Below are 144,179 nucleotides of genomic sequence, written 5' to 3'. Positions count from 1 at the left end.
GGATAGAGCACTGGGCTTGGAATCAGAATACTTATCTTCTTGAGTTCAAATTCAGTCTCAGATACTCACTAGCTGTGTGACCTCAGGCAAATCACTTAAGCCTGTTTGCCTCAGTTTCCTCATCTGTAAAATGAGTTAGAAAAAGAAATGACAAATCATTTCAGTAGTTTTGCCCAAAAAAATCTCAAATGGGGTCACAAAGAGTCAGTCATAACTCAAACAACTGTTATACAACAGCAACAAACTCTGATTTGGAGATCAGGGTAACATTGTAGACATAGCATACTTAAATTTCAGTCAGATATTTTACAAAGTTTCTCATGCTATACTTATAGAAAAGATACAAAGAGATATGGGCTAAATGGTAGTGAATTCAGCATCGGTCAAATGACAAAACTAATTTATTAATTAACTATTGTCAGCTAGGAGGTATCTAGTAAAGTAACCCAGGAACCTCTTGTGCAACAGATCTTTAAAATCTAAATGAAATATTTAGATTCTATATAATTCTATAGCTGCCCCCCAAGTCTTTCATTTATTATGTTATCCATTTTAGCTTCATTTTATAGGATAGTAATACTTTCTATAGCATACATCAAACGACAAAAATATGAAGCAGTTAAAAATGGAGCATCATGGCTAGAAAGCAGTTCCTGATTAAATGTAAGAAAAGTCACTAAACTATCTTTTTTTCCTTTGTCTTAGGCTCTTAGTAACCCCCTGAGAATAAACAGCAAAGAAAGAAAAAAGGAAAAAAAGGCTCCTTATGTACCAAAATTTTCACAGTAATTCATTTTGGTAGCGAATTAACTGCAGACAAAGAGAATGACAATCAATTGAAGAATAACTGAGCAAACTATAGAATGCATGGATGAATGTAAAATAAACCTGAGATTTCATTTGTATAAAGAATTTTCAGGTATTTTACTAGTTCAGCTTGGCATCTTCTCTGCAATCTATAGTCTTAGTGTTTCTTAGAGAGAGACTAAGTAATTTACCAAGAGTAATACAAGCTAGTATTTGTTAGAGGAAAGAGGTCTTTCTGGATACAAGACTTTCTAGTTACTATGTCAAGTTGCCTCTCTATATACCAACATTATCTATTATTGTTGTGCAAACAGTTCTGTTAAGAATAGGTGAAGATACTGAAGATTATGGATCAGGAATAAAAGAAGAGTAAAGATTTGTAGTCTATAGAAAAGCTTCATAATTATATATATGATTTTTTTTCTTCAAGGAAAGAATAAAGCACAACTTGATGTACATTGAATAACATCACAGAGGATGAAATTTATTCTATTTAACAGATAGAAAATGACTTATTTGTGATACTGGAATCATTCCTGATTCAGATCACTATGTACAGTCAGACCATCAACTTAATAAAGCCAGAGTCAAAGCTAGTACAAAGTTAGAAGGTATTAAAAAATGAGAAAAGGGAATGGTATACAATGAAAACAACTCCAACATGACCTATTAAAATGAATTATTGGTCCCCAAAATAGGGAGGTGAATGGAAGGAAGGATATAGATACTGATCACAATAATTTCATTTGGAAATATAACTGACATAAACTAACATAAACTGACACTTGCAATAATGAGGAAGTCAAAGGAGCTCAAAGTATCTTAATCAGAAAAGATTTGACTTACTTGGAGAGAGATATAGTTGCCAAGGGCAACACTGGCTTAGAATATGCATTTGTCTGGAAATCTGAAGGCATTCTACTCCTGTTCTCATTCTGAGGTCAGTACATTAAACAGAATCCCCTACCCTTCTTTCCTGATATTATTGCTCAATATTGCTTCCCATCATGGGCAGCAACTCCTTCTACTCCAAGGGTGACACAGCACCCTGGATCACAAGCTGAATATTTGCTCTCAGGGAACTGCCATTATTGGTAATTAGTGCTATCTTTTCATATAGAAGGTAGAAGAGTAGCTTCATTACATATAAATTATGGTAAATGGTATTATTTTCCCCATTTTGCAGATGAGGAAATTGAGAGAAATAGCAGGTAAGAGGCAATGTCCAGAATCACATAATTAGTAAATGACTGAGGCAAGTTTTGACCTCATCTTCCTTCCAAATCCTTTATTCATCAAGTCAATACTAATTCCAGGTGCTATGAATGGGGAACATATCCAAGTATAATGTCTCCCCCCAGCCCATATCCCCTGATGGATCAGCCCAACATTGTAGCACCTCATACATAACCATTGATCTCTTCTCTGTACAGAATCACAATATTCTTGATGAAATAACTGAACATTGGACCTAGACTCTATCCCATATTGGGTTGTTGGGGAAAGGTCCTTATGACATGGTGTTATAGAAAAGATGATATTGTGTCCCTAATGTTACAAAATGAGCTTAGAAATCCCCAGAGCCCCAGGCACTACCCAGCATTACTGCAGCTACTGTTTTCCACAATAACTGAATATTCAGTATATGTCTCCCTTCCTCATTCAGCTGGAAACACTATAGACCACATCTCCAGACCAGCTGGCCATATACATCTAAGAAAGCTTTCAATCAATTTAAGAACATGAAAGAAGGAAGTCTTTTCTGCAGTAGATACTGAAGGATATCAGAATGAAGTAAGCAGTATCAAGAAATATATACAAGGACTACAACATAAAATGAATAACAATCACAAAACAATCTAAAGTGATTGTAAAATTACAAAGAATAAGCATAGTTCAAAAAGAGATGTGAAAAGACACCTTAAACTCACTTACTCCTTTGCAAAGGTGGGAAGTCCATGAGGACTGAACATTGTACATGTTTTCAAACTTTTTCAATGTATTGAACATTTTTACTGATTTTTTCTTCTTTTTAAAAAATATTATTTATGGGGCAGCTAGGTAGTGCAGTGGATAGAGCACTGGCCCTGGAGTCAGGAGGACCTGAGTTCAAATCCTAATTCAGATACTTAATAATTACTTCGCTATGTGACTTGAGTAAGTCACTTAACACCCCCCACATTGCCTTGCAAAAAACAAAAAAATATTATTTGTTATATGGAATGACTCTAGCAGAAGAGAGGGAGGATGCTGAGAGAAATTCTGATGATATAAAAATAAATAAGTTTTTATTTTAAAAGGGGAATTGGGTCAGGGAACCAATACCAGTCAATCTAATTTAAATTAGTTGTAATGGTGCAATTGGTTCCAGAGGACATATGATGAAACGTATTTAACTAATTCTCAGTAGAAAAGTGGTAGCTCTAGGTATGGAATGTTGCATACACTGTCAGATGAGGTCACTTTATCATTTTGTTTCATTTTTTATTACAGGAGAGAGTTCAATATCATGGGAGTAATATTAGAAAAATGAAGAGAGGGAGAGAGATATCAGGGAGATAGAGAAAAGGAGAAACTGTATGAGAGAGAAAGAGAAAAATAGAGAGCTAAAGTCTGATTTGATGGGAGAGAGAGAGAGAGAGAGAGAGAGAGAGAGAGAGAGAGAAAGTGCTTCATCAGTAAGGATCTCAACTTCTTGGTCTCCAAGGATTTAAGCCACTCCTATGTGTCCACCAAGAGAAAACCAAAAGAAGATTGAAAGGTCCTTTAAGAAAACACTAAAACTGACATTTCGTTTACATGGATACTCCTTCCAGTGGCAGATTTCTTTCTTTCACTTCTTACCCCATGACTGTCATCTATATCTTTCCATCTTTCATTCACAAATGAGGTTTCTCTTATCTCAGTAATTTCATCATAACACTCGGGTTGCCTGTATTTTTCTTATTCTCACTGCATGACAGTACAACTTCCTTTTCTGATCATTTAAGTCCTTGATCAGAATAATTGAAGCCCTTTCCCCACTTCTGCCCCTACCAGTCACAGAGAAACGCCAAATAGAAGTGATGGGAGATGCAGAGCTTTTTGAATTTATTTGAAACTACCAATTGTTTCTCTTTGGCCCTCTGCCTGATTTTTTATAGAACCTCCTTCAATCTAATTCAGGCCCAATGCTTGATTTCTATTAGGGTTCATTCAAATGGATCCATGCTGATTAGCATGGGAAGTCTAAAAGTGTAGGTTTAAGATACATTAATGTAGTATAATTGGAAGAACATTGGATTTTAAGTTATGGAAATCTGGGTTCAAATCCTAACTCTGCAAGTTGCTACTTGTATAACAAAGACCATGTTATATAACCTTTCTAAACCTAAATTTCCTCATCTGTATGATAGGATGGGTGGTATCAAAATCTTTAAATTCTCTTCCATCTCTCACTTCTAAAATCTTCTATTTTAGGGCTTCTACCTTTATTTCCCCTATTTCTTTACTAGATGATACTCCTTTATTTGTTGTTTCATTTATTCTGAGAATGTTGCTTAGGTGGCCCATCCCTGCTCTAAAAGGATAGCCTCATTTAGTGCCAAGACTTGCTCTCCCCATCTGACCCTTTGATGGATTTGCTCATTAGCAAGGTATAACCCAAGAAAAGATCAAAATTGTTATTGGCCATATTATGCTCTGGACAAGACGACAGCCTGCTGCCTTTAATGTCCTGGCTGTGGATAATTTCCTCCATTAGGATAATTTAAGGGACAGGATGTCAGTTAATATGCATATGCATAGGCTTGAGGATGGGCCTGGTCTCCAGATGAAGGCAGCCCAGGCAATTAGCGCCTGGAGTCAGACTTCCTCAGCAGCCCTGACAGGAACATGCCAATCTGTCAAACCACAAGCATTTAACTAGATTTCTTCTCCAGATCTCCCTGGGTTGACTGAGATCCAAGTAGCAAAACTAACCTAAATGAGGTTAATCCCCTGTCTCAGTTTTGGTGGGTTCTATGTTCTCAAAGTTGGGGATTTAGAGGGGGGAGAAGGAGATATCTCCTCTAGCAGGTGCTATCAAAGACAGCATGGTGGAGTAAATAGTCACTAGTTTAAACCCAGGAATCTTGAGTTCAAATCTATACTCAGACACTTAACAACTGAGGGACATGGGCAAATCACTTGACCCCAGCAACTCAGTTCACAGTCTGTGAAATGGAAGAATAATACTTGAATTACCCACTTCATTAAATTGTTGTGGAGAAAGTGATTTGCAAACATTAGAAAGCTATACAAACAAAACTTAAACTTACTAAAATTCATGTCTTAGCCTTTGCCTGGTCCTTCTCCTCTATGCCTTGTCCATTCTCATTATTTAGCCAAAGCTCATAGACTCACAGAATTTTAAAGCTGAAAGGACTTTAGAATTGATCTAGTACAAACTCCTCATTTTACATAGGGGAAAATTGAGGCTCAGAGAAGGCAAATGATTTGCCTAAGGTCATACAGAGCTAGGACTGATTCCTTGGGGTTAAAGGCATTAACATTAGAAAGTGCCTGTTAAAAATACGTATTACCTGAAACATTAGCATATAATAATCCTGAAACACAATAAAGATGTTTTTTTTAGCTCCTCTCTAGCACAGAAAAGAGCCCCAAGGAGCTAAGATACAAAGAAAATATATTTTGATAATGATGGAGAGAAAGGTTGAGATCAAGTACTGTTGCCTAGTAGGAGTTGCCATGATGAGATGGGGAAGGGGAATCAATACAACTAGATAATTACCCCAAGAGTATTGAAAGAAGAGGAAGAAAGGCAAGCCTTATCTCTTGTCAGATTGGTCTTGATTATACAGATGACAGGATTAACTCTAGGAAATGGACATCAGAAAGTTTGTGCATGATAGTGTCTTTCAGCATGAAGGACAGATTGATTGAAGAAAGATTCAGGACCAAAATTCTAAGAAATTGCACTTAGAGTTCTCTCTACTAAAGGTCATCTAGATTCTAACCCAGAATCTGCCCTCTTGCTATGCTGATACCCCTACTCTTTCCCAAAGATTGAACACTTGAACTTTGGTGAATGAACCTTTTAACTTGCTCTCACCAGTATCCAAATGTCAGAGGACTTTGAGGATGGTATTGAAGACCCAGCCTGTATCTCTCTCTAAGAAGAGCCCAAAACTTAAGTTCTTTGAACTCCTTCCCTTCTTTCTTTGACATTCCTCTCTAATTATAGTACTTCTACTAAAGGACCCTGGTGATCTTATGGCAGGGATTCACAAACCCCCAAACTTAAATAGATTTCAGGGGATCCAAAAATCAGATGACAAAAGACATCTTTATCTCAATTTAATTGATTCTCTTTGTAACATTATGATTTTTTAATGCATCTAAAAAATTACTCTGAGAAAGAGTTCCCTTCTTCAGAATGGCAAAAAATCTATGACACAAAAAAATGTAAGAATCCCTACCTTTCATGAAATTATGATTTCCTGTCTCCTTTGATCCCTACTCTAGATAGTGACCCATGCCCTGAATCTGTGGTTCTACCTTTCTCATAGTAATACCCTTTCAGAACTAGACAAATCTAATAAAAGATTAACAAGAAGTTCAGAACTTGAATAGATATTTTAAAAATTGATATTGATAGATCTTTATGATCACTGAAAGGGAATTTAAAGTAATATACATATTCTCAACCATGTACAGCTCCTCCTATAAGACAAATATGGTCCAGATATCAGGAAAACTATCAACCATCATCTCTGATATTGCTAAGTATAAAGGGTTATAATGATATAGCAAAAATATTATAGAATGCTACCATGTTGGATTTTACCACTATATTACCAGGAATCAATACTGGTTCAATATTAGGGAAACTACAACTATAGCAGCAGACTATATTATAATACCAAAATCAATAAAATCATATGATTACATCAATGTATGGAGAAAAAGCTTTCAACAAAATGCAATTCCCCTTTATGTTAAAGAAAATAACCTAAAAGCATAGAACAAATATCCCATTCCTTAATATGATAAATAGTAGTTAACCAAAACCAAGAGAAATCATTTTCTCTAGCTAGAGAATTCTAAAGACTTTTCTTAGAAGATCAAGAATGAAGCAAGGATATTAATTGTCACCACTCTTCCTTGGCATAATTCTAGAAATGCTAGCAATAGAAATAAGACAAGATAAAGAAATTAACAGAATAAACAAAGAACTTCTAAATAAAAGTAAATAAAATTTTGACTTTTGCTGATGGCATGATAGCTTAATTGTTCATTAAAATACTAACTTCATTGAAATGGTGAATTATAAAATACATTCACAAAATCATCAGCCTTTTTGTATATTAGTATCCCTAAGAAAGAGTTTTAAAAAAAGAAATAATATTCAAAATAATTGTAGTGAGTATAAAATATTTGGAAGCTCACCTACTAAGACACATATAGGAATTCTCTGAATACAACTAAAAACAATCTTTTACAGAAATCTAGATAATTGATTGTATTCTTCAATCCAGTGGCAGTGGCCACCTTGCTGTTTCTTGAACAGACATTTTCTCAGCTCTGAACATTTTCAACGGTTCTCCTTCTGCCTGGAATACTATCTCTCCTGATCTCTACTTCATGTCTTCCCTGGCTTCCTTCAAGTCCCAATATAGCACCATCTTCTCCAAGAAGCCCTTCCTAATCCCTAACCCTAGTGCCTTTCCACTGGAGAAGGAAATGGCAAACCACTATAGTATCTTTCCCAAGAAAACCCTGTTGGATAGTATGATCCTTGGATCAAAATGATTAGGACATGACTGAATAACAAATTATGGAATATGGATATGTAGAATTTTTGCCATAAGAAACAATTGGAGAGATTAATTTAGAAATACTTAGGAGGACTTTTATGAATTTATAAAAATGAAGTGAACAAAATCAAGAAAATACCTTATTATAATGATTACAACAAGGAAAAGGAAAATAATTGTGAAATTCCTAAGCACTAGAATCAATGCAATGACCAACCACAACTGAAAGACTGACAGTAATTCTTCTTTCCCACTTCTTGGCACAGAGGTAATAGGCTGTAGGTGCAGAATGAGACATTTTCAGACAAGGCCAGGGGGTAGCTTTGTTTTGCTTGTACATATTACAAGAGAGACCTTTTGTTATTTAGAGGGGAGATTAATGGGGGGAGAAAGTTAAAAATGATATCAAAAAAGAAAGAAAAAAGTATTTATTAAACATTTAAAAATACACATAAGAAAGTGAGGGAGAATAAGAAGGGGATAGAGAAGCAGTGACATTGTAAATATCATGTTCAATTTATTTTTTTTTATTTTTAAATTGACATTTTATTTTATTTTTCCAATTAAATGCTATGTTAGTTTTTCAATATTCATCCATTTGAAAGTTTATGTTACATATTTTTCTTCCACCTCCTTCCCTCCCTCTCCCCAAAGTGGCAAAAAGTCTGGTAATAGTAGTACATGTTCATTTATATTTAACATATTTACATGCTAGTTATTTTTTATTAATTTATATATTTATTTTGAATTTTACATTTTTCCCCCAATCTTGCTCCTCTCCCTCCAGCCCTCACAGAAGGCAGTCTGTTAGTCTTTACATTGTTTCCATATCATGTTCAATTTAATATATACTCCTCCTTCCTACCACAAACAGGAATAGACTGGACCTGTGATTTATTGATATAAGAAACTCTTCCCCCCTGCCAAAAAAAGCAGTTCAAATCCTCTTCTGCAACTTATAACCTTCTTGTTGGTAGTGATCCTTCACTTTCAAAGAGGATTGATGACATCGAAGAATGAGAGTTTCTGAAGAGCTTAAACACAGACAAGACCAGTACATGTTGTAGGTGAGAATTGAACCCAAGTCTTCCTATCTTTGATGGCAGTCCTCCATCCCCTATGCCACAACTCTTTTTCTATTCTCTACATATGACATTGTTCATATTTTTTTATGTTTGTCAAATTCATAATTAAAATTCAAGAAAATTTTTAAAAATGTCATCCATATCCAAGTCTTCAAAGTGTTCAAGGAAGGGTTCAGATGTCAGAATATATATGTTCTTGATCATATGATAAAGCCAAGCTTTTCCAGACATTAGATATATGCAAGCTAGAACCTCCAGGGACCAACTATCACTTGTTACATAAGAATTTCCCTAGTGACACATGCAAAATTTATGCAAACACAAAAAACAGGGAGGATCATTAGGCAAACATTCCCCAGAATCACACTGCTCTTCCCTAATGAAGGCTCACTTGCCTCCTTTCAAAACACAATATAAGAACCATTCTAACACCAGCTCAGACACAATACTGATAAGATTATAGAGTCCTGAAAACATCTTGAAAAGCAAATAAACAACAAATGAGTTGTAAAAATAAACATACCTTTCAATCTAGCAGTTCAATGGTTAGTATTTTTATACTGAAATAGGAGTTAGAAATAAAAGGCTGTATTATAACCCAATTAATGGAAAAGGGAAAGAAATACCTTTCTCAACTATGGTTGAGAGAAAATTGACACAAAAATAGACAATTTATGCTACTTATAACAGCAAAATATAAAACAAAACTGAACAACTCTGAGTGAAGGAGTGAATAAATTATTGTATATTAATGGAGTAGAATGTTTTACTTCCATAAAAGTGACAAAAGTGAAGCACACAATGAAATATGGTCATAACTATTTGAAGTGATGTAAAGCAAGCTCAACAGCTGGAATACTAAAGGCACTAAAAATAACTAGACAAGGAAGAATGAGGAACCTGAAGCCCAGGGAGGTAAAGTGAGCTATCTAACATCACACAGCTTCCATAAGCAGCTGTGACAAGATTTGAATTCAGGTCTTTTGACTCAAGTTTGCTCTGGATTATGGTTCTAGGCTTGTGTTCAGCATGGGTCACATGTATCTGGATGGATATGCACATCTGATCCACTTGTGGTCTTTGTATATTATGTTTAATTTTAAAATAAAATTTAAAAAAAATAGCATTTAAAAATAAAATAAAATAAAATGTCTTCTTAACACTCCAAAGTCTCTGGGTACACCCTCAGGCTTTGAAGCAGTGAAGAAACCCTCAAAGAGAGGATGCCTCAGGTGCTATTTTCCCAATCAACTGCAAGTTGTATAGCTGTTTTACTAATTCTTTATAAGTCCACCCCCAACCTTTTCCTGATACTTCCCCTCCATCTGTATATAATTGTTCTTCCTAATAATCACTACAGACAGTTTTAGTGCCTGGTCTTAGCTCCAGAAGGCCCACTCTTAAAGGGGACAACTCCTTTCCCAAGAAGATAGGCTTTGAAACTTTGAAACAGAACAGAACAAGACAGTCAAAAGATGCCTCTTCTTCATCAATCATTGCTTTTTAGCAGGGATTCTGTAAGCTCCTTGTGAACAGGCATGGCTTCATTCTTTGTACTTATTTCCCAGGCCCCTAGTTCAGTGCCTAATATCATCATAGATGCCTAATAAATGCTTAGAAATTTGGTTTGTTTGACTATGCTATTGGTAAAAGGAATCCTGTTTTTCTTTTGTGGGTGGGGGAAAAACCAAAATGGAGATGAATTGCATTTGTTAATTGATAAAACAGAATTTCATTTTTAAAATGTTGATGAATTGATCTCGTTTTCTCACACCAAAAGAATGAAGCTCTAATGACTGAATTTTAAATATCAGAGACAGACTAGTGGCAGATTTTTTTTTTTTTTTTGCTGTTCATGTTGTTTGGAGTTTTTTAGAGAGAAAAGGTCTTTCTGACTAGGAAATAGGAACATAGGGAAAGGGGAGAAGAACTATGATTTTTTTATTTTCAGCAAGTCTAATTAATTTTGTTCAAGCCCAAGATTTTCCTGACCAGAAGTTGATAATATGAGACTTAAAAACTCATCTTCCTGAGACTGACCTTGAAAAATGGAGAGTAAATGGTTCCATGTCCTTCCCCTCTGTCTTAGCAGGGCAAAAACAGACAACTGTGAAATCCACACCCTCCCACTCATCCCCCCCCACCCCAGACTTTTAAAGGGAGGGACAGGTGCCTCTTCAATACCTTGGGACATAAGCTTGAACTGACCAAATTATCATTGGCAGGTGGACAAAGCCTTATATTGGTTTCAAAGACAGAGGACTTTGGTTCATGTCACCTCTGCCATTTTCCTAACTGAGTGACCTTGGGCAAGTCCCTTAAAAAATCAAAAATAAAACAAAAACCAAAAAAAAACCCACCTCTCTGTACCTCAGTTTTCCCATTTGTGAAATAAGAGGTTTGGCTTAAATAGCCTCTGGGATTTCTTCTAGATCTATAAACTAATTTCCTTTGCCTTTCTAACTTGAGGATCAGATTTCATCCACAGTGAAGGTCAAACCTTGAAAAACTATCTGCTTAGCAAATAATCCAAGACATCTGGAACTTGAATCATGGTGGCTTGATCCTGCCTTAGTTCTCTTCTACACATCTGATAGTCTCTACCAGTGGTATCAAAAAAAAAATAGCAAAGGGGCCATTAATTCATGCTTAAGGAGCTTTGTCCATGGCATATTGACTTAGTTTTAAAATGTCAAGTTATCTATGTTTTACTGTATTTTTATTTATTTTGTTAAATATTTCCCAATTACATTTTAATCTGGTTCAGCCTCTCTTGGGAGTATTGCTGGCCATGTGTTTGACACCTCTGCTCTATCCACATCTGGATCACTCCAGTCTTCTATACCACCATCATGGGAAAAAGCATATAGACTTTGAGATAGAGAGAGTGAAAGCAGATGTGAGCTGGTAAAAGTTTAACAACTTGTTCTCTGAAAACTCAAATACACTTTTAAGCTTAATCTGCATTCATATTATTTTTTACATCGGTTTCTTGAATTGAGATCACTGATCAACCAATAAATCAACACCTTTGCCTTTTTCAGAGATGTAAATGCGTATACTGAAAAGTTATCAGTTAATTCACCTTAGCAGATTCATGCTTGCTCCAGCACAGGCCTAACCCAAATCATCAGATTCATTGCCTCTCACATACTCAAAGTGGAGCCAGAGATGTTTGGCTCTGGTAATTGTAGAATAATGAACAGTTTGATGGATTTATTCTTTCCAGGAGACACTCCATATTCTCTGAATCTCCACCATGGTCCTCAATCTTCTTCACCCTAGAAGTAGCTCAGACCCTGTGGCTCATTCTCTGATTGACTGATTCCTCCTAGAAGAGGGAGGATGTCCAGACTGGTCTTGCCTTTATTCCTCTCCTAACTCTGTCATACTCCCTGCAAATAGTCTGTCTCCATTCCCCTTTTATCTCTCCTCTTTCTTTCTCCATTACAGAGAATTCATTCTCTGTATTCCAAAAAATGAGCACATTTCTGACATATTTAATATAAATGTTTGTTGATTACTTGATCACACTTTTCTCCCTTTCCTCTTGTCACCAACTAAATAGTACTGTGATATGTGGTCTCATGATATGTTATACTTCTCTGGGTGTGCTAGGGGGAGCTCAGAGGGGAGGTACATTTTTTTAAAAGGACAAAGAGGAAGCACAGATGTAAATTGCTAACACTTAGGAGCTCCAACCAGGACAGTGGGAGAGAGATCTATGATCAGTGCCCTTTAAACCACACCCTGAAGGTGACGTATTCTACCAATGTTTAAAACCAGTATCATCTGAACAAATTCCAAACTAAAAAATGGGTGGGTGGGGGGGAAGGGAAGGGAACCTGCTGTTTATTTCCTTCTAACCTTTTATACTCTTCTAGAATGTCAGAGAAATATAAAAATTTTAAAGTTAATGCACTATGCTTAAGTGCATTCCTCACTATATAAGCTAGAATCATTTACATCCATCCTACCAATGTTGGCCCTCCATTATCTCACCCCATCCTTCCTGTCCAATCTTCTCTCCTGCTACCTCCTGAGAACCTCAAACCCTTTTTTTCCTCCTCCTCCTCCTCCAAACCCCATATATTCTGACCTTCAGCTTTCTCTTCATCCCAACCCTTGCCCCTGGTAGAATGACCTCAACTATCATCCCAGGTTCTCCAAGATCTACTCATTCTCCAAGGTCTAAATCAGATTTCACTTTCTCTAGGAAACCTTCCCTGACCACTTTGGATTTCATCAACCTGCCTCTTTATTAACTACAACTAGAGTAGCACTTAATTTCATACTTTCTTCTCCAAGGAAATCCACTAGTTTTGTCTCCTCTTGAGAGTATTTAGGCTTTAAAAGTCAAAATGAGAAACCATAATGGATGAGCATTGGACTTAGAATCAAGAAAACCCAAATTCAAATTCTGCTTTACACACTATCTTGGAAGTGGCACAACCTCATTGAGCCTCACTTTCTTCATCTATGAAATAAAGACAATAGCAGTAGTTACCTCCTAACTACCACCTATCTCCCTTATAAGAATCAAATGAGATGATTTTGCTAACTTTAAACTTCTATATAAATATTTGTTGTTATTAAGTTGTGTCCAAGTCTTTGTGACTCCCTTTTGGAATTTTCTTGGCAGAGATATTGGAGTAGTTTGCCACCTCCTTCTCTAGCTCAGTTTACAAATGAGGAGACTGAGGTAAAAAGGGTTAAATGACTTGACCAGGGTCACACAGTTAGTGTCTGAGACCAGTCAGATTTATGCTCAGGAAGAACTCTTTCTGTTTCCAAACTAGCTGTCATATATATACATATATATTATCCAATATTATTATTCCAGTTATCTTTCTTTATTCCTAGCCTGCTTTTGACTACAATCTCCCCCACTATTAGCAATGAATAAACTTCAAGGAGCAGTTAGAGTCCTATACAGGCTGTTCACACATTAAGTCATGCCAGAAAGTAGTGAAAGGGTAGATTTAGAGGGCGCCACCAGATATAGTGAATGAGGGAAAGGGCTACTCCCAAATTTCCCCTTCCCCTCTTTATTCTGGACATTGATCCTCCCCTATTCCTCAGACCTTAAATGAAATGGCTTAGAGAGATTAAGGGGAATGCTTCTTTGTATTATGAGGGAGTCTTAACCTATGGGTCTGGTGTGGGAGGTTGAACATATAATTGATGCTATTAATTTTCTTTTAGGTCTTTGGTCTTAAATAATGAAATTGAATTGGGTCAAACACCATGCTTGTGTGATTAACTGGATTTTGCCAAATTCACATAATTATGATTTATTGAAGTCATGCAAATGCAGGAAAGAGCATAGATATACTCATTGGATAAATCCACACTAATCACAACCTTTTAGATCAAGTGTTCTTAAACTGGGATTCCAAGGATGGATTCTTGGGAGTCTAGGAATTTGGAAAGGGGATAAAATTTAGCTTTACTTTCATTGACTTACAACTAAAATTTAGAATTTCTTTTCACTGTTTAAAAATTAGGGAGGCTGTGTAAAAAAGTCAAGAATTCTGGCTTTTAAATTAGTAATGTCAGCAGCTGATTTTCCTAAAAAAAAGGCAAGAGTCATAGAGACCCCTGCAGTCTTCCCCAAGACTTCTAGAACAGAGGTTCTTCATTTTGGTGTGTCATTGATCTTTTGGTGTTCTGGTTAATCTGATAGATTCCTCGGTCATACTTTTAAATGCATAAAATATGTAGGATTATAAAAGGAACTCAAATTGAAACATCTTTTTTTTTAAGTTGACAGATCCCATTTCCCTCAGTGTTGAGTTACCAGGTTAAAAACCCTTTTCCTAGGAAAATTTTTCATTGAACCTTGATTAATGTATTGGCAAAGGGAGACCAGAGAGAAAGAGTGAATGCCAGAGCCAGGATCCTGAGCATGGGGTAAACAGGAAGGCAACTTCTTTGAAACTTCGAGGAATCTGTAATCTTATCCATATAGTTCCGCCCTCCAATAGCTCTCATCCATGCCTGCCTATCCTACCTGACTCTTATCCTTGCCTTCATCTAAATCCATCTCAGAGGTACACTGATGTATTGGGGGATGGGTGTGGGCGGCATCCTTTAGCTCACCTGACTTTGCACAGATACCAGTGGAGCACATGGGCTACACAGCCATCACCCTTTACTTTTGCTTTATGATGGATATATCTTTTTATCTGATCCTACATTTCCCTGATGATTTCCTTTATGTCATTTCCTATATATTTATGTCACTTTGGCCTGTTCATGTCCACCATGTGCCTCTCCTTCCCTTCTGAGTGACCCCCCAGCTTTAATTCTTTAGAGACTGTGGAATGTCATAAAGTATCACTGATAAAATTGGAAGAAAGTAAAAAAAAATTTAATAAAAAAATGGACTTTAACTTAAAGAAGAAGTTTGAGGGCATTAAAATCATTGTGAATTTCTCAAGGAAAAGTAACAAGAGAACAGAATGCTAAGAAGTTAGTTAAGAGCAACAATTCATTTCAACAAACATTTACTAAGTACCCACAATATACTAGGTTCTAGAGAAATGATACATAGTTATTTAAAGTTTGCAAAACCCTTCTGCTTACTTCATACCATTTGAACATGGAATGTTGAGGTTGATATTATAAATGTTCTTCCAATTATTATTATTATTATTATTATTATTATTAACAGTTAAGGAAACTTGGTTATCAGAAGGTTGTAACTTGCTCCTCATCTTTCAGTTGGTAAAGTGGAAAAGAAGAATTTGAACCCAGGTCATTTAAACTCCAAGTCTGGCACTATCTAGGCAATTAGTCAGAAAACATTTATTGAGTGCCTACTATGTGGCACACAATATGCTAGATCCTGCAGATACAAAGAAAGGCAAGATTGAATATACCTTCAAGGGGCTTATAACCTAATCCAGACAGGTCACTTCACTTGTCAGTGTCTCAGACAAGTTGCAGGGGTAAGGGCTGATCTTTGGTAAAGGGAGTTTCTATATATTGAACCAGGGAATTAAACATGTAAGAAACTATAGAAATTTTTTAGTGATTCAAGCTCCACTTGAGTCCTATTCCGATTCCTCCATATAGCATGGAAGTGATCTTGGAATCTCAAAATCTATGTACTGAGCCAGAAAGGTTTCTGTGGACATCCAACAATAAATAGTACATCTCTCATCCAAGGACTAACCTCTCTGAGCTTAGATAGCTCCCCATTGGATCATTAGGATCAAAGATTTACTGCTGAAAGAAACCAATCCCCTTCATTTTATAGAAGAGGAACCAGCTTCAGAGAGGTTAAATGATTTTCCTGAGCCACACAGCTGGAACATGTTTGTGAAAGCATTTGAACACAGGTCTTCTGGACTTCAAATCTATCTAATATATAATACCTAACTTCCTTTCAGCAACAGATGAGATTTTTAGAACCAATTTATCGAACTATTCAGTAAATCTGGATGGATTTGTAATCTTGATTTATAAAAGGCATGCTAAAATTTTATTGCAGAAGAGACAGACAGAATTAAGTTCCCATCCTCAGAACACATATTTTTATGATTTGATTCCATAAATTTGATTCCATTTCATTTAAGAGGATAGAAATTAGAACTGAAAAACACCTTCTAGGTCATTTAGTCCAATTCCTTCATTTTACAGAAAAGGAACCTGAGGCCAGCTAGGCAGCACAGTAGATAGAGCAGCATTCCTGGAGCCAAAAGGACCTGAATTCAAATTTGACCTCAGACCTTTGATGTGTACTATATGTCTGACCCTGGGCAAGTCACTTAACCAGGATTGCTTTTTAACAAAAAAAAAAGGAAACTAAGTCTTAGAGAGAATTAACTGAATCCAAATCTTTTAATCAGTCTGTCACAGAGTTAGAATTCATACTTCCTGCCTCCATAGTCAGACAGGAGAGTAGTGATGAAGAGGGAGAATATTCCAGCATAGGGAATAGCCAATGAAAATACAGAGTCTAGAAATAGGAACAGCAAGGATGCCAGAGTCACTCCAAATCCTGGGTTTAAATGTGAAGAAGGTTGTGCAGAAGGACCTGATCAACTTGAAGGAGAGAGGCTGGACTTGTAATTTCACTTTAGTTGTTGCTCCAGCTCATTTTACAGATGAAGAAACTGAGGTAAACAGGATGAAGTGACTTGTCCAGGATCACACAGCCAGCAAATGACAGACCAGATTTGAACTCAGAAAAATGAGTCTTCCTGATTTCAGGTCTGGCACTGTACTATGGCACTACCTAGCAGCCCAATTTCACTGCCATGAAAATGAAACATTTTCTATCAATATATCTTCTCTAGTTTACAATGATAGAGAATTGTCTGGGTAGTTGTTTGGTTGGTTCTTGTCTGTTATCAAAGAAGACCAAAATGACATCATATGTTTGAGATAACTTACAGTGTGTCTGACTGTGGCTGATCAGTCCAATGTGAGCTTGGAATGCTCCACCACTGGTCAGGCACAAATAGTCCATGTGAACACCTGGGGTGGGTATTCTAAACTTATATATGTCATGTTTCCTTTGAGCTGCTTCAATTCTGCCCTTCTCATAGAGTACAGCACCCTTGCTGATGAGGGCATGCCATGCTGGGCAATCCTGTACTAGTGTCTCCCTTGTTTAAGATCAATTCTAAAGGTCTTAAGAGAGACCAGTATTGTTTCTTTTGACCCCCTTGTGAGCTCTTGCCCTGTGTGAATTCTCCATGGAATAGTCTTTTTTTGGCAAGCATACTTCTGGCATTCTAACAACATGACCAGCTCATTGTAGTTGCATTTTCTGCAGTAACATTTGAATGCTTGGAATTTAGTTTAAGAAAGGTCCTCAGTGACTGATATCTTCTCCTGTCAGATGATCTTCAGAATCTTCCTAAGACAATTTAAATGGAAATGATTCAGTTTCCTGACAAGGCTCTGGTAGACTGTCCAGGTTTCACAGGCATTTAGCAATGAGGTCAACACAATGGCTCTTTAAACCTTCAATTTAGTTAGTCTAGTACCTCTTCTCTCTCCCACACTTTCTTTTGGAGCCCTCCAAATATTGAGCTAACACTGGCAATGTCTGTGTCAAACCCATTATAGATGTGTACCTCCTTGGAAAAGATACTGCCAAAGTAAGTGAACTTGTCCACAGTATTCAAAATTTCTCTATTTGCTGCAATTGATGGTTCCACATGGATGGTGTGGTTCTGGTTGATGGAGCACCTGTAGACTGTGGTTGATCAGACCAATATGAGCTCAGAATGCTCTACCAGAGGTCATGCACAAATAATCCATGTGAACACCTGGGGTATTTTCCTCTAAATTTATTCATCTCATATTTCCTTTGAGCTGCTTCAGTTGTGTTTTGCTCATAGAGCACAGTACTCTCTCTAATGAGGGCACACCATACTAGGCAGTCCTGAGCCAGTGTCTCCTATGCTGCACAATCAATTGCAAGGTTCTTAAGATGGATCTACAGGGGCAGCTAGATGGCACAGTGGATAGAGCAACTGACCTTGGAATCAGGAGGATCTACATTCTAATCTGATCTCAGATACTTAATAATTACCTAGCTGTGTGACCTTGGGCAAGTCACTTAACTCCATTACCTTGCCGAAAGAGAGAGAGAGAGAGAGAGAGAGAGAGAGAGAGAGAGAGAGAGAGATATCTTTATAGTGTCTCAGTATCATTTCTTTTGACCTCCCTATGTGAGCCTTTTTTTGACAACAGTATATTTGGCATTCCAACCACATAACTAACCCATTGGAGTTCAGGTTTACCTCTTCCCTTTCCCAACACTTTTCAATTCCAGTGCCTTTCCTTTTACAATTATTCCTATTTATCTGATACATAGCTTTCTTTTTATGTGTTTATATGCCTGTTTTCTTCCCCCATTTAAGTTTCTCAATGGCAGGAAATTCTTTTACCTTTTCTGGGGTCCCCAGGACTTAGCACATTGTAGGTGTTTATTAAATTTTTATTGAATGAATGAATGAAAGGTGTTTAAGGCATGATGCATCTTGTTATTTCCATTTTACAGAGTTTGAGGATCCCAGAGGCAATTCTGAGTAGGGAGTCAAATGAGATAAAGAAAGTAAACCCAATCTAGTAGAGTGTTTCAAAAAGAACTGAATATTTACAAAATATATTGAAAACAATTAGGTTACAAATAAAACTATTGTATAAAGGAACTATCACAGTTATTTCTACAATCTTATAAATTGAGAAATAAGATGTTGATACATGTCCATGTATATTAGCTTAATTATTGAGTAAGAAATTTTTGAATGTATTAGATTCTTTTTTTTACTTACTCTGTATCAATCTTAGGGTTCTAGATCACCAATCAAATAATTGCTGGATCAAAATTTTTAATCTATTTTCATATGCATCCCAATGTGAATGAGTTTTAGACCATTTTCTAAGGGGAGGTCTTATTAGGGGAAAGAACACAAGCATTACTGAATGAGAGAGGACATTAATGAGAGACCAGGGGCCCTAAGACCAACAGCCTACTCATCATTTTGCCAAGGGTGTGTGCCTCTGCATTGGCAGCAGAAGCAAGTTGGGTCCTCCTAAAAGAGGGAGAACACTCCCCAGGTGACGTTCGGGCTAGGGGTTGTGGTCCATCTCTGCTTGAACTTGGATGAGTCTTTGGAAATGAGAGCAGTGCAAATATTAGTCTCTAGTTGCTATGGTCCAGGCAGGGACTGCCAAGTTTGCTAATAAAAGTCTTTAGCTGGATTTCGACTTCTGGGCCTCTGCACATTTTGAAAACAGCCTTTTGTGTCTGTGGTTCGCACCTTCTAGTTCCTTTCTGTTACAGGTTGCAAGGGGGAAAATATTGAGGTTAGGTGGAGAGTTTCTGGCAGACTGAGCCTAAAGTATACTTCAAAAGCCCCTTCTTCTCATTTTAATGCCCATCAGAGGAGCTGTCGGTAAATATGTGTCATGGCCCTCCCTCTAGTATCCTTGCCCAAAATTCTGTGCAGTGAAAAGAATTCTGAATTGGACATCATGAGATGTGTGGTTTAGATTCAAATTTGCCATGGTATTTGTGTAGGCTTGGACAAGTGATTTGACCATTTTGGGGTCTCAGTTTCCTTATCTGCAAAATGAGAGGGTTGGGTTGGTGACTTCTAAATTCCCTTCAGGTTCAAGGAGTCTATGTTGCCTCTTGGTAGTGATAGTCCTAGCTAATTAGCCTCTGGGTCCAGATCAATCCTAGAGGCCCCAAATGAAGATGTTGAGTCTATTGTTCCCACCCCAATTACTAGCTTACACTGATATTGCCCCCCCCCCACCTTTCAGTTCCCTTTTGTGTGCTTTCTTTTCCCTTTAGACCGTAAGCTCCCTGAAGGTAGTAACTTTTCTTTTTGCTTATATCTGTATCCATAACACTTAGTATAGTACCTGGCAAACAGCAGGTGCTTAATAAATACATGGTTCTTTCCTTTATTCCTACAGAGTTCTTTCACAAAAGCTAATTATATCTTCTGATTCACTTACAAAAACTCTGGCAAAGGCAGGGCAGGTATTGTTACTTCCATTTCACAGTTAAAGAAACTGAGGATCAGAAAGGTTGAATCTTTTCCCCAAGGTTATATATCCAGGAAGTTGTAGGTAGGCTTCATAAACAGTTCTACTGCCTCTAAGTCCAACATGCATTGATCTTGAAATGCATCCTTCTTTTTTGGTGTAATGGGGAGCCTCTCTGCATTTGCTTTCTTGTTTAGGGTAAAATTGAACCATGCATCTAGGGGACAGAGGAAAGACCAGAAAGCTTAGGCAATGTGCTGTGATTTGAGAACTATCAAAGGGTTCATTTACTCAGAATTATTTTCCCTAACATATTTCTTGGTCAAGTGTGCTGCTTAATTCTTTCTCACTAGTATCTCACTGAAGCTGGGACTTTGAAGCAATTAACATGAACCCTCTGCACCAGCCAGAATAGTATATTCACCTAAACAAGTTGACAAGTAGCTGAGTGATCATGGGTGAGTTGCTTTTCCCTCTCTTCATTGATAAATTAGAGGAAAGGGAGCATAATAATACAATACTTACCTCACAGTTTGGTTAAAGGGAAAGTGCTTTGTAAACTTTTGAGCTTCATATAAATGTGAATTGTTTCATACTTTCTTCCCTCCTTGCCTTTATTCTTGTGACTTCCACCTGGAATGCCATTCTTAATATCCATACTTTATTTATCCTTCAAAATGTAGATCTCTCTAATCTCTTGCACTACCCTTTCTTGCAGGGTAGTCTAATTCTGGGGAGAAATGTAAGGAAAGAGTCCTGCTGGGCATTGGGGGAGAGAAAGAATTCCTCCCCTTCTAGAGACAAGATCTAACCTGTTATATTTCCTGTGTGTGAGCTTGCCGACATCTTTTCCTCACCCCTCCTCTCCCCATCCTCATACTTTTATCCTAGGCATTGGAGCAGGGTCTGATAAAGTACATTTTTGTATGAGATTGAGAACTTAAGAACAAATGTCACCCACCTTTGAAGAGTGTCCACCCCCCCCCCCCAATCACAAATCAATCATCACTTCTATCGACTTGCCTTTTGCTTCTTTGGAGTAAGAGGACCTAAATTCAGGTCTAGCTGCTACCTTGGGAAAATCACCTTTAACTTGAGCTTCTCATTTGACAAATGAATGTGTTGTACATGTGCTTGAATGCCTCTTCCAGTTCTAAACCTAAATCTTCTCTACCCTCCCACCTTGCCCTCTGAGTCTGGTCCCTATATGTTAGCTAGCAGCTTCCCAAAGCAATGTCCCTCCACTTTCACAACTCCCAATGGAAGGCTTTGCCCTTACATTTCTACCCAGTGAATGCTTTTTTTTTCCCTGAGAGGAGTAGAATATAAGCTCCTTGAGCACAAGGATATTTTAAAATTTATTTTTATTTTCTATTCCAAGTTCTCTTTCTCCCTCCACCTATTGAGAAGGCAAGAAATACATACTCACTATACATATAAAGTCATGTAAAATAGATTTATTTCCCCATTAGGAAGGCAGAGATTTTATTGTTTTTGTTTTTCCTTTTCCCCTCTCAAAGCATGCTCAGTATTTAGGAGAAACTCAATAAATAACAATAACAAAAACTAACATGTGAGCATTTCACATATGTTACCTAAATACTTGTCATCTGATTGATTGATACCTCTTTTCCTTTTGGTTTATTACTCTTCTGGAAGGAGCTATTCAGAGAAGTAGGATTTAGAGTTGAAGGGAACCTTGGCATCATCCTCTCTAGGTCACCTCTCTCCTCCATTTTATAGAAGAACAAACTAAGATCTAGGTTTTGGCAAATAACTTCTGCTAGATGCCTTACTGGGGCAGTTAGATGGCACAGTGGGTTTGGAATCAGGAAGATTCACTCATCTTCATAAGTTCAAATCCAACTTCAAACACTTAATAACTGTGTGAACCTGGGTAAGTCACTTAATTTTGTTTTCATCAATTTCTTTATCAGCAAACTGAGTTGGACAAGAATATGACAAACCACCCCAGTATCTCTGCCAAGAAAATCCTAAAATAGACTCACAAGGGTGGGAAAGAACTGAAATAATTGAACACAAAGATGCCTGAATAAACTTGGGCAAGTCACCTAAATTCTATGAGCTTATTTTCTGACCTGTAAAATGGGGGAAGATAATGCTCATGGAGTCATTGTGAGAAAAGTTCTTTGCAGACTTCTGAGGGCTATAATAGAGTAAGTGTTGACATAGTTAGTTTGGCTGGGGGCAGATCTGTCAGTGGGTTTTTATTTGAGCTTACTGGGAAATCCCACTTTCTGTTTCCAACCCCAGACCTGACATCCCACTATTAGCCACTAATTCTTTTGGGCTGGGTTACATAGACCTGTCCCTGTGCAACTTGTCTAAACTAATAATAATTGACATTTAAATGCTTCTTGAACATTTACAAAAAAAAACATACATTATCAAATAGTTGCCATGCAATAATCTGGGTGAAGCGTATATTGCATGCATTACTTTTGTCCCCATTTTACAGATGATGAGCCTGAGACTAAGGGAGCTTAAGTCAGTTGCCTATGATCTGACTCCTTTTATATCTAATGTGTTCTACATATGGATTTATTCCTTTTGTCCTATAAGTTCCAGCAGGGTTTTTTTTTTCCACTGCCCTCAATGAGCATATTAGATTCATTGGAAAATTCAGATATAAACCCACAAAACATACAGTACAGCAAGGCTGAAATATTCCAGTTCTTTTTACTTTAAAACATAGCATTCTAATTCAATAAGACACATCGCCCCTCTGAGAAAGGGGTAACATATTAAGTTCTTATTTTTCCTCTTTAGTGGAAATTAATTGGTCAGATTGCCTTCTCTAATAATAATAGAGACAGTAAAAGTCCAAAAGAGAGCCCTGGGAACTTCAGGATAGAGAGCAGTCAGGAGAAAGTAGGAAAAATTTTAAAGAAGGTTAAGGTATTAGTAATAATAACTAGTATTTCTAATTTATTATTAAGGCTTGTAAAATATTGTGAATGTTTCCTTTCATAACAGCCTTATGATGTATGTGTTATTATTATTCTCATTTTACAGATGAGGAAATTGAGACAGACAGAAGTCAAGTTTCTTGCCCAGGGTCACAGAGCAAGTAAGTGACTGAGACTGGATCTAAAATCAAGCCTTTATGACTCCCAGCCCTAATGATCTTACCCACTATACCAACCTCATAAGACAAACTGCTGATTTAAGGCACAGGAAGGTCTGCTGAGAGGTAGCTTACCAGAGTGGATAGCTGGTCTCAGGGACTGGAATTCAAGACTCACCTACCTCTCTGTAGACGTCTCTTCTCTAAAAGTACACATTTCAGGGCTGGGTTGGTCTGCATAGGTACAGGTAGTTTTCTCAAGAGCCATTGGCTACAATAAATTAATAAAATTGATTAATGAAATCAGCAATCCAGTCCAAAAACATGTGATGAACTCAAGCCTACAATTCGGAGGATTGAGCTTTGGCTCTGCCCTTAATGGCAAGCCATATGACCTTGAGTGAATCATTTTCTTTCCTTGGGCCTCAGTTTCCCCATTAAGTGTTGTCTCGGTTCTCTCCCCCTAAAGACTGTGAATCTCTGCAATCTGACCAAAGACACAGCTTAATTGTACTTGCCATTGGACTGGCATCTCTTTATTACAGTTCTCTTGTGAATGTAAGAGGTTTAGTTTATAGGGTCCGGTTCCATGTCACTGAGTTGACTTGGGGTCCAAGCTTTCTCAGAGGCATTAGAGGCCTCTCTCTAGAGCTTAAAGGAGAAAGGAAATGTTGCTTTTGGGGGTGTTTGGTTTGGTTTTTTTTAAAGGCTAGCCACTCGAAGGAATCTCCATTTCTAGGGGAATGCACTTGCTGTGTGTTTTTTGCAATGTTTGACGTTAAGATACAGAACCTGAGGGTGCCAGTGGTGGGCAGGGAGGAGAGAACCAACTTCCTGTGATGTTTGTCTAGCTAGTTCAGACTCCCAGCTGAACCCCACAGGCTCTGAAGGCGACATGAAAGGCTTCTTGTGTGCTCCGAGCTGGGGCCCAAGGCCAGACCCAGGCCTAGACCCAGGCCCAGCCGGCTTCTGCGGAGGAGGTGATGTGATTTTTACCGACAGGAAATCCGCGAGATTACGGGTGGGATAGCAAATAGAAGACAAGAGTAACCTCAGACTGTCAGGAGAGACGACGGTTGTACGAAAAGGGGCCTTCTGACATATTTGATGGAAAATCAGATAAGTGTCTGAGGCAGAATACACTTATATATTTGAAAGCGGGCGGTGAAACCAAGCTGGGGGTAGGGATTGGGTAAAATAGGGGGTGGGAAGAGTCAGTTTCCAGACAGAAGCAGACAGTTATGCAAGCAACCACCTTTATAGGGCACGGGGGATGCTTGGGAGACCAAGGATTCCCCCCCTCTCACCAGTCCTGTCTACTCCTTTAAACTTCCTGCTTTTGCTCTTCAAATGTAAAATATTTCCACCTGGTGATATGACATAAATCCATTATATCTACCCTATCCCTTAGCATGATTGGCTTCAGGGAAAATAATAATAACTAGTATTTATAAAGCACTTTATGGTTTACAAAATACTTTGTCTCTATTTTCTAATTTGATCCTCAACACAGCTATTAAAATTCCTATTTTATAGATGAAGAAACTGTGGCAATCAGAAGTCAAGTGACTTGCCCAGGGTCACACAACTAGAAAGTGTCTGAAGTCAGATTGGAACTCAGATCTTCTGGGCTCTCTTTAGCATTCCACCTACTTGCCTCAAACACAGCATTTAGTAAAAGCCCTCACTTTAATGCCCAGCTAACTTCCTTGACAACTTCTCCATGAAGCCTTCCCAACTTCATTTTTCTCATCATACTCTGAGATCTTTTGTTATAATTTATCTCCTCTTTTATCTTTAAATTACTTACCTTTTCACACTCAGTGTTCCCTTCTTCAGTCTAAATATACCTCAACCTTTTATGGTTGTACCAAATAAGTTTCCCCATTTATATCTTTTCTTGTGTTTCCCTCCCATAGAGCATCCTCCTCTCTCCCCTCTATCTGTCCATATTCTAGGGTTCGTAAAGCCTTCCCCGACTAATTTCCTGCTCTCTTCTGCCTTTCCTGAACATCTGTAGTCTATACCTCAAAATGACTTACTGTCTTGTCATATGTTAATCTGCTGTCTTCCAGGGGGCTTCTTCAAGGCAACAATCAGAAAATATTGATTATTTACTATTCTTGAGCCCTGGAGGTACAAATAAAATGATCCCATCTCTGCTCTCAACGGGTTTGTAATCTATAGGGTAAAAAAGACATACTATTGAGAGAAGAGAAGCTAATAAAGGAACCACAAACCCCTGTAGGAGATAAAAATTTCATGCTGCTCCTCTGACTTGTCCATATAGTTACATTCCCTGACTTCTAAAGGGACTATCTAGGGACTATGATTCTCTAGAATCTCAGCATTTCTAAACTTACTCATAGTTCTTTGGATCATAGATCTGGAGCTGTAAAGGAGACTGACCCATCATTTTATAGATGAGGAATCTGAAGTCTAAGGAGAATAAATAACTTGCCCAAGGTCTCCCAGAGTTGTGAGAGGCAGGGTTTGAAGCTAGACTCAATGACTGACTCCAAAGTCAATGCTTTTTTTTGACCATACCATGCTATTTCCTAGTTGACACACACTAGTACTAGAGTGAAAAGACCTGAGTTCAAATCTTGTCTTTAATGCCAACTCATGTCACCTCTCTGGGTCTCAGTTTCTTCATCTGTAAAAATGAAAGAGGTGAACTTTGTCTCCCTTCTAACTTTTCCCCCTCTACTTTGCTGCCATACTTTAAATTTCATGGGGGCCTTTCCCTCAGACTTGTACCAAAAACCCATCTCCCTCATGAGAATGTGAATTCCTTAAGAGAAAAGGAGCTGTCTTACTATTCCACTAACCCTTGAGCTTAGCACCATGTTTTGCCCATAGTAAGTACTTAATAAATGTCCATTTATTTATTCTCACTGTAATTATAGTTTTAAGTCAGTGATCTTAGTTCTTAAGCTTTGCAGTTCCTGCAAGTACCTCTAAGGACCTCTGCCCCAGCTTCTGGAAGATCCAAATTCCAAAGCCCTTCCCTTTCCCCAGGTAGAGGATTACATAGGATTTGGAAATCCCAGAGGCAGAGCCTCCCTAGGGCATGACATATTAGAGCCATTCTTCTTCCCTAAGGCGTTGTACTATGGAAAACCCCTGGCACCTGTGGGAAGAGGAGGAGGCAACTGATTCCTGGTGGGGGGGAGGGGAGTGAGAAATAAAATGAGTCAAATCTCATACAATGCAATAAAAGCTTAGCATGAATCCCTGCCTCCTCATCCCTCAAGGGAACTACAGTGGGGCAACAAGCACACACCCAGTGTTGACTTTGGAGTCAAGAGATCTGGGTTCACAGGCTCAAAAAAAATCTCAGAGTTGGAAGGAACCACCAAAGTCAATGAGTTCAGTTTGGACCTGAATAGTAATCATCTCTGCCACATATTCAAAATGTGGTCATCCTACCTTTGACTGAAAACTTCTAATGAAAAAATCTATGGCCTTCTCAGGCAACTCATTCATTCTGTTTTTAAAATGGCTCTAATTATTTTCCTTACATCAACTCTGCCTTCAGGCAACTTTACCTCCTTGCAAACTGGTTGAAGCTGTCCTCCATGTGATAGTCCTTCAAATACTGGAGAGTAACTGGACACACTTTTTCCCTAAGTTTCCTCTTCTCTAGCCAGTTCCTTCAACCAAACTTTTTGAATGATGTGGCTTCTAGTGTTCTTGATTTCCTTAAACACCACCCTAACACCAGGTGACCCAGAACTCTCCTTGATAGTTTGGGTGAGTAACAACATGGTAGTTCCCATTGTTTGCATAAGCTAGGAATCACCTACTGTAATCCTTTCTTCATCTTATCAGGTTTGTCATCTGCCCTAACCCTATACTCTTTAGATCTTTAGGCACTCCCTATGATTTACTAATACACTCTAAGGATCACTGGGTCTTAACTAAACCATCAGGATTTTTGACCCTTTCCATTTCCCATATAGCTGAACTTTGTAATATGTTATCTCCTCCAATTATAATATGACTTTTTTGAGAGCAGGAACTTTCTGATTTTTTTCCTATTTGCTTGGCTTGTAATAAGCACTGAATGATTTTTACATTCATTCATACTCTTTATTCACCTCATTAATGCAGTCATATAAGAGAGGCAGCACAATGTGATAACAAGAGTGTTGATTTTGGACCAGGAGATCTGGAGAGCTACCTTGAGCATCTAGGTGCTACAGTGGATAGAGTTTGGGTCCTAGAGACAGAAGGATCTGAGTTCAAATTCATCCTCAAACACTTTACTAGTTGTGTGACCCTGCCAAGTCACTTAACCTAGATTGTGTTAAAAAATATCTTCCTGGATGGAAATTCAGGGAAGCCTGGAAGGATTTGCATGAACTGATGCTGAGCAAGATGAGCAGAACCAGAAAAACATTGTACACCCTAACAGCAACATGGGGGTGATGATCAACCTTGATGGATTTGCTCATCCCTTCAGTGCAATAACCAGGGACAATTTTGGGCCATCTTGCAATGGAGAATACCATCTGTATCCAGAGAAAGAATTATGGACTTTGAACAAAGTTCAAGACTATTACCGTCAAATTAGAAAAAGAAACACATTTATTATTTAATTTTACTATCTCATACTTTATTTTTCTTCCTTAAGGATATGATTTCTCTGTCATCACATTCAACTGAGATCAATGTATAACATGTTAGGAACCAATGTAAAGACTAACAGAATGCCTTCTGTAGGGGAGGGAAGCAAGAATGGGGGGAAAATTGTAAAACTCACAATAAATAAAATCTTTCTTAAAAAAAACATCAGGGCAGCTAGGTGGCACAGTGGATAGAGCACCCACCTTGGAGTCATGAGTACCTGAGTTCAAATTGGGCCTCAGACACTTAATGATTGCCTAGTTGTGTGGCCTTAGGCAAGCCACTTAATCCCATTGCTTGCAAAAACCTACAAAACAAAACAAAACAAAACAAAACAAAACCAAAAAAAAAACCCATCCTCTTGCCTCTGACATTTCATCTCTGAGCCTCAAAAGCAGCTTCTGACTGTGGAGATATCTCAATATAAATGAAGGTAAGTCCAACTTCTCAGAAGAATCTATGCATGACCATTAGCCAATTAAAGAGGCTGAGAGAATGGAATATTCATGCACTAGATTTTTGAATAGCAAATCGAGGTTTAAAGCTTGGTTTTGATGCCTCCCTTTCATTCATTCCACATATCCAATAACTTGCCAGAGCTTGTCATTTTTATCTCCACAACATCTCTTATATTTACCTCCTTCCCTTTATGCATGTAGCTTCCATGCTAGTCCACAAACTAATCTCTCTGCCTTTGGTGTCTCCCCTTCCAGATCTATCAACCTCACAGCTACTGGAGTGATTTCCTTTCTTTTTTTTTTCTTTTTTAAGGCATTTGGGATTAAATGATTTGCTAGTAAGTTTCTGAGGCTGAATTTGAACTCAGGTCCTCCTGACTCCAGGGCAGGTGCTCTATCCACTTTATCACCTAGGTGTCCCTGGAGTGATTTTCCTTAAATGCAGATATGAACATGTCATTCCCTTACTCAATGGTTCCTGGGCAAATAAAGAGGCTTCTATTTGATATTCAAGGCACTTCCTAATTTTATCCCTTATACTTCACTCCAATCTTCTTACACTTCATTTCTCTCTGTGTATTCTACAATTTAGCATAATAATCTATTTGCTGTGTTTCATACAACATACTTCATCTCCTAGTATCTATGCACTAGCTCTCTCCCCTATTCTTTTTTTTTGCCCCTTTTCCCTGTCCCACCCCCATACCTGGAATGTTCTCCATGCCCAGGAGAATTTGTTAGACAAACCTGAGTTCAAATCCTGCCTCAGATAATTACTAACCACTTGACTCTGGGCAAGTCATTTGACCTTTTTCAGATTCAGGTTCTTCATCTATAAAATATGTGTAAGAATCATACCTAGCTCACAGGATTGTCAAAAGAATCCATTGAAATAACAAAGGTATAACATTCCACAAGCCTTAAAGCACTCTATAAATGCAAACTATTAACATTATTAAAATTTCAACTTCTGCAGAAGAACTTTCCTGGTGCCTTCCCACCTAAGGCTGCCTTCTAGTTACTCTCACATTATTGGTATTGTTGTTTGGTTATGTCCTATTCTTCAAGACCCTGCGAACCATACTGATCATAGAGTTATCTTGGCAAAGATACTAGAATGGAGTTTGTCATTTCCTTCTCCAGTGGATTAAGACAAAAAGAGATTAAGTGACTTGGACACAGTCACACAGCTAGTATCTGGTTCTAAATTTGAACCCAAGTCTTTCCTGCCACCATCACTAAGGAGACAGACCATGGAGAGAAGGGATTTATCATCTTCACCACAACAAAGAACAATTGCTAACCAATTTCCACCAGACAACTGCAACAACCCTCTTGTAGTTGGGTAAGATCCAGAACTCTTGGAAGGGCAGTACTCTACTATCCACAAAGCAATGGCCAAACTCTTGAAGCCATCATTGCTGGGAGGCTATCATCATGGAGACACAGCCTAAAAACTGATTCCAAAGATGCTGCAACCACAGTTTCTGAAGACTGGAAAAAAAAAAAGTTCTTGCCACTGTTAAATGGTTTAGCATTAGAACTAATATGATTTTTATTAGGGGGAAAGGACATCACAGAAGATGCATGACTATCAGCTTTGCCACTTATACTCTAAGGATCATGATGGAATCTTTTCATCTGATATGTACCTGAAAACCTACTATGTGTGTTGACTCCCCATTAGAATGTAAGAACTTTGAGAACAGAGACTGTCTTCCGTTTGTTTTGTTTTTAGGTTTTTGAAAGGCAAATGGGGTTAAGTGGCTTGCCCAAGGCCACACAGCTAGGTCATTATTAAGTGTCTGAGACCAGATTTGTACCCAGGTACTCCTGACTCCAGAGCTGGTGCTTTATCCACTGCGCCACCTAGCTGCCCCTCTGTCTTCCTTTTCTATCTGTATTCTGAGAGGTTAACTCTGTGCTTTTATACATATTAAGTGCTTAATGAGAGTTTTTCTTTTTAATTTAAATTTATTTTATTTTTAATTTAGAAATAAGCATTTCAATAATAGTATAATAAAAAAGAATGATCACAGACGAAACTGCAAATCTATTGCAGACAATTTGCTATTTCTCTTAAATATATAATGTTGTCATGTACATTTCTTCTACCTTAGAGATGGTTACTATTAGACATAAAATGTATATATATATATATATATATCTGTGTGTGTGTGTGTAAAATCATTCTAGTACTTCTATTTATCAACTCTTTCTCCAGATGCCGTTAACATCTTCCTTCATATGTCCTTTGTAGTTAGTTTACATATTTTTAATAGTCAGAATGCCTTATTTGCTCAAAGTTGTTCTTAAAACAATTTTGCTGCTACTATATACACAACATTCTCTCAGTTCTGCTCATTTCACTCTTCATTATTTCTACCCATGCCTATCTATGCAAATCTATCCATGTCTTTCTAAAATCATCAACTCATCATTTCTTATAACACAGTAGTATTCTATCATAATCATACACTACAACTTCATCAGCTATTCCCCAATTGACAAACATTCTCACAATTTCCAGTTCTTTGTCACTGCAAAGAAAACTGCTATAAATATTTTAGAACATATTGGTTCTTTTTCTTTTTCCCAAATCATCTTTGGAAAAAGACCTAGCAGTGGTTTTGCAGGGTCAAAGGGTAGGCAATTTAATAACTCTCTGGGTATAATTCCAGATTGATTTTCAAAATGGTTGGATCAATTTACAATTTCACCAACAAGGAATTAGTGTCCCAATTTTTTCACATCCCCTCCAACATTTGTCACTTTCCCCTTCTGTCATTTTAGTCAATCAAATAGCTAAAATAAAAATTTCAAACTGGTTTTAATTAGCATTTCTCTAATCAATAATGGTTTGGGGCATTTTTTTCATATAACTATAAACTGGTTGTTCATATCCTTTTACCATTTATCAATTGGGGAATAATGTATTCTCACAGGTTTCACAAATACTTTATATATTTTAGATGTGAGACTTTTATCTATGAAAGTGTCTACAAAATTATTTTCCCCAATTTTCTCCTTTCCTTCTGATCTTGGTTATATTTATTTTATTTGTTTAAATTTTTTTTAATTTAAGGATATCAAAAGTATGAATTTTAGTCTATTCTCTCTCATTTGTTCATTTATTCACATGATGGAGAGTATGGAGAATGACTATTAAGAAAGGGGATATCAGGGTGAACTGGAGGAACTGCCAGTTTGCATAAGGAGCTACTCCAGCCCTTCTCTCCCATCTCTCTCCCCATCCCTACTGGCTACTCAAGAAAAGTGAGAACAAAGTAGTCCCAGTTAATGCAGGAGGGATGATGAGAAGTTTGTGCTGATCAATCAACAGGAGCTTATTATGCAACTATGATGTGGGCAGGCATGTTATTAGGCTCTGGAGATGCAAGAATAGAAAAAAAAAATATTCCCTTCCAAGGTCAGTTAGGAGCAGGCGTTTGAGCCAACCCACCTAATGTGGAAGCCTCCCTCATCTGCGCTGTGGCTGCAGCCGCCTCTTGCCGCTAGGTGGCAGGGGTCATTGAGAAATGCTTTCTCTAAGGAAAAAAGCTGAAAATGTTTTAGAAAACACTAAACGTCTTAAAGCTTGATTTGGTGACTTGAGGAGAAGAAATTCCTGGGAATTCCAACAGACTATGGAAAAGGGGATAGTAATGAAATATGACCTAAATGGGCACAGGAAAAGCTTGTTTCTTCCCTTTCCTCCACCCTTCTCCCATCATTGTTTACTTGGGTCTGACACTTTATGACTCCTTTTGTGGTTTTCTTGGCAAAGATCCTGCAGTCCTTTGTTATTTCCTTTGCTAGCTCATTTTATAGATGAGGAAACTGAGGCAAAAAGAGTTGTGACTTGTCTAAGGTCACACAGCTAGTAAGTGTCTGAGGCCAGATTTAAACTCAGAAAGATGAATCTTTCTGACTTTCTACTATGCCAACTAGCTGCCTCATACTTTGGCTAAGGAGCTATCTGGAGAGTAGGGCTGTAGATAGTATTTGAAGATGATTTGGATTTTGGAGAAAAGGGAATTGCTTTCTTATACAAAAAATTCTGGGGGGTGATGAAAATAATTTAATTTTACTTGTAAGAGTTTCTTTTAAGACATACATAGACTAGAGTCAATATTTTAATAAGCTATTCCTACTTACTATCTAAGTTAAATGCCCCCCCCTTTTTCTATTAATTGTTTCTCTGGAGAAGCATTTTATATTCATGTATAAACACACACACACACACACACACACATATATATATATATATATATATATATAGTATATACAAAATAGTGAACTTCAACTCTACCATGAATGTGTTAATTAAAATGATAATTATCTGCTCAGTAAAACAAAATTTCAAGTAAAAGTCCTACTTCCAATATCCCTCTTCTGCAGAACAACATCCATATCACTGCTAAAACAATCTTCTTTTTCTTCTTTTTTTGAGATTGGATCTCCTTGTCTAGCAAAGAGAGGAAATGGTAGTGTCACTCACCACTAACCCCAGTGCTGCTCTTCATGGAAGCTTTAACCTGTTCTAATTTTCTGTCCTCAACTGGTTCGAACCTCTTTGGGAATGGGCCTCACCATATTGGTGCCAAACTGACTGTGAATACCAATCAGCATTAGCCTTACTGAAGTTCAGAATCGCAATCAAACTCAAGCATCCACTGACCTCATCCTCAGCCTCAAAAACTACAGGCCCACACTATCATATACCAGCTAAAAAAACTTTCTTAAAAATCAAGTCTGGGCTTTTTTTCACCTTTTTATCACTTCTCTCCTGGAGGGAAGTTCAACAACTCCCTATTAATTCTAAAATAAAATAAAATATCATCTATAACTAAAGCACTTCACAGTTTGACTACAGCCCCCTTTACAAAGACTCCTTTCACATTATTCTCCTTCATTCATCTTAGATTCTGTCCCCCCACCTCTATTCCTTTGCATAGTTTGTTCCCTCATGCCATATCTCCCCCTTCACCTTTTACCCCACCTGTTTCCAAGACTTAACTCATAAACCACTTGCAATCTGATTTCTAAAGATCTGCTTCATTTTTAGGGTTTTTAGGGATTTCTCTATCCTGAAAGAGAACATTCTGTATAACCCACCAGGAAGAGAAATCCAAGTGTGCTCCTTCCATACATCTGTTGCCTCATGAGGGCATGGGTTATTTTCTAACTTATTTTTTGTAGGCACAGAGCCTTGAAGGCATTTGGCCTTTAATAAAGGCTGTTTGGAGTGGACTTGTCACATCTCTCAGGAGGTTGGGGTTTGTGAGGAACGACAATCCAATCCTAATCTTTATATTCCACACAATCAGTATGTCCTGGACTGGAATCAGTGAAGCAGGAATAGCTCCTAGAGGGTGTTTCCTGCTTCCATGCCTGACTTTCTGTGGAACCCCCTGGAACTGCTTTCATGGACTTCCTCTCCATTAGTGAGGGTCTGACTCCAAATGACTTTGAGGAGTGATTTGGGAGGGTGGGCATCTTCCAGTACTTTCTGATCCACCATCTATTTTTCTGCTTCACCCTCCCCCCCAGCTCCTGGATGTTGGCCACAGGTTGTCAGACAAAGGCAGATCATTTTTTAAGGCCTCCTCCTTCTCCCCCCTCCCCAGTTCTGCCATCCCATTAAAAGTCATTGCTCAATTTTACATGAAATTTTATCCTAGAAAGTTATGAGAGAACTGGGCTTTGGGTGGGAAAAGATCACAATCTAAGCTAGGGTCTCTTAATCTATAGTCAGTGAGTTTGTTTTAAGAAATAGTTTGATAATGGCATTTCAATATTGAAATTCAATATTTCTTCTATAATACTATACAATATTTTAGACATTAGAACCATTATTCTAAGAAAGGGTTTATAGGTTTCATGAGGAATCCAGAGCGCACGCGCGCACACACACACACACACACACAAACTTGGAAACTTTCTCTGCCCTAGATCTTTCTTGAACTGACCAGATCCTAAGCTTCCTTTCTGCACCTGGCCCCTAGGGCTCAAGTCATTCTCCTCTCCTTGACCAAGGTGTGGAAAAATCCCCTTTCCCCATAGTTCAGTTGACATAAAGTTGGACTTTTTCCAAAGGAATTTTTACTAGGGAACCAAAGGAAAACACTCCCCCAGCCCCACCCCTCCTGGTTTCCCTCCTCTTCTCCCACTCTCTACACACACAAGCATAGAACTAGTTTATAGAGCACAGATTTCCAAAGGCAAATTTAACTCCTATTTAGCCAAAGATCAACTCAAGGGGTCCTGTTAACAGGGTGCCTACTCCAAGTTACTTCTCCTTGCATCAGCCTTTGTGGCCCTATACAAGTTCAGGCAGGAGTGGCAGGACACAATTCCCTACCATTAACAGTTTGGGATAGAGAAATGTGTTAGGTTTCCCCCACTGGGGGGTGGGGGAATGGGAGTTCCCAGCCTCTTTTGCTATTAAAGGTCATACTACAGAGCTCCACTCAGATATTTAATACCTAAAGTCACTTGCAAAATTACAGAATAAAGGAATAAACCCATTCTGATCAGTTCTAGCTACTTAAAAGACCTCTCCTTTTTAATTGTGTATTCCATAAAAACATATAACCCCCTAATCCTAAATTGCATTCCATCTTCTCTACAGTGGGTTAGGGTTGGTTAGCAATCAACACTATTTTTTTTAAGGATTTCTATAGGTCAGGCAAGGGCAAATAATAGTCATAGTGGATAGAGTGTTGGGCCTGGAGTCTGGAGAACCTGAGTTCAAATCTAGCCTCAGACACCTACTAGCTGTTTGGTCCTGGGCAAGGCACTTAACCTTGTTTGCCTCAATTTCCTCATCTTCAAAATGAGCTGGAGAAGGAAATGGCAAACCACTCCAGTGTCTTTGCCAAGAAAATTCCAAACGGGGTCCCGACGTGACTGAAACAACTCAAAAACAACAAATGGGTCAGGCAAGGATTTAGTATTTACAATACAAAGGGAAAAGCAAAGGAAAAAATGATAATCTACCCCCCTCCCAAAATGTCCCCTGCTTTCAAAGTGCTTCCATTGGCAATATGAAAGAAAAGAAAAAGAAAAAAAAAAACAGATTCTCCTCCCCCAAATGGCCCCTGCCTTTGAAGAGCTTCCATTCTAATAGAGGAGATAACATTCTTGGTTTGGGGATTTGCAGGACTGTTTCATTGAGTGTCAAAAGCTGTATGAGAGATTTGGGGGTCAGACTGCTTTCACATAACCCTCCCTTGCTCAAACATCTTCCAGTGGCTCCCTATTTTCTACTTTATCAAGACTAAACCACTTTGCCTGTTGTTCTGGTCCCTTAACAATCTGACTCAATTTTTATATGAGAATTATCATCCATTACCTTCCACTAAAGTCTTTTCTGATGCTTCATCACATCAAGCAAATCACCCTGGGTTCTTTTTCTTTTTTTAAGATTTTTGTAAGGTAAATGGGGTTAAGTGGCTTGCCCAAGGCCATACAGCTGGGTAATTATTAAGTATCTGGGGTCACATTTGAACTCAGGTCTTTCTGACTCCAGGGCCTGTGCTCTACCCACTGTGCCACCTAGCTGCCCCCTGGTTCTTTTTTTTTTATTTTAATTTTTTTTTAAAGATTTTATTTGAGTTTTCAGTTTTACAATTTTTCTCCCAATCTTACCACCCTGGGTTCTAAAAAGCTAGGTCAATGGATCACAGTTTTGGAAAGACTTACAGTGATGATAGTATTAATAATAATAATAATAATAATAATAATAATAAACAACTAACACTTATCAGTCCTATACTATGTCAGACCCTATGTTCAATGCATTGTGAATACCCCATTTGATTTTCACAACTGGGAGGAAGGTATTAATGTTATTCACACTTTAACATTGAGTCTAGGTTTAAGAGCTTTGACCAGAATTATCAGCTTGTGCCTGAGAATAGATTCTAAATCAAGTCTTCCTGACTCCAGACCTATATTAATGAATGGAAGACCCATATCAATCAGATTTGACCTGAAATTGGCAATAAATATCTTGAAGTATTTATTACAAATTCTCTCCCTGGTCCCCCAAATTCACCTCCAATTCCAGTACGGACATCTACATATCAATCTACAAAAATACATGATCACTCCCATTCCTAACTTTAATAGTGAAGAATTTAAGTTAGTGTAGTAGATAGAAGTCTGAATCTAAAATTAAATCCTAAAATAAAATCCTGCCTCTCTTAAACTCTGTTTGCCTCAGTTTCCTTATTTGTAAAATGGAAATAATAATAGAAGTCTACCTTATGGGATTGTTGTGGGGATAAAATAAGACAATATTTGTAAAGTGCTTTGCAAGCCTTAAAGTAGTATATGAATGCCTGCTATTTCTATTACTGAAATGCCTTTTTCTGAATTATCTCCTGTCTCAGACAAGTACTAGCTGTGTGGTCTTGGTCAAGTCACTTATCCTCTGTGGACCTCAGGTTCCTCATCTGTAAAATGAAGGAATTGATTGGACTTACTGGCCTCTGAAGTCTCTTCTAGCTGGAGATGAGTGACCTTTGATCATTCCCCTTCTGAAAGTCTTCCATGATTTTAAGTAGAACTTGCTTCTAAAGGACTTCTTCCCTACTTAGCACTAAGATTCCAAGTTTCTTGAGGGATTTTTGTTAGTTGACTCTATTCTGCATTCACAAACCACCCCAAGACAAGTCAGTCACTTTGAAGGTTCATGGCCTTGGTTCGTATCTTCCTGTATATTCTCTCCTCCCTCGATTCCCAATAGACTCTTTTCTCTTGAATCTCTTCCAACTTGTCTGCCTGCTCAGCTCCTCAGGATGCTAAAGCATATTTCTATTCCACTCTCTCATGGAGGTGTGAGGATCCCCAAGATTCTGCTTTTGTCTCTCATCTCTTTCTCTCTCCCTTGGGGGTCCCATCAAGGGGAATCTCTACTGTGTTCAACTGTCATCCCAAGTTCTAAATCTGTGCATCCTACCCCCATCTCTCGACTGAACTCCAGTCCTAAATGAACAACTGTTTTAAGGACATTTCCAGCTGGATGTCCTGTGAGCAACACAAACTGAAAAAGTACAATATGGAACCTCTTATATTTTCCCCCAACCCCACCCTCCTTCATTTCTACTTATTATCATCCCCATCTTCTAGACACCCAGCTTAGCAACTTTGGAGTTATTCTTGACCCTTTTCTTCCTCAAACCCTAGATCCAGTCACTAGGGCTCATCAACCTTAACTCCGCAGCATTTTTAACATCTCCCCTTTTCTCCAGGTGTCTAGCCTCAGCCTAGTTAAGATGCTATTAGCCTCTTTTCTGGGCTATTTCAGTAACCTCTTAAGTAGCCTCCCTACTGTCAGGCCTTTCCTTCTCTAATCTCTATATAACTACCACATGAACATTCCTAAAGCTCAACTTTACCATATTTTCCATGCCAAAAAATGACCATAACATCTTTCCTACTCCAAAATGTTCAATAGCTTCCCTGTGACTTACAGGATAAAATAGAAAATTCTCAGCTTGGCATTTAAAAATTCTCAGAATCTGACTTTCACTTACCTTTTCAGTTTTATATCATAGTACTATACTTCATACACATTCTACATTCTTTCAAAATCGTCTGTTAGTTATTTCTTTTCCATGATCTTTCCATTTCCCATCACCATTCTACAGACAGATTTTATACAGACCTTTCCCAATCCCCCCAGTTCTCTCTGTCTCTGTTTCTCTCTGTCTCTCTGTCTCTCTCTGTCTCTCTCTGTCTCTGTCTCTCTCTCTCTCTCTCTCTCTCTCTCTCTCTCTCTCTCTCTCATTTGCCCATGTATTTGTTACATTTTCACTGATGCTCAATTGCTTCAGTTGTGTCTAACTCTTCCTAACCTTTTATGTGATTTTCTTCATAAAAATGTTGGAGTGATTTGCCATTTCCTTCTCCAGCTCATTTTATAGATGAGGAAAATGAAGCAAAAAAGAGCTAAAGTGATTTGCCCAGGTCATACCACTAGTAAGAGTTTGAGGTCAGATTTGAACTCAGAAAATTGAGTCTCCTTGATTCCAGGTCCAACACTATGCCATCTATAAATGCTTTTTATTTACTTACTTATGGAACCTCTTATATTTTCCCCAATCCCACCTTCCTTCATTTCTACTTATATTATCCTCATCCTTCTAGACGCCCAGCTTAACAATTATCCTTGACTATTCTCTTTTCCTCCACTCTAGATCCAGTCACTAGAGCTCATCAATCTTAACCTCTCTTTGGTAGACTGTGAATCCCTTTTAGGGCAGGGACTCATATTTGTTTTTTTATCCCCATGTTTAGAGCCTTGCCTTGCATATTTTAAATCCTTAATATATGTTTTTTGAGCTGAATTAAATTCGAACTGAGACTGAACTAGAGAGTGAAAAAGGCTTAGTATAATTCTAAGATAACTTGAACCCACCCTTTGGAGAATGGAAAAAACATGTCCTCTAAGAGATGACTCTGCAATGTCATTTTTTGTATTCAAAACATCTTTATTGGTTATACATATACCCATGCATGTTTACAAACCAAACAATGGCCTAACCTACTTTCCACCAGAGGGCTCCTGATATTAATACAAACATCAAGAAACAGATGAATTCCCTAATAAAATAGTTAGGGGAAAAAAGCTTATTGATGCTAATATGCTACATATAAAATCTCTAACATCCCCCATCCCTTTGATTCCATGGATCCATCTACATGAGTAATTATATTTAAGGAAGTGGGAAAAAAAGATCATTTCCTTACTAAATTCCTTAAAGTATTGATAACCAGCTTGTAAAAAATATTGTATTAGGATTAAGTAGGTCTTGATTTGAATTCTAACTCTATTATCCTTTGTGTGACCTTGGGTCTCTCTTAACCTCTCTGGGACTCAGTTTCTCATATGTAAAATGAGGGATTGCACTAGTTCCAAGGCACTTCCAGCTCTAAATCTATGATCCATACTTTTACTCAGTGTTCAAAGGTCTAGGAAGCTCTCACATTCAGTTCGTACCTATCTCCCACCGAGTCACATGCAATGAGAATTAAAGTTGATAACATGTTCCAGAAAGATTCCAAAGTGCCTTCTGATTACTTATAGAATGCTCATATAGATGCTGATACTCATTTGTTAAGAACATTTTACTGCATCCTTATTCTTGATTTAATGTCTGTAAAGTAATCCTAAATTAGAATTGACCAGGAGCAAAATTATGAAAGGGTAAGAAAGTGGGTGTTCCCCCCTCCCCCCCACACCCTGCCCACCCCCCATGCCCACTTCCCTTCCTCCTTCAGATTCCTTCATTTCTTCCTAGGAATGGATTCTGTGTTCCCTTCATACAGGATTTAGTCATCTCACCTGAAACTAATTCCACCAAAGAATTAATTTATGTATTAAAGGTATTAATCATACCACGAATTTTTTTTTCATTTTAATAGGGAACTTGTCAAGTTTAGTAAACAAACACATTAAATGTTTCCAGACACTATGCTAAATATAGATATAGATATATGTACATACATATATGTATATATGTATTTTATGTTCATGTATATCTTCTCATTTGACCCTCACAATAATATCTAATATTTATAGTGCTTACAAGGTGCCAGAAGTATCTGGACTCTAAACTAAAAACTTTACAATTATCATCTCATTTGATTTGGGAGGTGGGTGCTTTTTTATTATTACACCCATTTTAGAAATGAGGAAACTGAGATCGACAAAGGTTAAGTGACTTGCTCAGGGTAATTATGCTAGTAGTGATCAGAAGGAAAACTTAAACCCAAGTGTTCATGACTCTGCTCCACCAAGCTGTCTCCTAAAGCCAGGGTCCTCAACTCGTATTGAAACATGGACCCTTTTGACAACCTAGTGAAACTTAGGAACCTCATCTCAGAATAATGTTTTTAAGTACATATATAGAATTACAAAGTAAATCAATTTTATTGAAATAGAGGTCTTTAAAAAAGCTAATGCAGGGGGGGGGCGGAGCCAAGATGGCAACAAGAGCAGATCCTGTCTTAGGTGCTCTCTCATAAATCTTCGAAACTAAGGACTCTAACTAAATTTTCAAGAGACAGAATCCACAGAGAGACCCAGTGAGGCAGTACTCCTACTCAAGGTAACCTGGAAAAGAGCAGAAGAGCAGCTCCCGGGGGTCAGAGGGGCGGCCCGTCAGAGGAGTGGCCCACCAGAGTGAAAGAACTTCAGCCTCCCAGAGGCAGCCCCAGGGCACTGGGAGCCGCAGCTCACAGCAGTGGGGGAGTGTCCTGAGTTACATCCCAGGGAGCACCGGGCACAAAATGGGGGAACAGCGGGGGGGACCTCTGCCAGAGAGAGCACTGAAGTCCAGCCCTCAGGGCACACAGGGAGCAGCCACTACATTCCAGATCCAGGAAACAGAAGCAGGCGGAACTGGTAAGCAGGAGCCCCCAGGGCATGAGCCCATTGAACTTAGGGAGCGGAATGAAGAGAGACTGCCAAGCTCTGTCCTCTGCCCCTGGAACAGGAATCTGGGGCTCTGACCACATTCAGATCCTGATCGCAGTCTAGGCCCTCCCACAGAACAGCAGGGACCCCCCCACCTCAGCCCCATAGCAGAGTGGGGTGCATATGGTCATTCACAGACCAGGAGGGAGGACAGAGCCTCATACACTCAGATCCTTGTGGGAGGTCCCAAAAGCTCAGGAAGCACCCCCAAAACAGGATTAGGCTGGGAAAATGAGCAAGCAGAGAAAAAAGAGGAACACCATTGAGAAATACATTATCTATGATCCCAAGAAGGATCAATATGCTCAGTCTGAGGTTGAGGAAACACAAGCTACTGCATCTAAAGACTCCAAGAAAAAAACAGAAATTGTGATCAGGCTATGACAGAGCTCAAAAAAAGACTTTTAAAATCAAATGAGGGAGTTAGAAGAAAAACTGGGAAAAGAAATGAGAGAGATGCAGGAAAGACATGAAAATGAAGTTAGCAGCTTAGTCAAGGAAATCCAAAAAAATGCTGAAGAAAATAGCATGCTAAAAACCAGCTTAGGTCAAATGGATAAAACAGTTCAAAAAGTTATTGAGGAGAAGGATGCTTTAAAAAGCAAAATTGGCCAGATGGAAAAAGAGATAAGAAAGCTCTCTGAGGAAAACAAATCCTTCAGACAAAGAATAGAACTCAGGGAGATTGATGAATTTATGAGGAATCAGGACCCATTACTTCAAAACCAAAAAAATGAAAAATTAGTAGAAAATGTGAAACATCTCATTGAAAAAACAACTGATATGGAAAACAGATTTAGGAAAGATAATTTAAAAATTTTTGGAATACCTGAAAGTCATGATCAGGAAAAGAGCCTTGACATCATTTTCAAAGAATTATTACAGGAAAATTGCCCTGATATCCTAGAAGCAGAGGGCAAAATAGAAATGGAGAGAATCCACCAATCCCCCCAAGAAAGAGATCCCAAAAAACCAACCCCTAGGAATATTATAGCCAAGTTCCAGAACTCCTAAGTCAAAGAGAAAGGACACAATTCAAATATTGTGGAGCTGCAGTCAGGATCACACAGGACTTAGCAGCAACTACGTTGGAAGCTCGTAGGGCTTGGAATATAATATACCAGAAGGCAAAAGAGCTTGGAATGCAACCAAGAATCAACTACCCAGCAAAAATGAATGTCCTCTTCCAGGGAAAAGGATGGACTTTCAATGAACCAGGGGAATTTCAAATGTTCCTGTTGGAATGGCCAGAGCTGAACAGAAGGTTTGATCTTCAGATACAGGACTCAGGTGAAGCATAGAGATTGGAGGAGAAGGGGAAAATATGAGGGACTTAATGATGATGAACTGCATGTATTCCTGCATAGAAAAATGACACTGATAATACTCATATGAACCTTCTCAGTTAATAGAGCAGGTAGAAGGAGCTTTTACAGTTGAAGCACAGGAGAAAGCTGAATTTGAAGATAAAATATGGTGTAAAAATGGAGTCAATAGGAAAAAAGGGAAATGGAATGGGAGAAATAAAAAGGAGAGGGGGGAATAGGCCAAGATATTTCATATAATAAGATTTTTCTTTATTACAATGAGCTATTGCAATGATATGGAAGGGGGAAGACAAGGGGGAATGAGGGAATCTTCACTCTCATCAGAGGTGGTTAGGAGAGGAAACAGCAAATATACTCAATGGGGTATAGACATCTGGAGTAAGAAGGAGTGGGGGGGGAGAGGGGGAAGGCGGGGATGTGAGTGTTGGAGAAGAGGATGGATCATGGGGGGAGAGTGGTCAGATATAACAAATTTTCTTTTATACTTCTTGCAAGGGGCTGGGATTGGATGGCCTGTCGGGGACCATAGGGCTAGGTGCATGCTGGGCATAAGGGGTGGTATGGGGGCTCAGGGCCTCTTGGCCCCAGGACCAGGGATCTGTCTGCTGCACCATTCAGCTACCCTACAGCAGAGTCAGTGTGAAAGGAGAGAGAAAATATAGTAAATGGTAGTGGAGAAATACGAAAGGAGGGAGTTGCGATCAGCAATGACAACGTTGGAAAAATATGGAAGTAACTTTTGTGATGGACTTATCATAAAGAATGTGATCCACCCCTGACAGAGTTGTTGGTGTTGGAACAAAGACTGAAGCACATTTATTATTATTATTATTACTTATTATTATTATTATTATTATTATTATTATTATTTTGGGGGGCTGCAGGGCAAATGGGGCTGTGTGTCCTGCCTGGGGCCGCGTAGCAGGGTGATCATTGGATGTCTGAGGCTGGATTTGGACCCGGGTGCTCCTGGCTCAAGGGCCAATGCTCTGTTCACCACCCAGCCACCCCTACTATTATTCTATTTTTACTATTTTTATTTTATTTTGGGTCTTTTTTTTCTTTTTCTTTTGTTTTTTGCAGGGCAGTGGGGTTGGGGTGGCTTGAATGTCACATGGCTGGGTGAATGTTGGGTGTATGGGGCTGGATATTGGGCTTGGGTGCTCCTGCCTCCAGGGTTGGTGCTCTGTCCACTGTGCCACCTGGCCATACCTATAATTATTACTATTATTTTTTAATTTTAATTTTTTTCTCTCCCCTTTACTTTATTGCTCAAGTGAGTCTATATTTTTTGGGGGAGGGGGTATTTTGTTTACTCTTAAACAAATATATTTTAAATATTAAAAAATAAAAATAAATAAAAATAAAACAAAAAATAAAAAGCTAATGCATATAACCTTTATCTGATTGCTTACCATCTCTTATTTTAACCTTGGGGAAGATATATAATATCTTATAATATTATATATATAATATTATATATTACCAGAGGTTGCTATTGCTGCTAGGCTTTTGTTCTCAAAGAAGACCATGATATCAGGATCAGGTAGGTTATGCCATGACATGCAAGTGAGTTGAATATAAGTGAGGGGTCTGTGCAAAATCAACCAAAAAAAGTTCATGAATCCCAGTTCAAGAATCCCTGGTACATTAACCAGTATAGATTGTAAGAGTTAGAATAGCCAAAGAAAAACTCATTGAGGCAATGGGATTGAAGCTGGGTCTTGATGAGGAAAACTCAGGGTTTCAAGTCAGAAGACCTGGGCTCTTGGTTTGGCTCTGTCTCTTTCTTAGTGGGTGACCTTGAAAGAGCAAACTTACTAGTTTTCTCTTAAAAAACTTTCCAACAAAACTTCACTGGGCTTCCCTAGCTGGAACCACTTTGCCAGGTGGCTTCTAATGGAAGGTGATTTGGCAGGCAGGTTATTTGATGCAAACAATTTTACCGATAGGGCTTAGTATGGTACCACGCAATTCCTCCTTTGTGTTCTAGACAAATACCTCTGGAAAATGGACTGTGATAAGCAGAATTTACAGTAGTCATTAGCAATCACCCCAGAGTCCCTGAACTTTGAGGTTTCCGATGTTTCGGTGGGGGACTGGCAGCTGGGGCCTCACTGGTTATGAGTGGCATCGAACAGGAAGGGAGAGGAAGGGGTCCTATAACTGGTGTTAAAAAGCCATTAGACACTCAGAGAATTAGGGTATGTATTTAGTTTGAACCACCTGTAATTTCAAACTCCTTTGCTTAATGTTGGTGAATATCTGCTCCTCAACCTATAGTCCTAGAGAGTTACCTAGGACACAGGGTAGTGACTTCTCCAGGATCACACAGCCAGCAGTTCTCAGGAGCAGGTTTGAACTCAGGGCTTCATGAGATCAGATCTCTATTCATTAAAGCAAGCTGCCTCTCATAGAAGTTGCATATTAGGAGAAAATAGCTTATGTTTATATAGGACTTTAATTTTAAAAAGCATTTCATTAATTAATTCATATACATACATACATAGATATGTATATATCCTGCCCCACCATCCTCACTATTTCTCTTTATCTCTTTCTATATCAAGAAAAAAAGCACACTTCCTCTCTCTCAAAGCGCCCCATTTTAATATACAACAATCACTATCAAGAATATGTTCTGGATTTCACCAACATCCCTTCATTCAAGGATGTCTTAGTCATCGTTCCTTTAAGAGGCTAAAGATAGATATTTCTAGGATCCCTAGGTGGCACAGTGAATAGAGCATTGGACTTGACATCATAAAAACTCATCTTCATTAATTCAAATCCAACCTCAGACATTAAGGTGCAGTGAGGCCCTGGGCAAGTCATTTAACCCTGCTTGCCTTAGTGTCCTCATCTGTAAAATGAGATGGAGAAGGAAATGGCAAATCACTCTAGTATCTTTTGCCAAGAAAACTCCAAAGTGGGGTCATGGAAAGTTAGACATGACTGAACAGCAACAAAAAAAATGTATATTCTATCTATAAAATATTTATTAGAATTCAACTCCTAAGTAATCAAAATTGATTTCATGAGATGTTAGAGATTTTTACTGGTGCCCAAGGAGACAATTTGGCCTACTACATGTACCCTAGTTTTCCATACTTTACACTCATCTTTACATCTTGAAATCCTATCCACTCTTCTTTTTTTGATTTTATTTTTTTTTTAGGTTTTTGCAAGACAATGGGGTTAAGTGGCTTGCCTAAGGCCATACAGCTAGGTAATTATTAAGGGTCTGAGGTTGGATTTGAACTCAGGTACTCCTGACTCCAGGGCTGGTGCTCTATCCACTGCGCCACCTAGCCACCCCACAAAGGTAGCTTAGACTTAGAGGCATGAAAACCAGAGTGTAAATTCTGCCTAAGACACTTAGCTGTGTGACACTGAGCAAGTCACTTAACCACTGCCTTAGTTTCCCCATCTTTAAAATAAAATAAAATCTACCTCACTGGGTTGGTATGAGGTTGAAATGAGGTAACATATATGTGTATTATAAGCCTTAAAATTCTAAAAAATGCTAGCCATTATTATTATTATTATTATTATTATTATTCTCTCTCCTTCCTAGATGAAAGTGATCTGTCCATCATCTAAAGAAAACAGCTCTCTTTCATATTTGTATTTTTATGTTATCTGCTTACCTTTCTTATCTTCCTACTTGATAGTAAGCTCTAAGTGGGCAAGCACTGTCTTTTCAATGCTTTTTTGCTATTATTAGTAGTACATATTAGGAGCTTACTAAAAGTTTGTTGAATTGGATTATAGGGGTTTTTTTGCATTTGCTTCCTTTTCTGGCATTTTGCCTTATCCATGTTAGACATGTTTTGCTAAATGAGTGAATAAATGAATAAATTAAGAATTATGGCACTTTACTTTGTATTTTTCTCCTGAAAAAGGATATCAATGTTTGAATGAAGTCAATCTGAATAGAAAAGGACCATGAGTGATTGAAAGAACTCAGAATGTGTCCTATGCAGAAGAGAATACTCAAGGGAGATGATTACAGAAAATTGGAAGGGTCTTCATGTAAAAGAATTGGACTAGTTGTTTTGTCCCACAGGGCAGAACCAGGGACACTGGGTGGAACTCATAAAGAAGCCAATTTAAGGTTTATAGAAGGAAAAACTTCCTAATAATTAAAACTGTCTAAAAGTAGAATGAGCTGCCTCTGAAGACAATGGATCCACTTTTCTAAAAGGAAATGGCCACTTGTTGGATATATTCTAGTCAGGGTATGGATTGGACTATATGGTCTAGCATAAGGGGCCTTCCAATTCTAAAATCTGTATTTCTAGTCAGTGAACATTTGACTTTCCCAAACACAGACAGATGTCAATTTTCAGTTAGACTAGAAATATCAAAAGTCCAAATCCCAAAAACCCAGACACATATGGGGATCCTAGGTGCCAAATAATTACTTTATAAGAGGATGCAATGCTGAGGGTTTTTTTTTTTAAGGCAAGTTCTTGAAATGGAATTTGATTTCACTAATTTTATTGACCAGGCCTTGGTGCAATGTTTCAAATACTTGCCCTGTGGCATGGTAAGGTCCACTTGTAGCTAATAATCCCAAATAGGGATGCTATGGGCAGCATGGTAGGAAGGAAAGAAATGCCATTTGGTGGGAGAGAGGATGGAGAAATTAAAGCTAGTGGTCTCTATGCCTTCTCTTTTTCCCTTAGTTATGAATTGGTCCCAGGTATAGTTTAGAAGCATAATTCTAATTGTTTTTAAGTTTAATAAATTGGATCCTCAAACTAGTTTATGGCTATACACAGGGAAAGGGGGAAAAAAGAGTCCAGTTGTAAAGTATTTATTACACTTCCTTTGGAAACGATGACAGTCCTGCAGAGAGTGTTTTTATTCTTAGTCATCATCTTCCAAGAGGGTTAGACAGCTCTGAGCTACAACTTCACAAGCTCAGCCAAATGAGAAAGTACAGATTTCAGGGAAAACCTCCCTGGATCAGATTTCACATTGGACCTGAGGCATTCGTTCTCCTAGTTCTTTCTCAACATGTGTTTCTGATGGAGAGCTTGACTTTGTTGTACCCAAATTCAAAATGCATGGGTAGGCCTGAAGAATGGGGGGGTGGGGTGAGGGAAAGGGAGGGGGTGAGGTGGAGGAGAATGGAAAAGAGGACAAGCAAAAAGGATTTTTTGAGAGGCTTAAATGTGTTTCAGGTAAATAGGATCAGCTCAGAATAATTTGTCTTTCTGAGCTTCCCTGTTAGGTTCTAGATTCCAGAACCATAAATAGAAATTTTTCACCTAGAGCAAATAGTGACTGGGGGCACTACTGACAAAGAGGAGGGCAGTCCAAGGGGAACAAGGAAGTGGGTTGTGAGCACAGCACAAAAAGCATGGTACAACCAACCTAGACTGTGCCCCTGCAAAATAGCAGAGTAGAAGCAAGCCCTGGGAGAGGGAAGCTCTCGCAACAGGCCCTTCCTTGAGTGTGGCAGCCTGGTCACAGGTACTGAGAGGGAGCTAGGCCTCATGGTATCATACTGTAGTCCCTGGATACCAACTTGGAGGAGCTGTGCACTCCCCAGGCTCAGATAAAGTTTCAGTCACCCTGTCCTAGTCACAGCTCTGCTAGAATCTTGAAACCGTGGGCCTGGAAAAGGACTCAAAGGTCAACAAGGCCCATACCCTCCTCTTACAGGTGAGTAATTTGAAACCTAGAAAGGCAAAGTGACTTTTCCAAAGTCACACAGTTATTTATTCACAAAACAGGAACTAGACCCTAGTTCTCCCGATTCCAAGTCAATGTTTTTGCCACTATGCTGAATTTAGCTGTTATTATATTTCATTTTAAATTTTGAAAAATCTTAATTATTTTAAAATTTATATTAAAATGCAGACCAGGCAATAGCATTTAGAGCACAGGGAGAACTTACAGGTCATCTAGTCCAGTCAATTTTGACAATGAGAAAAGTGAGGCCTGGAAGAGTTAAGAGGTTTTTAACTCAAGATTTCACTGCTAATAAGTGGAAGAACCAAGATTTGAATTGAAGGTGCTGGATCAGTTCAATAAATACCTTGTATCATTATTGGTAGGAGTGAGGTGTACAGCACCCCCATGATCTGAAAATCCATGTAAAAAATTTTGGCCCTCCCTTTGCATCAAAAAAGAAGTCTGAATTATTATAGTATTTAAAAATAAAATATTGCTATCATATAATACTATGCATATATTTTATGCATTCCTGAGTTTCTAAAGTTTTTCTATGTTGCCTGCTGGTCTTCATGTGTCACCTGCAATTTCCACAAAACTGCCCCCCAAATTCTCATTTAATTTCTTCTTTTTTTAGGGTTTTTTTTTGGCAAGGCAAATGGGGTTAAGTGGCTTGCCCAAGGCCACACAGCTAGGTAATTATTAAGTGTCTGAGACTGGATTTGAACCCAGGTACTCCTGACTCCAAGGCTGGTGCTTTATCCACTACGCCACCTAGCCCCCCCCCCATTTAATTTCTTATGCCAACCTGTGATATATCAAAACTGTTTGGGAAAAGTTGTAATGTGAAAGGGATAACTGTACAGTTAAGACCCTGTGCAAGGTGCAATGGGACTGGGGTTGGTGGAATCATAGAGAAATTTGTGGAGGAAGAAAATATGTTCTTGTCCTTAAGGATTTTATAGGACAATCAAGACAAATGTCAAAACCTGTAAACAAAATGGCGACTCTTTGTTTCCTTGGGGACTAGCTGCAGTTTTGAGGCTTCCCATGAAGTTAAGATCCTAGAGAATTCTTTATTGAGGAACTATCCGTGCCTGGCTTTTATTAATGTTTGTTACGCTTGTCATCAGTAACTTATAAGGAAAGGAAGCTCCCAGAACCAGTTCTTCATAAATTTGGTCTGATTCCATTTTTAGCCACAATTGATTTTTTTTCTTTTGGTTTTCTTTTACTCTCCATTTCAATTCACATAGACAGATGTGGAGGGCTATCTAATAATGATCCAGAAGGGAGAAACAGAGCCAAGGTCAAAGGAGTGTCCCATTTGTCTTGATCCTGTCTTCTGAATATTTACTGATGAAGAAGATACCTGATAAAATAGAGCATGCTCTCAGGATCTGCCACAGGGTACCTGCTGCTTTCCTCATAAACCATGGGGCAAGGTGCCCTTAGAAGCCATCTGGTCAGTGCTTTAGTGGATAGGATTAGGCCTGAATGAGGAAGACTTGGGTTCAAATCCCACTATACAGGCAATTACTAGTTGTGGAGCAAATTCCTTAATTTCTCACAACCTCAATTTCCTGATCTGTAAGATTAGTTGGTTTGGCATAGCCTCAAGGTTCTTTGAAGAGCTAAATCTACATTCCTATGTTCCCTCAGTGAAGTAGCTGAGGGTGAGAAAGGAAGAGACTTGGATCCAAATCTGATTCCCAAATATAGTACTTGGGTCCCTGCTGACAAGAAGACTCCCATCTATCAGCAAAGCAGAATATGCTACTTGAGTCTAGCACTTAAAGTTAAATACAAAAACCGTATTGCCACTAAATATAAAGACTTTGTGAGCATCACTTATATATAAATCAAGGGCACTTTTGATGAGTGCATTGTTAGGAAGGGCTACTAGGTAGTTCAGCAGATAGAACTGACCTAGAGTTGGGAAGGCTCATCATCCTGAGTTCAAATGTGACTTCAGACACTTCCTAACTACGTGACCCTAAGCTAATCACTTAACCCTGGTTGCTACAGTTTCTTCATCTGTAAAATGATCTGGAGAAGTAAATGGCAACCCATTTCTTTGCAAAGAAAACTCCAAATGGAGTCATGAAGTGTCAGACATTACTGAAACAACAACTTAGAGGGGAAAGAAAGATTTGGGACAGCTAGGTGGTTCAGTGAATAGAACATTGGACCTGAAGACAGGAAGACCTGAGTTCAAGTTTGACTTCAGATATTTATTAGCTGTATGACCCTGGGCATATCACCTAACTCTGTTTGCTTCAGTTTCTTTATCTGCAAAATGAGTAGGAGAAAAAATCACAAACCACTTTAGTATCTTGGCCAAGAAAACCTCAAATGGGATCACGAAGAACTGAACATTACTGAAAAACTACTGTACAACAATAGTGGTGGCAAAACAAAGTAGGCTTTTGTAAGTAACATTCTACAATGGATCACAACTTAGCAATCTTTCAACTGGCCAAATGATGTAGAGACTATGAGATTCCACAATGCTTATTATTTGTTGCTTAAGGAAAAATCATTTGAATTATTATGGATTAAAGAAATGCAAATTAAGGCATCTCTGAGGTACCACTTCACACCTCTCAAATTGACCAACATGACCAGAAAGGATAATGATCAATGTTGGAAGAGATGTGGGAAATCTGGGACACTGATGCATTGTTGGTGGAGCCTTGAATTGATCCAACCTTTCTGGAGAGCAATATGGAATTATGCCCCAAGAGTAATAAAAATGTACATACCCTTTGATTCAGCAATTCCACTACTGGGTCAGTATCCTGAAGAGATCATGAAAAAGGGCAAAAATCCCACATGTGCAAAAATGTTCAAAGCAGCTCTTTTATAGTGGTGAAGAACAGGAAGTTGAGGGGATGTCCATCAGTTGGGGAAAGGTTACATAAATTGTGGTAGATGTATGTGATGGAACACTATTGATCTAAAAGAAATCATGAGGGTGGGATTTCAGAAAAGCCTGGAAAGACCTACATGAAATGATGCTGAATAAAATGAACAGGACCAGAAGAACATTATACCCGCTAGCAACAAAATAGGGTGATTTTTGGCAATGATGGACTTGTTCATTTCAGCAGTATAATAATCAAAGACAATTTTAAAAGACTTGTGATGGAATATATCATTTTTTTTTTGGTTTTTGAAACCAAGAATAGAATTTTATTTGCATACTTTTTGTACAAATGTTTTTCTTTACATTAATAAAATATACTTGTTTACAAGTAAACAAAATACCCCTCCCCCCATGAATATAAGATAGACTTGCTTGAGCAAAAAAGTAAAGGGGGAGAAAAAATTAAAATTAAAAAAAATAATAGTAATAATTGTAGGTGTGGCCAGGTGGCGCAATGGACGAAGCACCAGCTCTGGAGCCATGAGCACCCGAGTCCATATCCAGCCTCGTAAACCCAATAATCACCCAGCCATGTGACATGCAAGCCACCCGATCCCCACTGCCCTGCAAAAACCAAAAAGAAGGGAAAAAAAGACCCAAAATAAAATAAAATAGTAATAATAGTAGGGGTGGCTGGGTGGCAGACAGAGCATTGGCCCTTGAGCCAGGAGCACCTGGGTCCAAATCCGGCCCCAGACACCCAATGATCACCCTGCTATGTGGCCCCAGGCAGGCCACCCAGCCCCACTTGCCCTGCACCCTCCCCCAAATAATAATAACAAAAAATGTATTTCAGTCTTTGTTCCAACACCATCAACTCTGTCGTGAGTGGATCACATTCTTTATGATAAGTCCATCACAAAAGTTACTTCCGTTTTTCCAACGTTGCCATTGCTGATCGCAACTCCCTCCTTTCTTATTTCTCCACTACCATGTACTATATTTTCTCTCTCCTTTCACTCTGACTCTGCTGTAGGGTTGCTGAGTGGCGCAGCAGACAGATCCCTGGTCCTGGGGCCAAGAGGCCCTGAGCCCCCATACCACCCCTTAGACCCAGAATCCACCTGGCCCTATGGTCCTGGGCAGGCCATCCAATCCCAGCCCCTTGCAAGAAGTAAAAAAAGAAAATGTGTTATATCTGACCATTGTCCCCCCCATGGTCCATCCTCTCCTCCTTTATTCGCGTCCCCACCCCTTCCCCCTGCTCCCCCCTCCTTCTTACCCAGTTGTCTATACCCCTGTTTCCTCTCCCAGCCATCTCTGATGAGAGCAAAGGTTCTCTCATTCCCCCTTGCCTCCCCCCTTCCATATCATTGCAATAGCTCATTGTAATAAAAAAAAAAAATCTTATTATGTGAAATAGCTTGGACTATTCCCCCTCTCCTTTTTCTTTCTCCCATTCCATTTCCCTTTTTTTCTTATTGACCCCGTTTTTACACCATATTTTATCTTCGAATTCAGCTTTCTCCTGTGCTTCAACTATAAAAGCTCCCTCTACCTGCTCTATTAACTGAGATGGTTCATATGAATATTATCAGTATCATTTTTCTATACATGCAGTTCATCTTCATTAAGTCCCTCATATTTACCCCCTCTGCTCCAATCTCCATGCTTCACCTGAGTCCTGTATCTGAAGATCAAACCTTCTGTTCAGCTCTGGCCATTCCAACAGGAACATTTGAAATTCCCCTGGTTCATTGAAAGTCCATCTTTTTCCCTGGAAAAGGACATTCAGTCTTGCTGGGTAGTTCATTCTTGGCTGCATTCTAAGCTCTTTTGCCTTCTGGTATATTGTATTCCAAGCCCTACAAGCTTCCAATGTAGCTGCTGCTAAGTCCTGTGTGATCCTGACTGCAGCTCCATGATATTTGAACTGTGTCCTTCTGGATGCTTGTAATATTTTCTCTTTGACTTGAGAGTTCTGGAACTTGGCTATAATATTCCTGGGGGTTGGTTTTTTGGGATCTCTTTCTTGGGGGGATTGGTGGATTCTCTCCATTTCTATTTTGCCCTCTGCTTCTAGGATATCAGGGCAATTTTCCTGTAGTAATTCTTTGAAAATGATGTCAAGGCTCTTTTCCTGATCATGACTTTCAGGTATTCCAATAATTTTCAAATTATCTTTCCTAAGTCTGTTTTCCATATCAGTTGTTTTTTCAATGAGATATTTCACATTTTCTTCTAATTTTTCATTTTTTTGGTTTTGAAGTATTGATTCCTGATTTCTGGTAAATTCATCAATCTCCCTGAATTCTATTCTTTGTCTGAAGGATTTATTCTCCTCAGAGAGTTTTCTTATCTCTTTTTCCATCTGGCCAATTTTGCTTTTTAAAGCATTCTTCTCAATAACTTTTTGAACTGTTTTATCCATTTGACCTAAGCTGTTTTTTAGCATGCTATTTTCTTCAGCATTTTTTTGGATTTCCTTGACTAAGCTGCTGACTTCATTTTCATGTTTTTCCTGCATTTCTCTCCTTTCTTTTCCCAGTTTTTCTTCTAACTCCCTCATTTGATTTTCAAAGTCTTTTTTGAGCTCTATCATAGCCTGAGCCCAATTTCTGTTTTTCTTGGAGTCTTTAGATGCAGGAGCTTGTACTTCCTCATCTTCAGACTGAGTATTTTGATCCTTCCTGGGCTCATTTGCAAAATATTTCTCAATGGTCTTCCTCTTGTTTCTTTGTTCATTTTCCCAGCCTAAGCCTGTTTTTTTGGGGGGTGCTTCCTGAGCTTTTGGGACACTCCCACAAGGGTTTCAGTGTGTGAGGTTCTGTCCTCTCTCCTGATCTGTGAATGACCATAAGCGCCCCCCTCTTCCACGGGGCTGAGGTGGGGGGGGGGGCCTGCTGTTCTATGGGAGGGCCTAGACTGCTATCAGGATCTGAATGTGGTCAGAGCCCCAGAGTCCTGTTCCAGGGGCAGAGGACAGAGCTCGGAATATATCATTCTAATCCAGAGAATGAACTATGGTGTTTAAATGAAGTCCAAAGTTTATTATCTTCAATTTTTAAGAGCTCTATTATGTATTGTCCTTTTTTCCCTTTCTAATATTTTCTTTCTTCCAATTGGATTTAATTCTTCTCTCACAACATGATCAATATGGATCTATGTTTAGCATGGTTTTAAATGTAGAGCCTATACCAGATTGCTTTCTGTCAGGGGGAGGAGAGAGAGGAGAAAAATGTAAAACTCAAAATGCAAAAAAAATCATTGGTAAAAACTACCATTGCATGTAGTTGTAAAAAACAAATAAAATATTTTCATATAGAAGAGAAATCATTTGATTTAGTAAAGCACTGATGGAAAGGCCTTCTTCCAAACAGGGTCTCTCCTACCTACTCATCAAAAATCACTAAAGACTCCTCAAAAGACTGAAGATTTAACAACAGAAAAAAACCAAAAACCTTATTCAATTACCCTCAGATCATAAATGTCAGTTGAAGAATAAAGCAGGAAGGCATATTCTCACAAAAGATGTTCACTACAGTGACGGGGGCAATCCATTAGAGTCCAGGCCAATGAAGGATTCCTCATAGATGATGAGGTTCTCCAGATGCTCCTGTCTGCACATGTCATGTTTGTTGCATTAAACCCTGGAACGTTCTATCCCTCCTAGAAGAAACCTGGAACCACTCAAAAGAGTTTGACCCAACCATCCACATAGGAAAGAATAAGTGGCTGAAATATCACTGCCTATATTTAGACATGCAGTGAGGTGGACAACCCATAATCCTTGTCCATTGATGCATATATTTCAGATAGACAATAGATTGAGCCAAGAACTAAAAAGGAAGAAGAGGTGGGCTGGGTGACCTTGAGGAAATTTAACTTCTTTAATGACCCCCCCCATAGATGCATCTTTAACGTCAATATTCCACTAGTATTATTGTACACCTAGGAGACATAGAACACTATAGTCGTGTACAAATTTTAAAATGAGTCAAGCATAGTGGCATATGCCTTTCATTTCAACTACCAGGGAGTTTGAGCTCCCAGGTAGCACAATGGATAGGGCACCAGGTCTGATGTCAGGAAGACTCATTTTTCTGAGTTCAAATCTGGCCTTAGATACTTTCTAGCTATGTGACCCTGGGCAAATCACTTCACCCTGTTTGCCTCAGTTTCCTGGACAACAAAATAGCAGACCACTCTAGTATGCCTGCTAAGAAAACCCTAAAAGGGGTCTTGGAGAGTTAGACCCAACTGAACAACAACAAAAACTAAGGAGCCAAATTTCAAGTTCAATTATTCCAAACTGCAAGGCTCAGGTCAGAAATGAAGCTAGTCAAAGCTTCTCTTGCCAGAATGGGATCAGGTTCATGAGTAGCTTCTGTACTTCCCACTTAGGTGAGCTGGGGAGACCCAAGCTTAATTTTTTTAAAAAAGGATTAAAAATTAGTTATTACTCAGAGGTCAATGGACAGGCAAAAGGTGGGTGCAAATAAGTTGCCACATACAACTATGGAAGAATATTAAAGATGAATAGGAATGAAATATGTTATCAGGAAAATGTATGATAAGAAGAAAAGACAGGCTTCTCCCATTGCAAGGGGAGGATAAAACAAGTAGATAGCCTGAAAGTTCTTTTAGTATCTTCCCTGTGTGAGTAGAATTTTTTTTATTTTGGTGAGGCAATCAGGAGTCCCACAGTTTGTAAGTGTTAAGAATCTGAGACAGGATCTATAGTCAAGTCCACCTGACTTCAGGGCCTTTACTCTATCCACTGCATCATCTAGCTTCCCTGTGTCAAAAAAAATTGAAGGACTCCCTTAAGGCAACCTGCCTGGAGGTTATGACTAAGAGTAGCAGAGAATTGGCAGCTTGGACTATATGTGACCTAAATCTTTGGAGCATCTAAAGGTTACTGCTCATTGTGATATTTCATGATTCACAGGTGTCTTAGAGTCCCTAAATCACATACTATATAAATGGGCACCTACTCAATTAGAGCAAACTTATGTGGTATGATATGGGATTCTCTACCCCAAAAGACTATTCCAATGACCTGGCCTGCCAAAATGACTGAGACTCCTTTCAGTTGAATCAGGCCATAGGACCTTCATTATGTACATTAGTCTCAAAGAACTTTAGTAGTCAATGGAAGTAGACTTGGAATCAGGAAGACATGAGTTCAAATCTTGCCCCATATATTTATTAGCTGTGGGGGCATTGGTCAAGTCACTTAACTTCTCAAAGCCTCAGTTTTCTTTCTATAGAATGAAGATAATAACAATTACCTTGGAGAGTTGTTATGAGATTTAAATGAAATAATATACACATATACATCACAATATAAATGTAATTATAATATAATAGTACATACAATATGATATATAGCAGTACCTAATATAGGGCTATGGTCTACTCTCAAGTAATAGAATGGTTTTATGCTTTTATCTGGTTATGTGAGGATCATGAATTTATAGCTGAAAGGGACCTTTATCAACTAGTTAATAATAATAGCTCACATTTATATAATACTTTATAATTGGCAGGGCACATTGCATGATAACACATAATGACACAATGATATGATATATTATACAACTATATTATGTAATATGTTAATGCATTACATAACAGTGATATATAACAGAATGTTATATATTATAATAATATATCACATATAGTCATATATAAAATACCTCTTAACTCTTAAAAAATTACATAAATGTGAACTTCTTTTATTAAATTATCTATAAAGTCCATTCAAGCTCTAAATTCATGAGTCTATAACATAACTGAGTAAAAGCATTCTATGATTTGGGACAAATCTATAGACTTTTAATAGGTCATTGGTTTGAGGGAGCTAGGTGGTTCAGTAAATAGAGTGATGTCCTGTAATCAAGAAGACCTCAGTTCAAATCCGACCTCAAACAAATAATAAATGTGTGACCCTGAGGATGACACTTAGTCTATTTGCCTTAACCTACAGAAGAAGGAAATGGCAAACTGTTCCAATATCTTTTCCAAGAAAATCCCACGGACAGTGTGGTCCCCAGGGTCATGAAGAATCAGACATGACTGAACAGGAACAAAATTATTGGGGATAAAGATGGTAAAATTTTGAGCTGAAAGGAACCTTGGACATCATCTAGTCAAACTCTTCAATTTATAGTCAACTTATAGATAGGTAAGCTGAGTCCTAGAGAGGAAAATTATTTACTAAAGATCATGCATCTTCTCAGTGTCAGATTAGGATTTCAAAACCCTAATTTATAGTTGCAGAGATTGATCTCTGATTAACCCATTAGCAGCTAATATTTCAAAACACAGTACAGAGCCCTAAGGAAATGGGATAAAAGACTCGTATAAATAGCATTTAAAATTATATCTCCTATTTAGAAATAGATAATTAATGTTTTATTGTCCTAGTAGGCAGCTAGGTAATGCAAAGGACAGAGAGTCTGGAGTCAGGAAGACTCATCTTCCTGAGTTCAATTCACTTACAATGTGACTTCTGGGCAAGTCACTTCACCTTGCTTGCCTCAGTTTTCTCATCTGTAAAATGACCTGGAAAAGGAAATGGCAAACTCCTCCAATATCTTTGCCATGAAAGCCTCAGATGTGGTCATAAAGAGTTAGACACTATTGAAAACAACTCAACAATAACAAAGGTGAAACTAGACAAGCTACTTGAATACTCTAGGGCCAAGTAAGTCTCTGAGACTATAAAATGGCAAAGAAAGAGAAGCCTATGTTAATAGAAGGGCTTTTCCTCATCTAGCCCTATTCCAAAAAAATCACCAGTCCAATCTGTTGAATACCACTAATATCCCATCTAGATTGAGTGTTAAAAGTAAAACCACCTCCTGGAATACCTTGTGAAGCCTTATCTCTGAGTTGTTAGCAAACAGTGTTGAGCTAATCCCCTCTGTCACCACAGGGTCACTCCAGGCTTATGTGGAGCCCAGACCATCTGCTCTGACTTTTTCTGTGCTGCTTTTCAGGGGATAGGTGCTGATTGACTCTTTGGCACTCCCCTGTTACTCTCTGAACATTAACTACTCTTAATTGTTTCCATTCCCTCCTTCTCTGGGTTTGTGTATGAGAGGCTCCTTCATCCTGTCTCTACCTGGGTTAACCCAACTAACTGAGCAAATGGACAGGCATACCAGGGGTACAGGGGAAAGGATTTGGAGTCTAGAATATTTGGAGTCTAGAATAATTGGATTCCAGTCCTGGCTCTGCCACTTACCAACTAAGTGATTTTTGAACAAATCACTTAGCTTCTCTGGGCCCCAGTTTTCTGATCTGAAAAAAGAAGAGTTGAACTAAATGGTACCTCTCTGCTCTCAATTCTATGAACACTCATATATAATTTTAGTCATTGTTATTTCTTTTTTTATAAAACAATCAGGTTTCCAGTCATTAATGGTAGAATCATTGGAATAGTATTTGTGGTAAAGAGATGAGTTTGACAATAAGCAGGTCAGTTTGATTGTAATGTAGGTAAATACCCTTAATAACTTCCTTCCCATGAGTCTCCAAGTTGTTCTCCCTGAAGGATAGAAACACTGCTGTCACCCACTTTTCCACCAAGCTTCTTCTAGAACCACTAAGGAAGTAAAGAGTTGCAGGTTTCTACTTCTATTAACTTCAGTGAATCCCTATTATTTAAAGGATCAAATTTAAAATCCTCTATTTGGTATTTAAAACCTTCCATCACCTGGCCCCACCTACCATAATTGGGTCTAGAGGAATTTTTAGACCTTCCCAATTTGTTTCCTAACCTCCTTTTCATGTACTAAAAATCTTAATTTAAAAAATTTTTTACTTCAGTTCCAAATTTTCTCCCTCTTTCCACCCCTCTTCCACCATTAAGAAGCCAAGAAATAAAATACTCATTATATATCTGGTCTTGCAAAATGTATTTCCTCAGCCATTATGTCCTTAAATTCATAGTGTAGTTTTAAGCTCTTGAAGCTTTAATTTAATTGAAGGTCAATTTGGATATTGAATTCAAATATTAAAAGCTTAAAACTGACTTTTGATACATTTTATATAATAGTGAGGATTGTCATTTATAGATAACTTTAAGGTTTACAAAGTGCTATGTATACATTATTTTATTAGCAACTGACAGCAAGGCGTAAGCTAGGTATCAGAGGTATTATCCCCATTGCCTAGACAGGAAATTAAAATTCAGAGAGATTGGGTAACTTTTCCATGGTCACAAAGCAATAGGGGTGCGATGCTGTGAACTCAAATCTGTCTGACACTATGCCATAAAACCTTTCTGTGGGTCTTAAACACCCCCATAATCTACAATGTGCTCCTATAAGACAGTACCCTTCATCAATTTTAAGTATTATTATTATCCTGACCTATGGTTCCTTGGTGGAAGAAAGCTCTTCTGTATGTGACCCCCAAAATTCCTTCCATGGACTTAAGGCTATCCTGTATCAAATGCATTTTTAGGCATTTCTTTGCTTCTCCCTCTATAACCTGAGACCCCTGAAAGTCAGTTTTGGCCATATTTCCCTCTATTCTGTTGGGTTTACCTGAAATATTCATCAGCCACATATTAAGGCAACTTCTTAACTCTGTGTGATCTCAGCTTCCTCACCCCAGTGGTTCTTTCCTAGTGTCTAAGCCTAGTGGGCCTGACAGCCATAGGGCCTCTTTCTTTCAGACACCAACCCTAGAACCTACCTACATCATTAGGATCACATCAACTCCTAAAAACTAGAGGCAGAGTGCTCTTTTACTATTTCAGTTGTCCATTCTTTGCCATTGGACCTATTGTGTCTAGAACATGGTTCTCTCTTCTTTTGTGACTCCACTAAAGGTCTTCTTGGCAGAGATACTTGAGAGATTCACCATTTCCTTCTCCAACTCATTTTACAGATGAGGAAACTGAAGCAAACAAGCTTAAGTGACTTGCCAGAATTAAATTCAGAAAAGTGTGTCTTCCTGACTCAACACCTAACACTTTATCCAGTGGACCTTTTTGTTTTTCTGATGACCAGAGATCCATGGAAACTAAAGACTAAAAACCTGTTTGTGTGTCAGAGCTAAGAATGCTCAGAAAGAGGTACAGAAATCTGTAGGTTGCAAACTCTTAGCCGTCCCTGCTACCTTTCAGGTACATATGGGTACTCTTGGAGCAGCAACCTTAGGAATGCATAATCCCCCTGTGTCCCATCCCCACCTCACAGTAGGGCAGTAGGGCAATAGGGCAGTACCAGACCTTTCAGGCCAATCTTCTGGAGCAGAATAATAATGACTTTATTCCCAACAGGTGAGATTAAGAAAGGTACAAACAATTTATAGAATTAGGGCCCTTCATCCTCTCCAACTCAGCTCCCCACCTCTTTTTTTCAATTATCCTCTCAAGTGCATCCTTATCTTTTCCAGCCCCAGAAACCTGACTCAAATGGAACTCTGACTCTGAAGTTTTCTTTGTAGTGCCTTAGACAATCTCCAAATTCTCCTTGGGGAGACTGGGAGATATCACTATTTACTCATATGACATTCAGATAAATATCCATTAACATATTTATAGATGATGATAATTTCTTTTTCCTTATGCTTTGAAAAGCACCTTCTAATTTATTATCTCACAATAACCCTCCAGGCATAGGAAGGATAGCTATACAAGAAGATAATTTTAAAACAAGAAGACATCATAGGGTCATAGATTTAGAGCTGGAAAGGACTTCAGAGCAACTTAGTACAACCCTCTCATTTTACAAATGAGGAAACTCAAGCCAAGGCAGGTTAGGTCAGTTCTCCAAAATTACACAAGAAGTTTCAGACCAGGGAGTCAAAGCCTGATTCTGGAGGGGTAGCAAGTAGATGGTAGACAAAGAATTTGGCTTGGAAGATCCGGGTTCAAGTCTCACCCTCTGACACATACTGCCTATTTGAACCTAGGTTCAGTATGCTAGGCAATTCTGGAAGATTGTTAGTTGCAGAGAAGATGCTGGTTTGTTCAGGTAGAGGGAATCTCCTCATGCCCTATACCAATGATGTCAAAGGTCTAGTACCGTTCCTCTATTCTAGAGCTAACTGTTCTTTTCACAGCTATTCTCCTTTATCATCATCATCATAGCCTTCTTCATCATATTTTTCTTCTCCATCTTTTCCATCTCCTTCTTCAACAGTAGTAGTTAGTAATAGTAGTAGTTAGAAGGAAAAGGAGAAAAAAAGAGGAATAAGTAGTAGTAGTAGTAGTAGTAGTAGTAGTAAGTAGTAGCAGGAGTAATAGGAACAGGAGTAGTAGTAATAGGAGAAATACTACTACTAGCAGTAGTTAAAAGGAAGAGAATGAGGAGGAAGCAGGAGGAGGAGGAACAAATACATAAATTTATTTGTACACCAAACCTGTGATTTCCTTGATGTAGCAAACTCCCAGGAATCTTCTCTACCATTGCATTCAGCTCCTTCTCTACAGTGTATTAGGTTGAAGATTGCCTGGGGACCCCAAAGTTACTAATAATAAAAGCTAGGATTTACACAACATATTAAGGGTTACAAAGTGTTTTACTTAGGTTATCTTATTTGATCCCCACAACAACTCAGTGGGGTAGGTACTAATATTAACCCCCATTTTACAAATGAGGAAAAAAGGGCAGGGAAAAATTTAGTGACTTCTACAGGGTCACCCAGCTGGTAAGCATTTCAGGCAGGACTCAAGTCCTATACTGCCTACACTGCACCCCATAACTGCTCCTGGCTTGTCCTGGGTCACATGATCCATATGGGGCAGAGACTCAGACCCCAGTCTTCCTAATTTCTAGGGTCAGTTCTAATTCTTCTGTCCCTCTCAACCATATTTAGACAATACTTTAAAGTCAGAATCCATCTTCAGAAAAAGAATTGATGAACTCACAGATGGAACCACATTTTCTTCTATTTATTTGGGTTTTTTAAACTTGTTTATTTTGTCTTTGGAACATGGCTAATGCTGAAATTTGTTTTGCATGTCTATACATATTTATAATGGGTTTTATTTTTCTTACCTTCTTTATGGGTGGGGGTAGAAGGGGGAGGGAAAGAATTTGGAACTGAAAAAATAAAATTGAATTGAATTAAGAACCTAGGGGGGCTGAGGGGTTTCTATTAGAAAAGTCTGTAAGTCTTGAGGTCTTTGAAAGGGTAATTGAACTAGCTGCTAGAGAACACAGGAGGGCAACTTAGTAGAGTAAAGAATGCAGGAACCAGAGTCAGAGGATCTGTGTTCAAATCTTTCCTTCGACAAATCATCTATGTGACATTGGGCAGATTACTTGGGCAAGCCCCAGTTCTTTCTTTTAAATGAACGGGTTAGACTAGTTGGCCTTCCAACTATGATCTTATTATGTAGATTCTCACTAATTTGCCCAGGCTTTAAAAATGCATTTTATTATTTATTGACAATTGTTTAGAAATTGCCCTCAATATTCTATTTTTGATTGGTTTGTTTATAGAATTGTGTGTATTCAGTTGTAATAAATAAAAATAATAATGATAATTTGAATATTTCTTTTATAGGAGCATGCTCTCTTTATTCCCAAAGAACACTAAGAAACAAAAATTTTACAAAGATAACACAAAAGAAGGTAAAATTGTCCTATGTACTCAGTACCATGTTTTCAGAAATGATGATGTGTTTCCATTTCTGGATATTTCCCACCATGCCATCTCTAGTCAAGAAATTGTCTCCATTCTCTCCCCATCAGAAAATTAGATTTAAACTATGGAATAACCCTGAGCTTTGAGAAGTCAACTTTGTCCTTATCTTGCTATATTCTAGAATTCCATATTACTTTCCTCTCCAGCTTCCCTCATCTTTAGAAGACTGTAAGCTCCTCAAGAGCAGGGACTATCTTACTTGCTTTTATTTGAATTTTTGGCTCCTGGTCCAGGGCTTGGCAAATACTAAAGACAAATAAATGCTCCCTCCCTCTCCTCTCTCTGTTTCTCTGTCTCTCTGTCTCACTCTGTCTATCTCTGTCTTTCTGTCTCTCTTTCTGTCTCTCTTTCTGTCTGTCTTTCTTCTCTCTCTGTCTTTCTCTGTCTCTGTCTCTCTCTCCCTCTCCCTCTCCCTCTTGGAATAGGGACCTGGAATTTGTTCTGGAGCTTTTAAAATGGGTAAGAGTCAAGAAGCAGAAAATGTCTAGTTATGTTTGAGGGTTGGTCACAACTAGCTTGATTGTAGCTGAATACATACACTGCAAAATGGAAGAAAAGTTTAAAGAAAGGAAGGCAAGATGATGAAGCACCTTGAATGATAGACTTCATCCATCCCAAATCAATGTCTGCCTTATTAAAAGCTGAAACAGGCATAAAGTTATGAGCAGATACTGGCTCTTACCCAGAAGTCTAGATAACTTTGAACCTGACTATTGACTCCTTTGGAGTTCTCAGCTCCAAAGCCTGGCATGAATTAATCCATCTTTTCAGAAAAACATATTAATAAAGTCACTGAATTGTGCATAGGTTTTGACCCAGAAGTACTTGTACTAATCACTTATCTTAACCAGGTCAAAATCAGAGGAGAGTGTCCCATAGACATACAGATTTTTGCTATTTTGCAAAAATATTTAGAACTCTACTTTTTATAGCAGTAAAAATCTAGAAAGAAAATATGTGCCCATCAACTAGGGAATGGTTAAACAAACTCTGGTATATCCAAATGTGGTGGAATATTATCAAATCATTAAAAATGACAAACATGAAGAATTCAGAAAAATATAGAAAGATTTGCACAAAATGATGCAGAGTCAAGTAAGAGAAAGCAGGAAAAGAATTTATACAATGACTACTGTGACATAAAAGACTTTAGAACACAGCAAACAATATGGAGACCAGTTGTGATTTATGCCTCTTATCTCTCATCAAAGATGTAGTGAATTACAGGTACAAAATGAGGCATGGTCTTAGGCTGATTTATTTTTCTTAGCTATGTTTATTTATTGCAAGGGAGGATTTTATAAGAAAGGGGATAAGAAGTTATGGGGAAACAAGTGTTACAAAAAATATACATATAAAGAGCATCAATAAAACAACTAAAAATAAAGTAGGTCTGGGACATCTATGAGATGGTAAGAATTGGGGTTTTTCTGATATCTTTTATATGAATTTGAACCTGTGCTGCTCCACACCTTAAAGGAATGAAAATGTTTATTAACTGGCAAGAGAGATAGAGACAGAGACAGACACAGACAAACTGACAGAGACAGAGAAAGAAGAGAGTCAGAGAAACAAATAGAAAGAGAAATAGAAATAAGAGAGATAATCACATATGTGACAGACAGAAAGAAGAGTCGAACAGAGAAAGAGAAACAGGAAAAAAAGAGAGATAATTACAGGCATAAGCATTTAAGAATATTTTACAGGATCATCAGTGTTTCCTGAACCTTGCTCTGAGGATGAACCAAATTCAGCTTGAGTTTCACAAACTTCACAATGTGATCAATGGATTAGAAATGGCTTCCCTAGTTGACTTTAGATTGTAAGGTCCCTAGAGAGTTGGGGAAGACTGGGCTTGCTGCTTACACTAAACCCCCTAGAGGGGTGCACAGTAGGTGCTGAATGAAGGTAAAAATGATTTTCAGGATCCCAGACATTATGATGGATATCATGGGAAGGAATTGAAGAAATAGAAAGTATTCATTGCCTTGCAGAACACACAATTGAAAGCAGAGGATGGTTCTCTGTTTTTGCCAGATGTAGGAAAATGCTATATGTTTTTTTTTTCCTGTGGGTTCCTGATCCTCAGTAAGAAAAAAAAAGAAAGAAAGAAAAAAGAAATTAATTTAGGGCCACACATAAGGAAAAAGCAACTTAATTTAGTATTTTTTAACAGAGAGAAATATGCAACATTCCACTAATCCACTTTTAAAATTAAGAACAGGAATAGAGACTGTAATGAAAATACATGCTCTGGTTCCTGTAAAAGGATGAAAACAGAGCTGGGAGGAGTAGAGAGGAAGAAATAAAGAGGGGAGGCAGAATGGATACCAAATCACCCAGAAACACACAGATCTGAAGAACAAAAAAGTGAAATTCAGAAGAGGATTCAGTGAGAGATCAGTCTTCATGGAATATGATCTTCATATTGTGTTCTTTTAGAATAGTGTTACTAAAGAGTAGTCAGACTATGTTGTATTTTTGCAACTATAGAAAAATGGGAAGAGGATTTCTTGTTATTTGTCTTGACTATATGAAATTAAACTGAGGATCATAACTAGCCAGAGATTTCCCAGGCTAAGCTTATATGCTATGACCTAACCCATGCCTGGTATCTAGCAAAGCAAATACTAATTAGCAAATTAATGAGTTAGTTAGATTAATGAGTTATGAAGGATAATCATGTTTTGATTTTTTTAAAAATTTGCTGCCTGAATTTAAGAAATTGGTAGTCATTAGCAAATACTAACATGCATGAATTTTACAAGTATGTTTGGATGTCACCATTGTGAAGTGTAGCATAATGAAGAAAATAATGAATTGGTCAGAGGTGGCTAGGTTGTGCAGTGGATAGAATAATGGCTCTGAAGTCAGAAAAGGCTCATTTTTCTGAGTTCAAATTTAGCCTCAGATACTTCCTAGCTATGTGTCCCTAGCCTAGTCATTAAACCTGTCTGCTTCCTTATCTGTAAAAAAAATCAGCTGAAGAAGGAAATGGCACAGCAGTCCAATATCTTTGCCAAGAAAATCTCAAATGGGGTCACAAAGAGACACAACTGAAATCACTGAACAACCACAGAGGATCTAATTTTGAATCCTGGCTCTGCCAATTTTCTGCCTAGGTTACTTTGAACAAGTCACAAAATCTTTAGGTCTCGATTTTCTCATCTATATGTTCTACCTAGAGCCTCTTTTATATAGGAACCCTTCTGGACACCTGCCAGATTCAGGTCATGCTATGGGTGCATCAGGTACATAAATACTGAACTCCAACTTGCTAGCCCCCCTTGATATATTTACTTTTACTAAAGCAAGCAGACAAGACACATTGGTTCAAGGTAAAAGGCTTGTGGTCAAGCAGCAAATCAAAGTAATTGATAAGAAAAGATTCCTCTCTCTCCCTTCCCCCACCCCAATGTGCACCCTCAGGACTCACCCTCCCAAAGATCCCTGAGATGGTCAACATTCAGAGAACACACAAAATAAACAAGAACAAATATGAGCACACAAGGAAAATTCATAAAGGGCATGCATATAACAAACATAGCCAGGGGAAATACATGAAGGGCAAACATGTGACAAACATGTACAATAGGGAAATCCACAGTGAAGTTCATGCAATAAGAATATATAGTCTGCTCTGCTGATCCACTAAAAGACACATGTGTGACACATGTACACCCAAGGAATCCATGAAGGGCATACATGTACTTGTAGTTAAGGGAAATCCATGCAAGATATATCCATGATCAGGAAAGCAGAGAGGCCAGTGGCTTTTGTCCCTCTTCTCCATCCCAGTCTTAATTACCCAAATCTACCAGAAATAAAATTGCTGACTTTGATCCTTTGTTCTAACCAACACAAACCTCATGGGTCTCCCTATTTGTAAAATGGGTTGTGTCAGGGGAGGTGGGGGGGCTAAATTAAATTAGAAATGTCAAACACACAGCCCAGTTGAGATATAGCCTGCACCATCCTCAAAGAACCAGATCAAAATGCAATTTTAAAATAAAATTTTAAAAATATAGCAGAACATAGATGATGTTGATATGTAGTTTTCCAAGTCAATATGTATCTCTCCCCAACCCTGCTCCATACCGAGATCCCTATGTACAATTTAATGGTCTTTATTTCTATTTGAGTTTGACTTCCTGGCCTGTTGTCCTCTAGTCATTTCAGATGTGTCTGACTCTTTGTGATTTTATTTGAGGTTTTCTTGGCAAAGATTCTGGATGGGTTTGCCATTTTCTTCTCCATTTGATTTTACAGATGAGGAAAGTGAGGCACGTAGGGTGAAATAATTTGCTCAGCTAGTAAGTATCTGAGGCCACATTTGAGGATAAGCCTTCTAGACTCCAAGCCAGGAGCACCATTGATCCACTGTCCCCTGAGCTGTCCCATCACTGGTTTAGATGACCTCTAAATTTCCTTCCAACCTTAAACCTATGATCATAAATTTATTTATTAAGTGCTTTAAGATTTACAAACCAATATGCATGTTTTATTTCATCTGTTCTTCCCTACAACTTTTTCTTATTATCCCCACTTTCCAATTAAAGAACTCGAGGTTAATTCAGTTAGTAACTGTTGCCCAGGGACATATAATGTTTGTCTTTCATTCTCAAAGAAGACCACAACATCAGAGAGGTGATGCCATGACAAGCAAATGAATTGGATTTAAGTGAGGGAGTGCTGTGCTAAATCACCTGCCTCACTTCCTCCTCTAGAGCCATCTAGGTCCAGTGGCCAGACAGGAATCAAGATGACTGGAGAAGGCTCTGGCTGCCAGGCAATCAGGGTTAAAGTAACTTGCCCAAGGTCACACAGCTAGTAAGCTGGATTCAAACTCCTGTCCTCCTGATTCCAAGGTCAGTGTTCTATCCACTGCTTCATCTACCTGCCCCTAGCTAGCAGGTGATTGAGGTGTGATTTCAGGTCTTCTTCACTCCAAGCCCTCTACTCTATCCACTTTGCCATTCAACTACCTGCTATGATTAATTAACTTTCTGAATCTTATCCATTCCCCCATCACTGAAGGCAAACCTTTTTGGTAACAGGACAACTTTCCACTCTTAAAAATTATTGAGGACTCCCCAGTACTTGCAAAGAGATTTTTTTCTATTTAATTTTTAAGTATTTTATTTATTTATTTTATTTATTTATTTTGTTTAAGTATTTTATTATTTCATTTATCTTATTTATTTATTTATTTATTTATTTTATTTAAGTATTTTATTTATTTTCCCAACTACCTGCAGTTTTCAACAATCATTTTTACAAGGTTTTGAGTTTTACATTTTTCTCCCTCCTTCCTTTCCCTTCTCCTTTCCCCCCAATACAAAGCAAACCAATATAGACTATACATATATAACCATTCTAAGCAGATCCATATTACTCATGTTGTGAAAAAAAAATTAAAATGGAAAAAATATTAGAGAGAAAAAAAACCTTAAAGCATGACAACTTTTAAAAATTAAAGATAGTAAGCTTTGGTCTGCATTTAAAATCCATAGTTCCTTCTCTGATATGGATGGTATTTTCCATCCCGTCTTTTGGAATTGTCTTTATTATACTGCTGAAATGAAAAGTCCGTCATAGTTGATCATCACCCCATGTTGCTGTTAGTGTGTCCATTGTTCTTCTGATTCTGTTTATTTCATTCAGCATCGGTTCATGCAAGTCTTTCCAGGCTATTCTGAAGTCCCTTCATGAGTTCCTATAGAACAATAATGTTCCATTACATTCATATAGCTCAACTTCTTCAGCCATTCCCCAATTGATGGGCGTCCCCTCAATTTCCAAGTCTTTGCCACCACAAAAAAGAAGTACTATAAATATTTTTGTACATGTGGGTTTTTTATCCTTTTTTTGTGATCTCTTTGGGATATATAAAGAGATTTTTAATGTGAATTACAGCTATTGATTTTTACAGTGTTTTGTGAAAATAGTCTTGATCTTGTGGTCTAAATCCTTCCAGGGATCCCTGAACCATATTGTGAGAACACACTACTTCATGATTTTACAAAATACTTTATGTATATATTTTCTCATTCAATTATCATAACCAGTTGATATAAATATTATTTTCCCTGTTTTATAGATGAGGAAACTAAGGCTCAGAAAGATTAGTGTCTAGAGTCACATAGCTAAGTGTCTGCTGCAGGATTCAAACCCAGTACTGCTTAACACCAAACTTTTCCCACCACTTACCAGGCTGCCTCTGCCTCTTATGACTAGATAGTAAGCTACTTGGGGCCAGATATGGAAACCACATGTGGGAAAGTAATCATAGATTTTTAGACAAGCATTCATGTAAATGGAAAAGTGATGATAAACAAGTTGCTAGCAGGAAAGGAGGGAAACTTGGATGGCTTTGTATAAATTCCTAGGGAGGCCAGTGGGGAGAATGCCAAACCAAACTGTTTGTCCAGTATCTGAACCTTTGCATTTAAATCCTATTTTGAAACACACATCTGAACAATTCCATTTCAGCAGACTGAACTCCCCAGGCGAACCTATGGGCTGTCAGATCATCTTCCCAAGAAAACCTAGAGCCTCCTGGGTTTTTCCCTGTTTTATGGCATCAGGTCCTGCTTGGCCCACCTTTCATTCCCTCAGAGAACTCCAGAGAACCTACTTAGACTGGATCAGAGAAAGTAACTTGGGCTCGTTTTCCGTTGGAGGAGAAGAGACAATATTTACCTCGAATTTTAAAATTCCACATTCTGGGATTTTTCACTTCAGCCAGTAAATAGAGAGTGAGATAAATTGTGAAGAGACGTTTTTATGTTTCCATCTTTCTCATGGGGTCTAGAACAGGGAACCTGAACAGAGTACACACACAAAATAGATAATTATTGTATGGATTTTTTTTCCTGTTTAACTCTATGAGGAGTTCAAATCCTGCCTCATACTGACTTGGTGACCTTGATCAATTCATGTCATTTGTCAGTGCCCTTAAGCACTTGAAGAATAAATACAGCAATCCCTTCCATATTATACTTTCTTCATTATAGCTTTGATATATTGTCAGTTGACATGAGAAATTAAATAGGAATTTTGCGGAAGTTGCAAGTGACATGCTAAGATTAGTGGATGACACACAAAAAAACTTAGAAACTCAGAAATGCATAAAATATGTATATATAGTCCTGAATAATATCAGCATATTTTAACTTCTAATACCATAATATTTCAGATTTCTTTTCTGATACAAAGCGAGAGTCAAAAAATGTACATGGATTTTCCAGATGATGGGATACTTCAAACTTGAACCCCCCCCCCCCCCAATTCCACAATGATATGGAAGGGATAACTATAGCTGTTGATCAGCTTTGATTGAGGATGCATCAGGAATTCCTTAACCCAATGAAGTCACAGGTCAGTTCTATGTTTACCATATTAAACCAGGCCACATTTCTTAGGTTTAAATTAACATGACTGGTTGGCAATTGATTTTTCCTGGAAGACTAATTGGTCTTTAACCTTGATACTTAATTCAATTCAAGACTTGTTTAGAATGCAAGTTCCATGAGAGCAGAGTTTTTGTGTTTGTGTCTCCAGTGCCCAGGCCATTATAAGAATAGCTAATTTGTTACTGAGTCATGTGTGACTCTTCATGACCCCATTTAGGGAGTTCTTGACAAAGATACTGCAGGAGTTTGCCATATCTTTCTTCAGCTCATTTTCCAGATGAAGAAACTGAAGCAGTCAGAGGTTAAATGACTTGCCCAGAGTCACACAGTCAAATCTGGTCCAGATCTGAACTCAGGAAGATGTCTTCCTTAGATCCTGATCCCTGATCAGGCACTCTTTCTACTTCACTACCTAGCTGCCATAAAATAGCCAGGACTTGAAGGTTTACAAAGTGCTTTACAAACATTATCTCATTAAATTCTAACAATAATTCTGTAAAGGTAGGTGCTATTGTTAATCCCATTGGAAACTGAGGGGCAGAGAAAATTAGGTGATTTCTCAAGAGTCACACAGCCAGTAAGTTCTGAGACTGGATTTAAACTCAGATCCTCTTGACTCTGGGTCCATTGCTTTATCTACTGTTTCACTTGGCTACCATTTATTATTCTTATTGACTAATTGATTTAGTAAGGGCTTACAATAAGAGGAAAGAGGTATTTGGAGGATAATATTCTTAGAAGATAACTTTTTGAAGAACTGTATTGTATTCAAATATATGAATACACTTTTTTTTCAACTGATACCAGAGAGATTTTATATTCTCATCTATAGTAGTTTGTGAAGACAGTCGGGTGGTACAGGCTTGGCCTGGAGTCAGGAAGACCCATTTTGTGAGTTCAAATTCAGCTTCAGATATTTACTAGCTGTGTGATCTTGAGCAAGTCACTTAATCCTGTTGATCTCAGTTTCCCCTCTTCGAAATAAATTGGAGAAGGAGATGGCAAATCAATCTAATATCTGAAGTAAGAAAATCCCTAATGAGTTGAATGTGACTGAAAACAATTGTACAACAAATACTGTTTTATATATATTTTTATCATTTAATTTATATGGTTATAATATATACAAAAGCAATAAATAAATGATAGATAAAATCAAAATAATAGACCAAATTATCATTATTCATTTTCTCTAGTAAGCTTTTATTACTTTGTGTGAATGTGTATGTGTGATAAGAAATGGAAGAAAATGGAGGAAAAAAACTAAATTTGATGCCACAGAATCTGAGTTCTAATCTATTTTCTACGGTGTAATCTGGGATAAATCACTTCATCTGTCTGGATGGGTCTTCATTTTCCTCATCTGGAAACTGAATGCATTTGGACTAGATGATCTTATGTATCCCTTTTAGCTCTAAATGGAGTTTATGAGGTTAGCTAATTGTTACTTTGGAAATAAGAGAAGCCTAATCCCCAAGGGTTGTGAGGTTTGGGCATTGGACCAGGAAGAGGATGGGAAAGAGGAAATATCACAACAACATAGTGGGGGGAAAGAAAAGAGAGATTACTTAATGAGTAATTTTCTAAGGGAAAGAAGTTCAATTGTTCAGTGTTGGGATAGAACAATAGGGTTGGGTGGTGGGATAGAGGAAAGAGCTTCAGGTCTGAATTATACTCACTTCTTACTGATCCATTAACTATGAATAACCTTTATATCTAAATGAGAGAAGTGGCTAGGTGCACAGTGACTAGAGCACTGACTCTAGTGTCAGGAGGACCTGAGTTCAAATATGGCCTCAGATACTTACTAGTTGAGTGACCCTGGGTAAGTCACTTAACCACAATTATCTCAAAAATAAGAAAGAGAAAAGAAATATCTAAATAAGATCATTATACACCCAGGTAGAGATTTATCTTGGCAAAAGTCAGCAGGTTTGTTCTGATGAGAAGCTGATGAGAAGTTTAGCAATGCTTACCACACCCAGCCCTGTATTAAGTCCTGAGTAGGGGAGAGAAGGAAAAGGTAGAATCTGCCTTCAAGGAGCTTTGGGGAAATATGACCCATCCAACAAACAGACTACAGAGAGAATAATACAATTTAGCAAAGAGTCAAAGGCTAGAGTGAATGTCACTGGAGGCCGAAGTGTGTTGTATGTGATCTGTAAAGAGGATGGAATGGGTGACTATACCCATATGGCAAAATGTGGAGATAGAGCATACAATGACACAAGTCTTCTATGGAAAATCAGAAGGCCCAGATTCATATTCTGACATTATTCCTTATTACCTGTATGAATTTAGATAAGTCCCTTCACTTCTGTAGACCTCTATGTTCCCAAGTGAACTGTTTCCCTTGATGGTACCTTGCTAGTAGGGCAGGGAGGGAATGGGGAGGGGAGACAGACTGCTATTCTCAAGCTCCCCCTCAATGTTAGTGATTTCCCTTTAAGATTACCACCAATTTATCCCTCCATCATAATTCTAGGAACCGCCTGGAGCTTTCCCCTCCATTTTCCACTGTATTTCTCTTTGCTTCTTTATTTTTTTTTTATTTACTATTCAACAAAAACTATTGGGAAAACTGGAAAACAGTTTGGCAGAAATTAGGTTTGTTCCAACATATATAATGAGATAAATTCTTAGTTGTAAAAGGTCACATCATAGATAAATTAGAGGAACAAGAAAGAAAATGTTTTTGTGACTTGGAATGGGGAAGAGTTCATATTTAAACAAGGGTAAGACAGGATCAAAGAGAGTAAAATGAACAATTTAGATTATTTTTTTCTTTTTCATGGATCAAAGAGGATAAAATGGACATTTTTTTCCTTTTTTAACAAACAAAAATCAATATAATTAAGATTTACAAGGAAAGCAGTTAACTGAGGAAAATCTCTGCAGCATTTTCTCTGATAAAGGTTTTATTTCTAGGATATATAAGAACTGATTTGTATTTATAGGAAAAATAACCATTCCCTAACTAATAGTTTAAGGATATGAACATATGATTCTCAATTAAAACTCTCAATAGTTATATGAAAAAAGTTTCCAAATCACTTGTTATTAGAAAGGTAAAAATTAAAGCAACTCTAAGTTTTCATCTTATATGTAACATATTAACAAAACTTACAAAAAACAAAAATAACAAAGATTGGAGGAATTTCAGGAAAACACACTGCATTAGTATACTGTTAGTAGGTTTGGGAAGTGACCCAGTCATTTTGGAAAAGGAGTTGGAACTATACCCCCAAAACTCATTAAACTGGACATACTCTTTAATCCAATTATACTGATACTAGACCCATACCCAAAAGAGATCAAAGAAAAAGGAAAAGGACCTAGAATTTAGAAAAAAGATTATAGAATCTCCTTTTGTTGTAGCAAAGAAATGGGCACTAAAGAGGTATGTTTCAGGGGGAAGATGGCTGAACAAATTACTGTATGTGAATGTAATATAATACTATTGTTCTATGAGAAAGATGAAAGGGAGATTCAGAGCTTCAGAGAAACTAGGGAAGAGTTGCTTAAAGTGATTTGGAGTTAATGTAGAGGCAAGTGAATATGGTGTCCCAAAAGTCTTAGTGCAGTTTTAAGATTTTTTTTATAGGTAAAACACTACTAAGACTTCTTAGTCTTTATATATTAGTATACTACAATTACACAATTAGTATAATACAGTATTATAAAAGTGAACAAATTCAAAAGAATTAAGAACTCTCATCAGTCACAATTCTACAATACTGACAATGAAACTCTCCCCTCACCATCAGATTAGTGATAGACTATGCAGAGATAATGAGAATGACATTTTTGGACATAGTCAATGTGAGAATTTGTTTTGCTTGACTTTGTAAGTTTGTTTCAAAGGTTTTCATTTTCTTTTCTGAGGGAGAGAAAGATGGGAGGGAAGGAAAAGTGTTATTTAATAAAAAAAGAATATTCAGAAAAAAGATATTAAATGACAGTTTTTAAAAAAAGAACCAAAGGGATTAAGTAGGGAGATAGTACAATCTACTGGAAAAAGTATTGTATTAAGAGTCAGGAGACTTGGATTCTAGTCAATCTACCTAGATTCTTTAGCTACTGTCCCCTACCTTGCTCCATGACCTTGGGCAAATGTGACTTCATCTCATTTGGTCCATAAAAATCTATGATTTTAGTAGATCTCTAAGGTCCTCTTCCAACTCCATCTTTCTGTTGGTCTTAAAATGCCCCTAATCTCCCCTATATAACAAACAATTTTTCTCCATCATGAGATATCTTTGTGAATACAATGCTCTAACACATTAACCCTTTCAGCTTCAAGTTATCTGCTTTTGTGATGAGGCTGCCAGACACATTCACTCAAGTCATTATTCAATATGTTGAACAACAGAGGAAGAGACACTTTATCCAGAGTTCTCTATTAGAAACCTCCCTCCACTGTAGACACACATTCTTTGGGTCTAGACATTCATCCATTCTGAATATACCAGACTGCTCTAACATCTAGTTTAGATCTCTTTCTTAGTCACAAGAATAATAACATGAAGGCCTTTGTCAAAATGCTTCATTGAATAGCTAGCTATTCAGTCAAAAATAAAAAGAAAGCAAATCAAACATGGAGCAGAGAAACAATATTATATTCTGCTACTTAATATTTATATGGCATTGACCAATCACTTTACTTCTTTAGACTCATTTCCTACTTTAAAAAAAATTAGGGATTTCAATACCTAAGGTATTATAGAATTGTGACTTCTAATTCTAAATGTAAGGTCCTATGTCTTTTATGAACTATTCTTGATGAAGCCATGCTGCTTCCTAGCAATCACTGTTTTTCTAAGGGTTCACAAAATATCCTTTTAATAGAACATTCTAGAATTTTTCTAAGAATCATAGATAAACTCACTATTGGATTGTTGAATAATCTATTCTCTTCCATCTTCAAAAAAACTTAGGAAAACCTAGGTAAAAACAAAACAAAGCAAAAACCCCCAGATTAGAATTATGTCTAAATGTTTATCCCGGATCTAACATTCTATGAAAAGGAACAAATGAATGGACAAAAAGAAGGGCCATTCAGGTTTCTGGATGAATGCCCAGACATTGGGACCACCTTCCCAGAACCATGCTGGTGGAAGTCAGGGAATTCTTTGTCCCATAATCCCAGGCCACTTCTTCCAACTCTTAGACAGGCCTCCTCATAAATAAAACCAAGCAGAACTGGAGTGCAGGATTGGACAAAATGACCCTTAGGTGCTTTTAGGGGAACACAAGGGTCCTCTCTAGCTCTGCCATTATTCTGGGTTTGTAAAAAAGAAGTGCCCTAACCTTTCCTGCAAACACACACACACACACAGACACACAGACACACACACACACACACACACACACACACACACACACAAATATACACATATACACTCAGACACACAAAACTCCCTCAAAACTTGTTAAATGCTCTGCACTGAACTTTTACTATGAACTGCAATTTAGAGCCAATGCTAGTGTTGTTCTGGCAAAGTGCTGGTCCCTGTTAGAAAATAAGTATCTCATAAACAGACAAAGAGAGTGAGTGATGGAGAGTGGGAAGAAAAGAGGGAAGATAGAGAGAAAGGAGAGACAGATAGACATAGACAGAAAGAGAGAGACAAAGGGGGAGAGACAGTCAGAGAGAAAGAGAAAACAAAGAGAAAGGTAGACAGGAATAGAAAAAGAGACAGGGGAGGGGGAGGGAAAGAAGAAAAGGACATAGAGGAGAAAGGAGGAAGAGAGAGAGAGAGGAGAGGAACAAGGACAGAAACACAGAGACAAAGGAGGAGAGAGAAAGGAGAGAGAGAAAACAAGAGAGGAGGTAGAGACAAACAAAAACAGAGACACAAAGATGGAAACCGAGAGCAGAGAGAGAAAAATAAGAGACAGAAATCAGAGACAGATGGGGAGGGAGGGAGGGAGGATGGGAGGGAGAGGGAGAGGGAGAGGGAGAGGGGGAGAGGAAGAGAGAGAGAGAGAGAGAGAGAGAGAGAGAGAGAGAGAGAGAGAACAAATAGAATTGAGGCTATTCTATTAGGCTTGTCCTGGGTGACCTTGTGAAAGAGTGGAAATCTGTCTTTAGAGGCAGCCTCACCTCCCTTTCAGTCTCCCTCTCCTTTTGGCAGCAACCCTTGTCTAACCTCTCAATCCCTAATGGTTTCTTTCCGAACCCATTCTCAAAGGACCTCACTGTCAATTAAAATGTTGGCTAAAATAGAGTTTAAGTTCTTCTGTTGCATTTCCAGAGTGCCTGCCTGTAGAATAGAAGTCCTTCAAGACCCTGAAGACTCAATTTCCAATAATACAATTGTAAAAGGAAAGATCTTTTTGAGAAATGAGGGCCTTTTCTCCTGTCCCATAGAGGCAACCCTTCCAACCTCAGTCTGGACCCCAGCTCCTAAACTACCTAACTCCTTGATAATCTGGATTGCCAATTCTTGATCTTTCCTGGCCTCTCTCAAGTAGTGGCACCCTGAGGGACACCAACTTTGGAACTGGGGGTAAGTCATTTTTCCTACAACTTGGCAAAAAGGCTGACTGCCACAGTAATTTTCATTCTTTAAATAAACACAGGGCTGGGCATGTCATAATTATGCTCTGTGGATGGAAACTTTCTATGGGCAGGCAGACTTTCCAGGCCTTTGTCTACTTGTATGCTGTTGGGTGGGAATGGGGAACAGTTTTGAGGAGGCAGCAGGAAGGGTACAGCTTAAGGGTGGGGAGCAAAACCCTGACCTACTAAAGGGATGCATACTTCCCTTAGGTTTGGGCCTGTGGTCCCTTCTCTCCACAATGACAGAAGAGTCTCCCATTCCCCTGAAGGCCTCTTTCTCTAGTCTTCCTGTAGCTCCAACTAGGGTTTCCTAGGTCTGGGGGCTTTGCGAATTATGGGCATTATTACCACCAAGAGATAGAAAACTGGTAAAGAAGATAGAAACAAAAAGTGATGTTGCTTTCTGGGAGGAGCATAGGTGATGCCTTTTTCTATGAGTCCTAAATTGCCCAGTCTGTGAGCATGATGCCAGATGAGGCCTCCATAAGCTCATTCAGTACCAGTGACCCAATCTATAATTATACCTGGGTGTGGTCCAGCAAGAAAATTTCATCACGAGGCAGCCACGGTGTAGTGGCTAGAGCATCTCAGGCCTTGGATCACAATCCTGACTCAGACACTGACCCTGGGAAAATCACTTAACCTCTCTGAAAGTCCACAGGATTCACAAAATATATTAGCTCTTCTCATTAGTATCTGGTGATGATGTGGAAAAATCAGTGTTTGGTACAAATATGAATGGGTCCAAATCCCATAATCCCATTGTTGGTCCCTTATCTCTCTATATCTATCTGTGTCTTTTCTCATCTGAAGTATGGGGATAATACGTGTGGAACTTACTCCACTTAGTGGCTGGGAAAGTTCAAGATATATGAAGTATTTCATAAACTCTGAATGATCATATTATTAACTTCTTGACCCTAAAGACTATACTGACCTTGATACTGTCCATGGGATTTTCTTGACAAAGATTCTGGCCTCGTTTGTCATTTCTTCTCCAGCTCATTTTATAGATGAGTGAATTGAGGCAGAGTTAACATGATATACCCAAAGTCACATAGCTAGTGATTATTTAAGGTCAGATTTGAATTCAGGTTTTCCTGATTCCAAGTTCAAGGCTTTACCCACTGAGCCTTATGTCTCATTAATGATGTAAAAATAATTCATTAATTATATATAATTAATGTAAAATTCTTATCCACCTTCACCCCCAAACTGGACTAGCCCTAAGGGAATAATATCTAGTCCTGGGGTACTTTCTGTTCAGTGACTTTCAATGGTTTCCAGGGATCATTGCCAGGGATCCAAGGAATCCATAGGCCTGCTGAGCATTGTGATTTCAGAGACTCATAGAATTACAGTTATTCTACAGTTATCACTACTTTGCCTATCTCAGTTTCTATCCTGGATTGGCATAAGGAAGCAAATGGGAATTTGGGTGGAGTTTTGCAAAAGTTGTAGATGTCACACAAAGGCCAGCAGATGACACAGAAAAAGTTTAGAAATTCAGAAATTATATGTATAGTATTGTGTAATATCAGCATAGTTTATCTTTTCATACATAATAATGCAGAATTCTTCTCTAGTACAAAGGGAGGGTCAAAAAATTTAGACAGATTTTCCAGATCATAGTAGGGGAGAAGGGGGAAAGGTACCACTCCCTAACCCCTGCTACGTGAAAGGGATGACTCTATAGATGTTCAGAAGATCATGAGTTTTGCTCTGAGCGTTAATATGGGAATATGTTTTAGATGGCAAAGAGCATAAAATAAGTAGATCTTAAGATAATAGGATTATCTATTGAGAAATGGAAGGAATCTCGGAGATCATCAAATCCAACTCTCTCATTTTACAAATGAAGGAACTGATCAGAGAAATCTAAGCGGCAGATGTGAAATTTGACCTAAGACCCTTAGAATCCAAATCTAGAGTTCCACTTTGCCCCAGGTGCCTCTCCTGGGTAGATGGTTCCCAGAGTTGTGACTTGAGATGCACTGAGATTAAGTGATTTGCCCAAGTTCACCCCTAGTGAGTATCTGAGGTGGAAGCTGAATGTAAATCTTCCCTACTATGCCCCCAACACTCTGTCTATGTCTGTACTCCTTCTACAATCTTTATTTAACTCCACAAAATACTCATTTTAGTTTAGGATCATAAATAAGCCAGAATACCATCTGTTGATTGAATAAATCTGTCTGGCACAAATATGTAGGACAAGTTTTTAAATGCATATGCTGCTGTGATGAATAAAATTCAAATGCATTTTAAAGCATGGCTTAATTCACAGTAACTTTATTTTCATATGTTTAACTTTTGGTTATCATGTTTTCTTGGTTAATAGGTACTACAACTGCTATTAACAGCTAGTATTTATATAATGCTTTGGAGTTTGCTCAGTCCTTTACAAATATTATCTCATTTGTTCCTCACAATAGCTCTGGGAAGAAGTTTCTATTATTATTATTATTTTACAGACAAGAGAAAAAGGAGGCAGACACAAGTTGTGATGTAAGCAAAGTCACACTTAAGTGCCTGAGGTTAGATCTGAACTCAAGTCTTCCTATCTCTAGGTCCCAGGCTTTATCCACTGAACCACCCAGCAGCCTCTCTTATTAAGTTGGGGGATCCTTGAAATATTTCCACATTAAAAAGGGGTTATTGTTCTCAGAAGGGTTGGGAACTACACTACACTATACATTTTAAGAGCCTGTGTTGAAGGAGAAAGGGATACATTGTTTTCAAACAACCAACCCCAAATCCTTCAAATTAATCTTTCTAGTCTTAGTGATGCTAGTAGAAGTGCGGTGGGGTGGTGAGTTGTTTCAATCATGTCAAACTCTCTGTGACCCTTTGTGGGACTTCCTTGGCAGAAATACTAGAATGGTTTTCAATTCTCCAGTTCATTTTACAGATGAGGAAACTTAGGTAAGCAGAATTAAGTGACTTGCCCAGGGTCACACTGCTAGATTTCTATAGGCTTGTGATTTCATTGATCTTCCTTTTCTTCTTCCCTCTCGGAGCCATAGTGCATAAATCAGCTGCCAGTTTGCCATAAAGCCTGGAACAATCACCTTGATCCAATGACCCCTAGAGGGGCCTCAAGTCTTCACCACAGTCCCAAAGAATCAGCAGCAGCAGTAATATTTATATAGCAATAGAAGGTTTTCAAAGTGCTTTGCATATATTAATTCATGCCATCTGAAACATTACATTCCTGAGTCATTTGTGTTTCTCTTAGTACTTGAGTTGGTGATTTGGAGAATGATCAGAAAGTTGGAGTCTATTAAAGATCTTATCTTAGTTCTTATATCCTGTAGAATTTGGAGGGAGCAAAGGTTGGGGGGGGGGAAGAGGGCAGAGAGGAACAAAGAAAGACAGTAATTTAATCTTCTTCAAGAGATGTAGATTGTACAGATTATCTCATAGCAAAAAGAAGTCCTGTGGCTTTGAGAAGGCAATTGTAGTGTTCTGGAAGATGGCACTGCCTTTGAAGCCAAAGGTAGAGTTAGAATTAAGATAGGAAGAACAGAATCTGCCCTAGGAAAACAAGATGGGATGGGTATGCTTTCACCTCTAGGAGTAGGGAATACCTTCTCATCTTTTTGAAGTATGCAGCATAATTGCCCAGGATTCAATCACTTCTCTTTAGGCCATTCTTCCTTACCATCCTCCCTTGATAATGAGGCTTAGACTTTGTAAGGATCAGAATGGCCTCTCCCCCCAGTGCAACTGCACCATTATCTGTAACTATATTTGCCCTAGATACAGTGAGGGCTACTTACAGCTCTAATGGAAGATGTAGGGTTTGAGATCCAGTTCTGTCATTCAGTAGACATATTATTGTATGCCCTGCATTCTCGAAGTGGACCATGACATCAGGGAGGTGATGTCATGACTTGCAAGTCAATTGGATTTAAGTAGTCAAGGTGCTGCCAGTCTCATTTATTGGTGTCATCTGGGTCCAGTGGCAAGACCAAAGTCAAGACAACTGGAGATGGCCCCAATGCAGTGGGAGACCCTGACCTTTTTAAATAGACCTGAACTCAGTTTGACTGAGGCAATGCTCATTCAGTGATTAAGGTTAGGTTTGAAATGAAGCAAAAAAATAGCCTCTTCTGAAGCAAATCTTCTGTTTCCTTGAGTCTTACAATTTTCATCTACAAAACTTAGAAAATAATAGGATTTTAGAGTTATAAAGAACCCCTAGGTCATGTAATTCAATCTCCAAGGGGAAAAAAAGAGTCTTCACATCCACACACCCAAAAAGTAAGTATCCAACCTTTACTTAAAGACATTGGTGAATGGAAATACCTACAATGTGCTAAGATATTTCATTCAACTTTTGAGTAACTTTAATTGTTTGGAAGGGGCAACTAGAAGGGCTTGTAGTCAAGCCTCATCTTTCTAAGTTAAAATTTGACCTCAGACACTTACTAGCTATATGACCTTGGGATAATCATTTTACTCTGTTTGCCTCAGTTTCCTCATCTATCAAATGAGCTGGACAAGGAAATGGCAAACCACTCTAGTATCTTTGCCAAGAAAAACCAATGTCACAAAGATTTGGATACAACTGAAACAACCAAACAATGACAGCAAATTGGTGGAAAGTGTTTCCTAATATCAAGCATAAATTTATTTTTTTTACAACCTCTACCCATTGTTCAGCCTGGTTCTGTCCTGTAGGGCCAAAGAGAACAAGTCTAATCTTTCTTCTATATTATCCCCTTTCAAGAACTTGATCTTCATATCCTTTCGTAAGTCCTTTTTTTCCTCTGGACGAAACAATCTCAGTTCTTTCAACTTTCACTCTCCTGATTGCCCATCTCTCTGTATGTTCTCCAGCTTCAGTATCTTTCCTGAGATATAGTGCCCCAAACTGAACACTATACTTGGATCTGGTTTGATCAGGGAAGAATATACTGGAATGATGACCTCCTGTTTCCTGGATGCTTCATCTCTTGATGAAACCCCAGACCACATTAACCATTTTTAGCTGTTGTATCACTGTTGAGGTCAATAGAGCTTGCAATCCCCGAGACCCCTTAGAGTTTAGCCATAAAATCCTGTCTGATACTTCTAAAGTTAATTTCTTGAAGCTAATTCTAGGATTTTACATTTAGCCCAATTACATTTCATCTTCTTAGATTCAGTCCAAGAGATTAACCTGTCAAGATCTTTTTGTTATCTAGTGTATTATATAGCTCTCCTAACCTAGTGCTAGGATGAGCACGTCATCTAAGCTTTGAAATAAGTCATTGATAAACTATGAAGTAGCACAGATTCTTGAGATCCTCCATTGAAGATCTTCTTTCAAATCAATATGGAGCCATTGATGATCCACTCTTAGAATCCTATCATGCAATCATTTCTGAATCTAATTGCATCATTATTTAACTCAGTAGTCAGATTCCCACTTTCAGGGAATTTGGGAAAGCTATTCCCATGATAACACTATGATCCTAATTCATAATATGATAAATATGGAATTTTAAATTTGATATAATATAATTGGGTATAATCCTCATAAACAAAAGCTCTTTGTGAGGGAAAGTCTTCAATAATTTTTAAGAGTTAAAACTGTCCTAAGACCAAAAAATTTACAAAGTACTGATCCAGATCCCCAATTTCTCATCTTTGTCACAAAAATAGCATGAGATACTCTATCAAATGCTTTGCTAAAATCTAGTTAAGCTATATTTCAAATGTTCTCTTGATATCAAAGTTCAATAATCCTGTCTTAAAAAGGAAATGAGGTTACTCTAGTGTTACCTGTTCTTAATGAAGTCTTGCTGCATCTTTGTCATCACTATGTCCTTATCTTAAAGTTCACTGGCCAATCCTTTAATAATGCTTGCCCTACCTCAAAGAGGTGTAATCAGGAGCATATGATATAATATTTATAAAGTACAGGATAAATGAAATTATTATTTCTTATCATCTTTGCCTTTTCTTCAATTCCTTTTTAGGCAAGTTCACTCAATAATTATATACTGACTATCTATTATGAGAAAGACACTGAACCTTGCATGTATCTTGCCCACTTTGCTACATAACAGTTTTAATTTAGCCAATTCCTCTCTCTCTCTTCTTTCTTTAGTGCTGGTGCTAAGCAGATAAAGGCAAGAAAGAAGTAAGCAGAGGGAGAACATATTGTTTCTGATCTTGGTCTCTTGTCATATAATGAGGAAGGTACAGTCCCTACTCTTTGGGAGCATCCAACCCTAGGGAGGAAATCAAAGTTCCTATCCCAGGGAGTTTAATGGTCTTGAGGGCAAGAAAGAATTTAGAGAAATACTACCCTCTCTGATTTATTGAGGATGATGCTTTAACCCAGTTCCCTTTGCAAATCCTTAAAGAGGTCTAAAAAAGTGAGCTATTATTATCCACTGTGGATAAGCATAAAATGTACAGGTATTTGAAATAGTCACACACTGTACGTGAAGTCAGGAAGACCTGAATTCAAATCTAGCCTCAGATATTTATTACCTGGACAAGTAACTTGTTTGCCTCAGTTTCCTCAAGTGTAAAATGGGGAAATAACAACACTTAACCTCAGAGAGTTGTTGTAAGGATCAAGTGAGATAATATTTGTAAAGCAGCCCAGTGCCTGAACTAATATAAATGCTTATTCCTTTCCCCTTCCTTTCATGGTCATAATGAGTGAAGCTGTATAAGCAGGAACTGATAGACTATGTAGACTGAGGTGAGAGTGGGGTGCAGAGGTAAAAGGGAAAAGAGAGCTTTTAAAGAAACTTGCCCAGACAGCAGGATGATTGGTGCAGTCTTGAGGGCTGCAGGGGGAGCTAGAATTTCATTAATTGACCATAGTCAGCTAGAAAGCAGCTTTAAAACAGGGATTAACTGGTTAGTTTAAAAAGCAAAAATAAAACAAGTAATCATGTATGGATTTAGAAACCCAGTTTGCCTGGATTTCTAAAGCATTCAAAGCATAGTTAAGCTGTAGTTGTGTTACTGCCCTCTGACTATGGCTCCTAATCTAAATGCAGCAAAACCCTGGGAAACCTTGCGATTATTACAAGAGGTTTACAGAAGACTTGGAGGTACAAGAGAGAAGATAGGAAATAAATATTTATGAAGCACCTATTATGTGTCAGTGTGCTATATTTGGTACTCACAATGGCCTTTTTAAAAGGGACTATAATTATTCCCAATGTACAGCTGAGGAAACTGAGGCAAACAGAGGTTAGATAACTTGACTGGAGTCATAGATGATAAGTATTTGAGGCCATATTTGAACTCAGATCTTCCTGCCTCTAGGCCTAGCACTCTCTCCACTGCATCACCAAGCTGCCTGTGCTGTAGAAAAAGCATAGTCTCTAAAGTCAGAAGAATTGGATTTGATTACTTATTTGACCTTGAGCAACCCAGATCATTTCTCTGAGACTCAGTTTTCTCATCTATAAAACAAGGCAGTTCATCTCAATGTATTTTTTCTCCCAATAGAAACCATTGAAGTTATTGGCAGGTACAATGCTTACACTGATCTCAATGATTTTTAAGCTGGCTTGAATCTATAAATCCTTGAGAATGTCTATATGTTCCAAATACTGGCACTTTGATCTTTATTTAATTCCATCAAAATATGCATGTGATGCAGTATCATAAATGAACAAACATGCAGAATGGATGAATCATTTCTCACATATTTATATTACTACCTTTCAAGTGTATTCAGATGCTATTGTGATGAGTAACATGCAAATCCATTTTAAGGTATTATCAAATTCATAATTGCTTTAAAAAGAACTCCCATCTTTTGTTTTTCCATCATTCAGGTCTGATCACTTTCTTGCCCCCCATCCATATCTTTGCCCTCTTCAAATGTTCCTGGTACACTGTTGTTAATCACACTGATGGAACTAGGCAAGGTTATTCTAGAATCTATGAGATAGAGTTTGAAGGGGTCTTAGACTCGATCTAGTCCAGCTCCTTCAGTTTACAAATAAGAAAGCTGAGGTGCAGATTCAAAAAGTGATTCAGATAATGGTATTAAAGCTGAAGGATTTGAATACAGGTCATCTGACACTATTCTTAATCCATTGATGTTGTTTTGGGGGGAATTTAAGAGTCTTCACAGATAACACAAATTGAACAAGATGTTTAAAGAAAGAAACTTTGATGTGGCTTATTTGAAGTCATTAAAAGACTTATAGAATAGAGAAATGGCCCTGGAGTCAGGAGTACCTGAGTTCAAATCCGAGCCTCAGATACTTAATAATTACCTAGCTGTGTGGCCTTGAGCCACTTAACCCCATTCATTGCCTGGCCAAAAACCTAAAAAAAAAAAAAAAAAGACTTATGGCTTCTATTTTGGGATCCTAGGTCAGGTTAGATGGTACAGTATTACCTAGAGTGACTGGGTAATAGGAGTTGTCAAAGAAGGAGTCTGTTTGCCCAAATCAGAAAACAGGGAGAAAGTCAAAGGGGGAAACAAAGACTAAACCCAAATCAAACAGGGAAAATAGAATGATAACTACAACTGTTCTGAGTCAGGTGCCAAGATCAACAGGGTGATCCTATCATTTCAACGTTGTCTTTTTGTCATCTTAGGGTATCACAGACTATTAGAAATTGGAAGAGAGTTTTCCCAAACAGTAATTAAATACAACCACAGGGAATTAGGTCCCCTGTCCCCACCCACCTAATGCCTGTATGTACATTTCCTCCTGTGTCAGAAGGTTGGACCCTGGAACAAAGAAGATATGTCATGTAGCCATATTCTTAAGAGAGGGAACTCCTCCTGGAGTTAAGAGGAGAGAATTTTATATCTACTTATAACTTCAAATCTGGTTTCAGACACTTACAAACTGAGTGATTCCTGGGCAAGTCACTTAACCCCGTTTGCCTCAGTTTCCTTATCTGTAAAATGAGCTGCAGAAGGACATAGTAAACCATTCCGGTATCTTTTCTTGACTAAGTGGACACAACTGAAAAAGATTTAGACAGCAACATGAGTAGCAGAGTCAGGTTGGCCTGAGCTGGTCAGATTACAAAAGATAGGTTTTACCTAAACAGAGTTGTTTGTATTTTTTAAGGTTTTTGCAAGGCAAACGGGGTTAATGACTTGCCCAAGACCCCACAGCTAAGTAATTATTAAGCGTCTGAGGTCGGATTTGAATTCAGGTCCTCCTGACTCCAGGGCAGGTGCTCTATCCACTGTGCCACCTAGCCGCCCAGACCCTAAGCAGAGTTTTGAAGGAAATGAGGGATATTTTTTTTAAGAATTGAAAGTGTGGGGCAGCTAGGTGGTACAGTAGACAGAGCACCATCCCTGGAGTCAGGAGGACCTGGATTCAAATGCAACCTCAGACGCTTAATAATTACCTAGCTGTGTGGCCTTGGACAAGCCACTTAACCCCATTGCCTTGCAAAAATCTAAAAAAAAAAAAAAGAATTGAAAGTGAGGTGAGAATGAATTCCAGATATGATGGACAGAGTATGCAAAAATGTGTTAATGGGAGAAGGCTTGTCCAGGCTGTGGAGTAGCAAAAAGTATAATTTGGCTGCATTGTAGAGACTGGAAAGTGATTTATAATACATTTGTCATTTATAATACATTTATATGTATATTATATGTACATATACACATATAATTTAATATACATAAAGTTAGAATACAATAAAGTTACCAATAGTTGGGATCAGTGAAAGAGTAGCTTATGTTTGACATATTTGACAGAGAAGCATGGGAATTTATAGCGTAGGGTAGTGGGAAGGTTTGACCTGCACTTTAGGAATAGTCTTGGATTTGGAGTAGGTGGCCAGTGAAATTGCTTCCAACTTTGAAATTCCAAGCTTCTATTCCTGCATTCTACCTTACAACTCTCTATTCTTCATTCTGAGTTAAATGTCCCCAGATGCCTAATACTTGCCCCTTATCCCTTCTCCTATTGGCATCCAAGTCCCCAAGGGCTCCCTCAAGAGTCTTTCAAAAGAGATACTTGCACCATACTTCCACTGATCCCAGTTGATGCCTGATCAGCTTACTCAAGGTTTTCCCCTCTAAGTGATTCCTCTGTTCACCAACTTGACTTCTTAAAATGAGTCAAAGTTCATGTTTTGGAGCCTTCCAAGAGAACTAAACACAAATTAAACTAAGTCAAAGCAGATTTATTCACACTTTTCAAAGCATGTTCTCACATATTTTCATTGCTACTCAGAGCACCTCTAGAGAGAGAAGAGCTGATAGGATTATTCTTAATTAGAGTTGAGGTTAAGTCATTTGCCCAAGTTTTCCCAGCAGAAAAATGGCAAAGGTTGATCTTTTGAATTGTATGACAGGACTTTTCCCCAGCAACAGAAAACTGGGAATTTTATGTATTTAAAATATTGCTGGAATGGAAAATGTGAATCTCTTGCTGGATGTCTAATAATGAGAGCTAGGATAATGATTTTGTAATTGTGTATTTTGTATAAATAGGTATGCATTTATACATGCACACACATATAGACACATTTATACACATATAGATATGTAGCTTTATATGTATATATATATATATATATATATATATATATATATATTTAAAACCCTCACAATCTGACTTCATCTCACACTCTTTCAGTACAAGGGTCCATGGCAAAATTCAGGGGAGCCCTTGCATATCCTGTTTAGTAGTAGATGACCTACAGAAGAGATTTTTTGAGGTGTCTTTGTTTTTATTTTAAAGTAAGGAGTTGACTTCACAGCTGATGCCTCTTCTTCCCTGAGGCCCACAGAGCCACAAGTCCCAGCATGGCCCCTTAATGATGGGGCTGGGTGGGGCCCCTCTCCACTGCTCCTTCAGACTAAAGCTGGTGAAACAGGGATTGTAACAGAAACTCTAGAGCCTAGGGGAAAAGCCAGAGATGTAAGGGAAGGGGGTGCAAAGAGGGATGTAAAGGATTGGAGGAGGGATGTAGCAAGGTGGATGGATGTGAAGGGGGAGGGTGGGAGTGACTATGGCAGAGGACCACCAAGGTTACTGTGGAGAGAAGAAAAAGGGTAGCAATCCAGTTGAGAAGGGTTGAGATAGTCAGAGATAAAGGGGGAAGTCAGGAATGGGGTTTTGAGAGGTATGGTGGGAAGAAATGAAAGGACACTGTTGGGGGGTATTGGTGGAGGATTAAGAATATGGTGAGAAGAAATAGTCAGTGATGCACTGTCAAGAACTGGGGCAGAGATGTGGTTGGGGGCTGGGTCAGAGACATGAGTAAAGTAAAGGATATTAGCCATCATTGAAGATGGGGGGCAGGTGTGTGACTTGGAAAGAGAAAGTGGGGGTGGGGGAGGGAAAGGAAGGAATAGTTAGGTTTCTAACCCAGCTCCCTTCTGTCCCAAGGCTTCCATTGCACCAGCTTGGGGTGGGGAAGAAAGCTGGCGGGACAGAGCAGGCCAAGTCTGAACGTGATCCTTGTTCTCTTCCCCCACCCCTCCCCCCACCCACCCCCATCCTAATTATGGGCTTCAGGGAGAGGAGCAGGAGCCCATGCCAGGGTATTCAACACTTCAGCCCATAAATCCCAGAACATCACATGGTTTAGAAACCTCTCCTTCCTAGAACTGCAGATTAAATCCATGTTTGATACTTCCCCGAAGTATTTGTACATACAAAGTGCTTACCAGATTGGAATTGTGTGGCCTACCAGTTGGGTTGGAGTGGGGAGTGCAACAGGAGCTAATAGATTATCATCCAAACTTTGCCACTATCTCTCTGATTTTGGTCAAATTACATTGCCTCTTCCTGGACCTCAGTCTACTTCATTTGCAAGATGAGGTGGTTGGGCTACTGTTGCTCTAAGGTTCATTTTCAACTCTAACATTTAGAATAGCCTTGGTTGTTTTTTTTTTAAAGGACTCCTTGAATCCATTATTCCTCTTGATCTTCACAATGACCCAGAGAGCTAAGTGGGAAATGAGGTTGGAATTCCCTTTTTTAGGACAAGGAAAGATCAAAAAGATTAAGTGACTTGAGAAAAAGTCACACTAGAATCTTGATCTTCTGATTTCAGAGAATAGAATTCTTCCACCTTCTATTACATTGACTCAGGAAAAGGCATAGTTTAAAGAGGCAATTAGTCAACCAGTCTCTTGCCATTGATTGCTTGTGGGTGGCCTAACCTGGGCACCCTCCCAAACATTCTAGGCCAGGAGTAGTTGTAGAATAGAGCTTCCAACTCTGAACAAAAGAACCTAACCAAGAAACCCAAAAGTAAGGCACAGTGGCTTTGGTGGGGAATTGGAGGTCAGGGTTCTAAGAAAGGAGCCACTGAAGCTGCCATTCCCTTGTTCTCTAGGCTTCCTGCTGAGGCAAAGGCTCCTCCTACTTCCCCTTCACACCTCATCATCATTTCTGTCCCCCTAGGCTAGGTCATTTCTTGCTAAGAATTCCATCAGGCATTTAGATGTAATCCCGTGTCAGGAGCATCCTGCTAATACATATAGGATATTTGTCCTTCACTTAATGAACCTATCAAGAACCTCTTATTTCTCTGATCCCCTTCATCCATTAAGGTAAAATTTCAGTCTCCCAAGAGTGACAACCTGGTCCTTTCACAAGCATTCAAGCTCACAAGGCTTCTAAATAGTTATTTATAAAATAAAGGACTGAGAAAGGACCCAATTTTGAGCTCCTCTCCTAGTAAATCACTCCTCCAGAGATTAATTCGGTTATACCTGCCCAAGGGAACAACTTCAATATATAGACCATGATGTCTAAATAGGGATCTATTTATAATTGAGGTCTATTTAATATATAGAGACTCTTATCAAGATATGAGATATTTTAATGCTTAAAATTGCCTTACAATGCAAGTATATCTGTTTAAGCCTTGATGTTCACCTAAGTTGTAATGCTCAGTCCTTACCCAGCCATTCCCTCTGAGTTGTTTATGCTGAGCCATTCTACTTGGCATATAAAAAGATCACAATGTGGTTTATCCCTGGGTTGTTCCAGCCAAGACTTTCAGTCCCCAACAGTCCCTGTGCGTTTCCCAGTTGGCAAATGATACAGCAATACTATGCTACTGTGTATCTCAGAGGTCAGAGACTCTTTGACCCAGGAGTGACTGTGTAGCTAGAAAATACACTTTGTTCTCATATAAATATCCTTCGCCTAATAAAACAGATGATTTGAACTGTTAGCAAATGTGTGTTCCTGGTTGGCATGTTCCCTGGCTCAACTTTCAGAATCTCTGAAAGAATTTATCATTTTCACTGATGGGGCTGCATAGGATCAGTACATGCAGGCTGACCTTGTATCTCCAGTCTCTTTCACTAAAAATCTGGCCTGGAGAGCACCCCGATAAGGGAAGGAAATCTGTAGTTACTCCTCCCTATCAGAGACAGCTAAGGTAGTGCAATAGATAGAGCATAAGCCTTGGACTCAGGAAGACTGAGCTTCCTGAGTTCAAATCCAGTCTCAGATGGGTGACCCTGGGCAAATCACTTAATCCTGGCTGCCTCAGTTTCCATATCTATAAAATGAGTCAGAGAAGAAAATGTCGAACCACTCCAGTATCTGTGCCAAGAAGACCCCAACTGGGGTTACTGGACTTGGCTGAAATGACTAGACAATAATCTCCCTGTCAATGATCCCCTGGAGACTGCAGAATCTTTCAGAGGCAGCTATTCTCTAATTTGTGACCGCCATCATTGTTTCATTGCTCTGCTGTATTTCTGTTTCTCCTCTGTTTTGGTCAAGTGGGCTCTCTTGCTACAGGTATAATGCAACTCCCATGTTTCCCAAACTCCAGCTCTTCTCCAGTGGATGGTACTGCTTATTTCATAGAATCCCACTCTCAACAGACCTAGAGGGGCTTATTGTGTTGCTTCCAGATCAGGTTCCTTCCAGTCTCTTGAAACCTTTTTGTTTAATCCAAGTTTAAACCCTCCATACATACAAAGGGTCTATGAGCATTTCCTTAAGACTACTGAAATGAGTTTCTGTTTTCTACTCTATGCTGTTTTTCTCTGGATCACCTCATGCTGAGATTGTTGCATTTGTTTATACCCTCTCACAAGGCTGGGCAATGCACCTCCCACTTAAACCAGCACTTTCTGCCCAGTCTTAGGGCTGGAAGGGAGTCCTCTTCCTCCTCCCTTTTCATTTATCTTTCCATTGTGAGGATTTCTGTGAGGTGGCTGGACCCAGTAAGCAAATAACCAAGGTTCCTTCTTCTTTAAAACTTTTTAATGGGAAGAAGAAAAGGACAAAGCTAGTTGCTTCCCAAGATTATTTCTCATGCCTATTCTGAGATATGGGCAGCCTACACCACAAGCAAAGATTTGCAACATTAAACAATTTAATGTTATGAGTTACAATTTGACACAAAGAAAAAAATCAATATATTTCCTTTGTCCATAATAATAATTTTTATCCTAGTCTAATTGGAGATACCTGGTTTCTTCAGAGGGTTCTCAGTTTGGGGGGGCATTTTGTGAATTTCTTTTCATATACCTTGGGGGTGAGTGGGGGGGAGGCATCTAATAATTCATTTAGTTCTTTCGAAGAACAACTAAGTATAGAGGGAATGAATTCCTGAAAAGAGAACTCCTTCAGATGGATTTTCTGAGGAAAGTCCTCTGGAGGGTTGTGGCAAAGGGAATTGATCTAATAAGGCATTTCTCTCCTTTCATCCCTCAGCTAGGAAAGAAGATTCTGGTCTCCATTCTGTGTCCTGGATAAGTTCCTGGACCAGGAAAACTGCCCTCCTATTCTTCACCAGTCACAGCAATATAAGGGAGCAGAAAGGGAGCTTGCCTCATGAACTTGCTTGTGTATCACAAGCCCACTTAGTAGTAGCATTGTTCATTGGCATCCAATCAATCAACAAGTATACAAAGACAAAAATAAAACTGTTACTGTCCTCAAAGAGTTTACCTTCTATGTGGGTAGATGCCAGGTACCAACATTAAAAACCCACAAAAGAATACAAATCTTACAACAAATAACTGGAGGAATTAGGAAAGTCCCCATGTAGAATTTTGCTTGATCTGAGTTTTAAGGAAAAACCAGAAAATTCTAAGAGATGGAAATGATGAGGGAAGTGAATTCAAGGTGTGAGAGACAAGCTGTGTAAAAGTACAAAAATGAAAGAATGAGTATCCTATATGTGGTCTGGCAACCATGTGGCCCTGTTTATAATGTTGGAAAAAAATAGGTAGGAATCAGATTGTGAGGGTTTAAAAGCCAGATGCAAGAAAGAAAGACTTCTCTTTGAGGTCAATGGTAACAAGTCACCAAAGTCTAATGAGCAGAGGAAGGAGATGGCCAGATCTATGTTTAAGTGATTTCACCAGCTTCTGTGTGGAGAATGAATTGGATAGAAGAGAAACTTGAAGCAGGAAGACAAATTAGGAATCTGTCGTAATCATTTGGTCAAAAGATGATGAAAGCCTGAACTAGGGTAGGGTAATACTAATTTGAGTAGAAAGAAGGGATAGACTTAGAGGATGTTTTGCAGATAGAATGGACAAGATTTTGCAACCAGTTGGATCAGTGGCATGAAGCAGAATAAAGAATTGAAGATGACTCCAAGTTTGTGAACTTATTTCTTTAGAACACTGGATGGATTCATTTGCAGAAGTAGAGAAGCTTAGACAAAGGAATGGATCTGAAAGAAATGATAAGTTCTATTTTGAATATAAGTGTGATAGCCCTATGGGACATCCAGTTTGAAGTGTCCCATAGGCAATTTCTGGTGTGCAACTGGAGCTCACGTGAGAGTTTAGTTTTAGATAGATAGAGCTGGGAATCATCTGTGTAGAGGTGATAATTAAACCTTTGGGAGTTGATAGGGTGTCTGAGAAATAATGCAGAAAAAGAAGACAAGAGAATATAGGACAGAACCTTGGATTATATCCAGAGACAAAGTGGGATATGATCCAGAAAAGAAGACTGAGGGGTGGTCAGACAGGTTGTTAATGATGAAATGAAAGAGGTGGGAGGTATGACAACACAATCAGAGAATGGAATTCCAAGGTTCCATCTTGGAAGTGGTATAATTCTATGAGATGGTGAGGTCTAAAGTGTGATCATGCCTATAATATATGTGTAGTAGAATGAGATGGAGAAGGGAGACAATGATGAACCCATCCCAGAGATTAAAGAGCAATATGGATACTGATATTTGGAAGTGGACCAATAGGACTTCTCACTTCTAGACATTCTGCTGCCTTTATTGATGGCTAATGGTGGGGCTTCTGGATGGGGAGGAAAACTGTAATTTTTTTTTTCAAAAAAACAACAGCTGAACATTACCAGTCCTGAAGAGGGTTATCTGACTTCATTGTGAATATGTTGGGGAGTATGATAAGACTCCTGCCAATTTGTTCCTTTAAGGTCTTGTAGTCCCCTGGCTGGGCTCCCTCTCTTACCCACCCACCCGCATCCTAACACAGACTCACACACATGTTTGCCCACTCTGTGAAAATTCTGAATAAACATTTGACCAGCCCTGGGCCTGCCCCTTCACCCTGGAACAACACAGCACCCATTGTTCCAAGAACAGACCCCTCTGTGCTAATGTCTTTTGTCCCTGACATTTCAGTATGGGTTTAGACAGGCTGGGGTTTACCCCATGGCCTCTAGGCTTGTTCTTGGTACAGTTGGAAAGAAGGCGCCAGAAGGTAGGGAGACAGACCCATGGGGGTGGCAGGACCCAACAGCTAGGGCTCATGGGTAGAGGAGCCCTCCCTCTTGGAATAGGGGTAGACGGGCTGTCGCCAGGCAGGGCCTGAGCTGCCGCCTGGATGTGCCCGCGTGGGCTTGGCCTGGGGGCCCCTGGGAAAGAAATACCCACGGGTCTGAATGACATTAGCCACTACAGCCTGGCAGGACTGACATGGGATGTATTGTTCCAGGGTACAGGAACCCTTCAGGGCAGACAAGAAAGAGACTTTGGGGAATGCTCCAACCACAGAGATTTGAGGACTGTGCCTCTCTTCTTTGCCATTATGCCTCGAGATAAAGCCGGCGACAGCAGTTGATAAAGCGTCTGTCAGAAGCTTTTTGGCCTGGACAGACTCTTCTGTTCAAAGCTGTTCCCAAAGGGGAAACAAGGCCTGGAATGTCACAGGGACATTCTTGAAATGTTTGTCCCCTCTTTCTGGGGTCTCTGCCTGTCCCAGGGCCCTGGGTTCAGTAGAGTCAGAGGAAAGAGAGACTAAGGCCTCAGGTCTCATCCCAGGCTTAGTCATGGCAGAAAAGTCATGTAGCAGGGGCAAGATTTGATTTAGTCACAACTGTAAAAACGCAAAAATTTTTGTTTGATTTGCAGATTTGTCAACTCCCTTCCAGAACCCTTTTTATTCTTCTAACCTCCCCCTCTGGGCCTTTAGCTTCCATGATCTGATGTCACTTCATTGTGAATCTTCTTTGGCTCCCAAGAGTCTTTGAATTTTAAACAACCATTAAAAGGGTGAGAAGAATCCAAAGAAATGAGTTTTTCATAGTAAAACATCCAATTCTGTGGACTATAGTGGATAAAGGAGACTTGGAGCTTATAGTCAAACAGAATATTAGAACCAGAAGGGATTTTAAAGTTCAGATAATCTAATTCAGTCCCTTCATTTGTCAGATGTAGAATCTGAGGCCCAAAGAGAAGTTATTTGCTTAAGATCACACAGCTAGTAAGCAGAAGGGATAGGATTTGGATCTGGATCTATTTGACTTTAAATCCAGTGTTCTTCATTCAGCTCCAAATCCTTCAAATCATAATAGAAAGACTCTCCCTTATCCTTATATATGAGGTCAGGTAGCAAAGAGGTCTTGGTAAAATCATGGCATCTATAAAAATCTGTGTCATCCAGCTTAAATAGACTGAGATTTTAGAAACTGTTTCTTTAAGAAGGAACGGAATCTTGAGGAATTACAGTTTAATGATCATTCTGAAGAGAGTTGTCACTTAAGAAACACTGAGTGAGACATGGAGACAAATGACCAAAATGAACCTCTTTCCCAAGAGTGATTAAATTAACTGTCATCTTAGGGGAGAAAAAAATAACGAGACTTCTTGAGACGATTGAGTTTAATTTGTATCCTGTGGAGAAGATGTGTTATAGAAAATATAGCTGGATGAGAATTCTTGAGAGAATTTGACCACCATCTTGGGAGAGCTGATGGGTGGAGCTGTGGTTTCAGTGCCTATGGAAAAGTCAGCATTTGCAAATGATAGAGGTGACTCCAGCTGTGATCTTCCTCACAGACAAATACTGTTGTTGAAATATTTAACTAGTCCTTGTATTGTTTGTTACAGTCAATAAATTGTACCTTCAGTAAAACAGATGCTAATTTAATAAGCCTCTGAGCCTCTGGGGTATGGCGGGGGAAGGGAAGAAAGCTTATGGGAAAAGCAGTTTCTGTTTTATTTATAAACTGGGCTATGGACTGATCACTAATTGATTAATGAAAGACTTATGCAAATCTATTAATTTATGAAGGATTATCAGAAGAATATCTTATCCCAGCAAGATCATCAGAATATTGGACATTTTTAAATGGAATTCTATGTATGTTCTATACTTAACAGGATCAAAATAGAACTCATTATCTTTCACCACAATGCCTATTACTATCCCCACCCCACTACCTTCCTAGTCTATAAGGCTCACAAGGTGTCATCCTTGACATTCTCTTTCATTTCCTTACATTCCATATCCAATCAGTTTTCCAGACCTGTCCATTCATAGTATTTCTCCTCTACACTTTCCTTCTAACATTTCCATTACCCTGATGGAAAGCTTTCAACATCTTACTATTGAAATTGCCTTCTTGTTGATCTCCTGCCTTAAGTCTCTCTCCACTCCAATCCATCTTCTCCTCAGATGTCAAACTGATCTTTCTAAAACTCAAGTCTGACCATGTCTCCCTTCCCCTCTTTATTCAACCCCAGTGGCTCCTCTATTCTACCAAAATCAAATATAAAATCTTCATTAATATTCAAAAATCTTAATAATCTAGCTCCTAATTTTTTGAAGTTCTTACGTACTTCTCAGTCCCAAGTAACATGCCCTCTAGTAACACTGATCCCTTTTTGATCCTAGAACAAGAAACTCCATGTCCCAAACTTGGGCATTTTCACTTGCTGTTCTCATTCCTGGAATTCTCTCCCTCTTCATTTCTGTTTCCTAGTTTTCTTCACTTCATTTAAGTCTTAGCTAAAGTCCCACCTTCTGCATAAAGCCTTTCCCAATTATAGTCCCTTCCCTTGGAAAATATAGCCAATTTATCCAGTAAATAACTTATATGTACATAGTTGTTTGCATGTTGTCTTCTTCATTAGACGTTGAGCTCCTTAAGGGCACGTACTATCTTTTAACTTTCTTTGTATTCCAGCACTTAACACAGTGTTTGGTACATAGAAGCAACCTAATGAATGCTCTAATCAATTGGCTTGCTTAAGTGCTTCATCGTAATGTGGAAGTGATCCTGGATTCTGTCTATGTAGTAAAAAGTTTTAGAAATTTCTACCAAACTGAAAAGTCCTCCAGGATGGCCCTGGTAATAAACCAAATCTGTTTCCTTAGGACTAATCTAGCTAATTTTGGAAAGGCACACTACTAACAGGCTGGCCACCTGTCACTGATATTATTTTGTCCATGGCAACCCATAATACAAAGAAAAGTTTTTAAATATTACTGTCTTGTGCTTTTCCAGGAATAGGAACAAAGTGATAGAAAGGAGGACAATAGGTAATAAGAATTACACAATTTTTAGTTTCAACAAACTTTAATGTGAGTATTGATACTCTATATCTAAGATCCTTGTCCAGTTACCAGTGAGCACACATGTTAGTGAAGGAGTTAAATAATATCAATAGTTATAGTCTCACTATAAATGAAATCAGAAGAAAGAAGGAAGAGCTGCCTAAATGAAGGCTGACTCACAAGTACTCCTTGGAGAAGTAAAGAAAGTAGCTCATGGTATGGGTTTTATTATATGCCCACAAGCTATAAGAAACTTTATTTCTTGAAACATTTGGTCATCACATATTAATGATAAGAATTTGAAAGAAAGACCACCACAAAATAAGTGTAACTTCTACACCAAATTCATAGAACATAGGGAGATCATCAAAATGAAATCAATATACATTCTGATAAGTAGTTGCTTCAAAACAAAGATGAAAAAAAGTGATGATGATGATTTAAGAAAAAGAAATGAAGGATATCTCACTAGAATAAACATACTCTAAGAAGATTTGCACAAAAGTCTTATGCCTGTGTATCATGAACACTTTCTTAAAAAAAAATTTGTAAAATATGCATACCCTTTGATCCAGAAATACCACTACTGAGTCTATACCCTGAAGAGATGATGAAAAAGGGTAAAAACATCACTTGTACAAAAATATTCATAGCAGCCCTATTTGTGGTGGCAAAGAATTGGAAATTAAGTAAATGTTTTTCAATTGGGGAATGGCTTAGTAAACTGGGTTAATTGTATGTCATGGAACACTATTGTTCTATTAGAAACCAGGAGGGATGGGAATTCAGGGAAGCCTGGAGGGATTTGCATGAACTGAAACTGAGCAAGATGAGCAGAAACAGGAAAAACATTGTATACCTAACAACATGGGGGTGATGATCAATCTTGATGAATTTGCTCATTCTATCAGTGCAACAATCAGGGACAATTTGGGGCTGTCTGCGATGGAGAATGCCATCTGTATCCAGAGAAAGAACTGTGGAGTTTGAACAAAGACCAAGGACTATTACCTTTAATTTAGGAAAAAAAGCATATCTCATTGTCTGATCTTGCTATCTTTTATACTTTATGTTTCTTCCTTAAGGATATGACTTCTCTCTCATCACATTCAATTTGGATCAATGTATACCATACCTACCATGAAAACAATGTAAAACCTGGCAAATTGCCTTCTGTGGGGTGGGGGGGAGAAATAAGATTAGAGGAAAAATTGTAAAACACAAAATAAATAAAATCTTTAAAACACTTGTAGCTGGGTGTTGAACATTGTGAGTGACAAATAATATATAGAATTAAATAGATTTTTACATACAGGAAAAGAATTGATTTGAGAGTTATTCTTAATTTGGTTGACTTGATTCATTATGGGTAAGATCAGAATTTGTGAAGAAAAAGGAAAAAAGGAGAGAAGAGGAGGAAAATATGAAGGAAATAATTTCATCTTTAAAATAATAAAAATAAAATCTAAGAAAAATGATGGCCAATTATGAGTAGAATCACCATATAGAGAAATAGTGGAGGACAGTAGAAGATCAAATTAATATTAAGTACATCAAGACCTCCAACTAAGAAAAGTTATCCCAAGAATATGTGGATGAAATTGTACTTATTTCACCAATCTCTAGGATATTAGATTCTCCTTAAAGAGAGTTATTTGGATAAAGAATGTCTTTTTCCTAGGTTTCTAAATTGTCTGACTATATGTATAGGGTCAATATTCACAGATGGACCACAATTTGAATATTAGAAGAATGAACTGGATTACTTTTAAGAAATTGAAAAGCTTTTCTCCTAACTCCAAGCTTTCCATGAAAACAAAGACCTATCCTTTCAATATCAACAATTCAATATTACTAAATGGAAGTGAGTCAAACAATACTACTACTTTCAAAGAAATCAAGAGCAGTGTTGCACACAAGACAAATAGCTAAAAGACAGGCTATCCTTAATTGGAGGTCTTCAAGAGGATACTGGATGACCTGTTATCTAGTTTATTATGATAATAATGCCTTTCATGTTTGGGTTGCCTAGATGGCTACTGAGGGTTTCTCGATTCCTTCTAACTCTCTGATTCTTTGATTCTGAATTTGCCTTAGAACACAGGTAAAGAATTATTAAGGAAAAGTCAGTTATAAGTTGAGAGGAGTAAAGGTTGAGTTAATTATCAAAACTATATGTTTTGTTGTGGTTGCTTGACCTTCATTTTCTTTTTCTTTTTTTTTAGGTTTTTGCAAGGCAAATGGGGTTAAGTGGCTTACTCAAGGCCACACAACTAGGTAATTATTAAGTGTCTGAGGTCAGATTTGAACTCAGGCACTCTTGACTCCAGGGCTGGTGCTCTATCCACTGTGCCACCTAGCTGCCCCTTGACCTTCATTTTCAAAGAAGACCAGTGATATCACAGGTGATGTCTTCACTCCAACTGAACTGGATTTAAGTGATACAGAGTTGCACAAAGTCATCAGTCTCATTTTCTCTTCCTAAGTTATCAAGGTTCAGTGACAAAACAAAAACATCACAACTGGCAATGCCTAGGATGCAGTGGATGACTCTGGTGTCTTCAATGCCTGACCAGGCTCTTAATACTCCACAACACCTGCTTCAGTCACCTTCATGTCCATTGGAATAAATTGTTCTCATCTGCCCATTCCACTAGGGGAAGACTTCACATGCTTGGGATAGATATCCCCCCCATAAGTCACCAACAAGTTTGATGTTTATAAGTTTCACTCAATCTGGTTTAGCCCATCTGCCAAAATAATTTACTAGGATATGACCACTGCACATGTTACAGCTTCTTAGAGTTATGTGAGAGTTTGGTGAAAGGTGGACACTAAAGGTAGATGAGCAGCCCTGAAAAGGGCCCAGCAAGTCCCCTATCAAAGGGACTAGTTCTCCTGAACACCCCATATGGTCCTACTGACCACATCTATGCTACATATAGTGCCATCCCTAAATTTTACCACAGCTGTCTTTAGTACCCTCTAGCCCTCCAATTCCAATCCCTCTTTCCCTCCTAGATCCTTCTGTCTTCCCAGAAACACAATATTCATCTGCTCTCTTCCTCTCCTACCCTGCTCTCAAGAAATTTTTTGAAACTGAATTATACTGAGGTACTGTACCTCAGTGGAGTTTCTGTTGTTTTCCCACTGCAATAAGGAGAAAGGATTCCAATTTTTAATAGAGGATAAAGCATTTGTCTGAGGATATGAGGGAGCAACCTGCAGAGGTAGATGGGTGCTCAGCTAATATAGCAGTGTCTAAGAAAACCAACCTGAATTCTTGATGGAACAAAAAATGGTTGTCTTTTCTTTCTTTGTTTTGTTTTGCTTAGAGAACCCTTCCCCAGGTTCCTGAAATCCTACTGTTGCCATTGAGATATAGAGATAGAAGATAGAAGATCTAAGACCACTGAAAAGCAAAAGAATTCAAGTGCTCCCTTTGGGATTTTAAAATTGCTCAGGATCTTATTACAAAAATAGCAAAGTAAACACTTCAAAAACTCCTAGAAAAGAAGTAAGCACTTTGAATGCAGGTTTGAGTATACTTTGAGTACTAGATCAAGTTAGAGAGAGAGAGAGAGAGAGAGAGAGAGAGAGAGAGAGAAGAAAAAAGAGAGAGAAAAGGGCAGACAGTCATGAGGTTTGACTTGGTCTGGCCACATGGCATGGGTTGGTCCATGATGCTCCACATGCCCTAAGAGAGAGCATGAGAAAAACCCATCCTGCTGGATGGAAGTTAGAGTCAAAGAAGAGACAAGAAGAGGTGGCGCTTCCTATTAAAATACCCTTCTGTAGTAGGTTAGACAAGGGGTGGTACACCTTGGGCCAGGTATCTTCCAATGGCAAGTTATGTATTGGTCCTTCTTGTCCTAAAGTGTACAACCCCCCAAGTTCAACATGTTATTTCCTGTCATGCCAGCATCTACAGCCAAGGTTAGATGAAGGGAAAAATGGAAGACTGGGATACAAACAACAGGAGTCAGTTTACAACTCAGGAGCAAACAGCCTTCCACAATTAACAAGATTTTAACAGCATTAAAGTCACAATCATAATTCTCTACATCAATACTGTATAAAGGAAAACAAATTTTGCAAGTTTGGGGTTAGCATTAAGAAGAGTATTCTCTCATCTATAGGGATCTCCAAAGTCCAAAAATTTTTCTCTTTTCTGGCATTGATCTTTAATTTTTTTTTTTACAGTTTTAGTATTTTGCAATTCTTTATTCTCCCAAAGGCCCCATATTCAATTAAATGCTTAGTCCTTTCACTTCTATCTCCACAGCATTTGTAATGTTTTCCCTTTTCCTCTACTTACATAAATATCACCTTAAAAGAGGCCCCTATTATCTCTACAATAGACTATTTAAATATCCTCTGAATTAGTGTCCTGACTTTTATTATTTTTTATTTTTATTATATAAATATTTTGTTTTCCAATTATATGCAATAGTAGTTTTTACCTATGATTTTTTGTAAAGTTTTGAATTTTACACTTTTCCCCCATCCTCCCTTCCCTCTCCCCACCTACCCACAGAAAGCAATCTGATAATCTTTGCATTGTTTCCATGCTATGCATTGATCAAAATTGAATGTGTTGAGAGAAAAAACATATCCTTGAGGAAAAAATAAAATATTTGAGACAGCAAAATTATGTAGTACATAAGACAACTTTTTAAAAATAATTGAAGGTAATAGTCTTTATTTAAACTCTCCAGTTCTTTCTCTGGATATAAATAGTATTCTCTGTCAAAGATATCCTAAAATTGTCCCTGATTATTGCACTGATGGAATAAGCAAGTCCATTAAAGTTCATCATTATCCCTATGTTGCTGTTAGAGTGTATATGTTCTTCTGGTTCTGCTCATCTCAGCATCAATTCATGCAAATCTTTCCAGGCTTCTCTTAATTCCTATCCCTCCTGGTTTCTAATAGAACAATAGTGTTCCATAACATACATTTACCACAGTTTGCCAAGCCATTTCCCAATTTATGGACATCCCCTGATCACTGGGCATTGGATCTGAAAGACTGTCAATTCTAAGGCCATATCATGGAAAGCCTGAAAGTAAAAAGGGGACACCCAGAACTTTCAAAGTTAGACAATAGTTCTAATTTATAAGGGCAGTCCTCCAAAGCTATCTCTTCCTAGGTAAGAGTTCACTAGCTGAAGAAGTACCTGGTCTACAGTATCATGATTAAAACAGAAAGGTTTGCCATAGTTAAAGATGTCAAGTCAAAGATGAGAATATTTTCTTTTTAATTCTGCTTTTTCCTAAAAATCACAAATCTCTATTAACCCATCTAAATATAAACACTAGCTGGTGTTTTTGATTCTTTTACATAAATGACCTGTTTGAAAAATAATATGGATTTTATGTGTGTATATATATATATATATACATATAATTGCATTCATGTTTTTATTTCTTTAAATGCTATTCTAAATTAAATATCTAACTCACTGATCTTGAATTGTTTTCAATCACTGCTTAATCTTATATTGGTTTTGTCTCAATCTTGAATAAAATACAACTTTATAAAGTCTTCTGACTTTTTCTTGGTGTTGAATTCTCTGGGGCCTTGTCTTCACCTCCCTTCTTTCCCTCCCATCCACCAAATTCTTCCATACTTAACTAATTCCCACCTCAGAAGTCTATAGAAGTCTTCAATGTCTTTTCTTTCCAACTTCTTGCAGTTACCCAAGCTCATGTCCCATTCAACCCTCCCCTCCCCTCCACCGATCAAAGTCAAACCCAATACTGATGGCTGCTTCAACAGAATCAAAATGCTCTTGAAGAGTGACTTTAGCCACCATGGCCCAGAACCCTCTCTCTAAAAATAGTGGGATGTGATGACAAGAGCTATCCAAAAACATGGTGTCTGTTCATGCCTCTATCATGAGGAACTTGAGCTAGTTTCTTCCCCTCTCCAGTGCCCAGGGTTCTCATCTGTAACATAAAATCAGATCAGGTAATCTCTAAGGTCCCTTCTGGTTCTAATATCCTATGAGTCTCTACTCCCCAGATCAATTTCCCTACTTCTTTGATCAGCTGTCAAAGTATTCCAGATTCTTGCATCACTTCCCTTCCATGGATAAAAGGAGAAGGAGTAAAACCATGGCTAGTGTTTGCCAACATTACTCCTAGGAGACCTGTTGTTTCTTCGAATCAAATGGCAGTAATTTTCCCCACCTGACCTGTCTCTTAACCCTGGCTCTTTGTCCTGGGGAGCTAGAGCTGATGTTTACTGCTTAATTTCCATCTACATACACTGTCTACTTACTAAGGACAAGTCCCCTGGAGTTTTACAGCTTGGCCTCTGACACAGACCATGCTCTTTTTAAGGGAGCTTGGTGTGATCAAATCCCACACCACATTACAACCAAACTTTTGAAAAATTCATTTGAGCAGTCTTTTAAACACAGTTTAAAAGTGATTTCTCCACAGAGGAAGAAAAAGGAAGAGATTGCCAAAGGGGATGTCAGTCTTGGGTTATGGCTCCCAAAGGGTAGGAGTTGGATCTTCAGGAGTTGGCTTTGGATTTGTATGGCACCCAGAATAATTCCCGGAAGTGTCTCAAACAGACTTTTCTGAGTAGAGTGATACCGATAAATTAACATTGAGGGAACCATAACTGAACCTAGTAGAAGAATAGATAGTCATTTTGGGACAGAGCAGGTCAAATGACCCTTCACAAAAATTGTGAAGAGACAGTTTGGTTTTTTTAATCACTGCCCCGCCCCCAGGAACCTTTCCACAGCCTTGCTTCCCTCCCTTTCTTTCCTAAACTTTGCTGACTTTCTACTTGACCCTCAGTAAATTAGTCAGTCAACAGGCATTTACTGAACATTTATTATGTTCCAGTAACTATGCAAAATGTAGGGGATAAAAATATTTTTAAAAATTCTGTGCTCTCAAGAAGCATGCATTCTGATGGAGAAGACAATATACATATATCTAAGTATATTCAAGATATAGAGTATATAAAAGTAATCTGAAAGCCTCAGCTCCTCACCTGTAAAAAGATAATCAATGGGGCCAGGATGAAGAGAGGATCAGTTAAATAACCCTACAGATGTTTCAGTTGCAGTACAAAGCCCATGAAAAATGAACCACTCTGCATTCTAGGATCTCCCACATCAGATCTCAGATGTCTTTACTTCTTCATGCTTTGCAACCTGAAATCCAGTAAGTCGCCACATTAAATGATGGTAAAGACTATAATTTTCCCCGTCGTGGAGCAAAAGGAAAGAGAAAACAAACAACCAAATAAACCTCTGGATTCCAACAGTAACGAATCATCTGGACTGAGCCACCAGTTTGGCAGGGACAACTGTCTCCATTGGTTGTCATGAAACCCAGTGGTGGATGCAGAGTTGATTGAGGGCCAAGGCCAAGATGAGGCTGCTTTCTCTCTTCTCAGGGGTGGTCAATCTGTTTACCCCAACCCACATATATTATCCCTTCATTATCTCCTACAGTACCATTGTCTTTTCCTTCTGTCCTTTCTTCCTGCCACCCTTCCTCTCCAACAATTCATTTCCTTCCTCTCAATCAAACTTCAAAACTCAGCCTACTTCAAAACTCCCTTTCCTCCAGAAAGTTTTTACTGATTGATTTTATTCTATGTACATTTTTCCCTTTCTAGTTAAAACCTAGAAGACAGAAATGCTTTCCCTCTCCCCCCCCCCACCCCATCTGCTATCTTTCACATATTACAAAGAAGTCAAAAGGGAAACTATTTTTCTATACTACTTATGTTCCACAGAGTTATCAGGGATCTTTCTGGTTCATTAGATGACCTTCTTTGTTGTCCTCCTTACTTTCTATGTATCCTCCCTTATATAGCTAGAGAAGACATGTCTGGAACCATGGGAAATGCTTCAAATCCAATCAACCACATTAAAGAAAACTCACTTATATAGCATAAACTGTTTTCTTCCTATCAACTCAAGAGATAGGGAATGTGAATACTTTTATCCATAGTTTATAAAGGAGAGGCAGCCTACAATGGCAGATAAAATACTAGCCTTGGAGTCAGCAAGACCTGAATTCAAATTCTGCATCTGTATGATAGTAGGAAGGTCATCTAAACTTTCAAGACTCCCAGGCAAATTAGAAAGGAACTTTTGATCTTCATTTATTAAGGGAATTTCTACAGTAGGAGTTCTTTATATTGATGAAGTTTCAGGTCTAAACCTGCTCCCTCTATCCTGCATCCCAATCCCACCCCCCCCCACAAAGATATGTGTAAAAATTATCAGAGAGATCAAGCAAAATGACAGGAGTTACTCATGACACAGATCTTTTTAAAAATATTTTTCCAAAAACATGCATAGACAATTTTTAACAATTATATTTAATTAAAATTTAGAGTTTCAAATATTCTCCTTCCTACTCCCTTCCTGTCACCCTCCTCAAGATGGTAAACAATTTTATATAAATTATATATATGCAATCATATAAAATATATTTCCATAACAATCATGTTGTAAAAGAAAAAATAGAACAAAAGAAAAAGCCAGAAGAAAAATAATGAAAGTGAAAAAGGATTGCTTTGTTCTGTATTCAGACTCCAGTTCTTTCTCTGAATGTGAATAGCATTTTCCAACATAAGTCCTTTGGACTTGTCTTAGATCATTGAATTGCTGAAAAGAGCTAAGTCAATCATAGCTGATCATCACACAATGTTGTTGATTTTGTGTACAATTTTCCCTTGGTTCTGTTCATTTCACTTTGCATCAGTTCATGTAAATCTTTTCAGATTTTTCTGATTTTCTGATTTTTCATTATTTCTTATAGCACAATAATATCCATTACATTCATATACCACAACTTTTTTATTCTTTCCTCATTTGGTAAATCAAACCCTGGACTCTTTCCTCTAACATCAAATAGTCTTTCATAAAGATGAATGGCAAGTGTTCCCTATAGCCTGCTAAGAATGGTATCAATTTATCATCCCTGTTGCTGAGAGGTTAAAGCTGATAGATCATTTGAGCTTTGGAAAACTGAGCTGCAAATGGGTTAAGCCTATCTGTATTAAGTTCATCATCCCTAAGTTAAGCATTCCTGATTGGAATCAATTTTCTCCCTCCCTCTGGAAAGTTCACTGGATCTGACCTCAGAGAAGCTGGGTTCTAATCCCACTTCTCATATTTGCTGTGTGAAATTAGGCATTAATTCCCTATCTATAAAGAGTTGGTCTTGAAGAACCCTCTCAACTCTAAATCCTTGAACCCCTCCTCCAAGTAAGATGATGATCATACTGCTATATCCCCTAACCAGGTACTTGATTGACTTGTGGTCTAGAAATACTGTGAGCCCCCAGGACCCAGGACAACCTGGAAGGGTCTAGAGAGAAGCTACTAAAGGTTCTCTCAGGTGGGACTCTGTGAAGAAAATACAGGAGAGAACAGGAAAGCAAGGAGGACCAGAAGGATGGGCTGAGGTGGGGAGACAAGGGAGGGACAAGTATCTGGCCTGTTGGAGAATAAAATCCAAGATCATCTGACTTTTAACATGTAAAAGTATAGATTTATAGTGGTGCTAGTAGTAATTCAATCATTGGGGGAAATAATTGACATTGGCATTGATTATAAATAATGAAATACTAACAAAATGAGAAGAGAAAAACTAGAAATGTAGTTTTCTGTGGGTACCTGATATTTATTAGAATCATTTCTAGAAACCACTTACCATTTATGCCTAATTGCTAGACTGATTACAATGGTGTTCAAATACAGACAACAGGTAGGCTTCAAGCACTGGGGAAATGAATCATAAAAAAAAAGACAGTCCTGCCCTCAAGGTGCTTACATTTTAATCATAGAATTTGAAGTTGCAAAGTACCTAAAAGTTCAACCCCCTCAATGTACAAATGTGAATATTGTAATTTAATGTTGTAGATATTAAATGACTTTTCCTAGGTCAATAAGTTAGTCAGATTTAATTCCAAATCCAGGGTCTTACATGCATCCACACTACAACTCCCAGGAGTCTGTCAATATGTTTGCTCACAGTCTCAGAAGCAGGGTAATAGAATCCAGAATGGTGCCTCGGGGAGAGGGCTAGGAAGGGGGAGTGGGGAGTCACTGTAACCATAGAGGATCAGTCAGGCCTGACAGTGTGACAACCTCAAAGGCAGATGCTGCTGCTGGTGCTGCTGCTTTGCCAACACAACTTAATCCAGATGAAGCCACGGGAGGGCAGGAAAAAATCTTAGGTCTTTTGCCATTTGGATCTGGCCATTGGCATTGCTGGTCCTGTGGGTGAATGGGATAATTTAGCTCCATGTGGCATGGATTGGAGAGCCAAAAGGCACAGAACCTACTCCCTTTCTCACTTGCTGATTCATCTTGTATGATGTAAGTGATTGGGGCTCATGACACATAAATGAAGGGTGATAGTGGTCTCAGTGAGTGTATTTGGATGTTGAGTCCTAGACCTTATTAGGACAGTCAAATGATGCCTTCATTTGAAGTCAGAAGCAACCTCAATGAGGTTTCCTTTGCTCTATGACCTTGGGCAAGTCGTTCTCCTCTTTGATCCTTGGGTTCCTTTCCAGCTGTAAATCTATGGTTTTGTGATCTGTAAAATAAAGGGTTTGAACCAATCTAAGGATCCTTCCAGCTCTAAATCCTAGGACTTGCCTCTCCTAAGAAATAAGTACTGATTTCTGTTTCTCATTAGGTCTGCATTTCTTTGTCCCTACCAGAGGGGAAAAAATGTTGAGGGTGGGAGTGGGAAGAGGGAGTACAGAAAAGCTGCCATTCCCTCCCCCCTATTTCCCTCCTGCTTTCTGATATTTATTAACCAGGGGACAAAGCTTTTCATTCCCCAAGGAGAGATCAAAAACAAGTACTCTTGGCAAAGGGTCTGCATGTTATGCTTTTCTGATGTGAATCAGGAAAAAGTATATCCCAGAGGGGCATTAAGGTAATGGTGATATCTCCTGAAGATTTGGCCTTGACTTTTGAATCTGATTTTCAGAATCTGAGATGAATATGATCAATCCCTAATCCTGGGTCCACTTGAGGGTATCACCCAGGACACTCAGGTCTCTTCCCCCTCTATCATTCCAAGACTCTATGTTAAAATCAATTTTAATTCAGTGAATATTTAAACACTCAAGGAAAGGGTAAGTTGAGATAAGACATAGCTCTGACTTTTGTGGAGCCTAGAATCCAGAAAGGGACAAAGCACAAATACATGGAATTATAATATGCAATAATATATGCTAAGTGCATTAGAGAGGCACAAAAAAAGGCTAAGGGGACTCCTCCCATGGACAACACATAGTTGTTCTCTTCTCCTATCTACTTATATATTTTCTATATCATGAGAAAGTAAGATGAAGACTCCAAGTCTGGTTATCTAAATTCTGATTCTAACATTATAACTAGTTATATGACTTTGGACATTTTTTTCAAGTCTATAATTTCTCCCTTGTCAAATGGGAATTTTGTTATTGTAGCATGACTCCTTTGGGGGTTTTCTTGACAAAGATGCTGAAATGATTTGTTATTTCACTCTAGCTCATTTTAGAGGAGGAAACTGAGTCAAACAAGTTGAAGTGACTTACCTAGGGTCACACAACTAGTAAGTGTCTGCAGCTGGATTTGAATTCAGGAAAATGAGTCTTCATGACTCCAAGCCAGATGCTCTTAATTTTTGTGCCATCTAGCTGCCCTCATTTTATAACCTATTTGACATTCATAATCAGAAAAGTATATGTATCAAGTATATGTGCCATTTTAAAATGTACATGTGTTACAAGAGAGCCACTAAGACTACACTTCCCTTTACCATGTCAAATTCTTTTTTTAATCAATCAATAAAAAATACCATGAGACCTTATTCTCTATACCTTTCCATCAATTATGTGTCTGTAAAGATGTGATCTACAATAAAAAATAATTTGTGAAAACCTATCTGCTACTATTTTCATTAAGAACCCTTAATAGGGGCAACTGGGTGGCACAGTGGATAGAGCATCAGCCATGGAATGGGGGGGGGGGGGTGGACCTGATTTCAAATCCTATTTCCATCTCTTAATAATTACCCAACTGTGTGACCTTGGGCAAGTCACAGCTGAACTGATATGACACCTGATCAGTTATTATTTCAGTTGTTTTGTTGTTTGGTGCTCACTATGACTAGTGCTGGGGTTTCTAAGTCATCTACAAGTCTTTGACAATTTTCCATTTCTTAATCCTGAGCTATGTTTTTACAATACAATTTCCACCAATCTCCTTCCATTGTCTTGCCAAAAAAAAAAAAAAATGAATACCCTTCATACAGGGGATAGGGACTAGGCTTGTCGTTTCCTTAGTATAGGGAATTGCCAGGTGAAGACCCTCCTCCCAAGACTGGAACCTTCTCTACTACTTGGAGAGTCACCTATAGTACTGAGGACTAAAAGACTTGCCCAGGAAAGTAGCAGATATGACATTCAAATGCAATAGATTTTAGATGTATCACTTGAACCTAATTCTTTCTAACTTCAAGAGTAGCTCTCTATCTACTAAGCCATAGCACCTCTTTCCTTCAATATAAATGTAAATCATTACCATTATGATCTTATCATTATTAACTTACCATTTATTACCATAAATGTCTTATAGAGATGACAAAGAATATTGATGGACCTCTCGTTCTCTGAATTGCCTCTTTTTATTATAATGATTTTTCTAATCATCCAGTATCAAAAAGTGAACTTGGAGCAATCACTTTCAGCATTGATTGCTTATTGTGTTCTTGGTCTGAACCTTGTCTCAACCCCCAAAGGAGTCATGATACAGTAACAAAATTCCCATTTGGCAAGGGAGAAATTATAGACTTGAAAAAGTGCCCAAATGGTATTTCCATTCCATTTTTTTTAAAAACAAAAACAGAAAAAACTAAAGCATAGACTGTGTTGAGTTCAAATGAGTGATTCCATTATCATCACTCCACTCAGTCACTAAAGTGATTTTCCTAAAATTCAGATTTAATCATATCACTTCCCCTCCCTCCTTTCTCACCCTATTTCACCCCTCCCACACACCCCAGTGGCTTCCTATCACCTCCACAAGCAAATACAAAATTGATTGAAATAAATCACTGTAGAAACATTGGTAAAATATGTAAGTTCTTTGAGGACAGAGAATTTGTTGTTTGTCTTTTTGTCCCCAATGGCTAGAATAGTACCTCACACAGTATAGGTTTTACCCTGCCCCTCATGGCAAGAAGATCTGAGGTGGTTTCTTGGTTCTTCTGGTTTCCTCGTGATAATTGTTTTATGAAAATTAAAATCAAATACAATTTGATAATAATTAGACTTTTCCCCTCTTATCCAATTTTCATTTTTTTTGTGCCAGTACTTTAACAGGTCAAGTAAGGGCTCTTATCTTTATTATTCCTTCTAATTTAGTGTTGCTTTTCACATTTGTTCTAACTAGTTGAAGTTATCCTAAACACAAACAGCTGAACTGATATGACACCTGACCAGCTGTCTGTGAAGATAGCATCAGTGTTTGGTGCTCAGTATGACCAGTGCTGGGGTTTCTAAGTCACATACAAGTCTTTGACAGTTTTCTGTTTCTTAATCCTGAATCATATTTTTCCAATACAATTTGCACTGATCTCCTTTGTCCCTTCTTTCACCTTGAAGTCATTAACAACCAACTTCTTCAGACTTTCTTTGCTTCCTTGTCTTCCAAAGCAGATGTTGGTGCAGAAGCTTCAACTATCTTCTTTTCTAGTTTATATCTTAATTACTGGCTTAGATGTTGCTCCCCTAATACACCAAGAGCTCCTTGAAAGCAGTCACACCCTCTTTTTATCTCTATAATCTCAGGACCTAGCACAATTCTTTACATATATGAAGCACCTAATGAATGCTTATTCAACCAAAAATATTTAGAGAAAATTGAAAGAATCATAAATGATATTTACCATTGACAAAGTAGGTGAAATTTAGTTTCCATTGTTTGGATCTGTGAAAAAGAAGGTTGGATGTTCCTGGACCTCAGTTCCTTCAGCTGTAAAATGAGAGAGTTGGTGATGATGACCTCAGAGAACCCTTCCAATTCTAGGTCTCTATTTCATTCTTATAGGAGCTCTTAACTATGACTGTGTCATAGACCCCAATGGTGAAGTTTATACACCCCTTCTCAGAATTATGTTTTTAAAATGGATAAAATAAACTAAAAAGAATTACTAATGAATTAATTATAATTACAAAAATAATGAAAAATAGATAATGTATGCATATATATACATATGTATTGCATATGTATATAAATGTGCTTCTATGTATATTTATAAACAAATGTGTGTTTGTGTATGTGTACAACTATATATTTAAATACAATTTTACATTGCTTATTCATTGGTATGATGCAATATACAATATATAAAATACACATACATATATACAACTATATAAATATGGACATATATTTAAAGTTCACGGACTCTGTGCTAAGAACAATCCCCCCCCAACCCCCACACCCTTTGATAACTGGTTTTCAGACTTCTGGTCTATTACTTTGTGTGATTTAATCTCTCAGTCTTCAATTTTCCCCCTTTGTGGCCTCTGTTCCCATCCAGTGTCCCCAATGTTCTCCCCAGTTGCCCAGGGTCCATACTTGAGCACAAGCAAACTGGGAAGGGGCCTCTGACAGCAGGTGTCCCCAACCCTTCATTTTATCTATAGATTTAACAAAGTCCATTTTCTCCCATTCAGGCTGGCTGCATTATAGCATGAGAGCATGGGTTACCTATCCAAGGTAAGAGAGGGAAGGAAAAGGTCATAGAAAGGGAAGGTGGGGTTGGCACTCTCCTCTAGACCCACAGCCATAGTGTGTATGTGCCGCACCCTTCACATGGCCCCACCGGAGAATTCCTTCTCCCTAGCCACCACCACCCCGCTTCTTTTGTTTCTTTTTCCCCCCCTGTAACCGCAGTGTCTCTAGCTTCGGTGCCTTCCCAGAAGTTCATCCCTCCACTGACATTATAGAGCTCATCCTGCCAAGGGCTAATTCCTCAGCAAATTCTTTCCCTATGTTAATTACAGGCGAAACATGGTTTACTCTTTTTGACCCCATCTGCCATGTCAAGCATCCTCTCCTCCTCCTCCTCCTCTTCCTCCTCCTTGGAGCTGCTTGGAGCCAACGCAGCTCCAAACCCCACACACATCTCCAGGCACAAATATTTGTAAGTAGTCTGAAAAGCTGCGAGGGTCAGCTATAACCTTGCAATTTCCCCCTCTCTGTACTTACCCTGATAACAGGTTCGTTTGGGGGAGTAATTACTGGTCTGGAGAGTTCATGAGAGGAGAGGCCCTGTCTCGTGCTCCTTAAAACAAGGGGTTTATTGTTACAGTGTCATTCACTAGGAATTTTTTTCCTTCTCCAGTCTCAAAGAAAAAATAATAATTAGCCAACTGAGAAGCAAGCAGTAGAGAGGGTGAGGGAATCTACTGGGCTTTTTCACTGGCCATTGGTGCAGCAAGTTGTTCTGGCATGAAATGGAGTAGTTTGAACTTGGAGTAAGTTGTTCTGGCACAAAGAATGACCAAATGGAGTAGTTGAACTTTGAGCTGGGAGCCAGACTCTTAAGAGGGAAGACTCCTGATGAGGCTCCTTTGACTGGGAAGCCTTCCTGAACTGATCAGATAGTTGGCTTGATCCTGACCATTCCCCCAGGCTCTCAACTCTCAAATTCGCTTAACCTTAGCAATGGACATAATCTATTCCTCCCCTTCCCAGTCCAGCCTTCTCCAACATGATTTATGTCCTCATCCTTTATTTTAATAAAGCCTCTATTAACTAGGTTGCTTGAATACTGGGAGATTCTGGGTAATAGCGAAGTCTGGGTAATGAAATTTTTTGGTTAAAGTCAACAAATATTTATTAAACACCTATTACTTCAACACCCACTCACTCAAATCCAATTGACTTGCATACCACAGCATCACTTCTCTGATGTCATGGTCTTTTTTGAGAACAAAGGACAAACATCATCATGTGCAGGCACTGTACAACTAAGGTTAAAGGAGGACTAAGCTTAAAATTCTCATGTCAGCTTGTGTTTCTTCAACTCTTATGGTTACAAAGCATCCTAAAATGTCTTCTGGCATAAACCACCAGGTACTATTGTTAGTCACATTCTGGAGATCCTCAGGCTCACCTGGCAACCCAAATGCAATCCCTACTCCATAGTATTATTTGTTTTTGCTGGCATCAAAATCCAAAAGCAACTCCTTGGTCTATTGGGAGCATCTTTCCTGAAAGGGAGCTCATAACCTCCTAGGTAGGAGATGGGGGATAGAACCTTCAGCTTGTTCTCTCTACTCTTAGTAACAGGCCTTATGAGATCTCAAAATCAGCTGGCATCTTCCTTTTCCCAGACCCATGAGCAGTTGTGGCCACAAAAGCAGCACAAGTAAAAAGACTGAAAGAAGGGTAGATCATTCCTTTTGAATGCAGGCTAGTTTCAGCAGAGCTAAAACAAATCTATAGAAGTTGCAAGCAAGACTAGGTCACAAAGAATGAATATGCTTTTATGGTCTTAAATTTCTTTGCCAAGGCCTCATAATTATTTGTGATACTTTTTTAGGTTCCTCCAGGAAGTGCTATATGTATGCACATATTTTTATTGTTCAATTGTGTCCAATGATTTATGACTCTATTGGGGTTTTCTTGAAAAGAATATTGGAGCAGTTTGCCATTTTCTTCTTCAGTTCCTTTGACATATTAGAAAACTGAGGGAAACAGAGTTAAGTGATTTGCCCAGGGTCATATACCTTGGATGTCCCTATAGAACTGAGAACTAAAAGAGTTTCCCAGGATCATCTAGATAAGTAGCAGAGATAATATTCAAATGCAGAGGATCTTAGAGGTGGCAAGGGAATCCAACTCTTTTTAGCTTTTAGGGCAGCTCTATTCTACTCTATTTTATCAAGATTTTTTTTCCTCCCTCTTCAGGAAGGGTCTCAAATCTGTTTTTAAGCTCTTAGTGTATATTTTTCCTTTTTCTTCTGTGGAATATTCTTCCAACTCTCCAATATTCTAACAAGAATGCTGCATTTCTTATTGTTGTTTAGTCACTTTTCAGTCATATTCACCTTTTCATGACCCCTTTTAGGGCTTTCTTGGCAAAGACACTGCAGTGGTTTGCCATGTCCTCCAATTTATTAAAAAGATGAGGAAACTGAGGCAAAAAGTCAAGTGATTGGCCAGGGTCACAAAGGTAGTAAGTATCTAAAGCTGGATCTGAATTCAGGAAGAGGTCTTCCTGATTTCAGAGGTTGTACTCTATGCACTGAACTCTATCCACTGAACCACCTAGCTGCCTAATTATGTATTATGTGTCAGACACTGTCCTAAGCACTGAGGATACAAAAAAGAGGTAAAAGATAGTCCCTCCCCTCAAGGAGTTCATGATCTACTGGGGAAGTCAAAAGGCAGGCCAATATATCCAAAGCAAACCATCTACAGGATAATTAGGACATCAGTAAAAGAAAGCACTGGAATGAAAAGGAGTTAGGGAAGTTTTCCTGTAGAAGATAGGCAATGGGTCACACTCAGCTGTGGTAGAAAACTAAACATTGTGTGTGAGCTCAATGGAAGTGATTGCATCATTTTTCCTCTCCATAATGAGTGAGATTTTTGAGCCTTATATTTTTCAACGAATTGTGGGTGCTTACACCTCAACTCCTAATCACTTGGCCAAAATTTTTACAGCAAATTATCACCTCTTAACAATTTGACCACTTCCTTTCCTTAGTCTCAGCTGCACCATAGTCACACCCATCTCACTAATCAGACTTGCGCCAAAACTCCATCTGTTTCACTCTTGTCTCACCTAACATGTTGTTTTACCAATTTACTTTGTTCTCTCCTTGATCCATTTACATCTTCTTGCTTGCCTTGCCTGGTCCTACTATCTCCTTTCTCCTGTACCTTCTAAGGTCTACCTCTTCGGGTTCTACTCCCTAATTCTCTTTAGCCATCCTTTTATAGCCTCCTTAATTGTGAAGAACCTTCTTCCAGAAGTATATAGGTTGGATCCAACTGAGTTCTGAGTTCATAGCTGATAGGGCTAATTGATAAAATTTGGTCTCCTTTTGTACTTGCTTTATTTCTGTCAGTCATATGACCTTGGTGTCCATAAGCTGTGGTTGAATATTCCTTTCACAACTGTGAGAAACCAATAGTTCTTCTGCTGACCACGAATTTGACTTTGAGAAAGTTTTCTCTTTTTTTTTTTAAACCTCTCTGAAACTCTATTCTGGACTTGGAGTCAGGAAGACCTAACTTTGAATCTTGACATAGTCACTTTAGCTTTAAGTTTTCAGAAAGATCATTTAAAAGCTCTCTGTGCCTCACTTTCCTCCTCTGTTAAATAGGATAATAATAATCCCTACTTCTCAGGGTTGTGATCAAGAGAGATAGCAATATAATGAGCTATATAAATGGTAGCCAATGTAATTATTATAAAATGAAAGGGGTTGAATTAGATGGCCTCTAAGGTCTCTTCTATGTTTCTGTGACACTGATATGCCAGATATATCAATCAGCAAATAGTTTGGGGGCATCCACTAAGTGCTCAGCATTGAGGGAGAATACTAAAAAGTATAAGACACAGTTCCTGCCCTTAGGGAGATTATAATCTATTTGAAGACATAATCTAAGGGGAGCCATGATAGAAAATGTACTCTAGGAGTAACTCTGGTAGACTAGGTTGGTCAGGAAGGGGAAAGTCAGTACATTAGGAGAGGCTTAAACTTAAGTTTTAGTCTATTATCAGCTTGAGAACTGAAAGGCATCTCAGAAATCATCTAGACTGAATAATACCCTTAATTTCAAGCCCATAGGAGATAAAAGATTTGCTCAAGACCACTCAGGTAGGTAGTTGCAGAACCAGACCTCTGACTCCAGTTATAGAACATCTGACTACATTGCAATGCCCTAGAGGGTGGGTAGAGATGAGATGGGGAAGCATCAGATGGAAGAAGCATCAGTAGCAAAGCTATGAAGCATAAGCCAAAAATAAAGATTTGTTAAAGCATCAGTGACCCTTACCTATTTGGTTCATCATGATTCTATCATGGGCAGTGAGACTACAAAGTAGATAGAGGACAGGGCAAAGAGTCAGGAGGACCTGAACTGTGTGACCATGGGCAAGTCACTTCATCCCGTTTGCCTATTTTCTCATCTGTCAAATGACCTAGAGAATGAAAAGGCAAACTCACCAGTATCTTTGCCAAAAAAATCTCAAATGGGGTCATGATAAATTGGGAACTGATCAATAACAATAGTTTTAAATATATCACTCCTGTCACTTTTATTTTGACATATTACCTGTGCTTTAGTGAAAAAGAGAGAGAGAGAGAGAGAATGGGATTTGTAGTCAGAGAACCTAGATTCAAATCCTGGCAGTGATCTTTGGAAATCCTTTCTCTCTGTATACCTCATTTTTCTCAGCAATCAAATTAGGGGTATGCACTGAATCACCTATGAAATCCTTTCCACTTTCAGAATGCTGAGTGTTCTTTTCCTAAATATATCAATGTTCACTAGATTAATTTCTTGTTATTACATGGATGTTTCTTAACCTCAGGGAACCTCAGTTTCTCCATTTGTAAAATGGGAGTAATTACAGAAAAAATTCTTAAACAATTGCTGAAACAAGATCAAATAAAATCATGGATGGATCAGGGCTCCTAAGAACTTTGCAATCTCCATTGGAATACTAGTGCTGTGGAGGGTAATTCTCGATCAGAGCTGGTACAAGACATTTGTGTAACCCATGGAAAATTTTGAAAAATATATACCATGTGTTATTGTTTGCTGGAGGCCTTCACTGTAACAGGTGATTTGATTGGTCACAAATAAAACAATCTACATGTCATTTCTACAATTCAAACTAATTGCATTTATAAAAAGCTATATTTTTTCTGTCCCCCTCCCTCTTATTTGATCTATCCCTAAACCTGCCCTTCAAAAATGTTAGTTGGGGGGAGGGAGGAGGAAGACATCAGCTTCAAGTATATCGATGACAGGAGAGATGATGGTATAGTAAAGCAGGTGTTGAGAGAGAGAGAGAGAGAGAGAGAGAGAGAGAGACTTGACTCCAGGACCTGGTTCTTCCCAGGAACTGTCCCTGGAATTTGGATGTGATCCCATAAATGGATCAGGCCTTGAGGGAGGGTGTCAATCTCCATTTCTTCTAAGGTTCCACTGACCAAGCAAGTTTCAGTCATTATCATTAACCCTGAAGCTCTGTGTGGTCTGGGAAGAAGAATGGGAAAATCTGTCTGCACATCTGGACCAGTCAGCACATCTGGATCTATTTGTGTTTATGTCTGGATCATTGCCCTGTAAGAAATGTTTATGTCCCCATCTCTTTTCCGGGTTTCAAAGGCCATGATTATCATTTGGTCTCATGTTCTGTCCACACAGGGATCATGGATGGTACCTAAGGCTGAGATCCAAGAAGTCAGACTTCAGGGTCTTGTCCTGACTTGCTACTGAGGAATTTTTTTCCCCTTTCCCTTGACTCTAGGTTTATATCTATGACACCAGATGATCAAGCCTGCTTCTTCCCAGGACATGGTAATGAATCATCCTTCCCATAACCACACAAGAGAAACAATAGCTCACATCTCCTCTGAAACCCCAACTAGGGCCTCCAAAACCAGCCAGAGGCATCCCCAATAGGGAAGACCACTGGGTGGCTATCTTTAGGGACTCACATAGGTGCTTTCTATTCTTGGGAAAGGACAACCACCTCCAGGAAAATGTGCCTTCTTCTCCAGCCTTGAAAATAATCACTTGACCTGGTCTCCTCAGCCTCTAAAGCAAAGCAGCCAGAAGGATTATGAGTCAAGATACCTTGTCTTTTAGGTTTGGAAAGGCACCAAATAAATTAAGAAAAATGCAGGATGAATTTGCTACTCAAATTGAATCACAATCACTTTCACCTCATGTTTTAAAAAAAAGGCTGTAGAACAGGGCCTGGAACAAAGTAGGGGCTATATAAATGCTTATTCCCTTTTTTCTACATGTAAAATATGGCATAGTGGAAAGAGCATTAGATTTAAGCTCACAGGCCTTAAGGCTTAATCCCTGCTCTTTGATTCATTATGTGACCTTCCAGGGCTCAAAAGCTTCATCTCTAAAAATGGTGGAGAGGGGCTAGAGAAACAAAGGTGAAACTGGAGTAGATGCTGTTGAAGGTCCCTGCCAGAAATTCCTTGTTCCTGAAGACCTCAATGGAAAATCAGGTGGAAACAGTTCTCTATTTGAAACAATGTGACAACTAGGTCCTAATTAGTGGGAATAATGAATTCTGTGAAGTGGTTGCAATATTCGAATTTTCACTGCATACTTTCATTGGGCTGGAACCAATTACCATACTTTAAATAATGTATACTGGAAAAAGCATGGAAGCACTTTTCCAACCTCACCTTCCTCATCTGTCAAATAGGGATAATTGTACCTGCCCTGCCTACCTCATGGGGTTTCCAAGGGTATATGTGAAAGTGCTTTGCAAAGTTAATATATGAGATTCTGTTCTCTTAACCTAAGAAAAAGGGGAGCAGGGGTATCTGATTGGGGTGGGGTGAGGGGCAGTGTAGATTTTGCAACTATGGGATCTTGCAGGTTGGACAATACTTTCCCCAGGCATCCAAGGGAGGCTGGTTCTTATGTAAGACTCAAGCCCACTGGAGCCACTTCCCTCCCCTGCTTAATGAGTCTGCCAGGGGCAGAGAAGTAGGTGAGGCGGGTGTGGTTCAGGTGTTGTGGGGCAATCAGAAAGGGGCCTCCTGACATCCATTGAGCAAGATGCCCCTTCTAAAGAGTTTCTTTCCCTACCCCTTTAAACACACCCCATGTCCCCTTCCCTCCCAACCTTCCCAGCCCTCCCCACCCTGACAGATGGAACTAAGCTTACACTACTAAATCATTCTCCAGTCCAACAACATGGGGCCCAGCTGATGAGCAGTAGTTTCAGAACATGCCTTAACGAAAGCAATTAATGGCTGACAAATACCACCAAGGGACTGTGAGGGAAGACTCCTCTGAGAACATTTCCTTAACACAAGTTCCATCTGAGCAAGGTAGTTCTTTCAAGGTATTTGTTTAAATTGAGGGGCACTGTGGGATAGTGGCTAACCTACCGAACTTAGAATAAAGAAAGGCTTGGTTCAAATCCTACCTCTGATATTTTCTAGCAGTGTGACAATGAGATCTTAAACTCTCAGAATCTTAAAGACCGACAGAACCACCCTCATTGTGAGCCAAATGAAGTAATACAGTGCCATTCCACAGAGTTTAAAGTGCTCCATAAATGGCAGTTACTATTTCAGAGATTGGTTGCTTTAGCCATATTGGCACAGGAATCTAGAAAGGCTCGGGTCTCCAGCTGGGCAGTTGAGTTGACCTTACGGTAATCTATTCTTTTTCATCAACCCATGAAGCTCTTAATTCCCATTCATCCCTGAATTTGTCCAACATCTTCATTTTACCATAGGAAACTGGGGGTCAGAGAAGATTAGTGATTTGTCCAAGATCTTATGAATAGCAAGTAGAAAATCAGAATTCATTGGATTCTTTCCAATCTCTCTCTCTCTCTCTCTCTCTCTCTCTCTCTCTCTCTCTCTCTCTCACACACACAAACACTCACATTTTGTCTCAGTCCAAAAGGAGTGCAGTACTAGCACCTGAGAAGATCAGGGAGAAGGGAGGGTCCTCACCTGTTATTATCTCATTATTTAGTTGTTCTTTTGTTCTCTCTTTCTTTCTATGATAAATGTAAACTCCCCTTGGGCAGAAAACTTTCATTTTTGCTTCTGTATCTAGCATAGCTGCCCAAATCATAATAGGAGCTTAATAAATGCTTGTTGATTGATTGAAAAAATATTTTTCCACAAGCCAGAAGAGAAAAGGATTTTGGCCACCAGCTACATCAGTAACCTCTGTTCCTTTTGTTGGTAATTTCCAATCAAAAAGCAGCAATTTTCCCTTCAGCAGAATTTTCCCCTTCTTTATTAGATTTTGGATAGCTGAGTTTTAAAAAAATGATTAATAACCTGCATCCAGTATATTTTTCCCATTTTATATTTTTACAGTAATTTTATGTATATATTTTAATCATGAACTTAAATATTATTTCCCTTTCAAAGCAACATTTTAGGGGACTGTCAGTCAATAAGCAATTAGCAAGTTTTGATTAAGCCAGGCATTGGGAATAAAAAATTAAAGAAAACCCAACAAGGCAGTACCTGCTCACTAGGAGCTTACATTCTAATGAGGGGGAAATAACATTTAAAAAGAAGATGAGGGGAAGCTAGGCGGCACAGTAGATAAAGCATCAGCCCTGGAGTCAGGAGTACCTGAGTTCAAATCCAGCCTCAGTCACTTAATAATTACCTAGCTGTTGTGGCCTTGGGCAAGCCACTTAACCCCACTGCCTTGCAATAAATAAATAAATAAATAAGAAGAAGATGAGACGTGCTGGAGAAGGGAGGTACCCTTCTTGTGGGGATATAATTGAGAAGTCCAAGGTGCAGATGCAGCCTGGTAAGAAAAGATGACTGGCCTGCATATCCTTCTTAAATACAGGTAGATTCTAGAAGGAACCATCCAGTCAAAGGGAGGGGTCTCAGAGGTAAGAATTCTTCCAAGGTTTGAATTGCAGAGTTCAAGTGACTTCCCAGGGATGAAGTCATTCCTGTCGTGCTGTATAACCTGCTTTCTTTGCCTTAATTCATGCTGCTAATAGACATCCACAGAGGTACAATTCATTTTCAGTCTGCTTAAGTATATAGGATAACCCATACATATGGAAGCAAGGGTCACAAAATAGCATATATCTCCTGGCTTGCACTTCTTTGAGGCAGCTGCTTAAATTTGGTATTTAAAGATCATAGACAGAAAGAGGAAGGGAAAGTCTACAGACCAGGAGGGCTGAGACATGACTGAACCTAAAGGCAAAACTTTCCCAGACTGAGAGGGCACTCTTCAGTCAGTAATCTAGAAGAATTGGGTGGGTGGGGGGGGGGGGGGTCAGGAAAGACATCTAGAGTTTACCAGAGCAAAGCAACAGGTTACAATATGATAGTCAGGGTTGGCAGAATTCCATTAAGACATTTTACTGAACTGCAAGTTTAACACAAGTCGACAGTGGACACAGCTGCCGGAAAAGCAAATATAATTCTAGGCTACAAAGAGAGGCCTCATGTTCAGAACCAGGGCATAGAATTCTGAGTGGGCTCTATGCCACAGATGGATTGAGTATCAGACTTGCCATAAGGATGGATTCAAGTTTAAATCGGTTCTCAGACACTTAGTAGCTTTGTGATCCTGAGCAAATCACTTAACTTCCATCTGTCTCAGTTTCCTCAACTGTAAAATGGAAATTATGATAATACTAGTATCTATCTCCCAGAACTGTTGTGGGGACTTAAATGAGAATATTGATGAAGAGTTTAGCATAGTGTCTGGCATATACAAAACACTAAATAAATATTAGCTGTTATTATTATTATTATTATTATTATTATCATTATCATTATTATTCTGCATTTGGAGTCTGATATTCAAAACTAGGTGATACATTTGACAGACTAGAGAACATTAAGGTGACCAGGATGGCAAGAAGACAAGAGACCAAGATACACAAAGAAATTCAGGATGTTTACCCTGAAGAAGAAAAGTCCTAAGAAGAACAGTAGCTGTCTTCAAGTATTTGAAGGGCCATTTGAAGGATGGAGAGATTTGCTTGTTCAGAAAGCAGCATGAATCTACAGAGAGCCAGATTTAGCCTAAAAAACTTGATAACAATTAGAGCTATCCAAAGTAAAATTGACTGTCTCCCTTGAGAATTTTGAACTTTAGTGTTTGCTTACCACGGACATCAGAGAGGATTCTGATTCAAATATAGATTGTCTAGAAGACCTTTGAAGGAGATAGAGGCCTTCCAGCACTGAAATTCTTTGATTCCAAGATCTAATTTGGCACAAGAATTCCCAGAATCTAGGGAAATCAACAGGAGAGTGGATCACAGAGGGTGGGCAAATCAAAGGAGGAACCCAAGTGATTCAGAAAAAAAGACAGGCAACAGGACCTGAGTCCAAGCCCAAAACTAACTTGGCCTTAGGATTTTTATAGAATGTCTATGGTAGTAGGAATAAGTCCCTGGGTGACTCGCCTTGGCTGAGCAGGTAATTGGGAACACCTGGTTAAGATGGAGGGCATCGGGACTGAAGCAAACAGCAGTTTCTAGCAGGCATACCCTGATATCTCCATGGGAGGTAAGTTGTGCACCCCCACCAAGCTTATCCAGCTGGGCAAGGCAACTGGGCCTTTTAGCATGAATGTTTTCCCTTGAAAGGTAACAAAAAAAAGAGCAGAAATAGAAGGATCGGGAAAATTGTCACCCAAATAGACAGATGGAATGGTTGTCACCATTTGTGAAATGGGACTTCTGAGATCCTCCAAGCCCAGGGTCTTTATAATTAGCATTAAACTGTTCTGTCTTGCTTGAAAGGAAAAGGATGGGGGGGATTCCAGGCCCAACCCTGCTCCTGTTTGGAATGCCGACCTGGTACTTAACATTCCTCAGGACGGAGTTTCCAGCTCTTCTTCATTGTTCATTATCTACCCCCTGGCCCAGGGAGACCACCCAGCAGAGCCATTAACAGAGGGGCCCTCCTCCATCTTCCCTCCTCCAGGTGGTTTTTAATCTATTCCCATGAAATAAGAGGTTTTATGCCTTTGTTTTTTTAGCATGCCTAGAATACTAGGGGTGGGAGAGAGATCTTGGAGATTATGTAGTAGTCCCACAAGGCTGTCACCCCTTCTTTACATGGGGAACTGGAAATAAACTCAGTAGGCATATGTCTGAAGAAAAGCTCTAGGTTAGTTCTTCCTTGTTTATTCCTCTAGTTCTGGTGTAAAAAATAATTAAGAAGAATATGCTTTGAGGTTTCCAAAGTGCAATATATATATATAAATTATTTTATATATATATATAAATTATATATATATATATATATATATATATATATATATTATTCCATCTTCCCAACTCTGTGAAGTCAGTGCTATCACTATGCACATTTTATAGATGTGTTCTCCACATGTGGGCTCTAGGATGCCATGAGACCCTAGACCACTACAGGTACCTGTGAACACCTCCTCCCCCTCACCTTTTCACCACAGTGGTTACCCAAAGGAAGAATAACACTGGCCTGTACACATGTTCCACCCTCCACCTCCTCATTCTAATCATACATTCTCTTCACCTCCAAATTTAATCCAGTCTGAGCAATGATAAACTAACCCCCAGATCTCTTACATATAAAGAAATAAAAGTGATAGAAAAGCAATTTTCCCCAAAAAGAAGTTCCTTTTTGAAAAGTTAAAAGTGTTCATTATAACTTTGCCCCATATACTTGCATTTTTAGTGCCTAGGACAGCCATAGAACAGTCAATCCTTAAGGCAGAAAAGGCCAAAAGACACCCTGATTTAAACCATATATTTCTTGGTATTATCCCAGAGTTTTCACCGGTAAAGACAAGAAAGAGATGCAGCATAGTGAATAATGAATGAATGAAAAAAACCTTTTATTAAGTTCTTACTGTGTACAAAACACTTGGGGATAGGAATAGAAAAGGAAGATGATCCCTGTTCAATGAGCTCATCTTCTAATTGAGAACACAGATATATAGGAAGTTTCACCTCAAGTCAAAAGGAAAGGTCCTGTGGTCCTTAGGAGCAGCAGCAAAGCATATGGTCATGCCTCTTCTTTAATACCATCTCTATTGATAAAAATCCTATTTCTGATACTCAGCTATGGTTTAGTACCAAGGACTTTGGTGACCAAAACTTTCTCTTCTGGGTCTTCAGCAACTGTGACTTTAGCTCCCACAGAAGCAATTGCCACGTTACATCTCCTCAAAGGTCACCACCTAGGATGATGGCTGTGGTAGTGTAACTGCTCCCAGAGGTCTTGAGTCTACCTGGCCATCAGTGGCAATGGATAAGCAACTGATGTTGTTGGTGACAAGGAAATTGTGCCCTTCTCTACTGGGATTGCTCCCCTTGATGATGATGGGCACTGCTATTCTCAAGTCTCTGAGTTTCAGAGTTGTGTCCAATAAGGTGGGAAGTGGTTCAGATGGTGGTAGCAGTAGTGATTGGACTGGACTGCCATATGGAGTCTCCTGTCCCTCCCTCAGGGTGCCCTGGTACTTCAACTAGTATATAGAAAGAGCATCAAAATAAATACCAGAAAATCTTAATCTCTGTGTGTTTGTACTGTCTGATCCTCCAGACTAAAATGGATTCCCTCTTCAACTCTGCTTCATGGATTCCCTCTCTTCAAGACACAGTTCAAATACTACCTTCTACATGAAACCTTTCCTGATTTCCTCAAATACTAATGCCCTACCCATCCCAAACTGCCATGTATTTATATTTATCTTATGTGTATTTATATATATAATATATATATATATATATATGTGCATATATATAGCGCATACACACACACACACACACACATACACACAGCACCTCTGATATGAGGACTTGCTGAGCCCTTTTCAGGCTTGCTCATCTACCTTTGGTGACCATCTTTCACCCAATTCTCACCTGTGATTACAAGAAGTTGTTGAATATACAGGGGCAACACCCCAGAAAACTATTTTGACCAATAGAGATGTCTACCCCAACCAAGCATGTGAAGAATTCCCTCTGTGGAATGAGCAGATGACAATACTTTGTTCTAATGGCCACAAAGGCAATTGATGCAGGCATTATGGAAAGCTTAGAAGTTGACCAACATCATCCACTTCATCCTGGATCATCTGCCAATCATGTTAACTTTTGTCCTGCCACTGGACTTGGATGACTCAGGAAGACAGAGTGGGGTGATGTCTGTGTAGCTCTGTCTCATTTAAACCTAATTCATGAACAAACCAAGACATCACTGATAATGTCATTGATCTTCTTCTGAAGCAAAAGAGAAACAATAATAACAAATAATAAATTGAATGGATGTGGATATATATAAATACACATTTATGTTTATGTATCTACACCTATATCTCTATCTCTCCCCTATTAGAATGTAAGCTTCTTGAGAACAGGGATTGTTTCCTTCTTTGTATTTCTATGCCTAGCACAGGAATGGTTTAATATATGCATACTGATGAATTGATGTTACCAGAGTCTGTCAGACATCCCTCCCTACTGAGCCCCCTTGGTCATTGCTTGACAAATTCCAGGGTTATTTTTTGTTGTCCCCATTGGGCCGGAGGTTATAAAAGGTATTTCTTCCTCCTGACTTCATCTGGAGTCCTCAACAGAGGTGTTCCCTACATCTTCTCAGATAAAAGGATGACTGGGTTCTGCCATTTGTCTTTTTTGCTTAGAGGCCAAAGGATTAAGCTTTAACTCTTATAGAAAGGCAACACCCTCATATATCTAGTCATCAGACTAAGGGAAAAATCCTTAACTACTTTTTGTCTCTTGTAAAGAAAATCTGTCAGTCCTCAGGACCTTGGTTAACTTGAGGTTCTTCCTCTCTAAAAAGAGAGTCCTCATCCCCAGGAGCTAAGTTCTTTTTGGAACACTGAACAGGCAGTCAGCTAAGTAGAACTAGCAGACATTGTCTATTTTTAAACTTCTAGGATCTGTTCCCTAGAGATAGAATTTTCTGTCCCAAGCTTTCATATATAAGATACAATCAGTCAATATTTATTAAGCTCCTATTAAGAGTCAGGCACATGCTAAGCATAAAGTATACAAAAAGAGGTAAAAGACAATCCTTGCCCTCAAGGAGTTTACCAATCTAGTAGGGATGACAACATGCAAATAGATATATATACAAAGCAAGCTCTATACAGGATAAATAGGAAATAATTAACAGAAGGAAGGTACTTACATATTAAGAGGGGTTGGGAAAGACTTCCTGTGAAAGGTAAGATTTTAGTTGGGACTGAAAGGAAACCTGGAAGATCAGTAGGCAGAGAGAATGAGAGCCAGCATTGCAGGCATGGGGATAGCCAGAGAGGATACCAGGAGCCAGAAATGGAGTGTCATTCTTAGCTGTTCCAGCCAGGCCACCAGTATCACTAGATCAGAGTGCATGTAGCGAAATAAGATATATAGAAAATTAGAAGGGGACTAGGTTATGAAGGGTTTTGAATGCCAAAGAATTATGCATTTGTTCCTGGAGGCAATAGAAAGCCATTGGAATTCATTGACACTATACTTCATAAAGAGATGGAAAAGCTCCATAGATGATAGTCAAGCCTGTGCTTTAGGAAGATCACTTTATTTTCTGAATGGAAGATGTATTGGAATGGGGAGAGGCTTGTGGCAAGTAGCCCCACCAGAGGCTATTGCAATAATCCAGCTATGAGGTAATGAAGGCCTAGACTAGGGTGGTGGCATATATTTAGAGATTTCTTAAAGGCAGGTCAAACATATGTTACAGATACTAAATACTGTAGGAATTCAAAGAAAAAAATAGATCACTATGGACTACAATAAGTAAGGAAATATTCATAATGAAGACTATATCTGAGCTAGTCACACACACTGGTTGAGTTAACTGAGCAAGTTACTTAACTCTGTTTGCCTCAGTTTCCTCATTTGTAAAATGAGCTACTACAAGCTTTTTGCCAAGGAAACCCCAAATGGGATCAGAAGAGTCAGACACATCTGAACAACAACAAAATAAAGTAGACAGAAGTTAGGAAGATGAGATAGAGAGGGAAGGGAAATCATGAGCTCATAGACTCATAGAACTAAAAGTGGGAAGGGATTTTAGCAATCATCTAGTCCAACCCCTTCATTTGGCAGATGAAGAAACTAAGACTTAGAGAGATTGACCAACATCACACAACATAGCAGAGCCATGATCTGAACCCTGTTCTTCTCCCTACAGATTCTTTCCACTACAACATCCTGCACAGAAAATCTGAGCTAGTAGCAAAGCTCAAAAAAAAAAAAAATTTAAGTAGCTTCCACAACAAGTAAAGAAGTTGAGTTTACATTTGGTGCCACAGTTGTATATATGACTGTGACATATGGCAAGAAACCCAAACAGCTGCTGTTCCGGATGGCTTCACCCCCGGTGAGAAGGGTTGGGTTTCAATGAATATTACCGACTTGTCTTCCAGACCCCTCAGCCTAGTTTTTCCAAACAGAATTTTTTTTTCCCTCTACTGAGCCTGATGGAAGCAATTTAACCAGTTAATCCTCACAGAAGCACCTAAAAGACCACACCTTTCCCTGGAGGAAGCTACCATATGGGTAAGGGGAGGAAAGCAGGGAAGGGAGGGTGGTTAGCAAGATGATGGGGAAGAAGTACATCATGGAATCATGGATCTAGAAGGGAATCATCTAATCCAACCCTCTCATTTTACAAATGAGGGAACTGGTGAAAAAATTCACCTATAAGAGCCTTGGATCTCTATAAACTCTGATAGACTCTTGCCCTAAATCAGACATTTCCATGACCAAACTATGCCAGAGCTTTGGTCACCCCTCACATTCATTCCCCTCTCCTCTGAAATTTGACTTCTGCCCCCAATTTGGGCCCTTGGATGTTTGTTGTACTACCCTCTGAGAATATAAGCTTTTGGAGCGCAAAGACTTCCTTCTTTTCTTCCTTCATATAAGCCAGTGCTTAGCATACTAGCACATAGTAAGCACCTAATAAATGCTCTATTTGGGGCACTAAACCATATACCTGCACAGAAACCAATAACTTTTTAAAAATCAGAGCTTTAAAGAAGTCAATTCATTTTACAGTTGAGGAAACTGAGGCCCCAAAAAAAGGAAATGTTTTGCCTTAAGGTCACACAACTAGTTAATACCAGAGGGAACTGCTTCTTGGTAGCTTGTTAGTAACCCACATCTCCTCATTCTTAGTCCAATGATCCCTGTTCCAAATGTCACTGTATTTGAGAGATGGTAGAAATGTAATCTGGTTTCCTGACCTTAGGCAAATCATTTCTGGGCCTCAGTTTCTTTAACAGTAAAATGTAAGGGTTGGACTAATTGGTTCCAAAGATTTCTTCCAGTACTAAAAAAAAACCTCAATATTCTATAAATAGGGAGCCAGTGGGGGGGTGGGGAGGGCCTCTCAGGGTTTCAGGGCCCTCTGGCCTTTCTCTCTGAAATGGGACACAGCATCTGGCTTTGAAGAGTGACTTGGCCCAGCAGGTTTGCATGAGACCAAGGTGGTGCCTTAATGTAACAATCTCCACTTTTCCTTATTTATTCTGGGCTCCTAAGCAAATGGGGAGATAAAAGCAGGGACCTTTAGGACTCTTAGCATTTCTCCCTCCTGCACCCAAGCCAAATTGTCTTATTTTCTTTTCTGCGGGCTGGGCCTCAGCACCAGGCGCAGGTATGTGCAAGTTTAAACAAGACAAACCTAGGGCCTCATTAAAAATGACTCCCCTGGATAATATTCAACAGGGGATTAATGGTAACGTCGGTGACGTCATCCCTAAAGCGGCTCTGACCCTTTGCCCTCCTTTGGTGCTGGGGGTGGAAATGAGGTGTTTGCCACAGTCCCTGTTCTTATGGGTTGGAAAATCTTATGCATCTACTGCTTTCAGGGAAACCCCAGCCAAGGGGATTTTTAGCCACAGAGAGAAGAATTAATTGAATATTTCAAGCTGAAACTTTGGAACATTCCTCTCCAAAGGACCAGTCTGGAGATTGAAAAGAATTAATGTATAGATTATATATATATATATATATATATATATATATATATATATATATGGAGAAGGCCTTATTTATTCCATCTTAAAAGGAAGGGGAAAGGAAAGGCAAGACTAACTTAACTCAGTGGCTACCTTCATCTGAGTGTACTGGAAAGAATTTTGCATTTGGAATCAGAGGACCTGGGTTCAAATTCAAGTTCATCTATGGCATCCTTGGATAAGACACTTGGACAAGCATTTCTGAAGTTTTCCTGTATATGCAGGATGAAAAAAGTCTCTAAGACCTCACAGAGTGCTGAGGATCCAAAGAAAAGCAAACGACAATTTCTCAGAGCTCAATTTCCTCGACTGTAAAATGAAGAATCACCTCAAAGGTCATGTTGTCACCTCTAAGATCTTCTTCCAGTTGACTTGTAAGGTCCCTTTCCACTCTAGATTTATGATCCTACAAATTTATGAAGGTCTGACCATAGGCAAATTTGAAAATTCTGCAAAGTTGGCCTTTCCTACCCTACCCATTGCTCTGTCAGGTCTTCCATCCTTTCCTCCCCCAGTTGGCCTTCCCTCTCCAGTATCCCACTTCTGTAAAAGAAGCTGGATAAAGTGATGGTGCTCATTTCCCAGGAGAGGTTTTATAGCCTGGATGTGTATACACCAAAACCTGAACTATCACAAAAATCCCCAAGCACCATGGAGAGTGGAATTTCCCTTCATTTAAAATATTCATTTATTTTAAAAAAGCATATTAAAAAGTATCTCTCTATTGTACTTTTCTAAGTCTGAGGTAGCTGCTACTTTATTTATCCCTAGTATAAGCTTTATCTTCAATTATTTTTCTCTCAATTTAAAATTTCTCTGTACAGGGAAATACAAGTTCTAATCCCACTTCAATCACTAACTAGATGTACAACCCTGGGCAGGTTATGTAATTTCTCCTTTATAAAATGAGGGATTTGAGTTAAATGATTTTTTAGTCCTAGCCTTTTCCACCACAACCCCTTTCTTTTTTCCTAACCCTTTTTCTCCACCATCCTCTATCCCATCCAACTATAGTTTTTTGTAATTCTTTGGCCAAGGAATTAGCTGATAAGGTTTACCATTTTCTCATAGTATTTGCATTTCGGGATAGAAAAAGTCTTTTAAGACCCCGAAGAGTAAAGCTTTTACAATGGTGAAATAAAATCCTGGACCTGGATTGTTTTGGTTCTACCATTATGAGCCTTTGATGAAATCACTTAACCTCTCCTTCCTCACTTGGGAATCAAAATAGGAAAATGTCACTTGCTCTGCTTCACCAGTATCTTGCTTAATCTTTATACATGTGGAAGCACTTTGATAGTATCTATCCATAGTGTGGACCAGGTATTCCTGGCCTTAGGGCAAACACCGACTCAGTGGTTCTTTTAATTTTTTAAAAATTATTTAAGTTTAATTTTTTAAAATTATTTTTAATGAATAGAAATCCATTTTTCTCCCTCTTATCCTCCAACTCCATTGGAAAAAATAAAAATAAATCTTATAAAATGAAAAGTCAAGCAAAATGTATTCTCTTAATGGCTCTTTCTCACTCTATGTATATCTATATATTTAAATTTATGTATTTATACACACACACACACACACACATATATATATATATATATATATAAAATTATGTCTCATTCTGAACTCTAAATCCATCATCTATCCATCAGAAGGTGAATTGGAGGCTTATCATTGGTTGTCTAGAATCATTTATGGTTATCATGTTAATCATACTCATAGTTTTCAAAGTTGTTTATTTTGACGGTGTCATTATTAAATAAATTGTTCCATATAAAGGTTTATTAGCCCTTTCAGGTCTCTAGGATGATCATTTTGTGAGACCTAAGTGAAGTGAGGCCCAAATGAAGATATGTCTATATTCCTTGCTGGCCAAAACTTACCTGTTGATCAATAAAGGCAATTGACAATCATAGAATTGTTCTTAGGGTTGAGAGAAAGATGGGGGAAGGATGTCCAAACAGTATCCCAGAGAAGAAAAAGAATGCCAAGCCACAGTCAAGTCAAAGAGATGGTAAGTGTCAACCAATTCAGAGATCATGTCAGAAAGGGTGAAATGAATATCAGTAGTAGTGGGAATAGATTCTCAATAGATTCCCACAGTAAACTTTGCATCCTTAATACAAGTTCTTAATACAAGTTGGAAAGAACATGATAGTAGTAAGTGTGGAAGAACAGACAAAAAGGACAAATGGAAGTAATGAAGTTCCAAGGAACTGAAAGTGGTACAAGTGAAGGGTCCCTCCTTGGTTACTATGAGACAGCTGGCTAGATGGCTCCACCCTTTGTTTTGTGATTTTCTCATGCATGACCTTTTAAGTAACAGTGTATATTTAGACTATCTCTAGTGTGTTTTGTATATCCTTTATAGAGTGCAAGCTTCATTATGGTAGGGAAATCTTATTGTAGCTCTCCTAGAATCCTTCAAAGCACTCTGGGCACAGTATCTGCTTAACAAGTATTGTATTTCTTTAATGCCAAATTGTTGCATTCTCTAAAAGTCTCTAAAAGACAAACATTTCTGACTTGAGTATTTGCAAAACTTGTTATTTTGTCATTTTAAAGTTGTTTAAATAGTTAACACAATATCTTGTTATGTGTGAGGGACTGTATTGAATACTTTACAATTATCTTATTTGATCCTATTTACTACTATTATTCTGATTTTGTAGATACAGAAACTGAAGCAAAGAGAGGTTAAATGCCTTCCTCAGGGTCACTCAGCTAGTAAGTGGCTGAGGTTGGATTTGACTCAGAATTATCTTTTTTATTGATATTTTATTTTATTTTATTTTTCCAATTACATGTTATGGGAATTTTTCAAAATCCAACTACTTGCAAATTTATGTTACACATTTTTCTACCTCCCTCCTTCCCCTGTCCCCTCTCCAAAGCAGCAAACAGTCTGGTAAAAAGTTGAACATGTACATTTGTGTTTAATATATTTACACATTAGTCATTTTATGTAGGAGGAATTAGGACTAAGAGAAAAGAAAGAAAACTATGAGATAGAAGTGTCCCCCTCCCCCTGTATGTGGATGGCATTGTCTTTAACTGGTCTCCCAGAGTTGTCCTTGATCTCTGAATTGCTGAAAGGAGTCACATCCATCATAGTTGATCAATTCACAATATTGTTCTTAAGGTGTACAATGTTCTCTTGGATCTGCTCCCTTTACTTAGCATCAATTCATGTAATTCTTTCCCTGCTTCTCTAAAGTTCAACCACTCTTGATTTCTTATATAACAGTGGTATTACATAACATATATATGCATATATATCTATATATCTATATCTATATCTATATATATACATATATATATATATATGTAAACTTGTTCAGCCATTCTTTGGTTGATGGGCATTTCCTCAATTTCCAATTCTTTGTCACTACAAAAGAGCTACCATAAATATTTTTGTACATGTGAGACTTTTCCCATTCAAGTTCAGCGATCTATCCATTGCACCAAAATAGTTTAAGTGCAATCAGCCAGCACTTATTAAGTACCCATTGGATACAGAATGTTGTATTAAGATATACTGTCCTTGCCTTTAGGAATGTACAATACACTGAGGTAGTCCAGTGATATGCTGTGTGTCTTTCCTAAGAACCAGTTTAAATATAGAGGTGGTCATCATTGCCTGACTACCAAGTAAAGAATTTTGTTGGGTATGGGGTTATCAATAAAAAAGATAATTCTGAGTCAAATCCAACCTCAGCCACTTACTAGCTGAGTGACCCTGAGACATTCCTGAAGATGGTTAACTAAAATGTATGTATGTATGTATGTCCATATGGTGAGAGAGAGAGACAGACAGACAGACAGAAATAGAGATAAGACAGAGACAGTGAAAGAAAGAAAGAAAGAAAGAAAAAAGAAAGAAAGAAAGAAAGAAAGAAAGAAAGAAAGAAAGAAAGAAAGAAAGAAAGAAAGAAAGAAAGAAAAAGCAGACAGAGGGACTGAATATGGGTAAGGTGGAAAGATGAATTAGGTTCACTTGGAATCCTAGCCTCCTTCCACCATATTGCCATTATACAGCAGAAGAAAACTAATGATATGAAGCTGTTACCATAGGCTATTTGTAAAAGAGAAAAACCATGGAGGTATAGGGAGACTCAGGTCACAGGGCATGTGTGATTGTTAATAACAATTTTGTGTACAAAAGTATTGTGATACATACCCATTCAGGAATAAATAATGATTTCTCCTTTAAATATTGAAGTAAATATATAGAGAATAGAACCTTAATCCAACCCCTTTATTTTAGAATTAAAGGAAAGTAGAAAGGATAAGTGACTTGTCCAGGGTCACATGGATAGCTCATAGATGAGGCAGGATTAGAATACAGATCTTCTGACTACAAATCCATCAACTTCCTACTGCAAGATGAAGACTCCCCCAGATTTATAGGCTATTAAAGCTAGAAGGAAGGTGAAATTGTTGTTGTTTCTGCTGCTGTTAACAAAGCTGGAAGGCAGGTGACAGTCATCCATTCCAAAGCCAACATTTTAGCGCTTAAGTGGCGGAGTGATTCACCCAGGGACATTCAAAAAGTGGATAGTGGATAATGATAGACCTAAGATTTTTCCTATGCCAAGAACATAGTAGAGATAGTAATAAAGACAAGGTATAAGGTGCTCTCAATGAAGCCAGTGTAGAACAGCAGCTGCTCTGTAATTTATAGGCTCATAATAGTTAACATCTAAGCAAACTTTAAGACTGCAAAGTGCTTTACAAATATTATTTTATCATTTTAGAGATGAGGGGGCGAGGAGGAGTGATAGTCACTGAAAAATAGTTTGTGACTTGTCTCAGTCCTATAGCCAACATGTATCAGGAGCAGGACAAATATATATTTGAATAGAAACAAGGAATCTTTTAATGATAATTTTATAAGAGGCTATAAACTAACAGGACAGAATAGTTGTTTAGAGTGTGATATTTATATTGAAGCATAGGATTTTAGATCCAGAACTAAAAAGGAGTTTAAACCTTTCATTTTAAAGAAGAACCTGAGACCTTAAGAGATTAAGTGACTTGACCAAGGTCATACAGATAGTAGAAGGAATCAGGATTTGAATCCAGATCCCTAGTTTGTTGAGTGACAAGAAGAATCTCAGTAGCCTAGAAATAAGGAATGACTTGCCCTCCGATAGATGAATCAGGTTATGCCTGATGCTTGAACTCAGAGTAGCTTCTGGGAAGATCCAAGGGCCCTAAGTCCTCTGATTGTTATGAGACATATTAAACAGTTGTTTATTTTTTGACACATCTAGTTTGCCCTCACATGGCATTCAAGTGAGCCCAGGCAATAAACACCACTCTCCTCCTCTAGGCTCCATGGCACAGGCCTTCTGGCACTGAGAATGGCCAAAGGGAGGAAGTGTGACCAGAGAAGGGAGATGAGCAGAGAGAAATGAATGGAGGTGCCTAAAAACATGGAGATGAAGAAGAGGAGAAAAAGAATTTATCCAGGAGGAACTCAGGAGAGCATCTGTCTGAGATCTAGGCATGAAGTGGGTATCTAAGCGAGAATATCATTTTAATAATTTGGAAATCTGATATGAGAAAGTACAAAGTGCCACTGGGGTAGAAAGATTTTTAAAATCACATAATCCCTGATTATTGTTGTTAATAAAGCTGGAAGACAGGTGAAATGTCATCATCCATTCCAGAGTCATGTTGAGGGTAGAAGTGGGGAAGTTTTGTAACAGTGGACAGAGTGTTGGACTTGGAGTACAGAAGACTTGAATTCAAATCCAGCCTCAAATACTCACTAGCTGAATGACCTTGGGCAAGTCACTTAAATTCTGCCTGTTTCCTCAACTATAAATTAGGGATAACTATAGTACCTATACCCAGACCTGTTATGAGGATCAAATGAGATGATTATGTTCAAAAGCACTTTACACAGTAGGTATTTTGCATGTTTGTTTCCTTCCTTCCCTTAAGAAAGTTATGGTTTATAAGTCACCTGAATTCAGACACTGTGATTTGTTTGAAAAGGATGTTGTTTTTCTTAAGGACAAACCCGAATAGCAAACCTCTAGCCTAGCTGGCTAGGAGTGAATCAGGTTAAAATTAGGAAGCCAGACAAAACAATATTCCATAGCTAAGCTTCTCTCTGTAACTTAGCTTTTTAACACACAATTTACATCCTGAGATTCCTCATACTGTGGAAAATTTATATACTCTCAGCAGCTGGTTGAGCATTTGAAATGTAGATGAGAAAGGAAAAAGGAGGGAGTTAGTTCTGGTGCCAAACTGAACTGAGACCAGGAGTAGGTGAACTAGGCAGTCATCTTGTGCATCACGCCACACATGGGAAAATGAAGTAAGCTTTCAGATGACTTCTTAAAAAATAAATGCAATGATATTTAATGCCAGAAAATTCACTATCCATAGCACATAGAGATTTATTTTGTGATAAGTCCAGTTGCATGTGTCAACACTGCCATTCTCAAACTATATTTTAGTTGACAACTTACTTATCCTCATTGTATTTATTCTGAATATACTTATTTTTATTGTTGTCATCTCCCCCATTAGGATTGTAAGCCTCTTAAACCTCATAAGACTTTCATGAACTGATACTGAGTGAAGTGAACAGAACCAGAAGTAGACTATATAACTCAACAGCAGCATTGTATGATCAACTAAGATGGTCTTAACTCTTCTCAGCAATTCAGTGATCAAAGACAGTTCTAAAAGAATCATGATGGGAAATGCTGTCCACAACCAGAGAAAAAACTATGGAATCTGAATGCAGGTCAAAGCATATTATTTTCACCTTTTAATTTTTTTTTTCTTTTTCCTTCTCATGATTTTTGTTCTGATTTTGTTCTGTTTGTTCTGATTTTTCTTTCACAACAAGACTAATTTGGAAATGTACATAACATGAATGTACAAGTATAATCTATATCAGATTACTTAGTAGTAATAATAATGTGTGTTTTTCCATTCTTTTTTTTTCAAGGCAACGGGGTTAGGTGACTTGCCCAAGGTCACACAGCTAGATAATTATTAAGTGTCTGAGGCTGAATTTGAACTCAGGCCCTCCTGACTCTAGGGCCACAGCACCAATGAGCTATCCCTATCTTTCATTCTTGAAGAAGACCATGACATCAGGGAGGTGATACTGTGGCAAGCCTATGAATTGGATTTGAATGAGGGGGACTGTGTTAAATCACCAGCCTCACTTTCTCCTCCAAAGTCACCTGAGTACAATAGTCAGATTTTCATCAGGATAACTGGAGATGGCCCTGAATGTGAGGCAATCAGGGTTAAGTGACTTGTTCAAGGTCACACAAGCTAATAAGTATCTAAGACTAGATTCAAACACTCATCCTCCTGACTTCAAGATTCATGCTCTATCCATTGCACTACCTAGCTGCCCAAAGATTACTTGGTATCTTAGAGTGGGAGGAGGGAAGGGTAGGAGAGAGAAAACTTTGCAAAAATGTTGAAAATTATCTTTTCATAAATTGGAAAAATAAATAATTTTTTAAAAAAGAATATAAGCTTCTTGAAAATAAGAACTTTTTCATTTATTGTCTTTTCCATCCCTCAGCGCACATAGGAGATGCTTAATGAATGCTTACTCTTTCTCAGGATATGCAAATATCAGTTATGGTCCCCAGGGAGCAGTTAGGTAGCACAGTAAATGGAGAGCCAGGCCTGGAGTCACAAACACTCAAATTTCTAAGTTCAAATTTCTCCTCAGACAAGTTATCCTGAGTAAGTCACTTCACCAGTTTTCCTCAGTTTCCTCATCTATAAAATGAGTTGGAGAAGAAAATGGCAAACCACTATAGTATCTTCACCAAGATAACCCCAAAGAGGATCACAAAGAGGCAGACTTGACTAAAAATTATGTAACAACAAGCACTGATGTGGGAGTCAAGAGGACCTGAGTTCAAATCCAGCCTCAGATATTTAATAATTGCCTAGCTGTGTGACCTTGGACAAATCATTTAATCCCAATGCCTTGGAAAAAAAAAGAAGGAAGGACAAACTTATTATTATTACCAAGTAATCTTAAATATATATATATATATATATATACATATATATATATATCATGTTGTACATATTTCCAAATTAGTCATGTTGTGAAAAAAGAATCAGAACAAAAAACTCTTTTTTAGACCACTGGAATGGTGGTGACAATAATGAACAGCAGTAAATGAAAGCATCATTCTGACTTTAGGCGCCTTTGGATTTTTTTTTTTTTGGCACAAAGAGAACAGTTATTATTCACAAAACTGAAAGAGAATATGAAATGGCATGCAATCAAGTGCTAAATGGTATATTATAGCTGTTATATATAAAATCGCTATTAAGGAAAGGGAGAGAACATAAAGGGCCAGAGGTAGTCTGCTGCATTGAAAAGATGAGATTTGAACTGGACCTTGAGAAATGAAGAGGACTTAGCTAGATCGAGGGAGGGCATTCAAAGCAGAGGAAGTAGCATCATCCAAGGAATAAGGAAATATTGTACATGTAGAATGCAGAGCTACAACTAACAATTTATGTAGCTTCCATAAGTGGTTACAGATAAGAAATAGGTAGAAAGCATTCTCAAGTTTTCTCCACAGGAAAAACAAAAGCTCAGCCTGGGATGAAAGGAGAGAGCAGGTAGACAGAGAAGGAACTATGCCCTGAGTTGGTCCTGTTGTTCCCTCTAAATTTCTCACTCTGTGATCAAGCTTTAGTTACACTACCCTAGTAACAACTTGGGAGATAAATGGAGACCAGGCTGACTAGAGACAAGGGCTACCTTGGAATGGTATAAATGTGCCACCATCCTCATTCCAGGCCTCAGGAGTCAAAAGGACATTCAATAGCTGGGGTAATTCCAAGAAGGCCTTTAGCAACCCCAGACTACCACTGTTTGCCTCCTCCCTAATGCTGTCAAGCCTGGAGGGTGGTCAGTCTTGTCCAGAGCCTCTCCCTTCATGTCAGTCCCTCCTTCCCATGTGTGAACAAACTTGGAGCTCTCCAGGGGCACTGCTTGGCTGATGTATCTCAGTTCCTACATAAAACAACAAGTAAGGGCTCTACTGAGGAATGTGAACATACATCTCCAGGATTACTTAAGGGGAAAGGTGTTACTCTGCATGGAATATTGTCTTTAAAACAGGGACCATGCATCTTGCCCCATGCCAGAACGCAGATCCAAAACAAAATAATATTTCTCTTGGATTCAGGCTTTGACAAATGAAGCCTACAAGTTCACAAGGAACAAAAGTTAGCGCCCTGCTTGCCTAGCAATTTTAATTGAGCTGGATAAATAATTTGCAGGAAATGTCATAAAAAGGCTCCAATGCCATCATGGGTTTGGAATGGGCACACAGAGCCAGGGAAATTTGACAGCCATTATGTCTATTGAGAACTCTTGGAAAGATCAATGATAAGGCTCTAGTCTGGTGGGCCCTGGAGCTTGGGATTTTAAACCACTCCCTCTGTATCCAGTCTGCCCTTAGCAAGAAGGTGAAGTTGCAAAATTTGTCTTGTAAGGTTCTAGAAACAAAAAATCTGAGTTCAAATTAAACCTAAGATACCACCTGTTTGATTCTGGCTAAGTCCCTTACCTCTGGGATCCTGAGTTTCCTCATGCATAAAAAGAGATTTAGACAAGATGACCTCTGAAGCCCCATCCTGTTCATTTAATCCTTTCCACATATCTCCTTTTAATGTTCATTTTCATTGCCCTACTAAGGTACCCTAATGTTATTCAGAGCTCATGTCACCCAGGACCATAAAATCATTGATTTGGGGTTAGCTGGAACCCCAGAGGTCAATGAATCTAATTCCCTCATCTCACAGATGAGGAAATTGAGGCTAAATGAGATAAGATTACATGATTCACTCAGTGTCACACAGTTAATAAATATTTAAAATGAGAATTGAACTAAGGTCTTCCTCACACCTAGGTTGCACAGTGGATAAAGTGGCCAGCCTGGAATCTGGAAGAACTGAGTTAAAATCTGGCCTCCAGATACTTACTAGCTAGTTGACCCTGGACAAGTCACTTAACCCTGTTGGTCTCAGTTTCCTTTTATGTAAAAAGAGCGGGAGGAGGAAATGGCAAATCTCTCCATTATCTTTGCCAAGGAAACCCTAATTAGAGTCATAAAGAGTCAGAAACAAGTGAACAACAAAGCAACTTCATCACTCCAAGTCCAATTTCCCATTATTAGAGATATCCTGTTAAAAAGCCATTATCATATTTGAGCTATATAACAAAGCTTTGAGAAAGTAGATGCTCTGAGTGTTTTTATTATGAATTCCAATTTAAAAAAAAAAGACACCTGTCCAGAGAGATATTTGGAAGGCTTGAGAGAATGGTTCCAGCTTCCATCTGACCTCTAGGCCAGACCTTAGTCATGGCCAGACTAGGTTATACAATTCATGCAGTAGCAATGCATGGTAAAATGTAATAACAGAAGGAGACCTTAAAGATTAGGTGATCTGTTTATGATTGACACAATCAATGTCCCACAGGCAATGATTAACAGAGTAGTTTGCCATTTCCTTCTCCAGCTCACTTTACAGATGAGAAAACTGAGGCAAACACAAAACAGTGACTTGCCCAGGGTCACACAGCTCCTAAGTATCTGCAACTGAATTTGAAGAGAGGGCTTTCTGACTCCAAGCCCGGCACCCTAATTACTTTCCTACCTATCTGGCCCCTTTGAAAGGGGAAAGAGTCCTTTGTTTTTGCTTTGTTTGACTAGCACTTCATTCAGCTTTTTAACCATAGTACGTGGTACTTCATAAATATATGATAAATGGGATAAAAATAGAATTTCTGACCCAACTCCAGGATTCTTCCTATGAAGGAGTAAAAAGCTTCTAATGAACTCACTTTGGCTTAAGTGTTGAGTGTGTTACAGGAATCTCCACCTAGGTGTTTACCCTTTAGAAGACATAAAGAGGGCAGCTAGGTGGTGCAGTGGACAGAGCACTGGCCTTGGAGTCAGGAGTACCTGAGTTCAAATTCGGCCTCAGACACTTAATAATTACCTAGCCGTGTGGCCTTGGGCAAGCCACTTTAACCCCATTGCCTTGCAAAAAAAAAAGACATAAAGGCCCAAAGAAAGGGGAATGTTGAACCCAAAGGAATAAAGCTCTAATAGTAAAAACTTTAGCCACTGTGGCCCTGGGAAAGATGTTTCACTGAGTTCCTCAAATGATGAATAAGTTATCACCTACTTATTTTTTATTCAAGAGGCCAATTTATTTCCCTAATCTAATGAAATTAAGGGTAGTCAGGAGACAGGAAATTGGTAGTCACCTAGAGTATAACAAGGATTTAGATTTTTTGGTGAGGTTTTATGGATTCCTTTGGCAATCTGGTGAGCTCTTTTCAGATAAAGATTTTTAATGCCTAGATACTGAAGATTACAAAGGAATATAATTATATTGAAATAGAAATCTAAAAATATAATTTTGTTTTATTTAGGTTTTTTCAAGGCAATGGGGTTAAGTGACTTGCCCAAGGTCGCATGGCTAGATAATTATTAAGTGTCTTAGTTCGGATTTGAACTCAGGTACTCTTGACTCCAGGGCTGGTGCTCTATCCACTGCACCACTTAGTCACCCCCTCAAAATATAATTTTAAAGAGTTCACAGTCCTCGGCTTAAGAAGCCTTGATTTAGAGATAGAAAGAGTCCTAATCTTAGAAAGAATGTGCTGGTAAATTTTAACAACCTGTTTTCCGGGGAGGGAGGAAATGTATATGGGGCATGCTTCACTTTAATCTGCTCTATTAACGTTTTTTTAAAGTCTAGACGATCAACAAGATAAGAAATTCAACCCTGACTTGTAAAGTGTATTAATTTCAAAGGTGTAAATGTTCTTAATGAAAATTTAACAATCAGCTCCAGTATGAGTTGGCCCCAGCATGCCTCCTGGACCTCAGTTACCACCTAGGCTAATTCTCTTGTTTTATATTTACAGAATGAAAATACCAGTTGAGGAAAAAAATAGGTGGTTCCGAGTCCTCAGCAAGAGAATGATTTGTAAGTCCCTTCCAGCTTTAAATTTGACAGTCTATCTATGCTCAATGAGCTCAATTAGCCTAAACTGGCTGTGCCTGGTGCCTGGCACCAGAGGATTTGGTTGGAAGCTATAGCCATTCCTAACTCATTGAATGCCTCTGGTCATTTTAAGCAGCTGTTTATTTTCTGGCACATCTGGTCCATACTGGATATGGCATTAAAACAAACCCAGGCAGTAACCATGGCTCTCCCTCCTCTCTCTCTCTGCTACAGAATTATCAGGATGTTGTCTGTAGATCTGATCAGTGTGGGCTTGGCTAAGAGCTCTTCCTTCTTCTAACAGTGTTAAAAATGGCAGTCAGATCCCAAAGAAGCCCTTAAAGGACAGACACATGGAGACATGAAGGGCATTCAAGTCTTCTCTCTTCTCCCTAAATTCACCCAGTTCCTTTCTGTGAAAAAATTGACTACCCTTTTCTGCCATCCCCAGATCTAAGTATACAAATAGTTAATGATTATTAAGTGCCTACTAGGTCCGAGGCCCTGATCTAAGTACTTTTTGATTATTATATCATCTGATCCTGGCAATAACCCCAGGAGGTATGTACTATTATTATCCTCATTTTACAGATGAAGAAATTAAGGCTCACAGAGATTAAGTAATTTACCCAGGGTCACGTAGTAAATATCTAAATCTGGATTTGAACTCAAATCTTCCTGTCTACAAGGCCAGCATTCTATGTATTGTGCCACCAAGATGTTCCCATCCCGAGCCTCTTGCCTGTGCTCTAATATCACATTATAAAACTGAATATTGGATATTTCTGATATATGAATATCTCAAATTGAACATATCCCAAACCAAAATTATATTACCCTCAAAACCTACCCATCTTCTGAAATTTTCTATTACTATCCTTCCAGGCACTTTGATCCACAACTTTGAGCTTATCCTCAATTCTTTATTCTCAGTCTCCATATCCAATCAATTCTCATTTGTCATTTCTTTCTCCAAAATATATCTCATAGGTAACCCCACCTCATTGCTTATGCAACCACTGTCCTAGCTCAGATCTTCATCCCTCTCACTGGGGCCATTGCAATAATCTCCTATATGACCTTTTTGCTTCAATTCTTTCCCCACTCTAACCCATCTTCCATATAGCCTAGTGGTTCCTTGTGACACCCAGGATTAACTATAAACTCCTCTGTTTATCATTTCTTCAAACCTGGCCCCTTCCTATTGGTAAAATCTCCTTACACTCCACCTCATTCATGTAACAACATTAGTTTATCTGATATTCCTCACAGATAACACTCCATTTACCATCTTTGTGTCCATGCATCAGTTGTCCATGACTTCTATCCCATTCCCCAGGCTGCTAGGGCTTTTTTTATCTACTTTTAATGGATATTCAAAATATTGCCATACTATTTTTCCCATTAAAATGGAAGTTCCTCAAAGGCAGACTTGTTTGCACTCATTCTTTTTTAACCATGGTTCTTAACATATTGTATTCATTTAATAAAGGTGTTTTGAATGATTAGTTGGCCTCATGGACAAGACTGGCAATTATTAATGAACATCTAACTTTGATTATTTTATAAACAAAACTAAGGATGGTAGTTGGGTATTTTCCACCTGAGTTCTTGGAGGGTATTAGCAGATGATTCCCTTTAAGTAGAGTCAGAAAGTCAGGCCACAGAGTCCCAGAGCTCAAACTATTACAATCTCCCCCCCCCCAAAATGTGGGGATTAAGATTCCCACCCCTAGTCCCAGTGGTTTAATGAGAAAAGCAAGGGGAGTGGGAGGCAAGAAAGTCTGAGAGGAAGATTGTAAAAATGTGAGAGACAGTCCTCCAAATATGGTCCTATCATGTTGTAAAGCTCGAGTATCTATAGAAAGGGTGGAACATAAAAAGTTCGAAATGCAGCATGTAAGTTCATGATTCACAAACTAAGAAACTAGGCTATAGGACAAAATGATCAGCAGTTCAATCCATTGATCTTCTGTTTCCTAGACCATGACCCAATAAGACAGAATTTCCTTCCCACCCTTTCATAATGTAACTGGTCTTCTCAACAACTCTGGGAGGTGGTCCTTTTATTATCCTCATTTTACATGCTGAGGAAACTGAGGTCTTCCTGACTCCAGGTCCAGAAATCTCTCCACTGATCTACCTAGCCACCTCTAGGTAGCTTAGTTGTTCCACCTCCCATGATGTTCAGTAGATGACTAGAATCGGAGGACCTGGATTGCAGCCTAACTCTGTCACTGACTCTCTGTGTGACCTTAGGCAAGTCACTAACCCCTCTATTCCTAAATTTCCTTAACTATCAAAGGAGAGGGCTGTTCCGAATGGCTCCTGTCCAACTTCTATTTCCATCCAACTAGTATTTCTGAGGTTGTTCCCTCAACCTCCCATTCAGGGTTGAGGATTAAGTATTTAGCATGAGAACTCCTTAAATCCTGTCTTTAAATTGAACCTCAGAGTGAGTTTTTCTACCAGGAAAAGGAGAACAGTATTGCTTTTGACAGGGGGAGGAAGGCAGCAGAGTTCTGGGCCATTTCTGTTTGGCTAAAATTCCTGGAGCTGGAGGCTGACTCAAATGACTTTGGCAGACTAGCCTTCCCCCATCTCCCCCACCATCACCCCCAAAGGACTAGGTAGTGATTCAGAAACACGAAATCTCCCATTCTGATCCCTGTGAAGTATGGCAGCTCCTTTGGAGAATGTGACTTGCAAAATCTGGCACCTGTACTCCTTGGGCAGACCACTGACAATTTAGTTCTATTCAACACATAATTATCAAGTGTCCACTGTACTGAGTTCTTTCCTAAGCCCCTTGGGGGATGAAGAAAAGTGATGCATTTTGCTTCCTTCCTTTGATGAGTTTATACTGCAAGTTGAGGAAATCACACACATATGAACATATATGTGTATGTCTATATTTATATATGCACATATACCTATATATGTACATATACCTATAAATAAAATCTCTCTCTATATATGAAATTTACAAGTCTGGCCCTATCCCTTCAGTAATTTGGGGGGGGGGGAGAAAGGGCTGTATTTTTATTTGACTGCAGAGAATGATACATTTATTTCTCCCTTAAAAGGGTATGGCATGTAATGCATTGGTAGAAAGAGTTGCCCAAGTAAAGAAACTCCCTCTACCAATGCAAATTCAAGTTCTAGTCATAAAAAGCCACAGTATTAAGAGGCTAAATGACTTGCCCAGGGCCCTACAGTCCATGAGTATCCACGTCAGGATTTCAGTCTGGGTCTTTCTCATTTTAAAAACAGCTCACTATATTATATTACTTCTCCCCAAGAACAAAAGTAGGCATTCTTAAGCTCTAGGCAGATTCATTTGGTGAATTAAATACCATATTAGATCTACTCAGTAACAAAGAATATCATGATGAAATGAAATGTATACTGTTTAATTCTCCATACACTGGAGAAGGGGCTATTTTGCCCTCAGTCAAGGGTCTGTGCTGAACCCTCTTCTCATCTCTCATTACACACTCTTCTTTGGTGACCTCATCTCTCCCCATGGGTTTAAGGATCATCTCTGCAAAGTATTCCAAGATCAATATATCCAACCCTACTCTCTCTCCTGAGTTCTAATGAATCATTGAAAAAGTATTCATTAAATACCTATTATGTACCCAAAAAGGATATTTGTATAAGGAATTAAATACTAATTTCTCTGGCTGGGGCAGCTAGTAGCATAGTGGATAGAGTACTGGCCCTGGAGTCAGAAGGACCTGAATTCAAATCCTCAAAACCTCAGATACTTAATGATAACCTAGCTGTGTAACCTTGGACAAGTTACTTAACCCCATTGCCTTGAAAAAAAAATCACTAATTCCACTCTCAAAAATCTTACATTCTAATGGGGAAGGTAGTGTATACATATATAAATACATCCTCTCTCATCTCCCTTATCTAAGCAGCTGCATTTTCACCTTCATAAATAATTCTTGCCTTAACTCCCTTTTCCCTAATTCTCTATTAACCTAGAATCCATGGACTTTTTAATTAATATTTTTGATAGCAGTATTTTGATATAATTGTTTTCCTTTGTGATCCTATATACTTTATTTTAAGCATTTAAGGACATTATTCTGAGAAGGGATACACAAGCTTCACCAGACTTGTCAAAGGAGTCTGTATTACAAATAAGATTCCAAATTCCTCTCTAATCTGTCATTATTGTTCATCCTTCAATCTC

The 144,179-nt window shown here is 38.6% G+C and overlaps 2 long non-coding RNA genes across 3 annotated transcripts; both read right to left on the bottom strand.

Moving 5' to 3' along the window:
- Window positions 1-67,672: 67,672 nt before the first annotated feature.
- LOC141520066 (uncharacterized) lies at window positions 67,673-125,206 on the bottom strand. Of its 2 annotated transcripts, XR_012477532.1 has the most exons (4): window positions 77,359-77,485; window positions 74,745-74,799; window positions 69,144-69,265; window positions 67,673-68,157 (listed from the first exon to the last, which is right to left on the bottom strand). It is a non-coding gene; the product is annotated as an uncharacterized LOC141520066 (long non-coding RNA). The 2 variants fall into 2 exon arrangements; XR_012477533.1 differs by lacking the exons at window positions 74,745-74,799; window positions 77,359-77,485 and adding an exon at window positions 125,083-125,206.
- On the bottom strand, window positions 104,619-111,497 carry LOC141520063 (uncharacterized). Its single transcript, XR_012477531.1, has 3 exons — window positions 111,401-111,497; window positions 110,073-110,158; window positions 104,619-106,724 (listed from the first exon to the last, which is right to left on the bottom strand). It is a non-coding gene; the product is annotated as an uncharacterized LOC141520063 (long non-coding RNA).
- Window positions 125,207-144,179: the final 18,973 nt, after the last annotated feature.

Source organism: Macrotis lagotis, chromosome 4, assembly GCF_037893015.1.
Source record: "Macrotis lagotis isolate mMagLag1 chromosome 4, bilby.v1.9.chrom.fasta, whole genome shotgun sequence".
Taxonomy (NCBI): domain Eukaryota; kingdom Metazoa; phylum Chordata; class Mammalia; order Peramelemorphia; family Peramelidae; genus Macrotis; species Macrotis lagotis.
Note: the sequence above shows the minus strand (reverse complement) of the source record. Positions and strands in the feature narration are given on the sequence as shown.